We start from the raw sequence: 126,929 nt of genomic DNA, 5'->3' as shown, positions 1-126,929 counted from the left end.
TCAGTAAATAAAAAATAGCCATAAAAAGTATAAAATACGACATCAAAGCCAGACCGAATGAATGAGTTTTTAGACTGTGTTTAAAAATCGGAATCTTCTCGTCTCCTCTCAGATCCTCTGGAAGTCTGATCCACAGTCTGAGAGCGAAACAGCTGAACGCAGCTAGAGGAAGGAGCTAGGGGCTCCATTTTGGGATATGTTGAAGCTCAGACAAGCCTCTACCATCTGGTGAAGGAAGCTGGATTATATCTCAAAGTTTACAGCAAGTGATAGCAATGGGGGCAAAAGAACCAGAGTTACAGCCCAACTTAAAATCTGTGATCCCCTTCCAAACCATGATCCAAGATGGCATCTGATCACGGTTTTGGAAATAACTTTGGAGCTCAGCCCAGCACCTATGTGTTATTTTTCTATAGCTACACCTGGCACCTCCCCGAAAAAGGCTACACTGCATATATAAAAAATAACTTCCTCTACATCAAGAGCTTTTTTAAATATTTGGAGGAGATGGAGGCATCACAAAAGACTGCCATCTGCAACATCCTGATCAGGAGGGTTATGGTGACATTAAAAGATGTTCTTCAGGAGATTCAAATGGAAGTTGTCAGCAGAAGCGCCAGGATGCAAGTGAGGAACATTTATTGTAGTATGGTGACCACAAAATTACACAAAAAGTGGTATACCGATTCAATCGAAATGGTGATGAATCTGGAAGCTGGATCATGAATGTGGAAGGTGGGTCATACCTGCCACATGGAAATGGATGACCTACTCAAATAACTGGAAAAATGTTTAATAAACATGTAACCACAAAGATTTGTAACCATAACATAAACAAAAATCTCCTTTGAGGACCAGAGGAACGTTATATCACTCTCAGAGCCAAGAATCCCAATGCTGCTGAGTGAGTTGAGTTGAGTGAGAAATACAAATCTTTAATTTGTATTTCTCTTACTGTGTCTTAACTTTTTCAGCTCCTTTAACAAAAAGAGGGCTCCCTCTCAGTACGAGCACATGGATGGTACAGGGGCTTGTTTCCTGATACGTTTCTTGCCTGAGAGGCCACCACACATAGTTGTCCTATATTAGTCAGCATCTTTTAACGGATATAAACATGATAAAAAACTCTTTGTGTTCACGGACACAGAGAGAGACAGAGGCAGACAGGTGAGGGTCTGTGAGTGATCATTTGAATTCAGAATTCAGCTGAAGAGTGAAGCAGTAAACTTCTCTGTTTCTATCATTTGATTCAGAGATACATTAAAAACCTAAAGGGATAAAAAGCTGTTTGAATCTCCAGAATGTGAAAATGTAATGCAGAGAATTCAGTGAATGTGTTATTATAAAAGATAATTTAATACCTTTAGCTTATTTCACTTTACATATAGACACTTCCACCATATACATTATGGCATACAAATAAAGGCTTGACTCTAAATGTTTAGTGGAGATTAATTTGAGTGAGAATGAGAGATGGTCATGTGACCTGTTTTAGTTTTAAAGATTTGTTTTGTTACAAACAGTTTCTTTACAATCAGTGTTTTGTTATAAACAAAAAATGGTTAGCTTTTGCAGTCCATAATAGATCTTTAAAAACAGAAAATCTATATCGGCCAAAATCGGCATTGGCAGGTCAGACCAGGTAAATCAGAATCGGTCAGAGAAATTGCAATAATGCATCTCTAATTAAAACCTGATTTGTCTGGTGTTGCCACAAGACACGGCCACAAAAAGCTGAATATCACCAGCATAGCTGTGGCCTCCTGATGACACCGCCCATGGGTAAAATGTTCACAGTAAAAAAGTAATGGTCCTAAAATTGATCCTTGTGGTACCCCACTGGTAACATCATAGTGTAGGTGCTGTCGTCCATTGATACAAAAAATGTTCTGTCACACAAATATGAGGTAAACCAGTTAAAACATTTCCTGAAAGGCCTATCTCAAAGAGTCAGGTGGTCAACAGTATCAAACTCAACACATTTCCTATGATTTATAGGTCTCAAAGCTGAGCTGAAGAGTCGTGATGAGATATGAAACAGTTTTCCTCTTCATCTAATTCTCTTCATGTCTCCCTCATGATCTCTGTATGCAGGTGGATACTGAGGGAGACTCATCAGTCATTCTGACAAGTTTCTGCTTTTTCTTTTTTTCTTTGTCTTTCAGGTTTTTCTTTGACCATCTGTGGAGTATCTCAAGCTGCCCAGTTTCTTCAGAAACAAATCATCAAATCACACACTTTGATTTCAGGCTCTGCCGACTCCAAGCAGACAGACTTCATCATCTTTACAATTTATATATATGTACAGTATAAATATATTTACCCATTGTGTAGACTTAAATATGGTGCTTCATAAAGCCAAATCTCCAGTTGCAGTAGCTGCTTTAACAGGGTTTCTTTAGACATTCATAAACATCAATTATATTTTTATTCTAGGTTTAAATAAGATTTATTTTCACAGTTGACCTATAACTGACACATTTGAGGTTATTTTGTCATAGTTCTTTGTGAAGCTGAGCAGAAATGAGTTTTCATCGGGATGTAAAGGCTGATCCGAGCTGGCAGAGTATTTTTCTGTAGTAACACATACTTCTCTGTTCTGTCGCTCCGTCTCTCTCCTCTGTTTCACACTCAGACGAACTCTCTGAGCCTCTTGTAGCTGCTCCTGCTCTCCTGGCAGGTTGACTGGAATCCATTAAGACAGGCAGCACCCCCTTCACTCACTCACACACCTGAGCACACACACACACACACACACACACACACACACACACACACACACACACACACACACACACACACACACACACACACACACACACACACACACACACACACACCTGAAAACACCACTTCTCCATCTCCTAAAAGCACTTAGGAGTACCTGACCTCTTAGTTCTCTCCTTCCTTTTTTCTTCCCTCTCCCTCCTCCTCCTCCTCCTCACAGGACCTTGCTCACCCCATTCAGGTATTTGATTATGCAGAAAGATGGTAACTGGCTGATAATCTGTGGGCTAACGTCACATTAAGATGCTTATTATTTTTGAGTCGTTTAACCTCTGTGAAGAGTCTGATGCAAACACTTGGACCTTGGCCTGGCTGATATAACTAAACACATGTAAGAGCATCATGAAGAAGGGAGTGACAGATGCATGCAGTCGTGTTTCATGTTGTGTTGTTCTTTTATGGTTGTATTTTACTTTAACAACATCAGTGTTAGTGTCTTTGGAGTAGATGTCTCCACTAAATCAGTTGAAAGATTTGTTGGCCTGAAAAGTTGCACTGATAGACATGTGTAAAATGTTTTATATGAATTTAGAATCTGAATGTCAGTGGTCCAAAGGTCCTCTCTGTCTGTGCCCTTGTTTTTGTGTGTTCGTTGGCCCTCTCTGCCTCTGTTTGTGGATCAGGGTAAGGTGTTAGCAGGTACGACATGCAGGTATAGCCTCAGTCACCAAGTAGTACTCCACTGAACTCCTCTGCAGAATTAGAAAGTGTTGGCTACTGTACTTGACATCCTTACAGATGTGTTACGACTTACACTGAAACAATGTGTGCCTGATGACTTTCCAGACTAGTTGGAGCACTTTGAATGAAGATTACGTGCACACCTTACCCCTCATTAGACTCCATGCACTGTACATGTTACTTTAGTGAAACCCTTGGCTTTAAATCATTTCCTCTGTCCTTCTACACTGTGCCAGTGACCATGTGACCATGTGGCATTGAGCATGAGGATCAGTCCACGTCCGACCACATAGCAACCTGAACAAGCAGGGACAACAAGCAATCACACTACAGCCATACCAGCATCAGAAAATGTAAAAGTTCAGTTCAGAAACAAAAATCAAGAAAGAATAGAATACTAAAATGCATGTGAGGATACACAATAGCATCAGTTAATCATGTGTTGATAACAGCTGCTTCTTTAAGTCTCATTGAAAGCAAGCGGTGCAAGCAAGCAATGAAGCCAATACAAAAGTGCAAAAATCTTCATGTGTTCAGCATGGCAGCCGCTGTCGATGAGCCTCCAGCGCTCCCTGCAGTAACAGATGAGTGATGTAACTCAGGCTCCGTCCATTAATATTTACAGTCAATGCTTGAAAGTTGAAAAATATATTTTTATGTTGTCATCAGGCTTGTTCAATATCTGTGGCCTTCTGCATGCAAACCTCTGGTTCTTTCATTTATTTTCCTCGTGTCATGTGTATGCTGAGTGCAACTGATTGGAATCAGATCACATCATCTGCAGTTCATTCCTTGAACCTGATACACTGTACATGCGTTTAATAAATGTTGCACTCAGTGAGTCTAATGAGACCATAGCTGTGGAAAAGACGGCCGTTGGGTGACCTGACTTCAGACCACATTAGGGCACGTATAACTTTCATTTGCAGAATCTGTTGTATTTTAAGGTGGTTAAGATATATGACACTCAGAGTTTAAAAGTTCATCAATATAGACTCCCAAGAATTTTGTGGACTTTATTTTATTGATATCCTGCCCATTTATTTTTTAGACCAACATGCTCAGCTTTATTTTGCTTCTTGTTAGAGTAAGATATAAAATAGTTTGTCTCACTGATACTGATGACAAAGTTTGTTACTGATGTGGATTTCCTTGCTGTTGATATGTTTGATAATGAAGAAATTCGCCGTTGACACTGACTTGCTTACATAATGATAATTTTATTGACAAACAAGTTACAGCATCGCCAGGCTCGCCATGGTTCGACCTGGGAGAGACACAGCCAAAAGTGATCTCTCCCGAACATACATTGAGAGTGCTATTTATACACAATGTTACAGGACACATGAGGACATCTGTTTCTTCTTGGGTATCTCTCTGGACTCAGGACAACCCCTCTTACTACAACTGCAGGGGTTTCTGCAGTTATATGTATGTCATAAACTCAAAGGACAACACAGGTCACAGATACAATCTCCTGTCCAGATGTCCCTGGGCAACCCTCTGGACACAAGGGTCCATTTGTTCACATTCCACTGTGGGGGATCCTAGCTTAGATCTAGGCATTTCCTGCACTCATCCTCATCCTGCGAACCACACCTCTAAACAACCATTCCACTGAAGGAAACCCCTTTAACAGATGTGTGCAGTATACACTTCACTATAATATCTCTGTCCTAGATATTTAAGACACTTCAGTTACATTTAATCCAAATGTCGACTTTCTCAAGCTCATGTGAATTGTCATATCATCGTTAACACTTTATGTAAAACATTGTATAAATTTACAAAGTATTTTATAAACAAAATAAAAAGGAGTGGCCCCAAGATAGAACCCTGTGGTACCCCATATATGAAGGTTTTACTTGAGGAATTAAGGCAATATTCTTCCATATGTTACAAATTGGCTCCTATTTTATAACAAAGAACGAAGCTGAAACAAACTACAAAACTGGTTCAAAACAAAATAATTTTCAGGTGGGAGCTGGTGTTTTCACTGGCAGTCACATCTTGTGAATGAAAGAGAGTGATCGCAGGGTCTGCATGGGAGCGAATGAGCCAGGTGTGCTTGATTGGCCTAACGACCCCTCTCTCCACTCACAATCTGCAGGCCACATAGAAACCAAGGATTAGTAACATTTACACACCAATCAGGACAACCTCAGGGTTGTTACACATACATGTGACTTCTAATCCAGCTGAGAGCAATGCTTCTTATGCTGCAGTTTATTTCATACATTCTCAAAGTCAGTAGTATCACATGCCTTAGTTAGGTCCAGGAAAATGCAGATGCCTCAGTCGCCCTTTGTGATAGCGTCATTAATATATCCGAAGCGATTAGAAAGTGATCCTGGAGTCACGCACAGAGCCCGGCAATTTTGCCTCAATGTTTGAAATAGGCAGCCTCCGTTGAAGATCATCTGTAAGCACAGAGGGTGGGGTCAATGATAGAGGCCACTTTGCTATGCAGAGCGTTAATTTAAGATTGCTCAGCACAAGAGTGTTTGAAGCAAAATGTAAATTCCAATTCAGAGTCGAGTCCCTGTTGGGATGATTTGGACAGACTGGGAGACCAAACACCTGCTGTTTGTAGTAACAATTTCACACAGTGGTCATTTGACAGACATGACATCTTGCAGAAACTGACGTGATTAAATGTGATTTCAGAAGAAAAACAAATATGGAGGAAGATCGTCAGCCCTGTTATGTCTTGCATGAGACATTACAGTATAAAGGTACTTGTGTTCTTGCCAAAATATCACCAGCTGCTCTTTTTTTCCATGATACACTTGGCTCAGGGCTCAGTTGTGTTTATGTTCTTTGCCATGTTTACGAGCTGTAAAAGTATGTGACGCTTCCCAGTCTGCTCGCGCTCCTGTGGATATTCCTTTGGATGCAGCCTGATCTGGAATCGTAAGACCCTGACTTGATTGGGAGCAGTAAAATAACCATATGTTCTGTTATTTTGACAAATAACAAAAAAATCGGTTTCGAGCAAGCCTAGAATCAGGCGAGCCCCCATCGGGCCTAATTATTGTGGGAAACAAACACTTCCTGACTAACTTACTTGTTTGATAGTGTTTCACTGTAAAGAATGGAGATACAGTTTTATGCTAAATGTTCTTAATCTAACAGCTGAATATTCTCACATGTATAAAGACAAACCAGAATGTGACAGCAGCTCGATGACTAGACCTTCACAAACACATCGAATGTTTGACTCCAGTTCACTGTTGAAGATATTTAAAGTCCAGAGACTCGCAGCTTTAAACTTTGAATATTCTGCATTTCGATGAGCTCATAGAGCTAAATCCTTCATCGTGCTTTTCCCTTTAAGGTAAAGGAGGGAGGCAGAGTTTAATTAGAAAATCTAATCATGTTTATGTTCAGAGTTTAAGATAATCAAAGCAGAGGATAATCTTTTAATCATCAGCAAATATTATTAACCTAATTAATTGGAGCGTATCTGATTAAATATTTAGAATTGAACATACAGATTAAAGATGTCATTTTCTCTCACTCTGCCATCTGTCTCTCCTTTAATCGTGTATTTCATCCTCTGCTGTGAATCCACTTCTTTAAATTTACCTGTTCTGTTTTTTCAAACCTCTTCTTCCCTCAGTGCTGCTCCTCATTCCTTTCTGCTTGAATCAGCTGATAATATGTCTCATCGTCTTAAACCTCTGCAGATTACACAGACCAAAATACAAACTTGTGATTTCTTTTTACGTTTGTTTAACGCACATGTAACCCGTCCGTTTATGTGTTATATTTCACCAAATGTCCAATTTTGTTCACACTTTATTTTCTTTGTATATTGTTTGTGTGTATATTACTTTTTTTCTTCTTTGGGGGAGTTTTATTATTTATGTAATATTTTTGTTGTGCTACTCTCTTCAGACGGCTTCAGGCTCGTTGAGGAGAGGTGTGCATGTAGAAACCAAACAACTAGAAGTTGCTGTACTGATTCTAATATTCTGTACACAGTATCAATTCCACTGGCAAGTGCAGAAGGTGTCCTCATCTCATTATCACCGCATGCAAACACAACGCAGAGGTTAAAAAATGGTTAAAATGACTTTAATGTGCTCACCATTAAACAATCTCATTCATGACTTAAAGTGTTATATTTGTTTGTGCTGTGAAGGTCTTCATGTGTTCACACGCTCGATGGTAAATCCCCCTTCTACTGTACTGAACCGACCTGCAGCGACCCAAACGATTTACATCAGTAAAACATGATGCAAATTCAGAAACACGTGCAAAAAGACTGAAACAGAAGAAATTATGGAAATACACTGCACAAAGAAAAAGTAACAAAAAGATGAAACACTTAACACAGGGGTAGGCAACCTTTTCCATCAAAAGAGCCCCCCCAAACAAATTGGTCTGGAACCGCAAAACATTGTTGAACCTTTAATGAAATGTATGCAGCCTAACATCTTACTGACACAAACACACACACCTTACTTCCTGTTTGTAAAGAGAAGGATCCGTGGATCATGTGTGGCCCTGAACCATGGGTGGTCATCCGAACTGAGCATCCGATACATTAAAAAGTTAGATTGGCCCTATTTGATGTTTAATATTCAGCTCCATGGTAAGGGGGGTCTGGGGGGTCACATTTCTTTTCCTGCATTCTGCTCAGTTTTGATTCACCAATTTGTGTCTTTTCTACAGAACTGTATGATTCTTATCGAGTCTTTTTGGCCTGTTTGTGTCTTATACACAATAATGAATGTATTGATTGAATACTTTTATATACATGTTAGTTGTTTCTGCACTATTCCAGCCCTGCAAAGTTTTTTAGCCTCTTTATTTATTTGTAAATTTATTTAATTCATTGACCAAACAATACAATTAAAAAATAAAAATCTCAAATCTTGAATGAAAAGGAGCAGAAAGAAGAGTAATCTTATATAATCTGAATGTCTTTCACAAGACATTAATTAATAAACCACAAGTAGCCTATATGTAAAGCTGATCATTTAGAATTACATTCTTTTTTTTGTTTGGGCACTTGTAAGAGTGGTGCATAAACCACAAGGCTTCTTACTCTCTCTTTTATTGATAGTAAGAGCATCTCCCCTGAGTGCTCTGTCACCTCACCTGCTGTTATCAGGGTCGGACAGAGCGGAGTGCGTGATTGGTCGAGCAACAAAAAGAGAGAGGGGGCACTGAATGAGAGCGTAGCGGAGCAGGGATGTTGACAATCCTATGCTTACATTTCACATCATATAAGGGGCTACATTAAAAACTTTGTTAAAAGTTGAACCCTCCAGATCTGTGTACAACTTGTTCTTAAGTGAGCGATGATCTTGGTTTTGTGTTTGAGGTCTGAGATCTGATGCTCTCTGATATTATTCAATGTTTCTTTCACGTTCTCCCGGTCTGTGAACGGCTTTCCATTTCAAATACAAATATCTCTTAATATTACTGTTTGTTGTTTTTCAAATGACTGACAATGGTCCCTCAGATAGGGCGCAGAGCAAAAGGGAAAGGAACCATTGCGCCCAACGCCTGCTGAGGCAGGGCATGAAGAACATTTGCTTGGAGGAAATATTAAAGAATAAAATTCTAAAAGTAGCATAATAATACAATGCAGGGCAGCACGTTTTCCACAGCTAGAAAACAACAATAATTAATACAAATCAAAAGTTTTGGCAAAGTTACAGGGAGCCACTGGATAGGGGCAAAAGAGCCGACCCCCGACTTAAAGGTCCCATATTATACTTTTTCTGGTTTTATCTGCTCTTTAGTGTGTTTTCCAAGTGTCCTGTGCATGTTTAGGCACATCTATGTGCAAAAATTAAAAGTCCACGGAAACGCGTCTTCTCCTACGTCCTCCTGTTAGCTGTAGCATTAGCTGCATGTAACGCTCGGTTCTAGACCCCCTCGATAAAGATTTGTCAGTGCGACGTCATTGTCAGTGTGAGATCACTGATCTAAGCCCATTGGCTCGTTGTGGCAAGCCCTGCAGCTCATGTTGAAATTTCCGAGAAGCGTGCTGAGCAACTGACCAATAACGACAGAGCGGATCAGCAGACCAATCAGAGCAGACTTGGCCCACGTGAAGTCTAACAGTGGGGGCTCAGCAGAGTGTAGCTGACGGACTCAGAGTGTAGAGGGCGCAAGGAGGAGCAGTACATGAAAACAGACACTTTTTTAGAACTATCTATTGTGAACGTACAAAACCACATAGATTAAATATACGAACCCCAAAAAGGGCAGAATATGGGCTCTTTAACATAACACGCAATAACATAAAACGTGCTGAAAATACAAAAACAAAAATACAACAAGAATGACACATACATGAAACGACAGCGAAAGTAAAACTGTGCAGTGGTCCAGGCCTGTGGCGCTCAGTGGATCAGTTCCTTATAGAGAGGGGAGTGAGGGAGGCCAGGCTCTGAAGTCACACCGTGTCACAATAGACGGCTTTGTTTCTGAATGTGCAGCACGTTCTTGTAAATCATTAGGCCTTTCATTTCACACATTAGCGCTGGCCTTTTCCAGATAGTTTCAGGACATTCAGGACCTTTCACATATGCACCTCACAGGGAAAGATGGAGCCGGATGCCCTCCCACTACTGGAAATAAAACTCTTTTGAGGTGAGGAGGCGGGCCGCATTGTGGAGCCTGCAGGAGGAAGAGGAGTAAGGTGAGTGGATTGTAATGGTGACCGTTTTGTGTAAGTATCATAACATCATTTCTATAGATGTTTTAATCACTCAACAGTAGGAAACGTAATGAGGCAATATAATCAAATAAAGCAGAGAAATGTCACCACTCCACATGAATGTTTCAGACGTACCTGCTTTGTTCAGGCATCGGCTTGACCCACAACTTGTCACAGTAAGTGTAGGGTCGGCTGCAGGAAGAGTCAACTTGGAGTCGTCGGGGGTTACAGATTCAGACAGCTGCACTTTCTGGATTGTGGTGCATGTGAAAAAGGGGCTGAAGTTTGAGGTACATTATTCAAAACAAGAACCTCATCCTGACCCTTCAGCAGCACCAGAACCAGGAGCTCCTTGTGCCTTTTCACCTGCTGAGACCGATGTGTCTCAACCCACATAGACTCCATCTATAAAACATAAACCATGCCACTTCTTCCCCGGCCTGCTGCGCCAAGAAAAGAAGAACACAATATGAACTCTTGTTAGTTTTTCTTTGTGTTGCTCCTCTTTTTTTTTTAATGCAAGACGACAACAAAGACCAGCTCTGGTTCTCTGTCCTCCTGCATCTTCTCTGATTCTGTGTGTGTGTGTGTGTGTGTGTGTGTGTGTGTGTGTGTGTGTGTGTGTGTCAATCCACGCCTTCAAGATAGACTGTCATACATTTTGGAGTCAATCTGTGTGTGCATTCTTCTGCATGTTTATGTGTGTGTGTGTGCCTTACGCTCCGTGCAGGGTGCGTGGGCGGGGTTTGTGAGTTTGACAGGCATATTTTATCTCCTTACACGACAGCCCCATCAAAGATTAACAGTGAAAAAAATATGAAGCACTAATGGAGGCACATGGTGTTCTCATCAGAAAGTTACAGCTGTCATCACTAATGCTGCCAGTGGCTAACCACACACGCACGCACACACACACACACACACACACACACACACACACACACCCCTACAGTAACAGTGTCCTGAGTGTGCTGACAGATGGTGAAACAGAAAAGGAGCAGGGTTAGAGGTTTAAATTCTGTCCAGTCGTGTTAGTAAAACCCGTCCAGCTGCCCTCTGTTCACAACGTCATCTGTGGCGCACAGCGGCCCACAATAAATCTCTCACCAAACTTTCCCCACACTTAGTCTGAGTTCAGCCCAGAATAGAAAGTGTGAATCTTTTATCATGTTCCTTTTTATCTAACTATGTAGGTTAGTTCTCTGTTTCAATTACTGACAGAAAAACATCGTCATGTGTGCTTAAATATTTATGTCAACTGGCCTATTTTTCACCAACATATTGTTAACAGTTTGTGTCATAAAGAGACAGAGAGGCATGTTTTTATCTTCAGCCATCAAATCTCAGGACACTGTGATAACCAGCCAGGAGTAACAGGGCCGGGCTTAAATAATGTGGGGCCCGGGGGCCAGAGAAGACTCGGTCTGGAGTTTCCTTCACTCTGTGTTGTTGTTCTGTGTTTAGTATATTAACTTACAGCCTCAGGAAGCCACACTGAGGACAGGTTTCTTACAGTGAGATCCATCACCTGGTTAGCTGTGTGTCAGGTAGTTTCTGAGCATTAAAATGTATTTGTTGTTTACTTGTTTTGGTGATTAAAACCTTTCCATTAAGCCGTTCATTTTGTGAAACTTTGTGAATGAGTCATCTTTATATAAAGTCTGTGAACATTTCTTTGACATTTCTTTCATGTAAGGAAGAATGTGTGACTTTTTGATCCAGTAGATGTTGCCCTTGAGCTCCAGCATGAAACCAAAACAAACTGCTGTTTGACACACCTCCAACCCCCCTCCTCAACCGCGTTCGCACGAAGGAGTTATGAATTAGAACGCACAATAATTAAGCAACATTAAGAGCAAGCGGTGGACAAAATTGTCATGTAAACACGGCTCTAAAAACAACACAGCCAGCGGGACTCGAGCTTCTCACTCATTGTAGACAGTTATGACTCAGAGACACATTTACACAGGAGAGACTGGATTTAGCTTTGAGAGGAGACAACAGTCAATAAATAAATATATTTAAAAAAAGAATTCACTGTAAAAGTTTATTTTGACAAAATGAAACAACAGGAGAATACATCATGTACATCATGTACGGACGGCAGACTGTCCACAGTGTGTTTCACACCTCCAAAAATACGATATACAAAACAGTGAAGCTGGACGGTATTCTGATTTCATCCCCCTCCAAGGATGTCAAAGATAAATATTTGGTACAAAAAGAAAGAGTTACAGAACAAAGAATAACGTAGAGATTTTAGATTTAGCCTTCTGAGCAGCCTATCGAACACAGCTGGAAGATTTTACTGAAACCATGGAGACTCAGAGATCCACTGAGAAGAAGTCTGGATCACTAGATGATGGTCTGGATTCTTACTTTAGTCCCTCCCGTTGTTGTGACCTCGCTCTGACTCACAGGTCCCTTTATGAGACCCTCAGGTCCCTGAATTAGACCCTCTGGTCCCTGAACGAGACCCTCAGGTCCCTGAACGAGACCCTCAGGTCCCTGAATTAGACCCTCAGGTCCCTGATGAGACCCTCAGGTCCCTGAATTAGACCCTCTGGTCCCTGAACGAGACCCTCAGGTCCCTGAACGAGACCCTCAGGTCCCTGAATTAGACCCTCAGGTCCCTGATGAGACCCTCAGGTCCCTGAATTAGACCCTCTGGTCCCTGAACGAGACCCTCAGGTCCCTGATGAGACCCTCAGGTCCCTGAATTAGACCCTCTGGTCCCTGAACGAGACCCTCAGGTCCCTGAATGAGACCCTGAGACCCTCAGGTCCCTGAACGAGACCCTCAGGTCCCTGAATGAGACTCGCAGGTCCCTGATGAGACCCTCAGGTCCCTGAACGAGACCCTCAGGTCCCTGAATGAGACCCTCAGGTGGGCCAAATTAAGAAGAAAAGGAATCTGTAAATAAGAGACGCTGATGTTTCCTCATCAGATAGTAAACTGTGCCAGGATACCTTTGGGTTAAAGTAGAGTGGAGAAATCAGAGATAATATAAAGCTTTAAAAAGAGGTCGCTGGTCAGTGAAAGGCGTTGAAGTAGGGCTGTCACTTTTTCAGGTCAAGTTTGAACGACCCAGCACTGAACCTTCAGTTTCAACCCGTGAAGCCTCCACTCATGTCTCTTTGTAAATCTGACATGGTTACATTCACCCACGTCTCAGTGAAAATCAAACGGGTGACTGCGGACGTGTTGTGGTGAGGTCGTCTCCAGAACCAGAGCAGAACTAGAATGACTGTTGGATGAAGATTAAAGTGTGAGCAGAAGCCTGAACTACCAAGCTGCAAACTCGACACCTTACCTGCTCCTGAACAGGTTATGTTTGAGATAGTGGCTGAACGCCTACTGGCCAATCAGATCTCTTTATCAAGGAGCCCTGCCAGCTGATCGTAGGTGAGGAGGAGTGAGAGAGGCCTGTATGATTTTTAATATAAAATATGATCCTCAAAGACATTAAAGATGCTTTCATCAAATGAAGTGTACTTTTCTTTCAGTGGGGTTTGCTTATTCATTTTAAAAGCCCCGTAGCTCTCTGCTGAGCCGCAGCTGAAATACATTACATCTCATACTGTCAGTTACGCCACATGTGAGAACTCATGTTTTTTTAAATGTGAGTTTTTAGGATTTATGTATTTATTGGAGAGACAGGACAGTGGATAGTGAACACATCCACACTTACTGTGGATCCCTCTGACCTAAGCTTTTTAGTCCCCATAAAAACAGTGCTGCTGCCTTCAGGTGCTCCAGCGGGATGGCATGGTCCCCTCTAGAAATCTGATTGGCCACCACAGGTGCCACCACAAAAAAATCCTCAACTGTGATTGGCTATTTGCCCTGTCAAAGGCAGGACTTATGTTAAAACCAACAATGATGTCTCTTTTGCAGAACACTGCTAGTTTTCTCTACATATCAATGTGCACATTTATTTGTTGTTTGTCCACAACATTTTAAATAAATACTCTGCACAACTGGTAAGTACGATGTTTCCAAGGAGCACCTGAAGGCAGCATATGAGAAGTGTTAATCTTTTTATCTAACATCTGACCTGTTTTTGTTACTGTTAACATTTAACTGAGTTTAGAGTCTGACATGAATGTAGAGTCACTGTTCACCCTCACACACATCTGGTTCTAGTTCTGGTTCTGGCTCCAACAGCTCCTCGCTCTTTGATACCAAATGTTCGTCTTCACCTAGTTGTAACTGTGTCTGTTTTTATTGATCATTATTTAGAGACTCTTTGTTTAATATTTGGCACAAATGAAACATTATAAATTCTTGAGTTTTGGTGACTTGACCTGTTGACAGCTCTGCTTTAAAGGCTCCCTCTTTGAAGCAGATCCTCAACGACCACTCTTCATTTTACAATCGTCTCTATGATATCTGAATTTATGTGTTGTTAAAATAAAAATACTGGTAGATGAAAGATTTATAAAACTTAGTGTGCATCCAGTAAAACTGCGTTGAACCACGTTTCTGACACAACATACACTTAATCAATAGCTAAAGTTCTAGAAATGAAGCCATGAATATACATATTTCTCTTTTTGTGTACAGCACAAAACAAAAACCTGCATCAACAGAAAGAATCAGTGCATTTTGCATGTGAGTTGTTCTTTTTTTTTTACTCTGTGTCCCGAAGAAGGCGTTTTTTTTTTTTTTTTTTACCGAACAGCTCCTCTGGAATGGTTCTTTGTACAGCAAGAAAGACAAAAAGCAATCATGTGAGAGTCATTCGCCCCCTCAGGCGTCCACAGTTCAGCGCGAAGGGCAGCAGAAGGGCACTTAGTCAAAAAAAACTAAACAAAAAAAAAAGTCTTTGCCACACACTTCACTGGAAATCTGGAGAAGCAAACATGTGTGTGGTCCACCCAGGAAATGACAGAGCGGGCTCCAGTTACAAACACTTCCCTCTGGTCAGTAGAGCCACAGGAAACACTCTGCAGAACACTTATTTGGTCACCAAGGAGAGATTAAAGCAAAGCCTGAAGGTAGCAAAACTCCAACTCCCGATACAAAAACACACAAAATTTGATTCAAAACTGCAGTTAGGCCTGACACGAGTCTGTGGGGGGGAGCTGAAGATCATTGTCCTCCATCTTTCTGTGCTGGTTGATTCACATTTCTACCTTCACTTGTTCCCATTTTGGAAATGACTTTGAAAGAGAAGTCTTCAAATGATGACCCAAACCCAAATGGAGCGGAAACATTTGACAGAAGACAAAACAGGTGAAATGTGTTCAAGGTGCCGGACTCCCTTAAAAACAAGCCTTCATGCTGAGGTGGGGCCGTTAGCTCTGGGTGTCACAGGTCGCTGTGTGTCTGATGTGCGTTACTCTTTGATTTAACCCTCAGCAGGAGATGATTTTGTGTCCATGGCCGTCAGGGTCAGGGGTCGTTATAAAGTAATCCATTAGAGTATAGATCATTGTTTACGTCTCTCCTACATCTTGTCAGGTAGCTGCGTACCAGGTAAACCTCCGATTGTGTGTAGATAGCTAATTCAACTAGCGAGAAGAGAGGACGACATTTACTTTGTGGAATTCTCCCTGTTGTGAATATTATTAAAAACAACATGGTGGTCAATTTATGAGTCTGTGTTGTATTGTTTTCATTCAATTCAATTTTTATTTTTATAGCGTCAACTCATAACAAGTGTTATCTCAAGACACTTTACAAAAGAGCAGGTAAAATACCTTACTCATTGTTATGTTACAAAGATCTGTAAAGTTTAGTGAGTCTGTTAGTCCTGTTCTTAGTCTGCAGATTTACAGATTATGGGCCTGAAACATTCAAAGGTACAGGAGGCTACAAAGCGTCCGGACAAAATAACCCGACGCTAAAGACACAAAAAAAGGTTTGAATTGTCGGTAACATAAACGTGTTACTTTCCTCTGTAATGCAGCAACATAATTTACTTCTTAGTGGCAGTAACGAGTACATTTTAAAGTAAGGTTACTTAACAGTGATGACCATCTGTTCATGAAACTTGACTGCTAGCTAACAGCTGATTGTCTGCAGAATATAAAATGACTCTAACCAGTTCTCTGTCTGACATACTGAAGGTTGGACTGTGAGTACTTTAACACCTGTGTTCTGACACCACTAGAGTACGCTTCACCGTTATGACCACCTTTAGAAAAGCTGACCAAACTGCAACAGGTTGATGGTACAGGCTAAAAGGATCCATGAATGTCGACGACACAGCGACACACATCTGTGACGTCCTCCACAGTGCATCCTGACTGTGTTTTCAGGGATTCCTCACTTTGGACACTGTACACTGCTTCATTCTGTGTTTTTAAGCATCCACCTGGGTCTAACACAAACCGGTAAAGAGACTCAGGACCCAAAGCCATACAAGATCCCAGATCCTGTCCTGGGTCACTGAGTCCATGTGGACACATGAAGACCTCTAACCGGTAAGCTTCTCTGATCCTTGTGCGGTGAGGGCGAGGGCGAGGGCGGGCCGTTGATCCTCCTATTGAAACAAATGAAATGAACCAGCACATCCCCCTGCTTCATCGTGTGTCGTCTGTGTTTTGTCTTAAAGCTGCTCAGCACCGTTCAGTAACGTGTGTGTGTGCTCGGCCCTGCAGTGATTCCGTCTCTGACATGGAGGTGTGTGTGTGTGTGTGTGTGTGTGTGTGTGTGTGTGTGTGTTAGGAGAAGTCACTGTCCTCGGCCCCGTATAGATCAGCTAGTTTCCTGAACCTGGGCCCCCATTCACTCAGGTAGTGGTAGTCCTGCTCGGCTTCAGACGACACCGTCCCCAAGGAGCTCAGCGACTCCGCCACTGATCCCGCCCCCTCGTAGGCATAGGTCGCCAGCGAGTCGTAAGGCGGCGCCGTCGGGTTACAGTCGTTCTCCAGCACCCTCTGATTGATGAACTCTCGCACGTCCCCGTTGTCGCGCGTCGCCACGCTGACTGGCGGTATCATGAGGCTGCAGGCGGTGGGGGCGGGGCGGCGGTGCGGCGGGTACAGCAGGGTGTCGGAGGGGATGATGTCACGCCTCTGTTTGGCGGATTCCTCCAAGGCGGCGGCGGTGTCCGGGTGACGCAGGGCTCCGATGTCGAACGCCTGGGTGTCCTCCTCGCCGCCGCCCTCGTCGTTGTAGCTCACCACGTTGTCCCGGACGTCCTCCTTGGAGATGATGAGCGGTTCCTGCTTCCTCTGGCGCTTCAGAGCCGTGAACAGGACCACGATCACTGCAAGAGACGACAGCACAGAGACATGGCGTCAGACATTTAACAGCGAGCAACAAAGAGAGGTGATGAAGAGGTCAAAGGGCAGCCCATGTTGATGGTCCCATTATATTCACTCTGTTTATTTAATGGTTTTAATGGAATTGAACACAAGTTAATGGCTCTCTGCCAGACACTGTCAGCTCAGTCAGATGATTTTAATTACAGCTGTGGAACATAAGCATGCTCTCGGGCTCCAGTACCTCACAAAGACTGTCAATAACATCGGTAACTCATTCAGAGGAGAGAGAAGCCAAGAAAACAGATTCTCTGTCAAACACAGAGTAGTGATAAGTGGTCACCTGTTGTAGGTGTCTCCTGCGTCCTCTCTCCCTCTTGAGTAGCTTTAATTGGTTATGTATAACAACTCATTGTTGATGGAGCCACATGTATCGACCCATCCATTATCTATACCTCTAACGCCACAGAAAGGGAACCCGCCAGGCCGGGGAGTCCAATCAGATCCCTTCTTAAGCGCTAACCACTGCACCACCTCACAGCCTTGATCTGGAGACACAGCTTCTTTAAGTGACTCTCTTGGAATTGATTACAACTCTACAATTCATTTAGCAGACGCTTTTTGAGAGTAAGAACAACACCAGCAAGGATCTAGAGAGGAGGAGACAACGTCAGGAAGTGCAAACGATCAGCTTTGAGTCTGACCAGACACACAGGTGCTGACAGGAAGTGACCACTATGTAAACATAGAACATGTTCATATAAGTATGACTTCATTATTCCCTCAAAAGGTAGACAGCAGCTCAGCACGATGGTTGATTTTAAAATCCAGACCAACTTATGAGAACATAAGCGACGTCTTCTTTTAGTGTTGACATCTTCTGGTTGGATAATTGTGAAGAACTTGAGTTGTGTGTGTTTTAGTAGAGGAACCTTTATTGTAGCAGATTTTATCTTCAAAGCCAATCAGAAAAGGTAGAATAAAGAGTTTAAGACTGAGCTTTTTAAGGATCATGTGACTGTTGAACGGCTGGAACTGTATTTCTGGTGTCTTATAAATGCATGAGGGTTGGGCACTTTGTGTCCAGGACACTTCAGTAAAACACAGTCAGTCAGTCGGTCACTGAGGTGGGGATTGTACGACGTGTAAGAGAGTAGATTCAGGTGAGCGTGTGGCAGACATGGCAGAAAAAGAGGGAGCAGAGTACTCTGAGCTTTAGTGCATCTAAAAGGTGCATTAGATGTGCGTCGAAGTGTGAAGAATAAACTTTCAGGATGTAGCAGCTGATTCATGTTGTGTAAAAACATTTTCTCCTGTAAAGACGAAGAAGTGAAGATATAAATCAGATCTCTGCTTTTACAAAGTATGCATGCTTTACAGACTGAGGGGAATGTTAGTTGGAGGACAGAGAGGAGCCTTTGATTTCAGAGTGGACTCATCCATAAGAAATCATGCAGAACATTTGATTGGCTAAGCTCATGCAGGCCAGTTTGCATTTAAATCAAGAAGGAGCACAGCGGCAACAAGAAAGAGCAGAGGTGGAGCCGGGGTCACTGAACTGAGAGGAGCGATAATGGGAACACAGTAACACTGCAAATCAGAGCAAGAAAATGTCTGCAGAAGAAGAGAACATCAGATCGTTACAGCTACAGGGAGAGAGAGGCAAACATGTCGGGTGGAGGAGAGTCGAGGAGAGGCGGAGCAGGAATCCAATCATCATGTGATGGTTAACACAACACATTCATATGCATATCAGCTCGATTTAAATACTACAGCTGATTATCATGTTCAGTGTAATTCATCTGATTTCTCTGCTGAACCAGAACGAGCTTCAACGTATGCTCCTCTTTCATTGTATGGAGACATATGAATGTATAAGTTAGGTGTGATTTCACACTCTGTGTTGGAGTGTGATCACACCCACACAGTGTTGTTTATGTCTGAGTATGTTGGTTAAAAAGTTTTCTCTCAGATATAACAGATTTTATACCAGCGGGTAGTACTTGAGGGTTCTTCACAGGAAACTGGAATGAACACCAGGGAGGGGAAGTCACAGCAAAGAGTGCAGAAGGGCACACTAAACGTATCTTTAGTGTTTCTGTTATTTCAACTACGTCTTCACTAAACGTGCTATCAGGGAGATACAACATGGAGAAGCTGTAGACTGTCTGCACACTTGTTATGAATTATGATTGATTGATTGAAAACTCTTGATGAATAGAGTTTCAGCGTTCATGTCCAGAACTTTGAACACTGAGATTTGAGCCAGCAGCAAGGACATAAAACCCTTTACAAGACGTGGGCTCTAATAAAACAAACCAGCACACACTGACAAGGAACTGACTGGTGTGGCTGGGTTAGTGTTAACTCTCTGTTTATGATTGAATTAACTGTTAGGTCTATGTGAGAACAATGTAACACTATCAGTGCTGCGGCGGTATTTTGACATCTACTCCTAATTGGTGCATTTCTTTTGTTCAGCTTCCTTTGTATCTGAGTAAGACGGTCATGAGCTGTGACTACAGCTTAATCTAAAGAATCTGTGAAACTAGGACACTCCTTTAAATGATATATTTCTCTAAATAAACGATTACGATCACAACATTGTTTCGCCACTGTGTCGCCGTTGCGACCATTTTGGCACACTAGCTCGGTGGTGAGGTTTGTTTGCTAAACTGAAGAATAATATTTCTGTTGAAAAATACTGCAGAAGCCATGAATGTGCGGCAGCATTTAGTGAGTAGAGTTTCTCTCTCTGCACACCCAGTGTCCCCGGTGTGTGTCAGCTAAGTCTGCAATGACTGCACTTTCACAGCCATAAATATGTATTCATTTTCCCCGCCTCCCACTGGACTGTGACCGCTGCCTGAATAAGAGGATAAGTGGGGATGTGGCGACAGATGAGATGCATTCATTTCCATACAGGCTCTGATTGTGACAAGCAGCGGCAGAGTTTCTGAACCAACAGTGTTTGACTTTACAGAAAACTAGACAGCATCATTATACAAGGCACACGCCATTCAGGTTATCATCACACTCCTGTTATTATCATTCACTCAGCTCCAATAACCGCCACTCAGAGGACCTTTCCACATGTTTTAACATACAATGTTAATATGTTATCATACCGTCCATCAAGGGCAGGCGCCCCCTCCAGACAAAAAACATTTTAAACCTAAATGATAGACTTGAAGCTTGTATATTTATTTTCTCGTCTTCTGACTACTCAAAGCACTTTAACACCGCCAGTCACACCTACACATTCACACACTGATGGTAGAGGCTGCTGTGTAAAGAGTCCATCAGTATTAACTCATCCATTCATACACATTCACACACTGATGGTAGAGGCTGCTGAGTAAAGAGTCCATCAGTATTAACTCATCCATTCATACACATTCACACACTGATGGTAGAGGCTGCTGAGTAAAGAGTCCATCAGTATTAACTCATCCATTCATACACATTCACACACTGATGGTAGAGGCTGCTGTGTAAAGAGTCCATCAGTATTAACTCATCCATTCATACACATTCACACACTGATGGTAGAGGCTGCTGAGTAAAGAGTCCATCAGTATTAACTCATCCATTCATACACATTCACACACTGATGGTAGAGGCTGCTGAGTAAAGAGTCCATCAGTATTAACTCATCCATTCATACACATTCACACACTGATGGTAGAGGCTGCTGAGTAAAGAGTCTATCAGCATTAACTCATCCATTCATACACATTCACACACTGATGGTAGAGGCTGCTGAGTAAAGAGTCCATCAGTATTAACTCATCCATTCATACACATTCACACACTGATGGTGGAGGCTGCTGTGTAAAGAGTCCATCAGAATTAACTGTAACATACACCACCAATGGAGCAGTGGGAGCAACTCAGGGTTAAGTGTCTTGCTCAAGGACACATCGGACATGTTGCTTCAGGAGCTGGGGATTGAACCCCTGACCTTCCGATTGAGAAAAGACCAACTCTACCACTGACCCACAGCCGCTCCAAAGATCAGAAGTCCAATAAGCATGGTAGTCCTTCAGCATTCAGTAAAAATGGTTCCCTCTTCCAAATCGAACAAGCTCACAAACTGAGATGTACGTTAGGTATTATTATGAAGCTTTCAAAAAAGAATTGGTTATTTTTCATGTGTAATATGAAATGAATTAGGGAGCACATACATGACTGTGGCTCAGTGGGAGTGGGAGAGTTGGACGTCTCTCAACCAAAAACGTTGGTAGTTCATTACCCAGCTTCTGCAGCGACATGTCAAAGTTTCCTCAGTGAAGAAACTGAACCCCGAAATGTTACGCTGCTACACGGGCAGTGTGTGAATGGATTAGTGGGTAGTTTAGTGAATGTGACATGTAGTAACGCCATGTACCACAGCATGTCTGATGTATTACTGTAGTGTTTAATAATCATGATTCACTCACTGAGCAGAATGATGGCACATAGCAGGATGGCGATGAGAGCTCCAGTGCTGAGTCCAGGAGCGCTGCTAAGAGCCTCGGCGTTACACACTTCCATGTTGCCTTCACGGTCACAGGTGCACACTCGCACGGTCAGGGTACCCGTGCTGCTCTGCATGGGGTAGTCTCCATCAGTGATCACCACGGGGACCAGGTAGACGCTCTGGTGGAGGCGGCTGTAGCTGGCTCTGCGTGTTAGGATGCCGGCTGTGTTATCTAGGCGGAGAAAGGTCAGTTAGAGTTTCATCTTAATTTATAATCCCATTAAGAGTCAAACAGACAACAAAGTCACAGTGCAGAAAAAAAGACCTCCAGCAACTTCATTATGACCAACACTGCTGAAAATGAGTTACAAGTTACAAGTTTTTGTTCTTAATATTGGTTGCCGACCAATGAGAGCTCTTGTATCAGGATTTCCTGCATGGGTGAGGCCTTATTCAATAGACTGGGACCAAAAAGAGATACCATACATGTGATTCGTTAAAAAAACTATATAAAGAGTTGACATATTAAACCAAATAGTTGTTACAATAAGCAAACAGCATCAATACATTTCCTGTTAGAATCAATGAGGTGTTCAGGTCTTGGTAGGTCAAGCACAATGCCAATGTTTTGATGCTAAGCTAAGCTAACCCACTGTAATCCAAAGCTTCCATATCTTTCTTCTTAAATAGCTCTTTGCCAGAAGTCCCAATAGACTGTCTTTAATACGGACTTAAAGCAATAATGTGTAACTTTTCCACCTTAAAAAGTCGATCTCATGGTAAAAGTAACGTCCACAGAGTGCCCTGGTCGCCTGATTTCAGCACAATGTAGCTTTGGCAGCAGCCTGCAGAAGTGCGTACAGCTTTGCGGCACGAGTTCATAAAGCAGCAAGTTAGCCTGTCTCTGTACTGAGTGATACAATGACTGAGGCTAAGAGGAAGAGGACGGATGAAGCTTAGAAGAGAAAAAGAGAGTGACCGAACAAGAAGCCGGACTCGAGGAAACAACAGGTTCTACACGTTTGTTTTTACGACTGTGCAGTTACTCAGAGACCCTCGATGAGCACCACAGCGCAGCAAACCGTATTCCTCCATAATGTAACTAAAAGTTAAAATATGGATTGTACTATACACTTTGTACCAATCATATCAATATAAGATAGATCATGATGTCAGAGTTTATGAAATGACATTAACGCTGTTATGTGGGGTAAACAGAGGGGTTACAGGTGTTCAGCAGACGCCAGGCTCGGCTTTTGTTTTTTCCTTCATTTTTATATTTGCATGAATTTCTGTTAAAGAGGAAAAACATCCATGTAATAAGTCAAATAATCTACAGACACCCGTTTGCGCCCGCCTGTGCTCGGTCAGTGTGAGTGAAGCTTACCTCCGTTGTCTCTGACGGTGAAGTTGCTGCGCTGCGTCCCCTCAGGAGCCAGGCTGAAGAAGAACTTGTGTCCCGATGATGGCTCGTCTGCATCCACTGCACTCACATTCTGGATCCTCTGTGACACACACACACACACACACACACACACACACACACACACACACACACACACACACACACACACACACACACACACACACACACACACACACACACACACACACACACACACACACACACACACACACACACACACACACACACACACACACACGGTGAGTTCCATTAGAACTCTCAGAGTTCTGTCAGAATGAGCTCTCAGAGGGTCGTTGTGAAGTCGTCACATTCTCAGAGTTTAAATATCAACACAGTGAACGGACTCAGATCACCTGAATACACACACTATAGAGAGAGAGAGAGAGGGACAAAAACTTACCAACACATAGACCAGAGATCGAAATAAATTTACACACACACATAGACGATAGACACTTACCACACACGAGAGAGAAAAACTCAACAACCAAGAATCGAGCACATCGATCACATCGTTTGGAGCAGAAAGCTGCTCTACTTGAGCATGTCTGCACAGAGACAGGTAAGTCTGTGCACTGAACACAAACGTTTTGATGTTAAAAAGATTTTAAAGTGGTGAAGTTTTTAGGTGAAGCAGCAGTGAGTGAGTTTCAGTGAGAGGACAGGTGGAGTCTGTTCAGGTTTCATACAGACTCTGAACAAACAGAAGAACAGAAAACTTTTGATTTAAGACAAAACTCAAGTTAAAGAGCTTCAGAGTAAATCCACATGTTTGTATCACAAAGTGACCTGAACAGAAATACATTATTTCCTCTACTTCCCTCATGTTGTTTGTTTGAACACGTCTTCAGCTTCTTCTTTTTTTAAATTCATAAAAACATACAAACTATCGTTAAAATGAATGCAGCCATGGAGCCAAAGTCAAGGTTCAAAACTCAGAAATGCTCATAAAGTAAATCCATCGCATGTGAAACTTCTCAAAAGTCTGAGGGTTACTGCTCTTCTAATCACACTGCTGTTAATCAACACGTTCCTCTCTGCTGTCGTTGTTTTAAAACAGAAAGCTGTTTTAACACCACCACTGGCTGCAGGAAATGGTTTCATGGTGACATTTTGTGTTTCTTTTCTCTCACCTGACAAAACACTCTGCATCTTGTAAAGGTGTGAGGACGGTGACAGTATACACTCTAACAAGTGTTTGAATCACACGTGTGTGTTTATTAGTGTTTCAGACTCTGTGTTCATTTGTCACTATACTGTCTGTATCGACTGAAGTTCAGTGAACTCATGCCGAGCACAGCTTCTCTTTACTCCATGCTACAAACTTTAGCAGCTAACGCTCAGATGTAGGACGGGGAATTACAACAATCTGCAAAAGTTCAACAGTGCAAGACGTCATGCAGAAATGACCTCAAAAGTAAATACAAATGAACATCTTCAGTTTCTGTCCATTCCTCCCTCTCTCTCTACTAGCCGCTGTGTGGCCGTAGATGTAGTCCATTAGGTGAGACCACTTCTACTTCTGTCTCTAGATGTCTCTACAGCTCTTATGGTCTTGAAACCTTTCTGTATATGCTGTGGCGCTTCTTGCATTTCTTCCAGCACTGCTCTGATGTTCCAGTGAACCCCTCTGCAGCCATCTTTTGTGAAACAAGCTGGAACAGCTTTTCGTTCTGCACAGCACCGTCCAGTTCCCCTCTGCACCTCCTCTTCTCTAATGATACCCAGGAAGGTCTGCACCTCCCCGAGGTCGTCCACTTTAAGAAAAAGCTAAAGACCCAGCTCTTTCATGAATACCTACTAACTTAATGATGATGGTCTCCATATTATTGATGATGATGATGGTAATGATGATGGTTTTTGTTTGATAACGACAACTTATAAGATGGTTTCTATACTGATTAGAGCTCTCAAGAACTGCTGTCAATGTTGTGCTTTGCCTCTGGTCACTTCCTGTCAGCACCTGTGTGTCCAATCAGACTCAAAGCTGATCGTTTGCTCTTACTGACATTGTTCCCTTTTTTCTAGATCCTTGCTTGTGTTGTTCTTACTCTCTGATGTACGTCACTTTGGATAAAAGAGTCTGCTAAGTGAATTGTAGAATTGAATATGTAGCCTAGAATTGCTATGCGCTGACATGCTTCTCAACCCCCCCCCCCCAAGAAAAACAGCCTTCAAACTAGTCTCAACGAAATCCAGGGGACATTTAAACATGGTGAGTTTTGTGTCCTTTATTACCCCTGTTGCACGGGAAGAGGTGATTCTTTTGACAGATAAACGGCCTGCAGTGTGTGTCGCTCCGCCTTTAAGGGGACGGATCAGTACGCTTGTGACCCCAACAGAAGGGTAAAAAAGGAAGGTAGGGATCGGTTCTTTTGCCACCATTCACAACTTTTTTGGCTTTTTGAGCCTTTATTAGAGAGACAGTGTATAGAGTTTGAAATCAGGGAGAGAGAGAGAGAGTAGGGAATGACATGCGGGAAGGGAGCCACAGGTCGGATTCGAACCTGGGCCGCCCGCTTGGAGTTCTACAGCCTCCATACATGGGGCGCGCGCTCTAACCACTGTGCCACCAGCGCCCCACTGTTCACAATTTTCGACTGTGGAAACGCCAATAAATGTATCCTGTACCAAACTGAAGCGCCTGGTGGAAACAGTCACTGAACAGGTAGCACTGTGAATCACTCATTCAGTTTTATTTTTATCACTTTTTAGCTCATTGTTTTTGGTTTCATCGCCAACAATCTCAGCTCTCCACTTTGTTTCCAGTAGCAACAAGTTAACGATCATTTGGTTAAAAAAGAACAGGTTACACTTTCTGTCCATCAGCTCTCAGTATAAAACACAAGAGGAGCAAGCTCCCAGCATTAAGCAGCTGAAGATATCAGGATGAGAGAGACGCTCCACATGAATGCTAATGTGGTTCTCTGTCTGCAGAGTGAGAGGCAGCTGTCGTCCGTCAAAGTTCTAACATTGAAAAATCAATACAAGCAGCTTCACAATAGAGATGAACTCATATGAATACAGTGCAGGAGCCGCTCTGTAAGCAGCTCTCCGCTGGTGTCTGAACGTCTCTGACTTTATAACCACAGTCTTATTTAATTGAATGGGAGACACTCGCTGGGAGATTAACGGCTTTAACAAAGATCTGTGCCAATAAAACTCAACACAGATGCAATAACACACACACACACACACATGCGCTGGCACATGTACACTTAAAAAAATCTGGAGCCTGAGGGAAGCAGCGAGGATATCCATCGAACAAATACTGATGATTACCATTGATGGACAGATGAAAGGGCAGAGGAATTAAAGGATGAAGGGATGAGAGGGACGTGAGCACAGCGATGGCAGAGAGCCACCATGCTGAACAATATGTGTGTGTGTGTGTGTGTTATATTTAACCTGTTACATGATAACACACACACATTTCTCTTCTAATTCCATTAATTGTTGCATGAGATGAGATGCATGATATATTTGTGTTTGTGTAAAGCCTTATTTACACTCTTCCATGTGTGAAAGTTGCCGTCAGCGTCCATGACAGATTAGCTTTCAGCCTCAAAGAAGAGAGAGAGAGAGAGAGAGAGAGAGAGAGAGAGAGAGAGAGAGAGAGAGAGAGAGAGAGAGAGAGAGCGGTCTCAGCCAATCAGCTGCAGGACTGTGTGTGTGTGTGTGTATGGCATGTATGAATTCATAAGCCCCGTGTGTCTTAATCCCATTAGATGCATCCCATACAGTACAGTATGTGATGAATCACATCAAATGGTTTTACAGGATAATATAATTGCTCCCAGTAGGTTTCCAGGTGATCAGAGTCCTGAATCAGATATTACACATATTTAACAAACGCAAAGTTTTTTTTTGCAGTTGCAAAGTTAAATCAATGAATCCTGATACACCTTAACTTGGCTTGAAATGTCGGCTACACTGCTCCACACAAGGAGGTTCTGATCCACCTCGGCCTTGATCAAATAGTTTGTGTTTGGTTGTTTTGTGTAAAGGAAAAATCAAGACACACACACCCCTAAGTGGGTAATGGATAAAAAAAAAGAGGCGGTATAAAGATGCAAAAAAAGATTTGCAGACTCCTCAGACTGAGGAAGAGCATGTTGGCTTGAAACGTCACACGTTAATAAAATCCTTTAAACAGGAGCTCCTCAGTGGACTGATCGGTATTTTGTTTAACACAAATGTTGTGTTGGAGCTGGATTCATAATAACAAAGAGAAACTAACCGCTGGTGTTGGTTAAATGATGTTTAATAAAAAGGTCTCTCTCTGTAGGAATCTCTGACATGTGTACCTTTAATTTAGACTCCAACAAATGTAAAATATATCCGTCCATGGTTAAAACAGCAGAATGGATGTTTCAGGTTGTAGGACTGCATCCTGTATCATTCTTTAAACAATGTCAGCAGACATGTTGGCCTACATTCACAGATCTCAGTTTAAGGGTCAGTGTGCTACTAATGTTTGATTTCGTGCAAATACTGTTGTTATTTTTTTTCACAACAGGAGATTACCAGCTGACTTTAGCCCCCTGCTCTCAGCGAGTCCCATAAGTGATTCATAAAAGCGCATCAGTGCACAATGACTACAGCACAGGACCACCTGCTCGGGGCGGACACACAGCTGCTTCTAATCCTGCAGCGCAGGTTGTTCAAGTTCAGTGTGGCATGTTGAAAAAACGTCTCAGGAAACAGCAGTCTACCTCTGAGTGGACTAAAATAAATTAAACTTTGAGTGGAGGACGTTTGATCAGGTTGATCATGACTTGTAGACGTCGTAGCGACGGTTCAGAACATGTGTAAACATTCTGATGTTTTGAATAAATGTAGAGTCCCTGAAGTCCTAAATGAAAAATCATGTTATGTTCTAAGGAAACAAGATGCTTACTTGTTTCCCCAACTAAGGCCCCATGTCCACCTAGCGCTTTTCCACTGAGAATAAAGCGCTGCACGTCCCTTCTGTTTCTATGACAACAGCTGCTGTATGACAGACGGCTCTGATGCAAACTGCACGTTTTGTGTTGGAGGTCATTTTTTCAGACACGGAGCAAAGAGGTTGTGCGTACAGGACACAATTTTGTAGGGGGGCAAAATTCCGGGAATATTGTATACTTTGAAAAGAGCGCCGATGACTTCAACAGCGCCTTTCTGAAAAGTTTAAATATTTTAAACTCCAAATGCTCAGAGTCGTACTGTTGTCCGGGCGACCGCCTGCTGCTGCAAACGCTCTCTCATCATTGTTTTAATTGAAAAAACACAGTGGCACTCCTGAGTGATGTCAGCCATCTGTTCCTGCAGGGGGCGCCTGCCATGCTGGAAATGCTGTCTCAGTCAGGCTGAGAGCTGGAGCTGAGGTGGGTTTTAAACCTCCTGACAAACTGTTACACCACGCCCACCTGTCAATCAGGTCAGCTACACGCCTAACTATGGAAAACAAGTATCGCTGTCAAAATCAAAACAGAGCTGTTTAAAAAAAAAATCACCCCCCTACAGTGTGTGCCTGTGAGGACAATAACTAATCAGACCTATTTGTTTTTTTGTACCAGGCTGTAAACATGTTAATTTATGCTGTAAAAACTGCTTTTTTGGCTGTGGTGTGTATGTGACTTCCTGTGTTCCTGCAGCCAGCCTCTAGTGGACACTCGACTAACTGCAGGATTTTGCACTTCTGCATGGCTTAATTTTTCTAGACTAGAGGTTGCTGCTTTGAGGACAATTGACCTAACTCCTGATAATTATTTTGTGTGCATAAAATAAAAAAAACACTTTATGTGGCTCCATAGTCAAACATTTAACATCAAAAATAAATAAAAGCATGTAGTCTTCATCTCAAGCAGGGAGTTGAAGACTTCTGTGACTGAATAATTAAAACATCAAAAATACAAACTGACCGAGTTTGCAGCGGGCTCTTTTCTTTGTTCAAAGAAGAAAGGGGACAAGAGACCCCGCTGCGTGCTTGGAACGGACTCCTTCTCAAATCTTGGACATCTCGGCCAACTCGGGTAGAACTTTCAAATAATTCCAACAAAGTTTTGTGTTGTGGTTTCAAAATAAACCCATTCTTTGTGTATTGCAAGCGGACACTTCGCTGAACAAAGCATGCTGGGTTTCCTCCCTCTTCAGGTCATTATCATGCATGTAAAGACAGCATTTGTGGACTGTTCAAAAAACGCTTGGAAGTTCTGGTTTGATAAGAACGTCGCCTCAAATAAATAGAGGTTGGCAGTGCAACACCAGGTGAATTTGGTCCTGGGCTCTGGGTCCATAATCTACAACTATCAACAGTAGCATAGAGAGCTCAACTGGATGCTAGCAGGAGTGCTAACTCCACATGGAGAAACAGATGGTGCTACAAAGAGCTACACAGCAGTGGCGCGTTGTAGACTTTACCAAACACGATGGAAATCATCACGCAGGAAGAAAGTTGAAACCTTTTTTCCCTCTTTGAGACCCCAAAAACTGACTGAATGAGACAAAGTGTGCAGCTTGAATAAAGGAAACTGTTAAACATGATCTTGGTGGAGGAGCGCCTCATCTCAGTATCTTCAAAACAGCGTTAGTGTTTCTTGTACTTCAATGTTGTGTGGGATAAACAAGTGATGTATTTTGGTCTTGAAAGCAGCGTCTGTGCTGCTCCCCACATACACTGAGCCCCTGCTGGCTGAGGTGAGCTGATAATTAGCAGCTCCTCCACTGATTCACAGCAGCTGCAGTTAAAGTCATCATGTGCCTGCACGGAACAATCTCTGTTTAAACAGGGTGTAATGAAAGTACAGACACCAGAGGCACAGACGCCTGCAGCAGTCAGGCCCCGATGGGGGTCTGGATCCAGTTCCAGGTAAAAGACCATGAGGGTAAAGCGATTCTATTGAGTCTGTTATCCCTCTTTTCACTTTATGATTGTGAGGAGAGAAACACTCTCACAGTCATACAGCTCTCAGTGATGCCTCAAATAACAGATTCTATCAGCTGTCACTCCTTACTGCTGCTCAATCTTTAGTTTCAAATCTTCTTACATATCAACTCATGTTAACTTTGTAAATTATAATTCACATTTAAAATCAGATAGACCATAAAGGGCATGCTTTAGGGCAAGCATTTTCTTCTTCTAAATGAAGATTAAATTCAGTGTATAAGTCACACAAAGGTTGCTGCATCCTATTCACCTGTCAGTGTCAGTTTAAGCAGTGTTAAAATCCTGAGATAAGGGTTAGTGCAGCCGCCACCATCACCCAATGCACGCCACATGACGTGATTAGAAAATTCAGGACATGACAATAACAGAGGTTTCAGAAAAAACAACAGATTGTGGCTCATGAAGTCATCAGACAGGGCAGCAGTTTAAACATTTTCCCCTCTGAGAGACCCCCCAATACAGACTGCATCTTTCATACACACAGGTATAATCCAGGTTTTACGACGTTATATCGTAGTTACAAAACTTTACTAATGCATCTTGCAAACCATCCGAAGTGCTAACACTTTTGTAGTGCTTTGTAACCCTTCACACAGAGAAGTCCATCAGCAGCAACTCATCCATTCATACACATTCACACACCAACGACGAAGCAGCAGGAGCAACTTGGGGTTAAGTGTCTTGCCGAAGGACAAATCGACATGTGGCTGCAGGAGCTGGGGATTGAACCCCTGACCATCCTGTTGGAGACAACCGACTCTACCACTGAACCCCTAACATTACCCCGTGACCCCTCTCGCTCCTCTCGAGCTCTCTCGTGCAAATATGGAAGTGGCTCCACCCACATTTTCAGGTTGTCTCTGGTTGTGAATGTTGAAAATTTGAACACTGAAAAATAGCATCTGATGTTATCAAAATCCAGATAACGCACGGTTCTCTTTGACTAAACTGTGACTTGAGCATTTGTAAAGATTAACTTTTTTAGGATTAAAAAAGGAATCGATTCATGGACATTTGGATTTGAAACATGATTCAGAATGCATGACAGCACCTCAAATCTAGCCTCTGATAGGTCGCTCTGCTAATCTGGTTTTAAGTCTAAAACGTGGTGCTGTTCTGTTTCAGATATTTCTGCTTGAACTGGAAACTCTTGAAGGGACACAGTGGGATGTCCCATATCAGGAGGGTCTAGAAAACGAAGATATAAAAGACAATTTGTACCCCCCGACAGTCACTGCTTTTCAGATACTTTTTAAGTACAAGGATTTTGGGGGTGGGGCTTGCAGCACTGACTATTTCTGATTGGCCAGGTAGTATTTTCATTTAATATTGCTATCAATGTTTTCATTGCATCTTAATTAAGGTTTACAGCAAATGTTTTCCCGATCTGCAGCTCCTCAGATTGGACTGGACTGAAAGCTCCCGGAGCCAAAGGTTCCTGGAACTTCAGGTGGAAACATGACGGATAAAAACATAATATGTACCCTCTCCCTCCTTTACAAACTCAACAGTGCAGAGCTTTAAAGTAATTCAAAGTGAAGAAGCTTCAGTACCTGGCCGGCCTTCGTCCTCTCACACACATACGTCTCGTACACGGTGGCGAAGGTGGGGGCGTTGTCGTTGATGTCAAGCAGGCGGATAAAGATGGGAACATGGCTGCTCTGACGGGGATTATCTGCAAGGCAAACACAGGGAAGAGTTCATGCTAGGGAACCAAACCCCCTCTCCGCTGTCATCCACTGTCACGCTGTGAGCTGTTTCCTGGAACAGGCTCAAGCACTTCACCGCTGAGCAGCCGCTGCCTTGCTTACGGGCGCCGCACAAGGATAAGTAAAGACGTAAATATCAAATGTGAAATATAAGAGCGAGGAAGAGAAAGGAGTAAAAATAAGATGTTGCATAAGCATTGACATATACTTCAAGCGTTCACTTTTTTAGAGCTCCGTCATTTTCACAGCACGTCTCAGCTCAGCCCAGCAAACCAATCAGTCCTTATTTCACACTCAGGCTCTGATCAAAATGAACCTCACATGTTATACTGGGAGTCCTTCAGCTCAGGTTTCACTGTGAGTCATGAGTCATGTGAAATCATCAGTGTCCAGCAGTGTCAGCACAGTGTTGTGAACCAACACTACACATTGTACCTTTTTTCTCTCTGTACTACAGTGAGTGACACCTCCAGAGACCTCTAGTCCTTAACAGACCCTGATCTGTGTTTGGAAATGGATTCTTTCAAAAAGGAGACTTGTGTTCAAAAACTACGACGGAGCCATGTTAACATTTTTTATTTTTTTTAAATTTCAAGATTAAACTCGTAAATTTACGAGAATAAAGTCGTAAATTTACGAGATTAAACTTGAAAGTTCTACTTTCATAATTTTCGCGCAGGCTGGTCTCGAACTCATAAATTTATTGTCGTAAATTTACGACTTTAATCTCGGAATTAAAAAAATAAATAAAAATTAACGTGGCCCTAATCCTCCGTTGTAAGAAACACACACACACAAAAAAATGATTATTTAAAAAAGAAGATTTTATTAATCATTAATCATATTAATAATGACACACACTGATAGAGAGATGTCAGAGTGTGTGTGTGTGGGGGGGCTGCCCACAGCGAGCGCTCCATAGCTGGTTGCCTGATTCTTAGCCTTGCTCAAGGGCACCTCAGTGGTACTCAGGATGTGAACCAGCACCTCTAAAGCTACCAGACTAACTTCCAGACTTGGTCCACACCTCTGGTTCCCGAACCAAGTCCCTACAGACTGAGCTACTGCCGCCCCGATAACAATCAAGGTCACAATATTCACCAATAACTAGTTGACTGTTAGCATGTTAATTATAGCATACTGGCTGCTTATTAGCAGTGGCGATTCTAGGGGCCTGTTGGGGTCCTAGGCAAAAATGTATTGGGAGCCCTCTAACCAGCGTTCTTTATTTAATATTTTCACTCCTTCTTCATTGACACATTTTGGTTTTCCTCCTGGCCTGGGGCCCCAAGTCGTTGCCTGCCTTGCCTATTGACATGCATTAGTCTTTAATCTTCACACCTACTTCTGGACACAGATGATAGAAATGACTCCTTTACACACGTGTTAGCCAGAGAAACCTCACCTATTGTCGCTGGAAACACATCTCTGCTTACATTTGAAAGCGTTACTGTAAAGAGCTAAAGAACAAACAAATTAAAAACCTTGACTTAAATGACGTGGCTACAAAGCCCTGCGCCCCTGACTGTTTCCCGTTCAGCCACTCATAGATACTATATTTAGTGTGATTGATGTGTGGTGGTAGCAGACGTTGTGTCTGGCTCCATACAGCATCAATACATCACAGTGTCTCTGTAAATAGTCCCAGCCCGGCTGCACTTACTGAACTCAGTAGCGATGACGGAGATGTTATGCCAGGCGCTCGCTTCTCTGTCCAGACCCCGGAGCAGGAACACAGACCCGTTTCCTGGGTGGATGTTAAACAGGCGGTCCATGTCTGTGCGACGGTCAATCGAGTACCTGAGAGAAGAGAGGCAACAGGAAGGTGAGACGGGGGCTCAAAGTGAGTCCAGAATCCCCAGACCCTGCACCAGGGAGTCACTGTGTTGGGAAAGATTACTGATGTCTCTTTTTGATTTGTCTCTTTGATTTTCAAAAACAGAATTTGCAGAGAGAAAATAACGTTATTATAAGTTAATTTACAACTATTAACTATGCTACTTTCTGTTCCTTATAGTGCTAACATTAGCTAACACAGGGAACATCAGCTGAACGTTACTGTGAAAAAACCATATTCGCACGCTAGACAAAGTTGTCCTGTACCGTGCTTAAGCACAATTGCCCCCCCCATTCCCCCCGCTGGCCTGTACTCACACTGCTCCAGGACTAACCGGGCCTGAGCACGGTTACCTCTTGTACATAACGTCGTCATACAACACATTGTGGCTTTAATGATTATGAAGTTTACAAAACAGGCGGACTCAAAAATAAAAAAGGGACGCATGAACAACAGGAGAGCAACTCAGAGAACATGACTCAGCTACTTTACTTACTGAGTGTGTTATTCTGAGTCATGTTAGTGAGATATATGTCATGATTGGTTGAAGAAACAGAGGAGGTGGAACCAATTGCAGATACAAAGAAAACTAAATTTATTAAACAAAAAGCCAAAGGCAAACAAAACTCACTAATTCAAAATGTTCAACAGAAATCCAAAAGGGGAGGAGCCACGAGGAAACACTGGAAACTCTGAGATAAACGGACAAACTACACTTACAACAATGATCTGACAAAACGAGGGAAGAAACACAGAGATTAAATAGACACAGGGGTAATCAAACACAGGAGAGACTAATGACACAGGTGAAGACAATGAGGCCAATCACACTGGAGGGAAACACACAGACAGGACAAGAAACACTGAGGACAACTATGACATAAATACATGAAACACTAAAGACACACAGAACTCAAGAATTTAACAAAACACACTAGAACATATAGAAACACTAGGATGCAAAGTTACAAAATAACACATGAAACACTAACCTAGAAAACACGCAAGGGAAACAACACCATCAGGGAAGAATGAGAACTAAAAACAAGAAAATCTAAACTCTGAAAATCTACAAAATAAGAAACCCAATCATGACAATACAGACAGAACACTGCAGGGTTTCTTCATCATGAAGGCCGTCCACGTTGTGTACCCGTGCTTGTGCTCGTGCATGAACTGAACCTCTTCAAAGCGGGCCAGGGCCAAGGAAGTGTACTGAGCTTGAGCAGGGATTGGAGCTCTCACACTGGTCAAACAAACTGGACTTTAGGGGTGAAGCGCCCTAAGTCTCAATGTGGTCGCCTGATTTAATACATTGTAGATACACAAAAATAAATGAAATAAAAGGGTCAGATGAAATCTAAACTGTTGCAGCAGCTCTATATGTTGTGCTGTAAGGTCGTTAGTTAAAAACAAGTTAGTAACTCACCATGTACTATCGTTTAGTGAGACTGTCCTTCTCTAAAACCTTGAGGTGAACCGAAACCTAAAAAGAAGTTCAGCACTAACACTGATCTGCAGAGTTAGATAACAGCCAGCGTTTATATTGTAACAAGTCGAATCAAATGATTGTGATGGCTGGAAGCTGCTGCTTTCTGCCCTTCTCCTTTCTTTTCAATCTCACTGTAGCCTTTTCAACACATCAGAGCCACTCGAAAATCTGTTCCCCCACTGTCTGCAGACTGCTCACAGAGCAATCTCTATTTTTGAACTAGTTGCTGAATGCAGCTATTCACAGCTTCACAGCACTCCATAGATAATGGAAGTGCTGTGCCTTTGCTTTCTGCCTGTCAGAGTGGAGGCACACCGCTGTGTGAACAGGAGCTGCATGTGAACATCAGGTAGTGTTCCCGATCAAGGGTCGCTTTTTACTACCACCATGTTTAACGTCACACTATTATCAGCTCTTAATTATGCACCGTTCGGTCTTAATGATTGATTTCCATAATGAGAGAGATGAATATGAAAGCAAATATTGTTTGAGAGCACGAGCGCTCCATCATGATGAGAAAGCACTCAACAGTAAAAGAATTGATGAAACAGTCACAGTAACAAAGGCCCAAACACACGGGTAATTGGGATTGAGTCTGAGCGAGTGTGAGGGTGTGTGTGTGTGTGTGTGTGTGTGTGTGTGTGTGTGGGTGCCCCCTATGACACTTAATTTTAAGAGCACTCCATGCTCCCGTGCATGTTTTAATTGGAATATGTTCCTCATCAGTTGGCTGCTTTAAATGTAGAGACACACGAGCTGAGCTGAAGTCTGCTGTCACACGTCTGTTCAGCCGTCTCTCTCTGGTTCACCGCACACTCCTCTGGCTGAACGTGGCAACACTTTTATATCATTCATATCAAAGTCCCTTACTCTCTCCTTTTTCCTTGTTGTTTTAAAACTCAAATTGGCCTTCAGGAAAGTTGAGAAAAAGTTTGAACATCCTGATCAATACCCACCGCCGCAGAGCAAATTACAGAGGGCTTTAGGACTGTTATTCCGTAAACATCGGCGAAATTCCCAGGATGTTCCCGACACGTTTGAGTAATGGACAATTACCAAGAGGAGCGCAGCGGAGCTCAAACTACCCAAATGCACAGAGTCACAATAATGAAGAGTACTGCAGAGAGGCCGTTTAAATAGAGCCAGGAGGTGCAGCTCTCTTGTTGTAGATGCACTCAGCAGTTTTCACACTGATGGCTTGGTTTATCATTTCAAACACTGATTACTCTTCTCTTTCAACCTTTACCTGGACTCATATTTCTCCTCTCCTTTCACATTCCTATAGGATCTCATTGCAAGCCTAGAGAGAATTTACGGTTCAATTACGGTCAGACTTCAGCCAACTTCAGCTGAGACTTTAAAACTAAAAGTACAGGAAGTGAAGATAGGAACATTTTGAAGAATAGTAGCCCTTCACTGCAGAAACTACGGAAGCCCTTAATGGACATGCATCACTACATTTAGTGCAGATCCCCTTCCCTGTGATAAAGAGTCATTTTTGATTGTTTTCTAAAGATTTTGACTTATTTATCTCAGGATAACAATGCTGGTATTCCTTTAATAACGACTTTACTCCCCCGTCTTCTTAAGATCAGGAGAAACTAACTCGTTGTCAAAGGGAAACCAGCGTTGTTATCTCGAGATAACGAGATAAATAATTAGAGATCAAAAAAACAACAGAAATGTTCTTGTTATCGCAGACAAAAGCATGTCTGTTCAGGGTTTCTATAGAAACAATACTTATTCTTTTAATGCTTTAAAGGAATCATATGTAACTCTGACCCCTAGTGTTTAAAATGGGTACTGCAGTCTAAATTCTAAACATTGTAGAGAGCTGTCTCCCTCCGCCCCCTCCTCTCTAGAGTCGATGTTCACACAGGTCACCATGTGGTGGACACTGCAGCTTCAGTGTTTATCCAGCTCTGCATCGGTCTGTAAACCTTTCTGTGTTCTAACCTCTCTCCATTTTTCAAAAGCATCTCCAATATTGATCCTAGTTTGAGCACGTTTCTGCTCGTGGAGCTTATTAGAAACATGCAGAGGCTTTTTAGGTCAGGTACAATCACTTCTATCTGAACCACTTCTCTTGCCCGCTTCCATCGCTGCAACATAAACATCTAAATGAGCTTCCTTCTTTGCCTTACTTGACCATGCTTCGAGCTCCGTCGGGATCCATGGCACTGACTGAGCCCACGGCCACGCCCACTGCAGCATCCTCCTTCACCTCCATCAGGTAGCTGGCTTTGTCGAACAGCGGCGGCTCGTCCACGTCCTCCACGGCAATCCGAACCGTGGCCATGTCTTTGGAGCCGGCTGAGGAAAAGCGCGGGTCCAGCTGTGTGTTCTGGACCTGAATCTCCACTGTGTAAGACGGCTTCTTCTCAAAGTCCAAAGGCTGCAGAATCACAGAGACAAGCAGGAGAGACTGAAGACCAGAGCTGTGTATGAAGGTAAAACCAAAACCAGACCTGCATGAAGAAGACCTTACATTAAGGTTCTTTAACACATTCCTGCACCTCTATCCCATGGTTCAAACCCTGGCTCAGGTTCAGCAGATGGCTGAGTCATCATGAGTCTGGTCCTGCCCACAATTTCTGCCTCTTAAAGGAAGTTTTTTCTTTCCACTGTAACTTTGCTAAATGTTGCTAAGTGCTCATGATGGATTAACGTCAAGTTTTTTTAAATATAGCAACGAAAAAGGTCTTTTACCTGCTCTTTGTAAAGTGTCTTGAGATAAAATGAGTTATGAATTGGCACTTTACAAATAAAGATTGATGGATTGATACTTCTTTTCATGGGAGTTGTTTTTCTAATCGTTTGATGGAATATCTTAACTAGAAACAGACGTGTCGTTTCTTTCTTAAAACCTATCAAACCTCCATTTTCCATAACAGTATTTCAACCATTAAACGGGAGAGTATGTTGAGTGTTTAGAACAAACAGAGTTTTATTTTTTCACAACAAAAGTTCAGACGGATGACTCATGTTTGTAATAATGGTTTAAGACATTTAGTGCAGCAGCAGAACTTAGTTTTATGTTTGGTGTCTCATCATGATGAGATAACATCTTAAACCCCCTCGTTCAGATCCTGCAGCAATGACAGAACAGAGCGTAAGACCAGAAACCTTGCAGCTGAATTTGGCTGCCATATTGGGAGTAGGACTGGGTGATATGACCTCAAATCAATATCACGATTAATTGAACATTTGACCTCGATTACAAGTAATAATTTTTGTTTTATGCCCTCATAGTTCACTGACGAGGTCTGTACTGTAAATATGCTCATCTATTAAAGCTGGGATATGTTTTCTAAGGACAGAGTGCATATCTGATGAACAATTTTGTGGTTATCAAAGCATCGCTTGAAATGAAAACGACACATTTTAGTTTTAAAGTAGAAATTAACTTCTCTGAAACATGTCACTGGAAAAAAAAATTGTTGGATTGGAAACATTTGCCACCAGGCATACGTCAGGCCTGTGTCATGGTCGCAGATGAAGAAAAGAAACCATTTAAAGATGTAAGTATAGTTAGCATCCTTACTCAGTTTGACTTGTTTACTTCACTATTATTTTGTATTTTGATATGCAGGACTTTTAATCCATGCATTGAACAGTGAGCTTTGATACAGCACATACATGAAGAAGACGCAGCAGCAGGTTTGATGCAAACTCCTGGTTATCATTTAATGCAGAGAGGGATTGATGTAACGTATGATTTCATGTGAGGAGGATCTGTGTACAGTAAGAACACGTCTGTATCGTTTGGAGCTGTTGTCTGTCTGAATGAAAAGAACAGAACATGCTGTAACAGGGAAACTCTAACATGAAACTAAGCTGCTGACGGATCCAATCTGATGATAAATGATGATAGTTCTTCCAAAGTGAACGTGTTGATGAAGTCTGTTTCTTCCACAATAATGCAACAAAAGCTCCAGATTTCCTCCAGCAGCTCCACCTGTGCTGTCTCCGCTTCTTTTAAAGAATCCTGCAGATTCTCTTCGGCTCGTCTCCAGCTGACAAAATATCATTACTTCTTTGTCAAAGCTTCCAGACATGAACAAAGGAGTTTCTAAATATCACTTCTGATTCCACATCAGTAAACAGACACTCTGCGAGGACACTGTGATTCATTTTTCAGAATCCAGCAGCATAAAAAGCTTCAGTCCTGCGTATTAGCGGCTGCTGCAGAGGCTGGGACGGGGGGATGTGAAGGTAAAGATGAATAAGTTTAATTTGGTTTCTTTCATCTGTCAAGCATGCCCAGGCTTTGCATATTTAACAGTATGTGCAAAACAGACTACGTGGGCAGGGTCCTTATGAGTAGAAAGTGTGGGATCTGCTGAATCACAGCTTTAGAATTAATTTGGTTTTTACCAAAGCGGTGAGAGGAATATCAAGATAATTAACAGACAGGCTCATCTAAAGGTGTGCTTCAGATTTCCCCTTACGTACCACACATGTAGTCAGACTTTACAAACACTGGAAGTAAACTCTGCTGTTCATTTGACCTGCTTATATCTTTCTATCATGTTGATAAGCACCATGTAGAGATTTAGTTTGTTAAGTTTTTAAATATGGTTCACACTCTGAGCCCGCAATGAAGTCCTTCTCCGTCTCACCTTGCTGACGGTGATGATGCCTTCCTGAGTGTCTTTGTCGGTAGAGATGTCGAACATGTCCATGCCGTCTCCGCTGACGATGGTGAAGTACATCTCAGCGTTCTTCCCGATGTCTCTGTCGGTAGCTTTGAGCCTCCCAACTGGAGTACCAGACTTGGACGACTCAAAGGCTCTGAACTGGTAAATTCCTGAAAACACAGAAAGAAATGGTAAATGGACTTGAGCTTGAATATTTATTTTCTCGTCTACTCAGAGAGCTTTTACACCGCAGGTCACACCTGCATGTGTATGAATGGATTAATGACTTCTGATGGACACTTTACCCAGCAGCCTCTACCATGGCATCGTTCTGAGCAAAGTTGTCAACAAGCACCATCATTTAACAAAGCTGGTGTTACAGAATCAACGAAGCCTTTCATACACTCAAAGACTTTTAAGAGACTAACATCTGACATCCTCTCACAGCTGAAGACGAGGTGTCAGCAACTCACAGACATTTGAATCACAGCCTAAGATTTTGCAAAGACTGGGGATCCTGCAGGGTAAGAAACTGCAGGATGACAACTAGATTCCCATCATGTACCTGGTGGATATTTACAACTACAACTTTAAAGCAGAAAACTGAAGAGGAGGAGAAACTGTGGAGTTCTGTGACGTGGCCTCCTCTTTACATCTCGAGGGAGTAAAGGTCGTCACAAGGTTTCATCATCTGTGAGTATGCTACTAGCTATTAGCTATAGCTAACATAGGGCTGCAGCAATTTCTGGCCACCGTTTTCCCCTCCCAACTCCTGTGTGGTACAAAGAGGAGGACATGTCAGAGGGACATCTCATCATCTTTCTTCTCCTTTTCCAAAGTCAGGAGAGCCGCACGTTACTTCACCTCCCGCCATGTTTGGTGCTGCTGGTGACACCGCTCCTATTGGTCGTTGACAATGGTCACATCACTAAACAACACAATTTGCATCAGACAAGACTAAAGACCTATGATCACATCAAGACATGTTTGGTTTAATCGTAACACCAAGTGGAGAAACAGACCGCCTTAAAGCAAACGAGTGGAACACACACCTACTCAAGCAAAACTCTCAGGATTTTTGAAATGGGTCCAAGACTTTGAAAAAGCTTGAAATGCCCTTGGGGTCGTGCATAATTCATGCTTCTTTAACTTGACTTCTCGTCTTGGCCTTTATGTGTGTTGAAAACTGGCAATGGCGCTAAGGACTGACCATGTGCATGAACGTTATGGACAAGGCGGCATTTATGCCGTCTCCATTATTTGTGTATATTTATTCAAAGCATGGCAAACAGTCGAATGTCAAACTACGCCTGTACTCTTCTGCATCTTGAGAAGAAGAAATCAAACAAACTAAAGGACTGCAGAGTTGTGAGGCCAGGCCCTCTGTGTTCTGTGATGTTTCTCCGCTGAGTCTGGTGGCTTTGAAGGGAGTGATGTAAAAGGCCGTTTCTGGTTTGAAAAAAGATAAACACCCCACACCATATAAAGCTTCTATTTCTGTAAGGGTCCTTCTGTAAGGTTGTCAGACTCTCAACATAACAGTCTGAGCCTGTCAGAGGCAAAAACAAACATCTTTTAGAGGACGTACTTTGATTGGGCCAAATTGCCTCTGAAGATTGCTTACGGCCTGTTTAACTACCGCCGGCTGAAGACATCTGCTGCAGCCATTCTAAAAGTTTTTGTACTTCTAATTTACAATGTCCACCTTCTGATAAAACCTTCTTCCCTGAGAGGACTGCAAGTGTCTGGAAGGCTAGCTTTGTGATCCTGGAGGCTGCTGTGATGGAGTTTAATCCTCTCTGATTTATATTCTTGCCTCTTTTATTTTGAATATGTGTTAATGTCTGACTGTGTCACTGATCCTCTGCCTTGTAATCTGCTCGTCGCTGCCTTTTAACCCTCAGAGGGGGCTTTATCTCCTCTAATACTTCTCATGGTTCCTACTGATTCTCCTGTCCACATTTCTTTTGGGGGTTATTCACTCAGTGGTCCGGTGTTTGTGTTTCTTTGTTAGTTACCTGTGAGAGCACTGGGATTAAGAGCTGCACAAGCAGACCTGACTAAACATAAAGCCCAAACATCACCAGACTGACTCAACTGGTCCTGAATCATAAATCCTCTCCTTCATGTTAGTCAGCGATGGAGCAGGTGAACTCTCTTGTAAGCGTGAATCAGAGAAAATCAAATCAAACAAAGACATGGAGAAGTTTGTCTCTTTTTTAAAGAGTCACATGACAGCATCACTGCTGAACCAAGAACCATCTCTGTGTTGTTGTAAAAACTTCATAACCAAGAAAAAGACAGGCAGACAGCAGGAACAAAAGGAGCAGAAACAAAGTTGTGTAAATGCTGATGGAAGCGCGGCGCCAAGACAATGTCTCCCCTCCCCACTGCTGACTATCATTAAAAAAGACATTTCAATGTATTTTGTCTAAGTGTGATTCCTTTTGTTCTCTGGAATAAGTACCAGCTCTGAGGTTTGTCATCAGAAACGATGAGGCCTGTGCTAACACTTCAGTCAGCTCGTTTGAGTCCCTGAAAGACGACGGCATGAATTCAGATGAGACATCATTCTGCTATCTGGACCTGAGGCTGCTTCACATCAACCCACTTCCCTTCTCCAGGATGTGTGAGATGAAGTGTACACAAACACATGCACACACAAATCAAGAGGTGTACATAAGCCACTTAAGTGTGTAATCATTTGCCGCTGTGACACAGCAGGGGTTGTACTCCCTGGAAGCTACACACTGCTCAACCTGCCACTGTTTTGGTAAATCTATCAGGGTGTTTGTGTGTGTGCGTGTAGTTCTCAGTACAGGTATGTGTTCATGTAACTCCACGCCTTGTTCTGAGGCATTACAAACATAACGTTAAGATCGATTCTAAAATGAACATAGTCCCAGAGGAGAACATTCCCAGGTCGTCTAATAATTCATTCAATCATTTGACACTTCACAGACGATTTAAACCAGGTCCCCACCACACTGAGTTTTAAGAGTACGTTACCATGGTGATCTAGCTGGGTTAAATGAAAGCCAGCTTAGTGACACAGAAAAAAAACTCTGACTATCGGCTCAATAAACAAACAAACAAACAAACACAACATGCCAGTTAAGAAACCAGACCAAAGCAAACGAAAAGAGGTCAAACCAACAAACAAATAAAACCACACCAACATTTCAAACTAACAAATTTAAAATCAAATCATTTCAAATCAAATCAAACAAACAAACCAGACCACAAACATTTTTCTCTGTTTATGATTTTGTCTCACACGTCTCTTTAAACCTTTACAAAACCAGCCTGAAGCCGACTTCAGGAAACCAAATGGACCGAGCCTGACCACTCACACAGCCAGGCGGCTGCTTTCTGCTGAGAATGCGCTCTACACATTCAACAATTGGAAAAAGGACGCTGGCGCTCAGAAAAAAACGCTAGGTGGCCACGACGAACTAAGAGGCTAAACCAGACAAACAAACCTACTGAAGGAGACTTTTCTTTAAGCTCTAGCAGCAGAGTCCATGCTACACTGACCTAACAGTTCATGCTTTGAATCTTATTAAAATCATTGAAATAATGAAAACTAAAAAGATTGGGTAAATAATAATAACCAGCATAATTAAAATTATTAAAGTCAGAAAGGTTTCCTGATTGGTGTCAGCATGAGGTGACGGTTCAAGAGGCCAGCAGAAACATTTTAATTAGACTTTAAAGAAAGAGTGATTGAAGGTGTTCAGAACTCAGCCGACACCTTCACATGTCGCTGTCTCTGATGGTTCCCTTTAAAGACCGGAGCACTGCAAACACACAGCATGTGCACACATTCTGAGCGGTTTCTTTCTACTATTCTAAGACTTTTTGGGTAGTCGATTCACACACCTATCTCTAGAAAAATACTGCAACAAACACGTGGGAGAGCCCAGAGGTACGCACAGAGAGAAGCAGCACATTTCATTTTCTCTCCCTTTTCTTTCTGGCTGGTTGGAGATTGTGTTGCCTCTTGGCTCTGACACCAAGAGCACTGATTGGAGTCCTGCTGTGAACTGAAATGAATTGACATGTGCCGGCCAAGGTTTGTGTGACTGGTGTGTGTGTGTGTGTGTGTGTGTGTGTGTGTGTACCCTTATCAGACTCAGTTTGGGTTTGCAAATTGGAAATATAAAGTATATAACAGATGAACTGTCCTCACAGAGGGAGAAACTCAAGTGTGGGTGTGCGTGTGTGCATATGTGTGTGTGTGCGTGTGTGTGCGTGTGCGCGTGTGCGTTAGTGTGTTAATTGTGGTGACTTTAACAGAATGATAATGCCACATGCAATCTGTTCAGAGACCTGAGGCTGATCTTGTTCTGCACTCTGAACAACAGAAGGAAACAGTGGGTGAGTGGGTGCTAATGCCGGGCAAGGAGGAGGAGGAGGGAGACGCTGATACGGTGGCTGTGATCGAACGAGGCAGAGACGGAGAGAGCAAGGAGGGAAAAACAATTAGAAGGCTGAGAGCGGCAGGGAGGAAGTCCTGCCTTCATGTCAGTTCACCAGGATTAGACGAGAGAATGAGTGATGAGATCGAGGCCAACAGAGCAGCAATTTACTTACTACTTGTACACTGCTACAGGCACTGAAACACACACACACACGCACACGCACACGCACACGCTTCCATTTGCCATCACGGCCTCCTGATGAAAAGCCGCCATGTATGCGGCAGCAGCTGTTGCCATGTTCAAACTGTTCGACTGTCAGAAAGCATCGACTCCTCTGAGATCGACACAGAACGGGTTGTGACAGATGTAAGAGCTGTTGAGTCACAGTAACAGCAATGAAATGTTGTCTTGGCAACTTAGAACAATGACAACGCCACCATTTTTCTGTAGTTCTTTGAAAGCGTCTTCCCCATCATGGATGTAAAAAAACATTAGAAGGTCATGTTGGTGTTATTATTTCAGCTTCTGATGACGTGATCTTCATCACATTCTCACTTTAAACTTTGAACACTGAAAACAAAAAACAGAATGTCTAAAAGCTTTTTTCACATCATGCACTGCTGAAATAGAAACCAGAAAGTTTCTATCCCCTGAAATCTTCCACAGTCACTTGTTCACACATACAGCTAAAGAGAAAAGCTATCACTGTTGGATGGGAGGGGGGTCTCAGGGGTTTCAGGAGGCACAACATGGCGTAAAACAAACGACCCAGAAGTGTCCCATGAAGTAACAGAGTCCGATATGTGACGCTATAATGAGAGTTTTAGAATTTATACTAATGCTCCATGTAGGTCGATTCACAATGTGGAGAACAGGAAACATAGCAGGTTCATTAGAGCATGCAGTCCTGCAGACAGTCTGTCGTCATCACCCCCCTCCCACTCGCTCCAGGTGAATTCTCATTTCATCGTGCGTCTTTCTCACATCAGCGCAGCCAAACTTCAGGCGGAAAATGAAGCAGAGGGGCGGGCAGGAAGATCGTCTGGTAAAGTCAGAGTTAAGAGTGGATTTGTGTTCAGGAGTTTTGTGCAGATGTGAAACGAATGAATCCAACACTACATGCCTGTTCACTTCCCACTGAGCCCTGAAGAGGCTGTGGTATCTGAATATTACTGATGTTATGAACATCCAGTGTTCCCCTCACGCACACTCAAGGCCTCCACCCAGCTACATGAAACTCTGTTAAGGAAGCACATAACATGACTAACTAGAGCACACCTCGCTCTGCCCCTCCCACTACTGTGTATCCACTCCCAAACACTTGAATTACGCCCCTCCTCAAAATACTCTGCTTGTTGTGGGACCTCTCATCTTAAATGTCTAATAATGCTGTTCTTCTTTTTGTAATCGCAGCGTTACAAACATTGTTTGAACCTCCTCAAGACAAGACCTGAACTTCAGTACAACAGGTTGCAAAGTCAATGGTAAATGGACTTGAGCTTGTAAAGTGCTTTTCTAGTCTTCTGACTACTCAAAGCTCTTTTACACCACATGTCACACATTCACACACTGATGGTAGTGGTTGTTATGTAGTATCATCCATCAGAAGTAACTAATCCCATTCATACACCGCCACTGAAGCAGAGGGAGCAGTTCAGGGTTAAGTGTCTTGCCCAAGGACACATTGGACATGTTGCCCAGCTGGGTTGAGAGGCGATGACTCTACCAGCTGAGCCACAGCGTGCCTTAAGTCAACATAAAGCACGCACACACGCACGCACACACACAGATTTGAGGGGGATGAGCGGTGTGTGTATCCAGAGAGGGGACGGCGAGGTGTGTGTGGGAACAGACGACTGGTCTGAAGAAGAGCAGCTTTTTGTTCTTTTGGAGGAAAACACAAACATCCTGCAGAAAATGGGATAATGGCGTTCTGAAATATTTACTCTGCTCGGAGCAAAGAGCGAGACATTTAGAGTTTATGTTTAATTTAATTGAAAAGGAAGGGAAGGATGACTCTAAATCTAAATATTATACGGTAAATAAAGGAGCTGCTTTTAATCGATTAAATATTCAGTGTGGCCCTCTGTCATACTTTAACACTTAAGGTGGTATCACACAGGCAACCTGCTTGACCCGAGTGAGGTTCATTTGATCAGTGTGAACTCGGGTACCATGCCCAAGTGGGCTTGAAGAGGCGGTCTAGGGCACGATTCCTGTGTTCACGAGTACGGTCTGCAGGACATGTGAAGGTGAACTGTGCTCAAATAAGCAAGTGGACCACTTCATGACGTCATTCTAAACGTCTTCTGACGCTCTAAAAACCATCGTATCTGCGCAGCACGGCCAGTTTCATCGTCTAACCCTGAACCCAGTCGGGATCGAGCACGGTACGAGACAATCGGCCTTAAAGTACCTGCAGATATCTAACCAGACACAGAGTTTGTGTGTTTGTTTGTTTGCTTATATGTTGTGAAGTGTGTGTCAGAGTTCACTGCCTCCACATGATTACAATATAACAGTTAACTTTAATGAAGCCTAAAGGCAAAATGAAATCCAGGCCCCTTGACCTCCCGCTCTTCTCACTTCCTTTGCATCGCGTTTACAACCCAACTAACAGCTTAATTAGAAACTAGTCATAAGACAGAAATGAACTTATTCTGCTGCTGGAATTATTTATTCCACTTATTTATTTATCCAAGAGTGTGTTCTTTCAATTTGAGAGCATGACTTATTGATTTGCTGTTCAGATTTGTACTGCTCTCTGTTCAAATAAACTGCCTTCGCACAGATTGTCGACCGCCTGCACTTAAGGTTTGCTGTGCTGTCGGTGAGCATGGAGCTGATGTGGTTAAGATAAGACACTGCCTGCGGACATGCAGAGAAAGAATTTCACTGAAAGTGTGCATCATTAAAATAAAAAAAATGTATTTGGATTCCTGGAACTCGGCAGTAATACATTTCCTTTTATTCCAAAAGTCAAAAAGGAAGCAAGAGTAGCACATGCCAAATGCTTTGAACCAAACACTCTCTGAGTAAAGGTATGGTGCCGACAGCAAGGCTACGATCATTTCATGTGTCCAGGCTCCATCTGGAATTCAGCCTGATGGGAACTTTTACACAGAAACATCCAAAAAGCAGACTAGAAATCAGATTTAATTATTGATTTAAGCTTTATCCAAGGAAACAATCCAATCAAATATCATTCCAACTACGTCCCGCCTTCTTACTTGTGATTGGTTCAATCCCATTTCAGAAGAAAATGACACTGAAATACTCTGGATGTTCAGTTTAATGGGGACTTTAAGGCCAAAGGCTGAAGGATGTCTGCTTCCTCTATTGACTCTCGTTGTAAGTGTGCTTCTTTTCAATACGAGAGAGAGGAGCTCTGAAGGGCGTAGACATAATGCATGACCTTACACACCACCCTCCTGGAAGGATTGCCACCTTGTTGTGGTCCGGGGGCTTGCGTGCCTCAATGACCCCAAGAGCTATACCGACAGGAGCTTAGGCTCCTGGTAGGGTCACCCAAGTCGGTCAGGTCAAGGGATAGAGGTCTGACAAAGTGCAATCCACTGGTCCTCCAGGTTGGGGGTTGGGCACAGGGCTAACAACCCAGTCCCGTAGAAAAAACAGCAACAAAGGAAAAAAACACTACTGTGTACAATGGGCCTCCAGAGTTATCGAAAGAAATTAGAATGAATGTCAGTAGTGAAAGCCTTAAGGAAGCTACTGACAGGAAGGTGGGTGCCCTCAACACAAAATGCAAGACCAGAATTGGATTCTGGAATGTGCGAACCTTGTACCAAACAAATAAACTTGCTCAAGTCACAGCAGAAATGAGAAATTACAACCTGCATATTCTCGGAATAAGTGAGAGTAGGTGGACAGGAACAGGCAGACACAAAACCAACACAGGAGAGACCGTCCTGTACTCTGGAAGAGATGACAACCAACATCATGAAGGGGTAGCCATCGTCCTTAGAAAAGGAATGGAGAAGTGTCTGATGGAATGGAAACCTGTAAACAGCAGACTCATGAAAGTCAGATTGTGGGGGAAACACATTAACATCACAATCATCCAATGCTATGCACCAACAAATGACAGTGATGAAATAACCAAGGACATATTCTATGACCAGCTTCAAGCCGAATTAGAAGAAACTCCACAACATGATATAAAGATAATAATGGGTGATTTAAATGCAAAAGTAGGCAGCAATAACCAAAATTATGACAGGGCCATCGGGAGAGAGGGCTGCGGCATCATGAATGAAAACGGAGAGAGGCTGTTAGAGTTATGTACCACTTACGACCTTGTCATCGGAGGTACCCTATTCCCACATTGCGACATCCACAAACTCACCTGGTGTTCCCCCAATGGAAGAGACAGGAACCAGATAGACCATCTAATGATCAATGGCACCTGGAGACGATCACTCTTGGATGTCAGAGTCAGGAGAGGAGCTGATGTCGGCAGTGACCATCACTTAGTCCCAGCAGTGCTGAAGTTAAAATTAAGGAGAGCCGGGCAGAAGACAATAGGACAGCAACATTTTGATGTGGAGAAATTACATGACCCCAAAGTGAAGGCCGCTTTTATACTACAGCTGAAAAACAGATTCCAAGTTCTGACAGACACGAATGACAATACACAAAAAGGACCTGATGATGCCAACATGAAATGGGAACAGATCAAAATCGCTTACTCCAATAGCAGTGAAGTCTGCCTTGGATTAAAGCAAAGGAACAGAAAAGAGTGGATTACAGCAGACACCTGGAAAGTCATAGCAGATAGGAGAGCCCTTAAGAAGAAATTAATGGAAGCCAAGTCAGAGAGGATTAAAGATAAATACAAGCAACAATATAGTGAAACCGACAGAACAGTTAAGAGGATGGCAAGAGAAAACAAGAGAAATTATATAAACAGTCTTGCAGACCAGGCAGAAGAAGCAGCAAACAAGGGAGAGCAAGGTAAGGTATATAAAATTACCAAAATAGTCTGCGGTAGGTACCATAGAGCTATAGATACGCCGATCACTGACAAACAAGGGCGAACTCTTACATCAGAGGCAGAAGTAGAGGCAAGGTGGGCAGAACACTTCAGCGAGGTCCTAAACAGACCCCCACTAACAGCAGAAGCAGAGATACAGGAACCTGAGACTGCCCTTGATGTTAATACTACACCACCAGAAGAAAAATAAATTGTGTCAGCTATCAAATCACTCAAAAATGGAAAAGCCCCCGGGCAAGACAACCTGAAAGCAGAACTGTTCAAAGTACATCCAGAACTTTCAGCAAAACTGCTCAAACCACTCTTCACATCCATATGGGAGGGGAAGACGATACCAAACGATTGGTCAAAGGGTGTAATCGTAAAGATCCACAAGAAAGGTTCCCTAAAAAACTGTGACAACTGGCGTGGAATTACCCTTTTGTCAATTCCAAGCAAAATACTTGCAAAAATCATCATACAAAGAATTTCAGATGCAATAGACAAGCAGCTCAGAAGAGAGCAAGCAGGATTTCGGAAAGGAAGAGGGTGTGCCGACCAGATTTTTACTCTGCGCAACATCACAGAGCAGTGCACAGAATGGCAAAGACAGCTATATTTCAACTTTGTAGACTTCGAGAAAGCATTTGACAGCATCCACAGGGACAGTTTATGGCGCATTCTAGGTTTGTATGGGATTCCACAAGAAATCATCCTCATCATCATGGTTTTTACACCAACTTCACATGCCAAGTAGGAAACAGCAACCACACTTTTGAAGTCAAGACTGGAGTGAGGCAAGGATGCGTGATGTCAGCATTACTCTTCAATACTGTCATAGACTGGGTGATGCAAAGAACAACCGAAGATCAACCTAGAGGCATCAGATGGACACTATTTACAACACTTGAAGACCTAGACTTTGCAGACGACTTGGCACTGGTTTCCCATACCCACCAACATATGCAAGAAAAAACATCCCGTGTCAACAGATTTGCACAACAAATAGGACTGAACATAAGCCTGAAGAAAACAGAGGTGATGACCTTAAACACACAAAATCCCCCACCTATACAAATAAATGGAGTAAATATACCTACAACAGAAGAGTTTTCATATCTAGGAAGCACCGTTAGATATGATGGAGGAACAGGCAATGACATCAAAAGCCGACTCAACAAGGCAAGAAACACATTCAGAATGATGAACAGAAGTACAGCATCAACACCAAACTCAAGTTGTACCAGAGCTGTGTTCTCTCCACCTTACTATACAGCTCCGAATGCTGGAGGATGACAGAGAAAGACCTTTCCAAGCTCTCGGCATTCCACACAAGAAACCTCAGAAAAATCCTACGTATCTTTTGGCCTAACACCATCTCCAACCAGCAATTACTTGCTCGGACCAACCAAGAAAGTATAGAGACCATCATAAAAAGAAGGCGGTGGAGATGGATTGGACACATCATGCGAAAAGAACAGGATTACATTACTAGAACCGCCCTACACTGGACACCTGAAGGCAAACGAAAGAGAGGACAACCCAAAGAAACCTGGCGTCGAACAGTGGAGAAAGAACTGAAAGACATGAAACAGACCTGGAGTTTTATCCAAAAGCTCGCCCAAAACAGACAGGAGTGGCGATCCTTTGTTGCTGCCCTACATGCCAGTAGGCATAAAGGGCAGTAAGTAAGTTACACACCACCAGCCAAAAGTAGGCAGCAGAGGGACTGGTCCATGAGAGAACTGAGAAATGAAGAGCGAGTCATTCAGTGTCACTGGATCAGAGCATTGACTGTTTTTAAAGACGGATCAGAGCAGCAGACCAGATTAGCATGAGTCAGCAGTTTTTACAGTTTGTCTCCACAGACTTGAAAAAAACGTGTGCCTCTAAGTACGAGTGTATGTGATGTTTTGTTGTTAATGTTAAGTAAAACCGATTGTTACCTATGTTAAAAGAACCTATATTTGAGGCTAATTCTGTTAGCCGGTTACTGGAATTTTCCAGCATGTGTTAGCATTATGCTAACAAACACAGTCCAGTCCATCTGTGAGATACTGTTTGCTGCCCTGAAGATCAACACACCAGCCGCCACTGGGTGACTGTAAGGAGGTGATAGCATAGCCTCACTGGTTCTTATTCCCTTCTTATTAGATACTGGTGACAAACAAACAAAACAATAAGAGGAGCACGGTTAAAGAATCCTGTGATTCCACCATGCAGACTTAAGAACTGTTTGCAGTATTCTAATAAATGAATAATTAAATATGAAGCAACTGAGACACTCAAAATGAAATAAAATGCAGAGGCAACTTTGAGTTGCTTGTATTTCAGGTTAAGATGTGCATTAGAGGATATTCCCAAACAAATGTATATTTCATTGAATTACCACAAGCTAATATCCACACAGTAAACCTTTGAAGCCCGAGAGGCTGAGAGGCCTCGGGGTAGTGTGTGCCTGCCTCGCCAGCATCCTGTCTACACTCACTGTGACATTTTAAAAGTTCACCCGCAACATCTTTTACCCAGAGACAGAGCTCCTGTTACTCTGCATAATCTAGAAGACGTTATGTCACTTTTCTACAAAGTTTGGGCCAATCAGAGCAACCGAACACGGACAACAGCATGTGCATAGTTAATTCACACAGATCCAGGAGGGACTTAAATATCATCCTTATGTACGATCCAAAGTAACCCTTTAAAACAGTGCTCAGGTCTGGTGGCTTAAAAGAAGAAATGTAATGTAATGAAAATGCTCTTTTTGTTTTTTTCATACTTTGACAAACACATCTCTTTGTTGGCATCCTTTCTGTTCTGTAATCTTTGGATACCTACGAGGCACCAGTAAGCCATCGGCTGGGAGCAGATGTCATCAGGTGGTACCCAACCATCACTGAGTGTGTCCACTCTTAATCACAACACTCTCTGCTCCCAGCTGCTCCTTTGGCTTCCAGCTTTCCTCCATATCCAGCAGGAGGCTTGACCTGCGTCCACCACCACCCGTGAGCTTCTTGTGTCTTGCTCCTTTTGTGTAGGAAAAGAGCTGTTCCAGAACCGCCAGGCTGACTTGGCTGGGAAACATCTGGGAACAGCCATGCCTGCCATCCTCTTGTCGTTACACTCCTGAACCCTAGGACTAGGACTTCAAGGCCTCTTCTTCTTCAAACACTTAGAATGAAAGCTTCATTACTGCAGACTGAAGCAATCTACCAGAATGATCCCAAACATTTATGGTTAAATCTTTTCGTTTTTAAATCAAAAAAAAAAAAAAAAAAAAAAATAGAGCCCAGGTTTCAAAACATGTACACTAATAGAGAAAGCCATGAAGGGAAGGGTGAGTCTTTATTTACTTTGAACATCAGCTCTGATAAATGAAACATATTAACTGATGCATTACTGGTGACGACAGTGGGCTCTGTTGCCATGGGAATCAGTGGCATGAGGCTCTCTGCAGTCTTCCTGGGAAAGTCTCTTCTAACAGGTGAAAAGAAAAAAAAGGCCACTCAACTGTAATGACTTGATCTAACAGACATCTTGTGGTGGATCCAAAATGACTCATCAGTTTTTAAAATGTCATACATTGACTGAGCTTAAACTTTAAAACTGAATGATGTTCTACTTTTCTCTGTTTTATATCTGTGTTTAGATTATGGACTGTAGGTCAGAGTGTTCCCTGGACACATCACAGACTCAGATTCATCAGAAAGAATCTCCAGAGTCATCAATCATTGAAATAATCAGAATCTGCAGCACAGATCAGTGCATGTCCGGACGATCAAATATACATATCACATGTTTAATTAACAGACAATGCATCAGAGTGTTTCTCCCCCTGACTAATGAAACACAGCAGGGTGCAAACCCTCGTGTTTACAGTGAGACTGCTCCTGTGATTAAGGATTAATTAAGTTGAATTAATTAAGAAGGCTTTCGGCTGTTTAATTCCCCCGGAAGAACAAGCACAGCTGCACGTGGGACGCAGCAGTCAGAGCTGGACTGTGAATAGATCGACACGATGAGAGTGAACGCCACTCCTGCTGTGATGGACACAATGACTTAGAGAGTTTGTGAGAAACTATTTTTATCTGTGAACGGTGAAAAGGAATCAAAAAGACACCGTCTAATTAACAAAGCATAGCCAAAATGCACCTAGAACATAAGCAGTCTCTGTGCACCGGTGAGCCATTATCATTCATTAACAGCCCCTTTCAAAAAAGATATCTGGATGTAAAATCTGTAAATATGACTTTGGCACAGCTGTTATTAATATAACCATGAGGCTGAATCAGTCGGGTTCTTTCTGGCTCCATTCAGAGAAGAAGTTTTGTTCAAAACGGTGAAACTCAAACTACAGTTTTCAAGTCAGGCATCAAAATAAACCCTGAAAAAGTTTCCTGCACCTCACAGCTCATCATCTTTATGTGAACAAAACAGCTCCGTCAGCATTACAGCTCAGCTCTGCGCAGAGGGAAGGTGCCGACAGCTTCTCTTCACATTTAGACAAAAAACAAGAGCAAAGTGAACGGAGCAGGACGACCATATATGGGCGTGTTTGTGCTTGAGTATCATTCGAGCTTCATGCTTTGTGAAGTAGATCTTGAGACGGAGCAGATAGAGGGAGCAAATGGTGCACAATGTTCGGAGCTATTAGCGGCCGTAATTCATTCTTAGTGACTAAGGCCCGGAGTCCAGTGTCTGTGACCCCTCCCTCATCAACAAACAAACAGTAATGGTAAAAAGCTAGTCACACGTTGGCTGAAATCTGTCTTTGTGCTGTTCTTGACCTGAACACACCATAAACCCGACCCCACAGATGAGTTCAGGCTGACGCACTTCTCTTGCTTGTATTGCATGAAGCCCTCTTATGAATGACTGCAGAAAGCAGTAAAAGCCTTTTGGAAACACGGCCTCTTAAACTTCAGCATATCAACTGAGATTTCTGTTTTTTGTTGTGTGAAGTTTTGGACTGACAGCAAACAGGCTGATTCAACTTGAACTAGCACAGCTTCAAAGACTTCCCGCAGCAGCTGTCAGAGCATGAAAAAGTTGTGATGCAGTGAAATCAGCGAAGAGAAATAGTCTGATTGACTTTGAAAAGTTGTTTGGCTCTCTTTGCACTCTGTGTAATTGAAAACCAACAGTTAGCTTCACACTCAGAAACCAGAGTTTTATTACCCTGGAAATAAATCAATAAAACTTTTCTCATTAAAAAAAGAGAAACTCCTTATTTATTCCTGAGGGCTCGTTTGATTAGTGGATAGAAACTCTCTGACATTTCCACATCCTGATGTTCGATGTGAAGTTAAGAGCCGATGCTAACTGAAATCAGAAAGAAACTTTACCCTCCACGACTACGAGCATTTAATCCTGACTATAAGCGATTCACATTTAACATATGACAGAAAACAACGGCATCCTGGCCCCCTTTTTGATCCTAAACCCTACAATCCTGTGTGAGTGCAGCTGTCTTACTTTGGGTGAATTGAGGCGGGTTGTCGTTGACGTCGGTGAGGGAGATGTTGACCATGGTGGACCCTGTGAGCCCCCCTCTCTGCCCGGCCATGTCTTTAGCCTCGATCACCACCTGGTAGTGCTCCCTCTGCTCGCGGTCCATGTCCCTAGGACCCAGGGCGGTCCGGATCACTCCTGAACAGAAACAACACAAAATCCTTCTCTTGATTTTCTCTCCACACACTGATCAGTCTTCATCAACAGCTCCTCTTTGACCAACATCTGACTAAATGCTACGTTTTCAAAGGTCACATATTATTCACCATGTTCCTCTAACTCTAACATGTGTCTCTAGTCTGTCTACAAACCCCCCAATGATGAGAAAAGTCCATCCTCTCCATCTTCTGCCTGCTCCACTTTTCAGAAAATGAGTGCTCAAACAGGCCGTTTGGAGATTTTCCCTTCATGACATCACAAAGGGCAGTAACTCCTCCCCCAAGTGGGTGACACTCCCACAGCTAGGTGTTTCTTCTGCCCTCTGAGTCTGCCTTCTCACCGTAAACAATAGGACATGGAGCGAGAAAGACAGAGACACCCAAGCCCTTCCAGAGAGGGGCCGTGGTCAGACACAGCTCATTTACATATTTAAAGGTACAGACACAGAAACAGCCTGTTCTGAGCAAGGCTGAAATAGAGGGATTTATAGATGATCAAATACAGGATCAGAGTGGATTTAGAACAAGAAACTTGTTTTGAGGAGCTCTGACTTATTTAAACTGGTTGAAGAGGAGGAGGATATGTGACCTTTAAAGCTCAAAGAAAAGCAGCTGATTTCAGATTACATGGATTTCTTATAGAGACAGCTGCATGTTACAGCTGGTTTTCAAGTTTGATTCTTTATCTGATTATGTGGGTGCAGACAGCAGTGGGCACCTTTTTTTGTAAACCTGGGATAATATGAGCTACCTTTTCAAAAATGCTAATTTAATTTATGTTGTTGGCAGTGAAACAGCCACTTCATCTTTTCAGAGAAGAGTGACGGAGATGAACAAAGGCTGTATTGTTTGTGGTGTACGATGAGATGATTTGGGTTTGCTTTCCCCCCCCTCCCATATTCCTTTTTAAATTATCTGTTAAATATCATTCCCTGTGATGAAGAATGATCCCAAAACTCTGAATGACTAAAAGGTTAATGAACATGATGTAAGTTTGCTGTTAGGGTTTAAATTTGAGATGAGTTAGGATTATGCAAACGTAGATGTTAAATTATAAATCAGTTCATCTTATTATTGAAACTGTCTTAAGGCCTGTTTCTTAGAGAACCTCCTCCCTTAGAAAAAGACCACTACCCCCCGGTTGCATAGAGGGAAACATTGTGGATGTATTATTAAAAACCTGTTGCTCCGCCTTGAGTCCGATTTTCCCTCATCTTCCCTGCCACTTTTCTCCGTAGAGAACAAATATAAAGGACGTGACTAAAACCATCTTTTTGATTGACAGATGACGCCTGTCACAGATTGAGATAACATCTAATTTATTTATTTAACCTTTATTCATCCAGGTTAGTCCATCCAAGTGAGACCTGGCTCATTATGGGGCGCCACAGAAATACATCCTGGAACCAGGAAGTAAGTTAGCATTTTAGCACCATGGGGTCGTTTGTCTCAAACTCAGGTTTTTTTAATAGGTTGGTGGTTAGACGCCTGAAATAAGGTTACACAAACAAAAGAGTGTCCTTAAGGTGGTTGCTAACAGTTGGCTAAATGAAAGTACAGTGCGTTTGTTGGGGACATTAAACGTCATCATCTCTGCTTGAAGTAACAATTAGACACAGGATCTCCTGTAGGTTTCATTTTTGAGTTTAATAAACATTTTATTAGGCTATTGTTTTGCTAGCTAGTCAAAACTGCTGGTTAGCTTGTCAGAGACATCCTGAGGCACAATGGTGTTGACGCTTGCGACCAAGGTGTAGTTAGCTTGTAGCATAACGTTAGCGTTTTACTTCTGGGGATTGAATTCACGCTCCAAACATCATAAAAATTTTAAAAATACAAGTTTCATTTTGTTCAATCACCTCAACTTTTCCTACACATCGAAGATGGTCAGAGCTGAACTAACAACCCGTCCCCGTCCTAATAGTTTATTTTCACATAATCAAGCGGGCACGCCGTGCACAGCCAGCCTACGCTCTCAGGTGCCGGTCGGTTGCAGGAACAATGAAGTTTATTTTAATTGTTCAGAGTCGGCGATCAGACACAAATGATGTGCTGAAGGATTGTTCCTGAGGGTTTATTTTATAAAAGGATTTACAATATCTTCAGTTTATGAGATTGTTTTGTAACTAATGTTAATCATGTTGGAGTGTAAGTGATACAGTGAACGTGGTAACGTACCTGTGTTTGGGTCCACAGAGAAGTACGGGTGACCCTGGCTGATGCTGTACACCAGTTTAGCACTGCTTCCATACATACTGTCATCAGCATCTGTGGCTGTCACCTGGATGACCGACGTACCTGAGAGACACATAAAAACATTCAGTTTATCCCCTCAATGCTTTCATCACTTATTAAAGACAAGGCACAGTTCAAGTCTCACCAATATCCGAGCCCTCGGGCACGCTGCCCGTGTAAACCTCTTTGTCGAACTGGGGCTCGTTGTCGTTGATGTCGTGGAGTTTGACAGTGAACTCGGTCTCCGGCTCCAGCTTGATTCCCGTTTGTTTGTTGGTCACCGTGGCCTTGAGGATGTAAAACGACTTCTCCTCTCGGTCCAGACGGCGAGTGGCGTGCAGGTCACCGTTGTTCTCGTCAAGGACAAAGATGGTGCCCGCCCCCTCTCCGGACAAAACGTACTTCACTTGACCGTTTCCGTGGTCCTGGTCCGACTGGAGCTGCAGGTCAACACATCAAAATAAAGAACTGGTTAACTTCCTCTCATCATAACATCGGTCAACAGCGTGTGACATACAAGGAAATAAATCTCGATCTTTCAGGGAACATAAATCCATCAGCTGGCAGTGATACAGCTCACTGTTTCCAGCACACTAAGTGAGGATTTTGTTATTTTATCATGCATACCAGTCACTCCTCAGCGTGTCTGCTAGAAATAATTTACATAACCAGAAATTAATTAGATGAGACACATTTTAAAATTTCTGTGTCTTTCAATAACACAAGTATGTATTATGGTAAATTGTAAATGAACTTCACTTCATCTTCTGACTACTCCCGCAGGTCACACATCCACATTCACACACTGATGGCAGAGGCTGCTGACTAAAGAGTCCATCAGTATTAACTCATCCATTCATATACATTCACACACTGATGGTAGAGGCTGCTGACTAAAGAGTCCATCAGTATTAACTCATCCATTCATATACATTCACACACTGATGGTAGAGGCTGCTGAGTAAAAAGTCCATCAGTATTAACTCATCCATTCATACACATTCACACACTGATGGTAGAGACTGCTGAGTAAAGTGTCCATCAGTATTAACTCATCCATTCATACACATTCACACACTGATGGTAGAGGCTGCTGAGTAAAGGGTCCATCAGTATTAACTCATCCATTCATACACATTCACACACTGATGGTAGAGGCTGCTGAGTAAAGGGTCCATCAGTATTAACTCATACATTCATACACATTCACACACTGATGGTAGAGGCTGCTGAGTAAAGAGTCCATCAGTATTAACTCATCCATTCATACACATTCACACACTGATGGTAGAGGCCGCTGAGTAAAGAGTCCATCAGTATTAACTCATCCATTCACACACATTCACACACTGATGGTAGAGGCCGCTGAGTAAAGAGTCCATCAGTATTAACTCATCCATTCATACACATTCAAACACTGATGGTAGAGGCTGCTGAGTAAAGAGTCCATCAGTATTAACTCATCCATTCATACACATTCACACACTGATGGTAGAGGCTGCTGAGTAAAGACTCCATCAGTATTAACTCATCCATTCATACACGTTCACACACTGATGGTAGAGGCTGCTGAGTAAAGAGTCCATCAGTATTAACTCATCCATTCATACACATTCATATGACAAAGCAGCGGGGGAAACTTTGGGTTAAGTGTGTTTCCCAAGGACACATCGGACATGTTGCTGCAGGAGCTGGGGATCGAACCCCCGACCTTTTTGGTAGAAAGACAGCCGACTGTACCAACTGAGCCACAGCCTATTTATACTGTTAATGAATAGTATTCAGTAGGGTGGAGGAGGTGCTAAATGTTTGAGAGAGATAGTCATTAAGGATATCTTCACATATTATGCACTAATCACTGGCACACATTTGAAACGAGATTCCAGAAATCTTTGAGGTGAGCTGCAGGTGGAAATGAAAAAGGGACGCATTTTTCTCCTGCCGGTCCCTTCAAAATATTTTCGCAAGAATTCGGGATGAGCCAATGTGTGAACTCAGCAGGTAATGTTCAGGGGAAATTCACAGTGTGAAAGCACCCAACTCTTTGAGTATCATCAGAAATTCATATCGATTGAATCTGTACCCTGAGGAAAAGTTGATTAAAACAGGCTCATTTAAAAAAAAAAAAAAAGAGACGAAAGAGAAGCTCTCTGAACTTCACTTTGCATCCAGAGCTTTTAGCATTGAGCATGGAGTTATGTAAATGTAGTTTTGATTGTTTGAACAGGTTTTCAGGTTCACTTCAGCCTGTTTAAATTTAAACTCTCTGATGTAGTTTCCACATATCTTTGTTAGTAAGGAGCCTCCGATGGTACACGGAGGGAGGGGTAAAAGGGCGGACAGATGAGTGGATCACAGTGACAGGTTTATATAAGACGGTGGCAAAAGATGAGCAACGACAGAAAGACAAAACAAAGACAGAGCTCAAGGCTGAGAGACAAAACAAGAATCTTCTGAAGGAAGAACAAGGAGCAGAAAGTAGAGTTTGTGTTGTGCCTGAAGGAGTCCACATCTATCGGATGTGCCCTGAGTTCTGCTGCTCGTCCTCTCTCGTACCTGCACAGATGACCTGCATGCTCTCTCTCTCTCTCCTGTCTGTGTCTCTCCCCCTCCTGTGGATCATTGTTCACCTCTCATGCCTTCATTCTTATTTCACTCCTCCAGCTCCAGGCCAGGTGTTAGGGTGAAGCCTTTGATTTTGTGTGTGTGTGTGTGTGTGTGTGTGTGTGTGTGTGTGTGTGTGTGTGTGTTCCCACCTGTGGAAGCTGCTCTCAGAGGCTCTGGCTGGATTTATGTGAGGTTTTTAATATTTTCCTTTTGTCAGCCTGATTCTACCTGTTTCATGATGGATATGCTGTTTGATGAAACCTGCTCTTGTTTCCCACAGGCAGACATGAACTATTTTGAATATCATTTTGATTATAGTCCACGCAGGTATGTAATTAGAATGATGCGGTGTGTAAACCATGGCACAGACGAAGATTATATTTGTAACAGCCTTCTGGATGTGACAGATTGTCGAGAGATGGACGTGTGATCACTGAGAATCTGTTAAACTAGAAAACAGAGAGTATAGCTTCCTGTTGAGGACTCATTTTGTTGCACTTTGTGTCATGATTCAGTCTTTAGTTTGTATTTTGTCTATTTCAAAGTTCAGGTTTCCTTGTGGTTATTGTTTCCCTTGAGTGTTTTTGTCTTAATGTTTCATAGTTTAGTCTTTAGTGTTTCCTGTTTTATTTTGTAGTTTCTTATCCTTGTGTTTCTTTGTTCTAGTGGTTATGTTACTTTCTTGAATTCTCTGTGTGTCTTAGTGTTTCATGATTTATTTTGTAGTTGTCCTCAGTGTTTCTTGTCCTGCCTCTGTGTGTTTCCATCCAGTGTGATTGCACTGATTGTCCTCACCTGTGTCTGATTACCCCTATGTCTATTTAGTCTCTGTCCCTCTGTGTCAGTTCATCGTTGTGTCGTATGTGTTGTAAGTTGCTGTAGTAAAAACAGCAACGCCTCACACCAAACAGCCAGTTAACACCTGATATCACACGTCCTGATATCTACATGCATGGGCACTGGGGATTCACATGACATATAGCTTGATGCTATCTGTAGCGTAATGGAAAATGCAATTGGCTATCTATCAGAATTAGAAGCACATTGCAGCCATTTTAACTAAAGACACATTCTGTTTTACATCGCAAACATCACCATATGCACTCGTACTCACAGGCATGTCACAGTGTCAGCTGAAAGGTCAGAGTGCACGAACTGAGGTAGAGTAAACAGCGGTTTTGAATCAATACGTGGATCTTTATGTGTTTGGATTGAAACTTTTACTGGATTTGGATCGTTGACGACTCTCGCTGATGCAGCAGGACCGTTTTTGTTGGAATTTATTATGATCAGGAGGAAAAAGTAGACAAACATCTTGTGTGTCTCATCTCTCACTGTGTCTAGGTACCTTCTTAAACCCACGCCGTCACGCCCTCATTGTCATCACAAATGTAATGTCTGGTTCATGACATCACCAAGAGGACCCCAGAGCTCCTTCTACATGAACTTTGTCTGATTCACTTTTCCTGCTTCCTCCAGCTACTTGAGGCTGAGCAGGGTCCAGTTTGATGACCTCTCAGCTGGGATAAGTTTGAGGATTTCTCTGATGGACACCAGCTACTTGTTTTCTGTTTCATCTGTGGAGGGCCATAATTAAAAAATTAATGGAAGTGTACAAGACTGCAGTTCCTCGAGTGTCCACTTGAGGCTGGCTGCAAAGGCCCTGGAAGTCCAATTAACACCCCATGATCAAATGCCCAGAAATAAACATGTTTGATGTATGGCTTATATCTTTCTCGGCACACACTGGTGAATATTTTTTGATATATATTTTGTGTTGTAGCTGTTCTCCAGGAGGCTTAAGGCCCACCTCAGATTCCCCCTCCTTGCCTGTGATAGGCTGATCGAAAAGTTAGGTTGAGACAGCATGTTGACATGGCAACCACAAATGTTTGACTTTAAAATTCTCCTCTGGTAACCACCAGGTGAGGTCACTGAGACGTCATGCTTTATACAGTCTACGGTCTCCACTGAGTGGCAGAGTCCCTGTATCCAGCAAGGCGTACAATAATGGCACCAAAGAGGTTCAAAGGATGCTGAAATAACTGAATAATGAAATATTGGGGATGTCTGCCAAAAGAGTGATCAATCTGCAGGGAACAGTCTGATACTGTAGCTGTCAATCATACAGATGTCTTTAGACACTCTTCATGAACACACCAATCAGTCATCAGGGATCAAATAATCATCAGGGTCTTTGTAGCATAACAATGAGTAAGGTGTTTTACCTGCTTTTTGTAACATAACAATGAGTAAGGTGTTTTACCTGCTTTTTGTAAAGTGTCTCCAGATAACACTTGTTATGAGTTGACTCTATACAAATAAAAATTGATTGATTGATCATTCATAATGTAGAAAAAGCACAAACACCCTCTCCCCTTTATTCGGCGACTTAAAATAAGGAGGAATCTGCAGTTCAGTGTGTGGCTCTTTCTTGTTAAAGTGAGCACTGCAGCACAGCCACCACTGCACATCCTCTTATCATAACCAATAACTCTCCGAGAGCGGGCCATGCTCCTGAGCTCCCTCTTCTTTAAAACCTACTTTCCTGCTCATACCAATGAGAAACAAGAGTGCTGACTCTCAGCCTCTTCTTCTTCTTCTCTCTCTCTCTTCAAAAAACATCCAAATCTGCAAACTTGGCCTGTCGGAGTTTTGCTGGGTTGTCAATGAGAGGATTTTCCTTTCAACTTAATATCTCTGTTCCCACAGAAGTCCTGTTCCTCTGAACAGAGAAAAAAACCCCAGCTAAATCCAAGGTCTGCTGAAGCTATTGATGTCATTACAATGCAGAAGCCGCTTTGAAATGTAGCTAAATTCAGGTGTGCTCAGGAGAACTGCCAGTTCTACATACTGAATGTTTGATCTGACAAAACACATTGACGCTTTGGGAATATAGAAATAATAGTTGTTCAGTCAGAATGTTTCTCTGCTCCCATTATCTGTACTCAAAATGTTGATATATATAGACAGAGAGCTGTAAGGACCAACTCATCCATCCATTATCTATACCGCTTTTCTGGGTCGCTGGAGCCGATCCCAGCTGTTGGGCGAGATGCGGGGTTACACCCTGGAGCGGTCGTAAATCACAGGGACCAACAAACAGCCACACCTACTGACAATTTAGAGCAAACAATGAGCATGTCTTTGGACTCCAGAGCACAGGGAGAAGATACAAACTCCACACAGAGAGACAGGGATTCAAACCAGGAACCTTCTCGCTGTGAGGCTACAGCGCTAACCAGTGCACCACCGTGCAGCACTATATAAGAACCACTCCCATCTCATGAACACTGTACTTAAGATGTAGACTACAGCTGTCTTCACACATGGACTGGAAGGTTGACCGCCCCTGAAGAATCTCCCTGAGCTGCTTGTTTACAGATCAACTTGCACACAGCAGGAGATGATCCCTGTTGCAGAGGAAGGTGGGGGCAGAGGAGGCAGGACATGACGTTACCATTACACCGAAATGGTAGTCAAAGTCCAAGTCCTAAATTATAATGATAACAGATGAAGCAGAGAAACCTTAGCAAAGAAGGAGAACTGTCTGTGGTGGGATAAAAACATCACTAATCCATCCAGCACACTGGGGGTTAATTTTCCTAAATACTTTCTGCCACGTTCCGACATTGGCTCACATCGACTTGGTATAGAAAATTAACTCTAGGAGGCTGGCAGGAAAATAATCGCACTATAATTTACAAAAACATCACACTATAAATGACTGATGCTCAAGAGGAAAATAAAAAGCATCAACAGAGAAGAAGGTTCATTTTCTCATAGACTTCTTAAACAAGCACACTTATTTTGGAGCCAGTGGAGTTGACTTTGTGACTTCAGTGTTTTACTGTGAATGATTGGCTCTGAACAAACAACACACAACAACACACACAAGCTGCACGTCTGAGGAAAAGGAGGGGGTGATAACTCTGTTTTCTGTGAGGTGAGTGAAGTCTGGTCAGACAGCCAGATGTTTGTTTGTGTGTGATTGTGTCACTGAGAACTCTCTACAACAACAACAACAACAACACAACAACACATGCTGTGTGTGTCCCTGAGTCACATCAAGGTCCCGCTCCGTGTTTTCAGAAACCACTGATGATGTGACATGAAAACATTTTGTCAAGGCATAAATCATATCCTGGATTTTTCTTCCTGTTGAACCCTTTTACTCTCCACTTTTTGTGAGGGATTATTTTTTGAAAATCCAGATGATCTAATGATGAACAGCTTGTTGAACAGATGTGCTGGTAATGCAGCACAAAGCAGGACAACAGTCACAGAAAAAAAAACTGCTCAAAATCAGAACATCACTCATATTTACAACTCCTGTTCTTTCGACACAAAATGATACAAATCTATAGAAATCACAATAATCTAGCAGTCCCACCTCATTACTTCACTGTTTAATAAAATGGACAGCGCTGTTCTGTCTCCTTCCTTTGTACTGAATTTTAGCCAGAATATCCCTGTGACGGGCGGGAAGATATTGTGCTGTTTATTTTGAGCCAAGGCATGCTCAGAAGTGAGCTAGAGCTGGTCAAACCCTAGAATTGATGCCACGCCCCTTGCGCTAACTGCAGCACACATTAAAGGTCACATATCAACAAAAATATGTCTCTAGTCTGTCTACAAACCCTCCCCTTATAAGAAATCCTCTCCGTCTTTTACCTGCTCCACTTTTCAGAAAATGTGTGCTCAAACACACCGTTTGGAGATTTCCCCTTCATGACATCACAATGGGCAGTAGCCCCTCCCCCAGGTGGGTGACACTCCCACAGCTAAGTGTTTGTTCTGCCCTGTGAGTCTGCCTTCTCACCGTAAACAATAGGACATGGAGCGAGAAAGACAGAGTACACTCAAGCCCTTCCAGAGAGGGGGCGTGGTCAGACACAGCTCATTTACATATTTAAAGGTACAGACACAGAAACAGCCTGTTCTGAGCAGGTATAGAGTATGATATGTGGGAAAGGGGCTGTAATTGTCTTAATTGATTCATAAATTAAGCATGTTATAAATCAGTTGCTCTCTGGTGAACCCAGAACATAAGCAGCGCCTGCGACTCTGTGTTTTGTGTATGTATGTTCTTTGGTGGGAGTTGTCTGTTATGATGGTATGATGCTGTGAAAAATAATAAAGTCTAAAGTCTAAACTGTGGCTAACAATAGTTTAATGTTTGAGAGTTGTGACTATAAAACCATTTTGGGGCTATTTTTGTCATGACTTGTTAGTGCTCATGGGGGAGTTTACAGAAAATGGGCCCAGCAGATGATCCATACCCCAGTTTTTACTGGAGTCCTCATCCAGACCGCTCCATGCAGGAATATATTAACGTGGGTAAGACAGAACTGGGATAGTCCAAAAACCTTATCCCAGAGTGCACAATAACTTTAATGTGTCCTTTTTCAAACTGTGTCCTGTATCTCCCCCGAAGACTTGTAGAATTATGCTAATGGAAAGAAGCTCCTTAAAACAGTCCCCTCTTTAATGTATGAGGCATGTCAGGGTTAAAACAAACACTAAGAACATCTGTGATCAGCAGCACATATCTTTCTATAAATTAAAAAAAGGTTTGACTCCAGGATGAAGGTACCAATGCAGATGAAGAATTCCACTAATCATTCAAGTCAACAGATCCATCTCCACGTCACCCGAGGACAATGGACCTGCTGGTTCAGACTCAGCTGACAGTCCACCTGGAGCGGGGAATGTTTAACATCTAGGATAATTAAAGAGACCTCAAAAGGTCAGCAGAGTCTAATGAGAACCATAAATCAACCACAAAAACACTCAACTGTTAATAAGTGATGCTTCAGTCGGGCATCTCTTATCGAAACACTTAAACAATAATTGATATCTCTATAACTTCGTCTTTTCTGTGTCATATCATCGGCTGCTCCAGGCGACAGTGAATGTGTGTCAGCTGTTTTTTGTTTTGTTTTGTCTGTAGAAGAAAACTCAGCTCATGTCTTCACTTTTTTACTTTTCTGTCCTCCTCACTTGTCGGTGTGCTTTGTGCATGTCTCTGTCTCCATCCAGCTGACTTCTTCTTCTTCTCTTGTCTCCCTCCTGCTGTTCTTTTCTTCTTCCTGTCCTCTTCCTCTGTCTCAACTTTTCCTTTACAACACCTTTATCTGTTCACATTCTTCACAGTGCAAACCTTTCCTCCTCCTCCTCCTCCCCTCCCTCCCTCCCCTCACTCGCTCCCTCTTTTTGATCCTCTCTGCCTTTTCTCTCCAGCAGTGTTCAGTCTGATTTGATCTGTCAGTCTGCAGGGCTGCTACACCTCCGTGCTTTCCTCCTAACACGAGCTGACGAAGCCTGTGGACGTTTTTACCGCGCCATGAGAGAGAGACATTTTCTGGAGTCCGTATGTGTCCCACATATCTGATTCTGCTGCCAGACCTCTACCAGACCGGCTGCATCCCACTGTGCTTCACCAGAACATTCATGCCAGCAGTGGAACCAGAATCACATGAATCTCTCTAACTTTTACAGACCCGCCCCCTGCAGCATATCATGTTGGTGTTGAGTCTCAGATCGAGCGTGACGTTAAAGTGATAAATAGCTTGCTGTATTGAAAGTATACTCTGCCAAACAAATGGTCTTTTATAAATGTAACCAGGGTCACAAATCCAGCTGACCTGCTTGTTCACACATGGAGAAACTTCCTGACTCGATGTAAAAAGAACGACGAGGAAGTGGAGGACAAAAAAACAGAATCCGCTTGGACGCTCTAATGAGAATATTTGCCTTTAATATAAATATTTTTTTTAATTCCAAAAAAATGACAATATCAACAGAAGAACAGAGGAGATCATACAGTTTTTTGTTTTTTTTAAATAAGTGGCTGGAGATCACACCCTTCATGTGCAGACGGTGTATGGTCGTGCACTGTTTGCAGGATATAAACATCACCAGCCCCTCCTGCTCCCTCACCGTGCATCCCTCATCTTTTCCTGAATATTAGCTGCATTCTCACATCAACAGCGAAAAATATTGATGTTTGTGTTCACACATGCAGCTCATCCTGAAAATGTGAAAGCAGCTATGTGACATCATCCCAAGAGCATCTAAAATGAGTTAAAAGGTTTGTAAGTTAATAAATCACGAGTTAAAAAAAAAAACTATCATAAATACATCATCTATTTTTTTCAGAATCAGAAAAAGATATTAACCAAGAGCCATTCAAATGAAGAAAACTTCAGCAAAAATATGGAGGTCATTTAAGGTGTAATTTGTAACTCTGACCCCTAGTGTTTAAAATGGGTACTACAGTCTAAATTCTAAACATTGTAGAGAGCTGTCTCCCCCCCCCCCCCTCCTCTCTAGAGTCGATGCTCACACAGGTCACCGTGTGGTGGACTCTGAAGCTTCAGTGTTTATCCAGCTCTGCATGGGTCTGTAAACCTTTCTGTGTTCTAACCTCTCTCCATTTTTCAAAAGCATCTCCAATATTGATCCTAGTTTGAGCACGTTTCTGCTCGTGGAGCTTATTAGAAACATGCAGAGGCTTTTTAGGTCGGGTACAATCACTTCTATCTGAACCACTTCTCTTGCCCGCTTCCATCGCTGCAACACCTGTTGACCTGATAACTGCTCTCATATCTGACAAACCGAGGGGCGTCCAAAACGGCCATGTGGGGTGTCTTAAAACCACCTACCTTCTCTGGTCCAAACAAATCCAGAGCATTCAGGAGCAGAATCTAAAGTTAGAAGGAGGACATACTGGCTGCTGCATTGTTGTCAGAGAAGCCAGCACTTCAACATAGCATGTTTCATTAATGTCTGATCATATAGTAAGATACCTTTATCATTTCAATCACTACACATCTCACTGATTGATACTTTAATCCTTTAATTCAGTTTTTTAAATATATCTAAAGCAGAGTGCAAAGCCATGCTCAGGTAACTCGAGGCTGCAGAGAAATAAAGCGTTTAAAATAAAAATCCCAATAAACAAAAACAACAGTAAGTGTTCTGTGTTTACAAATGTGTTGTTGTGTTGCTGCTGTGAAGAGATTGTTTTGGATCGATATGTTTTTGTGCGTTTGTTTCAAATCTGATGAAAAAAACATGTTGGGCTTTTAAAATCTTTTTTTTTTTATGACACCGTTTTCTCACCGTCATCAATAACAATGTTTTATTAACACTGTCACATTGTAAGGCTATGAAACAAGCCTTTCTTTTTGATTGTTTTTCTCCCAGACGTGGAGCCGGACTGAAACATGAAGAAATCAGCCTGCAGTTGTTTCTGTGTTTGTTTCCTGTTCTTACATGTGAGAGGAGGAAGTGAAGCAGGTGAACAGCTGAATAAACACACTTCATCCTTTAATTCTAAAAGTCTGAAACCTCCATGCTATGAGGGCTAAAACATGTGTTCATGTTTTCCTAATCATACTGTCGCTCCAGTAATCTTTCAATGAACCACCCCGGCGTCCCTGCAGCCTATCAGAAGCAGCCAGCAGCCCCCCTGCAGTGAGCGCGACGCGCAGCAGGGAGGGAGAGTGTTTCTCTGTGTTTACCTCCGTCATGAAGAAGAGCTGTTTGTTACAGAGCTGACTTTGTGTTGTGCTGCTGTCAGACAGCAGGCCCCAAACAGAGCAGCACAACACCTCCCGGCGTCTGGCTGCTGATCAAACAGCACGCCGCTCTGACTGAGAACTTCACTAATAGGCCGAGTAAGAAACTCCTGATGTTACACACAGCAGCTGGTACCATGGAGAGTCCCTACATCACCTCAGTGACGATAACATTACACACCTGCATCTCTAACGTACAGCTTCACCAGCTCTGTCACTGAATCTTCATTTACATTATTGATTCAGTTTCCCATCAGCCACCTCCCCTGTGTGTCACGCTCAGGATTCAGGCTCAAGGTAGGTGATAGAAGTATTTTAGACAACTTCTGGACATTAAAATAATTAACTTGAAGCACATTCAAGGTTAAAACTCACTAACAGAGTCCAATCACCAACATCCACAGTCCTGACTCTAAAAACTAGAATCTCACCAACCTTTAAAGTACACAAACATGGCCGACGACGGGCTGGAAGAATTTGGATTATTTTACTGAAACTACTCTACGGTAAAAGTTGAAGACATGAAGACAGTGTGAACACGGCCACCATTTGGTTGTAATGTTTTTCATCCACTACTCTGCTCTGTCTTAGTGAGTTGCATGTTGTTGTCTGTTTGTGTATTGTTACCGTTTTGTCTTGTTTTGTCTTGAAGTACGGCGCTACACCGGGGCTAGGGGGCGCTGTAGCTCCCATCACAAATCTGTCTAGCCCTGGTTAAGCCCCTCTCACGTATTATGGTAGTTTTCTTTTCTTTTTGAATAAACTGTGAAAATAATTTCCCACACATATACGATACTTGGGCGAGAGAGCGAGAGCGAGAGAGAGAGAGAGAGAGAGCACGAGAAAGTGCAGGCGCGCGCGTTTGATGTAGCTGCAGCTACTTTCCCTGCTTCGCTCTCGCGGGGCACGCTGAAACACAAATAAAGCCTACATTGATGCACACACGCGCACACAAGAGCGCACACACACACTGGAGCGCCAGCTTTTTACTTTTAGTGCAACAGCACACAGTTGATCCGTGATCCGTACAGACCGAGTCGGGAACACACATGATCCGGTCAAACAGTCGGTTCGACTTTTCTTTGCGATGTTTGCGATAGCAACATTATCTCACAGCCTGCTGTAGTCTGTGAACATCTCCACTCAGATTACAGCAGATTCAAGATGTCTACTGCGAAAAATACATTAATTTAGAGTGAAACAACATATTTTATATATATATACAGAAAACAGAATCAGAAAATCTGTTTCTGATGTTTTTTTTATATAATTACATTACATTTTTTCATATAAAAAAATATAGCCTACCCTACATTAAGATTAAATTTTTAAAAGTATGTTGATTACTTAATGCATTATGTTTCCTGTACAAATATGTGATGCTCTTTTGTTATACTATTTTTTTGTACTGAAATGCTGGAGCAACCTGGCACAAGCATTGCATCATATCTGATAGTATCGTATCTCATGATATCGTATCCTGTCTTATCTCATCTCATCTCATCTTTGCAATTTGAAGTCCTTCCAATGAGCTCTGATCACTCTTAACACATTTTACACCACCAGGAAAATCTGACGAGATAATCTTTAGAAGCATTTTAAAAACCAGGACTCCGTTTAGGATTCTCAGAAGAGGACCTAAACTCTCACAGTGTGTACCCAGCTTAATAATCATAAAGTGTTTCTGCAGCAGTGTAGTGTTTGTGAACTTTGTGTTGACTGTGCCACATCTCTCACCTTGCCGATGTACTGGTAGTCACTGCCTGTGTACTCCTCCTGCAGGAAAAACTGGTTCCACATCCAGCCTCGCCTGACTCTCCGGAGCAGCTTCTCTCCTCTCTCTGCCTCGCTCCCCTCTCCTCGTCCCGACTCTACCCTCCGTCCACTCAGGGACAGAGCCTCCACGCACAGGCCCAGGCAGAGCCACACAACAGCCTGTAGAGTAGTCCTCATGTTTCTGACGCACAGCTCACAGACGTGTTATCTCCCAGCCCAGATTCACCTTAAATCTGGGGTCATAATCCTTCAGGGTTTGATTGACGGGTGAAAAAATCTGAGGAGAGAGAAACACGGATGAGAACATGGCTGGACTCAAACATGTCAGGTCCAGATTTCATCAGACGGAGCTCTGAGGGGGAAACTCTCGGCACCTAAACTGTTTGATGTAGGAGATAAAGGAGATGTAACTGATTGATTTGTGAACGTCTGCAGATAAGAGTTGTGATAAACAGAAAGAACCCTGCAGAAACAAACTTCTTTATTTACATTTTAAGTGATAGAAGGTTTTTTTAGAACCTCGTGATGCATCTTGACAAGAGAGCAGATAATCAAACTGGAGCACGAGCATGAAAACACTTCAGTTCTCTTTTCATCTGAGGAGAATTTAAAGAAGCACTGGAGTTATATTAGTCTCTGGTGCAATGGAAAACCAATTCTAGATTAAAATCAGCAACTAAACACAGCTTCAGTTTCCTAGCTGTTGCTCAGCTAGTTAGCACATTAGCACAGAAGCTAAAGGGACAACTGTTGCAAATTAGCACCCGCTGTAAACACTATGATACTTGTATTGGATTTCTGTTTTCAGTTTGTCCCTATCAAATAAACCATCAATAAATAAACAATGTGTTTGTACATGTAGAACTAGTACAGGAGCTTCAGACTGCTGTGGGGTCTAAGCATGGATTGTATATAAAATGGAATATGGATGGCATGATGGCGCACCAAAAGGGGGCCCAAACACATTTGGAGCGCCCCCTGCTGACAGGCCGCAGTATGGCCACCTCCTCCATGTTAATGAACGGGACGGCAGATTAACAGAATAGAGGAGGAACGGCGAGAGGAAGCCGAACACTAACAGGAGTGTCTGCTTCAAACCAATACCAGAATCAGTACTGAATTTAATCAGCAAGTTAACCCTTTGTGTTGTCTACCAGTAATCTGTTGACATCTTTACCAGCAGCAAGCGCAACCTGAGTGATTGTTTTTTAAAACTTGAAATTTGAGGGTTTTCCTAAAATGAACCCAACATTCAAACAAGTCAAACATTTCCTTTTATTTAGATGGAAGCTTTACGCCACCTGGGTACAAAGATTAGTCGTTTTCCATTATCCTTAAAGACAGTCAAAACTAAAACTGTCTCCACAGCTGCAGCGACAAGTTCAAACACTTACAAACCAACAAACATTTCTTGATGCATCGGTAACTATCGGATCAAGAAGGGAGCGCCTCCTCGTCACAGCAGCCTCTGCAGGGGGCTAAAACTGATCCCACTACACCCGAAGCTGCAGCTGTCCCAGCTGGGACAAAAGCAGGAGATGTCAGTCCTGCCCCCTAGAGGAGGACAGTAAAACCACTCCTGTGTGCTGCACATGAGACGAATACATCTCCAAAGTCAGTGCAAACACTTTCTGTCCCACATGTGCTGATCAAATGGATTTAAGCTCCATTACGGTTGTTTATGCTCCTTGTGGGTGGAGCAATGGCTAAAGAGTGGTAGAAGAAAAGTATTTTGTAGGTGAATATGTACAGTTTATGTGCAGTGAGTTCAACCTTATTATATGCTTCCTATTTTAAAGCATACTGATGCCCCAACCCCCCCCAAAAAAAGAGTAAAGGTTTTTTGTTGGCAGTGCTTTAGGATTGTATGTTCAGCTAAGTGTTCACCATCAAGTTTAAAGACCCTGAAGAACTTAAAAAATATACGTTGTTTTTTACACATTGATATAAGCGAGCTGGATCCTGTGTCTATAATCTACAAGCTGTGGTCGTCTCTCATAAACAAAGATTTATTTCTGTCGAGCAGGAAGAGGACGACTGCACTCAGCCCCTCCACCAGCGCTCAGTCATTAGCAACACACGCAGAGAGATGTTGAACAAAAGCAAAAAGAGTCGGCCTATCATATCACATTAACACAACAAAGACAGATCCATGAGAGGGCTGCAGGGACGGCGGATATACAGAGTGAGAGTAGAATGAAGATACTGTCAGGCTCCAGAAACATTCCAGATAAGAGGCTGGAAGGAGGCTTTTATTAAGGTGAGTGGTTATACTGAGAGGACTCCCTCCATCAATATGCTTTCACTGTGATGATGAAGATACACTGAACGCCTCGCCTCGTCACCTGCAGCTCCACTTTAAAATGAACAGATGTACATTTCCCCATCAATGAAATCGTTTGTGAACTTATGGACATTTCCATGTAGCCAGAAGTTAGGGGGGGCGGGGGGGTATAATGCTCAGGCCCGGAACAAAACTATCATGCCTCTTGTGAAAACATCCTATGTTTTTCTTATAATTGTCCGCGGCTCTTTAATAAACTATGCTGATCAGATTTTACATGATAAGGAAGAATGTTCCTGAAAACAGGAACAGGAAGTGGTTTCATTTGCCCAAACGTCAAACATCACAACGTATTCCTGCTCAATGATTTAAACATGGGTTTCTAAATTGTTTGTCCATCATTAAATCCATTGATACATCTCTCTCTCTCTCTCTCTGTGGATATAGTCCAGGTTCAAATGTTCAAAAATCTGGTTTGAAAATGTTCAATCTTGATCTTTTCTGACTTAATCCTTTTTTTTTGGTTCAACCAGGCAGAAAGGTTTAAGCCTTCATTACAGCACATTTTTCTCTTTCATCTTCCCTTCATCACAAAGCATTTAAATCTCAAAATTAAAGCTTATCCTGTTCCTCCTTTACACCCCCCACCCCTCCCACCCCCTCGCTCAGTCATGACTCAGCTGGATGTAAATATGACACAAACAGAAAGTAGGCCCACAGATTCATCATCTTTAATGTTGAGCTCTGGTTGGTGAAGTCTCCTTACATGCAATCAGAAAACGTCACGGTGATGTGTTAGCCCGACTCAAACTGGGCTTTTAAAAGAAATGCAAACATGTGAGTCCCACTGAAATCCTACTAAGTTGAATTTCTCAAAGTCGGACTAACACACAGATAATGCGGATGAGACAGTGATTTTTTCTTGCGTGTTTACGACTCAAATTGGACCCACATTGGACCAGGCGTTCAGTGGGTGCTCCATCGTCCACCGTGCCAGGATGTGACCTGGAGGTCCAACTGCATGGACACACAGTGTGTGGCAGAAGTCCTGTTGTCGTCTGCCTTTGGATATCACCATCAGCTTGTTGCATTTTCACCAAGAGTAAAGCGTAGAGCATGAAGGAAATGTACAGAGCTCAGCGACGTCGTCCATGTTTTCACAGTTGGACGTACAACCAGCTTGCTGCTTGTTTGCATGTTTGTGAGGTCATCCAGAAGGAGGTTAAAGGGGGCAATCCATCAATAAATGGGTTTACCCCGGTGCCTGTAAACTGATTAAAGAATAGAAGCTCGACCTCACTGTGCATGTTAACGTACTGAGCGACATACTTTGGTGGGTAGTGTTTCCTAGAAAAGATTACGCATCACAGCCTGTTTGACGACTGCTGACTAGAGCTCTTACAGCACTGTAATTATGTCCTCTAACTAACATTTCTTTGAAAGATTCAACAACAAAGATCCTTCTCTGCACGGCAAGCACATGAAGTTGCAGCGTGCAACACTGCAGGCACAATAATTACCTTGGCTTCAAACAAATGTTTACCTTAAAAAATCCGATTGACCACTGACTTGGTGGGTGTAGCCTCTGAAGAACACCAAACCCGAAATAAAAACTCTGCCTTTGTGCTCTTAAAAAACTGCACCGGATCAATAAATCTATTCGCATCCACATGGAAGGATCAGGAAGGAACGCTTACACAGCAATTACTACTCTGAAAGGAAATGTGCTTTTATCTTCCCACGCAGCGCTCTGTCAGTGTCTCACTGCTACAAGCACAAATAATGTTCTCCTTTATCTCAGCTACTTTCCATACAAATGTAACCCAGTTTATTCGGTCCAATCGGCACGCAAACACTTTGTGCACACCAGATCTCTGTCACGTTCTCAACACCTCTGGACAGTAAAGAGTGAGGAGGAAACAGTCATCATGAAGGGACCGATTAGACAGACTCATAAACACACCTCGCTCGTCGTGCACTGGCCCTGCACAGCTTCATTTAAAAGATTATCCACACATCAGTTCACCTTTTCAGCACTAGGGTGCAGCCCTGATATGCAACAGTGACTTCAAACCGTCACAGAGTGACCGTGCTGACAGCTTCAGCAGCACCACTGAGGCTCCATCAGACCACCTTATTCCTTAATATTCATTTAGTTATTGATGTGCTCGTCCTCCTCTCTCTGTCTCTCCTCTCTCACTCCCTCTCTCTATCTCTCTCTCTCTCCCTCTCTCTGTCCCCCCCCTCTCTCTCTCTCTCTCTCCCTCCCCCTCTCTCTCTCTGTCTCTCTCTGTCCCTCTCTCTGTCCCCCCCCCTCTCTCTCTCCCTCTCTCTCACTCTCCCTCTCTCTCACTCTCTCTCTCTCTCTCTCCCTCTCTCTGTCCCCCCTCTCTCTCTCTCCCTCTCTCTCACTCCCTCTCTCTCTCTCCCTCTCTCTGTCCCCCCTCTCTCTCTGTCCCCCCCTCTCTCTCTCTCCCTCTCTCTCACTCTCTCTCTCTCTCCCTCCCCCCTCTCTCTCTCTCTCTCTCTCTGCCCCCCCTCTCTCTCTCTCTCCCTCTCTCTCACTCTCTCTCTCTCTCTCCCTCCCCCTCTCTCTCTCTCTCTCTCTCGCCCTCTCTCTCTCTCTCTCTCAGCCTGTGCTGCATTAATAAGTCTATTCTTTATGAAAAGGCTTTAACAGAATCAGGTGGAGAGCTCACAGGAGACTGATTGATTCTGGCTTGACGCCTTCACTCAGGTTTTTAACGAGCCGCACCGCTCCATTATCTTGTGGAGAGAGAGGCTGGAGCCTTCCAAGTTTTCCGGTTCAAAGAGGATTTCCCCCATCGCCTCGTTACTCTGCTGTGTGTGTGTGTGTGTGTGTGTGTGTGTGTGTGTGTGTGTGTGTGTGTGTGTGTGTGTGTGTGTGTGTGTGTCTGTGTGTGTGTGTGTGTGTGTGTGTGTGTGTCTGTGTGTGTGTGTGTGTGTGTGTGTGTGTCTGTGTGTGTCTGTGTGTGTGTGTGTGTGTGTCTGTGTGTGTGTGTGTGAGAGAGTATAAAGTCACCAAATACACAGTTGAACTGGCCTCAGTCCAAGCCCTGAAGAAAGCAGCTCCAAAGTCACAGCAGATTCACTCTCACTTCTTATGAGTAACATTTTCAAATTCACATCTTTTAAATGATCATGAAATCATGAAGAGGAAAATTAGCCACCTTTCCAACAGCCAAAGTATACCAGATGTGTGTGTCTGTAGTGTGTCAAAGCAAAGCCTTGAGAACTTGTGTGAAACTTGTCGTCTCAGAACAGTTCCAGGTGTTAACCCTCAGAGCTCGAGTGCACACATCTGTACTAATGCTTATTCTGATGCCATGCTTTAAGTATTGTTTTAAAGGCTATGTGTCCCTTATATCTGTACAGTGGGAAATTTTGATGATAGCCGAGTTGTCAAGTTGTGACATTTGTGTAACGTTTCAAGGCAGCAAAAATGGAGTAAAGCTTGAGACTGTCCACAAGTGATAGCAAAAGTAGATGTACTTTTGTTCATAGGAGCTATCATTTACTTTTAGTAGTTGCACATTTTAGTGTCTGCATCTATTAGAAAAAGAAAGCAAGCAAGCACATTTTGAACTACTAAACATGCCAGGCCTGTAGATGAACATAATTCACCTGATGTGACTCGTATGGTCTTCATCATCATCAGCTGAAGCTCAAAGGAGCTCGCTGCCACTTAAAAACAACCTGACTTTAAGAGTCCATATTTGTCACTTCATTTTCAGTCACTGCGACTGCACAACTGGGAAGTACGATGTTTCCCAGGAGAATGTGAAGGCAGCATTGGATTGTAAAATATTCAGACTCAGACGTGTTTGAGTTTGTTTCCTCTGCATGCTGTTGTGTTTTAAGAGCTCCACAGGTCAGTGATGGTGACCGTCCCCTGCTGATCCACTAACTGCTTTTTGTCTGAAATGTCTGATCTACCTGAAGAAACTTGAAAAGCTTTAAACTGAAGTATATCATGGGGAATGATCATTTACTAAAGTGAAACATGTCGGCTGGATTTGTGAGCAGCTACATCAACATTTCAGATGATATCCAGAAACACGTCCCGCTCCCCGTCGGGCTCACAGAGTTTGATGAAGACACTTTTGAATACCGCACTGTGATTGGTCCGTGATCCCCAGCAGCTCTGAAACATGTCGACAGAGTGTCTCTGTACAAATATCAATGGGCCTCCTAAGAGTTGTTTAATTCTGTCGGCGGTTGATCTTGAGCTCCATCTGCTCGGAGAGCTTAACTGTACAAATGCAGCCATCACAGAGACTGAGAGTAAACAAAGCTGATGCTGCAGATAATCGTCACGCAGAGACAACAGCAGGGAATGTTTAGACGCCATCTGAGTGTCTGTCCGGGACCTTTGAATAAGGAAATATGAGTCATGTTCATCTGAATTCATGCTGCATGACCATTGACCTTTTACGTTATCGTTACAAGACGTTCTGAAGAGCTGACTCCACTGAGCTGTGCTGAGTCTTCATCAGAGATCATTCAATGTTCAGTTAAATCCTTGATGTATAAATTATTTTTTACATTTTAAGTGCTTATTTACTATGTATCAATTCTTATATTGTTTTATTTGCTTTGATAACATGCTGCTGTAACGCCACAATTTCCCAGTTTGGGATCAATGAAGTAATTCTATTCTATTCTATTCTATTCTATTCTATCATTCTGACACTTAGCGGCTGCTGCATTATTGTCCTTAATGTCTGATCATATAGTAAGGTGACTTTATCACTTAAGGGGCGGCATTAGCTCAGTCAGTACGGACCTGGGTTGGAAACTGGAGGGTCGCCGGTTCAAGTCCCAAAGTGAACCATAATATGGAGTACTGAGTACTGCCGAGGTGCCCTTGTGCAAGTCGCCAAACCCCCAACTGCTCTGGTGCGCTCCCTGCAGCCCTGCTATGACATGTCTCCACTAGTGCATGTCTACAGCTCCTGCAGCAGGCCTGTGTGTGTCTCTCAACAGAGAGGAAAACCAGAATTTCCCTCAAGGATTAATAACGTATATTTAAAAAAGAAACCTCACAGATCTCACTGATTGGACCTGAGATTAAAAACATCAACAGCTTCTCATTCTACTTGTACAGTATATAGCTATTAGATGTGTATAGCTATTAGATGTGTTTGAAAGTTGCTGGATGAATCAAAGCCTTCTCACCGTGCCTCTCGATGCACCACAGGAGAATATGCATGAAGAGTTTTGTGAGAAATCTCAGAATTCAACAAACACTGTCAGTTTTTTTTTTCTCCACCTAAGGCGACCATGCAAGCGATACATTTGTCCAATCTGGTGCAGAAAGTCTTCATGGAGACGTCTGAGTAAGAAGACAGACCTGTCAATCATAATTCTCCAGCTCACTTTAAATGACACCTGTCCAAAAACTAACGCCTAATGAGCCTTTCTTAAAGCAATGAGGCGAAAAGAAAAAACCCTGAGCTAACAGAAATATTCAGTCCTCCATTGATGATCTAGTGAGGAGCAGAAGAGGAGAAGAAGCTGAATATTCTGTGGCCCTCAACAATAGTGAGGCTGTTATAGAAGCAGAAGCAGGGTTCAATCTGCAGCTCAGGCCAGCCACATGTTTCCTCTTTACAAACACTGATAAATGTCTGTGACCTTCAGGTGACAATCACAGCTCCTCCTCCTCCTCCTCCTCCTCCTCCTCCTCTGTCGCCTCCATCTCCACATACTCCTGATGCATGACTCTGTGTGTGTCTTGTGTCCATGTGTGTGTCCATGTGTGTGTAGATGTGTGTGTATGTATGTGTTGCCACCTTGCAGACATCCGCCAAGGCCTCTGACAACTCCCAGAGGACCAATTAGAGGTGAAAAAAGGAGAATGTCAGCCACAGAGCAGCTTGTGTGTATGTGCGTATGTGTGTGTGTGTGTGTGTGTGCGTGTGTGTGTGTGTGTGTGTGTGTGTCTGTGTGTGTGTGTGTGTGTGTGTGTGTGTGTGTGTGTGACAGACAAGTACAAACCCAGCCACCCTTTCCATCAGAATAGACCAGCCATCTGAAGGCAGCCAACAGCATCCACACCGCCTGTCCACTTTTAAACTCACACACACACTCCTCCCACACACACACACACACACACACACTCATACACACACACACACACACACACACACACACACACACACACACACACACACACACACACACACACACTCATACACACACACACACACACACACACACACACACACACACACACACACACACACACACACACACACACACACACACACACACACACACACACTCATACACACACACACACACACACACACACACACACACACACACACACACACACACACACACACACACACTCACAAAGAGCCGTCAGATAGTCCGGTGCCTGGTCCTTGGGAGTGTGAAGTCTCATTATGAATAAACCATAAACGAGCTGCAGAGCTGCACCTTGACTTTGGACACTTGACGATAAGTTTTTTTCTAGGAACTTTTAGGGAAACTTTTTTTGTGATCCGTGTGACGCGACCATGAATCATTCTGTTTTATAACGGAGCACACACTGATGTCGTTCAGGGAGCCATCAGAATCGATATGTACACATCTTCCTGACCCACACAGTCAGTCAGTGAGAGATTCAGAGTCAGTCAGTAACCCAGTTTTTTTTGTCTTGTTGTATGTAAACATCAGATCTGGGTTATGATTATGAGAAACCCACAAAGCTCTCATTTCAAATAAATCTCACTGGAATGAAAACATCTCTTTTTTTTATGTCAACTTTTCTACTACTGCACCCTCCCAGCCACCGTCTCCAGTGCTCATTCAGAGTGGACCTCTAACGGGGGGGAGAGGGCGGGGGCCTCAGAAATGGGACAACACTCTTCATTTCTCTTTTTTCTGCTGTACAGTCACTCAACTAAACGCGGTTTACCAAAATATTTCTTATTTCATTTTCCTTTGTGTCAACTTTTAGCTCGTTAAAAAGGTTGCAGAGTGTTCCCCAGATTGTTTGCAAGAGCATGTGTTTCCTGTCCTGCACACTTAGCCATGCTCAATGTTACACTGCCTCAGTTTGCAAAGTATTCTGGTTATTTTTCTACCACCGATTTCTTTTTTTCTTAAACCACAGAGACAGGCCAATGTCTGTTCACCGATGAGTCTGGTTCTGCTCGAGGTTTCTACCTGGAACCTTTTCCTGCACATGATAGGTTGACAAACTAAATGTATATTTATATGAGGGATGTGCACGTTCAGTCGACTAAACTGTTAAACGTCATCACCTTCTCTAGTCGCCACCAGAACTACTAGTCGTTTAAACCAATTATTGACATTTTTGGCCTTGGACGCTGTTCAAATGTTTTGCTCAAACTGTGACGCAGCGACCTGACTAGGTGGGGCCGTAGCCATAGACTGTAAACAAGCACAGTGAACAGATAGCATCTTGTAGGAGCATCTCAGTTTAAATCTTGTAATGATCTTATGAAGGAGATAACGTTGTATGTAAACTGTGCCGGGTTAAACTGGAAAGATGTGTAAGCACATTTACCACAGACATGTCAATGTTAAAGTGCAAGGAGGACCGAAGGCTTGCAATGCTAACACGGCTAACGTTAGCCACACTCAGCAAACCAAAGTACTTTGTTTACCCGCTGTCAATGTTGACTGTTTTCTGGGAGTTTTCTTACCTTAAGACTATTCAGTCTAGTCGGCTGAGAACATATCATCTATTGGGTCTCTCTAAAAAAACATTTAATTCATCTGATATAACTTCTGTTATGATTTGGCATTATATTAATACCTATTGATTGACAACCTAACTGTTGACATGCAGTCTGAGCATGTGGATAACATTTGCCTTCATCGGTACATTATGAAGTTGCATTTAAAATCATGACTCCAAACGGGTGCAGGAGGAGATGACTGTGGACCGACCTGACGGCCTGAAAGACATACTGACTTATTAGCAAACAACAACAGAGCACTGCCCCCTGACTGTTATTATTCTGAGTCAGACTGTCTGCTCAACTTCCACAGCGTGTGCTCTTATTCATTCATGCTTTATTCATTACTCTAACTTTGTGAATTCTCCCAAATATATTCAGTGTGCTTGTGATCTGAGGGCTGTGGAGAAAGAGCCATGCGAGTCGGTGCTCCTTGCTCTGCTCCGACTTCAAACGGAACCCCGGTAGCTGCTTTCTTAGCACTGAGGCAGCACTTTCCAATCATTCTCTGACCGTACATCACATTACTAAAGTAAGGGTTCTTCTGTGGCGTTTACAGAAGCGTTTACAGGGAGCTCCTGTACTGTGTCATTGACACTTTCAGTTGATACTCTTCAGGAAACTTGAGATCTGCCTGGTTTTGCTTTGGGTCAAAACTTCCTGAATGTGCAGCTTCTCTCTCAGAGATTTTAAGCTCCCACTTAAGGAAACAATGTGGGACTGATGTTGAGTGTCAGAATCATCAACTCAGCAGAAAGCTACCTTAGATGTTGATCCACATTGAAAAGATTCACCATCAACGCAGCTCAACACGCTTTTTTTTAAACTAAAATTGGTCGACAAAACATAACTCTGTTGGGTATGTCAATTAAGTATTCAAAGTCACATGGTGCCAATTAGAGAAACCAAAGTTAGAAACAGGTTACATCCAAGCAGCAACCTCCAATGCCAAGGCTGAAGTGCAAAATCCTGCAATTCCTCAAGTGTCCACTAGAGGCTGGCTGCAGAAGCACAGGAAGTCACATACACACCCATTCGAAAAAGCCTGTTTTTACAGCAGAGATTAACATGTTTACAGCCTGGTTAAAAAAAAACAAATAGGGGGCGCTGGTGGCGCAGTGGTTGGTGCGCGCGTCCCATGTATGGAGGCTGTAGTCCTCAACGCGGGCGGCCCGGGTTCGAATCCGACCTGTGGCTCCTTTCCCGCATGTCAATCCCCACTGTCTCTCCCTGATTTCCGTCTCTGTCCACTGTCCTATCTCTCCATTAAAAGGCACAAAAGCCCAAAAATAAATCTTAAAAAAAAAAAAAAATAGGTCTGATTAGCTCATGTCTCGACTGACACACACTGGCGGATGCTTTGTAGCTGTTTGTAGGTCATCTGAAAGTAACTTTAAGACAGTATTTCCAATATGGCGACCGCCACCGATGTGCTTCAAAATTCCTCTAGGAAACTATCTTCAAGTATTCCTTCGTTTTGTTTTGTTCTAGTTTTTTAATGTTTTTTCTTTTTACTTTATTAATGTATTATTTCCTCTCTCTTCTTGTTCCTTGTCCTAGTATGCATGAGTGTGAATGAGACTCCTGGGTAGACTACGATGAAATCAGACCCCCTCCGGAGTGGGAATAGGATCCCTGAAGGGGTGGGTGGGTATGGGGTTAACTGGGATGGGTGGGAGAAGGCAGGAAGTGGGTTTACAAAAGATGACCACAGTACAATGTCAACTCTTATGCCAACTGTATGTGTTCTTATCCTCTGTGCAAACCAATAAAGAGATTTGGAAAAAAAAATCTTCTAGGAACTAGAACGATAGGTAGGAGGATTTTTATTACTCCTTTGGGAAGGTTCCCTCAGGGAAACTCAGAAACCAAAGTGTGACGCCCCTGAGACGACGTCCATGTTTATGTACAGTACATGTTTGCATCCCAAACACTGTTTGAATGGGCGCTCTTAAGCATGAAACATTATGATTAACCTTGGTTGTTTTGGTTGAGACAGCAAAGTTAAATGTTAAAATGCTTTCAGCTGATGACATTTATCGTCACATGTGAACCAGTGACCTCCAGTGAGACAGCCAAAGGGCAAATTACATCACGTTTAAGCTCCATTAGAGTGAGACTCGGCTGGACATAAAGTCAAAGCAAAAGGACCGGCAGGGAGAGGCTTCATGCTGTTTACTCATCTATTTATAGACAATATTGATGATAACATTTCTCGTCTCCACATAAATACACACAGTAACAGAATCCATGATTACAATGTTGGCACAGGTGAACAGCTTCAGTTCATTTTCTCATTTCTACCATGTTCATCATCCATGCAGACAGGCTTCACACATCTCACTTACAAAGCAGAGATGAAAAACACCAATGTATCATTACACACATGTTGTAGAATAAAAGAGACACTCAGGAGAAAACAAAGGCAGCGTGTGTCAACAGTGTGTGGTCCTATGGCTGATCCCGCATTAACACTCCTGCTGTGATCAAAACTCTCATTATCTCCACCCGCCTCTCTGATGTTTCACAACAGAGAAACACATCAGTTCTTTTCTTTAAATGAATATCAGTTTTAATAAGCCATGGAGGGCAGCACAAACGTCCTGCAGCTCAGAGCTGCACCTCTCTGGGGTTGGAGTAACGTTACTTTCTTTGTAAGAGAACAAAGAGGTTTAATAAACCAACGGGTCCATGAAACTGACAGAAACACATTTTACCGCCCACAGAGGGTCTCCTTCACACTTATTCTAACAGAGAGGAACATCACAAAGGTTTTACTGATACATACGCTTGACTTGGACCAAACCTTGCAGGGTAGCTGGTGTACTTTTAAACCTGAGCCTTTTTTAAATTCTTCTTTTACATCATTTGTGTCATGGCATCGTTGTGCTCCGAATGCCAAACGGTCATCTGTACTTGTACTGTTTTTAGTTTTTTTTTACATGGTAAATTGACTTGAGCTTATATAGCGCTTTTCAATTCTTGTGACTACTCAAAGCTCTTTAACACCGCAGGTCACACCTACACATTCACACACTGAAGGTAGAGGCTGCTGTGTAACTTATCCATTCATACACCGCCAAACAAAGCAGAAAGAGCAACTTGGGGTTAAGCGTCTTGCCCAAGGACACATGGGACATGTTGCTGAAGGAGCTGGGCATTGAACCCTCGACCTTCCAGTTGAGAGACGACTAGCTCTACCAACTGAACCACAGCCGCCCCTACATGGAGGTCTAGATGACCCGCAGGTGCAAAAAGCTTTGATTGGTTCCAGTAGATGTCGTCAGCCTGCAGCAGTGAAACAGGCTGTAATGGCTGCTAAATCGTCCTTCCAGCCCAATCAGAGTGAATCCTCTCACAAATGTTATTTCTGTCACTGAAAGACTCAGGTCTGAGCTGATTACAGAAACCATCCCGACAACTGACTGAAATGTGACTAGACGAAGACTAAATCCAGTCCAGAAAAGACCAGAAACAGCCGTTACATCGCTCTCTTCAGAGCCACCGATTTAGCAAACATGGGCGTTGATCTGTTACTTGTTTCTTCATTGATGACTTTATTTTTTTTTTGTATGGTCCGTTGGATCCAACACAATATTTCTGCAACACACAATGACTGAAAAAGAACACATTCATGTCTTAGTGGGAGCTATATCTCCCAGATCCTTCAGCCAGACAACAGAGACAGTTTGAGAAAACAGTGCCGTCTGCAGACAAAACCTTCAATTAAGAACATGCAAAGATTAACACAGCCGCCTACGCTGCACTCACCGACCATACTCAGGGTGACTCTGTGTGTTCCTCTTCTCATTGTGTCTGTCCTTTAAAATGCCAGAGAGTCACATTTGTTTACTTGAGCACAGATAAATACAAGACGGAGAAATCCTCCATGCAGAGGATGGAATCGTTTATCCAGTCAAAGAAGAAATGTTCCGTATAATCGACGAGAATAACACAAAGACTCAATGAATATAAATGACCAGTAGATTATTTATCGAGCTGGCCTTTGGCTCTCTGTGCGCTCAGATGCTTTAAAGATACGACGATTGCCTCGTTGATGTTTGAATACTAAAAAGAAACGGGACAGTTCTCTCTTGACTTTCAGTAACAGTCAATAGATGTTTATTTTCCCTCGATAACTTTTCATCCGATACCTGCTGTGTCATTTAAATGAACTTTTTCCTGCATATGAGACACCGTCTCTGCAAGACAAATGAAGCAACAGTGGTTGTCTCTGTGGTGCATCCAACCTGCTGCAGGCTGCCCGAGAAAGAACCTGCAGGCGAGAAACACAAGTGAACCTTTTTGATTTGATTTCTGATGTAGGTGATTGTGAAGTGTGAGGGAGTTTTTTTTTCTTTACTCAGATGTTCCCCAAAAAAAGATCGATACGTAAAGTCCCAGAGAATGTAAGAGGCGCTGGACTGATCTCTTGCATTTCAATGTACAAACCAAAACTCATACATAGATAGACGTTTAGATGATGTTCGGTCACTTCTCCTATGTTGACTGTTAAACATCAGAAATGCACAGAGCACAGCTGTTTCCACTCATGCACTCCCTCAGATATTCAGACAGGCAGCTGCACCTCACAGCAACAACGCATGCAGTAGCTCTCCACAGTGTGTGTGTGAGTCCATAAAGAGTGACCTACATGTATGGTATTTAGTTCAGACAATACACAGTAAACAAACATTCATATTAATAACTGCAAAGAGTCATGCAGGTTTAATCTAAAGCTCTGGTGCGGCACAGTGAGGACTTTACCCAGCAGGCTTTTAGTGGGACACGGCGGTTCACAGGGAGCACAACAGGACGTGTACATCGGGGGGTCATGTAATCCCTGTCCCCTATGCTTGACCCCAACACACACACACACACATACACTCATCCGGTGACCCGCTCCCAGCAATTACAGAGTCCCAACTAGTCTAATCCCACCCCCCACACACACGCACGCACGCACATGCACGCACGCACGCACGCACACACACACACACACACACACACACACAAGGACTGCAACTTGAGCTGCTTTATTCTGCACAAAGGGGGGATAATAGTCGTTGAAATGTGGGTTTGTTTCTGTTGGAGTTTTAGAGTTGGAGTTGAAAACGCGCTTGTTTTGCTTCTGTTTGAACTTTCAGACTCCTCATAAGTATACATTTCTGTGTGTGTGTGTGTGTGTGTGTGTGTGTGTGAGCACTCATGATAGCTGCTCTGCATATCCACAACAATTAGTGATGGATATTGTTGTTGGTACCAGATGGTACTTTGGGATTTGTGATGTTATGTAAGCATAGAGAGGGCTTGGGGAGCGGGTAGGCGAGGTCTGGGTGAGGAGAAGGGGGAGGGGGGGGTTGTCAGCAGGACCGAGGGAGATGAGAGACCTGACACATCACAAGCAGCCTTTTTATCACACACCAGCAGACCTTAAACACAGCAGGAGGCCCATTGGAAACCAGTGACCTGAAATCCTGCGAGCTGACGTCACAGAGTGGGGGACAGGAAGGAGCTTGTCTGCTTTCCCACTAAAGCTGAGACTGATCATATTTTTCACTGCCAGAAAGTCAAAATGGAGATATGGAGTCTGAAATGCATCAGAATCAGCCATGTTTCACTTTGATGGGCTGTTGAATTCAATCTTCTCCTTAGCTTCTTCAAACGTCTGAGACTTGCAGAGAAACGTCCTCTTCCTCAGAGTCTTCTCATCGTCAGTCTACATCCAGATAACACAACGTATGTCTATAACGTCCGACATTCTCCAGTGTCCCGTAGCCTCTGAAAAGAAGCCTTTGACCCAGCTTCAGGTCATAAACTCTCGTTTGGGTTTTTAGTGTACAAACAGATTCAGGAGATTTTTTTAAATCCTCTGACATGTCATGCTTCTATTACAAGATTTTTGTGAAGATGAAGACATACATCAGTGTGTGTGTGTGTGTGTGTGTGTGTGTGTGTGTGTGTGTGTGTGTGTGTGTGTGTGTGTGTGTGTGTGTGGGGGGGGGGGGGTTGGTAAGGCTTATCTACAGGGGAGAGATGTGTGGCTTTGGGGGAGCAGTGCCAGAGTTAATCGGCACAGGTGATATCTGTTGGCTGATTGCGCTCCTCCTCTTTCTCTGCAATAGCATGCTGGACCTCCACACACACACACACACACACACACACACACACACACACACACACACACACACACACACACACACGGAGGAGCATGGTGAGTGTGTGCACGTGTGTGTGTGTGTGTGTGTGTGCAGCATTAAAGGGACTGAACACCAAGTTGCTGCAGCTGTGTGCATGTGTCGTGCTGAAACAGCGTGAGTCCACTGTTACAATGAGTACAGAATGGGGGGGCACCAAAAAGCGAGCTCAGTTTTCCCCGGCTTTCTTTGAGTAATCAGCTTCAACAAAGCTTGACGCTTCAGTTCAAAAACTCTCGTATCACAAAGCTGGTTATGAACTGACTTTGTGAACTCTGGCGGGCGGTGTGAGTGTCACATAAAAGAATTAAAAAAATAATTTATTTTAGCTCACTGCTGAAGTTCTGAACGTCTGATTTAAAGATGTGGGGACACGGCTGGACACAGTAAAAACTTGTCAGGCTTTACACCAACAAAAGAACAAAAGAACAAACAAACGTTGTTGTTAGGAAGAACACAAAGACATGAAGTAACAATGCTGCAGTAAATCTCTGTGCTGAAGTCTGCACTGTCACTGTGTGTGTGTTCCAGCATTGTGTTTTCACTGTGTTTGAGTGTGTATGTTTATGGAGCGTTGTAGTGTTGCTCTGTTTGCACTGCTTTCATTCACGAGGACATTTTATCATGAGAACTGTGTTTTATGACCCCCGTAGAGCCGGGAAACAGCAGAACACACACACACACACACACACACACACATAATGCTTTTTGTCACTCTCCCGTGGAATGTAGCAGACCATTACTATGCAAATTAGCAAACATCTGCTCTGTAAAAACTGACCTGTGTGTCTGTGTGCGTGTGGAGCGCTCATATGGACGTGTTCTCTACCCGTTCACTCACTGCACACTGCGGGGAGAGTGTTGGTGTCAGTGGCAGTATTGTTCAGGTTTAGGTGAGGAGTGCAGAAGGCGGGGGGGGGGTTTATATCCTGTGTTCAATGCATGACCATAGACTGTCTGCACATGAATGCTACGATTTCCAAGCACATCATTTAACGGCTGCATTATGTTTCCTGTTCTCCAGTATGTTCCTCTCCACTCTTTAGTTCAGATTCTGTTGAACTACACGTAGCACTGATGTAGCAATGATCTAGATATTTTCAGGAGTGCAGATGTAAAAACAGGTGAAGAAGTATGAAACAGGAAATGTGGAGGTGAGAACTCACAGACAGGGTGAGGCCGGGTTAACACAACATCTGAGTTCAAATGAACATCTAAGACGTCTCCAGTGATTCACTTGATGATCCTGATCTCAGATTGTTTCTATACGTTCAGCTCTCTCCGTCTCACTGTGAGGATCAATGTTCCCTCTTTTCTTAATCTCCTCTTCAAAGGAAGAGTCCTGTCAGAGACACTTTGGGAGTCTGGTGAGAAAACTCTGCTTGTTCCAGAAACCTCCATCAAATATTCATGTCCAGGCGGCTCGGGCTTCAAGGCCTCTCGTTTCTGTGTCACATCCAGAAGTGACCGATATGAAGCTCTCTGGTGAGCGTTCAGCCTCAGACCAGAGCGAGACGAACACAGAGGAAGGAGAAAGTCCCAGCTCACAAACTGACCTGCATCAACAACTTCAACAACAGCACCGACCTCTTAGACTCTCTGTCTGACTCTGTCACTGCGTCCGCCATCTTTGATTTCCACAGCATGCTTTTTATAAAATATCTCTCCTCTTGAGTATCTGTGTATTTGTTGTGTATGGTTTTGAATTGTCAGGGTGAAATCCTTCATGACACATCTCGTCATGTTTCCGTCATGTTTGTATTGAACTGATAATTAAAATCGACTCGCTGGCCGCACGTCTGACCCCGAGTAAGACATGTGCTGTGTCTGCTGATAAGAAAAACCCCTCTGATCATTCTCACTCTGCAGGACGGAGCCGCAGCAGCTGATGGCACATTTTTGATCTCAGTGTAAGAAGCTGCTGGTCCAAAGTGTACCCCACCTCTCACCCCAGTGCATGCTGGGATAGCCTGTAGCCTCCTGTGACCCTGAGCACAACCAGTGGGGATTAAAAAAAAGGAGGACTGAAGATCAGAGAGAGAGAGAGAGAGCGGTGCACAGGCAGGGCAGTGGGTGGTGTCTAAAAGAGGAGACCACTACACTGAGTGTTATCTAAGAAGAGAGGCGTATATACTGTGTATGTTCTGTGCAGCGAGCTGAGAGCGCTCGGCTTCATGCGTCTGCCTTCAGGGATTAAAGACTTGTTATGAACTCAACCAGACCCCCAGTCCTCATATCAAAAAGTTACTTAAAGCACGGAGAAAAGTGACGTCTGCACACATCACAAAGATTTGTCTTCATTAAACACAAAGATATAATTACAGGCTTTAAAAAGGATATCATCATTTTCAGTATTTTCAGTCAGTCCTCCAGAGCTGCGGATCATTCTTCAAATGCTTCCTGTCCCTCACATCTGTTCCACCATGCGGCTTTATAACTCTGCTTTAGCTGTTTGAGTTTTTTAATTTCCAGAACAATTTAAACAGGACCATGCAAACTGTTATCTCCTGCTGCTACCTGCTCTATTCTCTTGTCAGTGTGACTTAATGACGGCTTTAACGAGCGTCAGACACGATCAAATGAAGGATGGGACTCTTTTGTTTTCTGCAGCTCGTCCCACAAAGGCCGTGGGGTTTCATGGTTTTATTAGAGATCAAACAACGATCTTTTTGCATTTGTCTTTTCTTGTGCTAATAAATCAAATAAAGGAAAACAGTGAAGATCAAAAAAACGGCGCCGGAGAAACTGTTTGGAAGCAGACCGACCACGACTCAGTAACAAAGAGACGTCTTTGAAATGCAGCCTGTTTAATGTTCTCAGCAGTTTGTCTGATCCTCTGTGATTGAAACAAATGGAACAAAAGGAACACAATTAAAGAAGTTCTGCTTTCCTCTGTTTGACCGCCCGGCTGCTCTCCTGCAGACTGACAAACAACAGGTGTGATCAGCTGGGCTGTGACATCATACTTATGTCCTGGTTCGATTCGATCACTCTACAGTATCCTTTTTGATGGAGAGAACAGAGAGAGAGAGTATCCTTTTTATGATCTATTCATCAAACACTCACTTTCTCTGTGACAATCACCTGTTTCCTTTGTTACCTGGATGACCAGTATAAAATATATAATAACACAGGCTCAGATATTTCAGTGTAAAGACTACAACACTCTCTTCATTAGGAACAGATCTGCAAAGTAAAGACAGAAGTAGCATGTGAGCTAACTGCGGCTAGCGGCTAGCATTGATAATAATGATCATCCTCACCAGCTCTGCTACTGGCACATCACTAACCTAAATCAAAACCTTGCCGGTTCACTGGATCCAAACACCCGGATCCATCAGATCAGTTTCTGACTATCCACTATGTTAGCTAATGAGCTAGCTCTCCTCCTCGCTCACAGAGGTGAGACAACATGAGCACAACTCTCTTCTCGTTATCGTCTTTCAGTTCGGATGGAACAACAGAAGGATCTTTCTCCAGTTATCAGCTGGTTCAGAATGATTGGGGATGATATGGAGATAGAACTTCAGAATCAGAATCAGGGTTTATTGCCAAGTACATTTACACATACAAGGAATTTGACTTGGTGTATTGGTGCTAAAGAATTAACAAGGAAATAAAGCAGAACTAACAACAACTTAAATAATACAGTGTAAGAAGATATTACAATATATAAAATATAATTTAAAAATGTAAAATTAAAAAAAAATTAAAAAATAAAAATGGGTGTCTGAAATAAAACACACAAAATGTACAAAAGGTGCAATGTAGGAGCTGTGCAGTGGACTATGAGAACTTCATCTATGATCTAAAAGACTCGGAGTCTCTGAGGAAACAGGACATACACGTCCTCTATTTTTCTTTGTCGGCTGCTCTCGGTTGTTTTTATTCTTAACAGAAATGACGTCAAGATTTCAAACACACAAACAAAAAAATCCTGACACTTTAGTGAATCAATTTTTTGTAATGAGTGTGTGAAGGAGTCCACGGCCTGTTGTGTTACATGTCCACTCCCTGCTTGTCCTCTTAAAGCAGACAAAGTGCGCTGATGACGAGCTCTTCACAGCAGACAAATGAGACCCTCTCAGCGTTTGTCTTTGAGCTTCTGACAGCCTGAGAGACGCACTGAGGTAAACACGTGGGTTAAAAGGCTCAAAGATCCTCCTCTTCACATCTTTAAAGCTGCATGCTCTCTCAAAGTTATCACAGGTGAGCTGACAGCTCGTCACACCTCCACTTTCACCGACTTAAAAACACCAAAAAGAATCTGTTTACTCTCTTTCATTATCAGCATTATCCCACACTCTTATATCTGCAAACATTTTCTTATATTTGAAACTCTTATCTCATTATTTTCTGCCTCTGTGAGCAGCAGTGGAGTGTCTCTCACGTGTGTGTTACTTCTGTAACAGCTGCAGTGCAAATTGTAAATGTGACACTGTTAGTCGACTGTTCACATAAATATGACACCGCTTCTTAAAGGAACAACTTCTCACCACCTGGAGGCTCCAAAATGTGGAGACACAAAGTTTCAGCTTCACTCAGTTTGGAGTAAAAGTGTTCAAAAAGAATCCTCTAGAGACCAACAGAGACGACCAGACGAAGACTTGACCACTTCATTTCAGCTCAAAGACTTTAAGACAAACTGAGCACGCTGATGAAAGGGAAATGAAAGAAGTCAATAATCGTGCATTAAACTTTTCTAAACATTACATTTGTTAAGAAGCTTTTCTTTAAAGCAAACAGCTTGTAGCGTTTTGGAAGTTTTAAGAAAAGACTTCTAAATGTTTTAATAATTTCACTTGGAGACTGTACAAATTAATGTTTTGTGTATGGTTACCATGGTTACTATGAAATATTATCAGAAGATTATTTGTAGCCGTGCCTGAAAACTGATGTTAGAAGAGCAGTTGTGAAAAGGTTTCGGTGTCTAACTCACAAATCAAAAACTAGGACCGGTGATTTTCCTATTTTCCTCAAAGAAGGCGGAACTTGTGTAAATAACAACTAGCCTATCTGTGCTGAGATACAAGCAAAATTCTGTATTGAATTATTAACAAAAACAATTGTATTGAATTTAGGCCTTCACTATTCTTTCAGATGAAGTTTGAGAACCAGTGCTGCCCTCTATGGGGGGCAGATAAAATGTCTTTATAGCGCAGATGTTGTGTACAGAAGCCGACCTGGTGTCTGGTAATAATTAACATCAACTACTGTGCACCAACATAAAACCACAAAAGTGGAATTTCTCCTGCTCCAGAGTCCTTTTATTTAGCTGTTCTCACACATGCACTACTAAAATATCTATCATTTCAGGAGGATATTGTGTAGTTGAAGAGAATCTCAATGTGAACTAAAGAGTGGAGAAGAACATACTGGAGAACAGGAAACATGCAGCAGCAGGTTCATTAGAGCACAGAGATGGTAGAGGTGGCGTGCAGACAGTCTATGGTCGTGCAGCGATCACAGGGAATAAAGGTCACCACCCCCTCCCACTGGCTCCAGGTGAATTCTCCTGATTATATCCTGCTGTGTTCTCACATCAGCTCACAGTACTGGGGGGGGGGGGGGGGGCTGGCAGGAGAAACTGAAAAATGTGTGTGTTTGCGTTCACACATGCTGCAGCTCCTGCACATATCAGGAGTTTTTCAGGAGTTTTTGTGCAGGTGTCAAAGCCCTCTTTGGTACCTCAGCTCCTCTATCAGACACTAATTAGAAATCTTGCTGGTTGCTGGAGGATCAAAAAAACCCTCTAATCTGATATCAGTCAGAACGCTGAAGCTGCCAACGTCTCTTCCTTCTCTCTGACCCGGCTTTGATGAACACCACTTTCTGTTTTTGCAAACACAGAACACAGTGGGCTGCAGAGCCGTAATTGGAGGAGCTGTCACAGAAGAGGGAGGCTGACGCTGCTTCAAACAGCGATACAGAGGATCCTTCCAGAGAGACGCAGCTGAACACCTGTCAGAGTGAGAACCGCTCATCTGATGTGAACATTTGTGCCGAGTGTTAAAAGCTGCTCAGAGTCACACACACACCAATCTGCTGCTGCCTGCTGAACATGCAGCTGATAGCAAACTGCTGTGTGTCTTATCATGAGCACACACACACACACACACACACACACACACACACACACACACACACACACACACACACACACACACGCACAGCGAGTGTGTGGAAACATTCCTCCAGTCTGAGCTCTGCACGGTCATCTGTGAGGACGGAGGGCTGCAGGTCACCAAAACAGAGCAGAGCACCGGGAACATGTTCACACTAATCTGTTTTCTCTGGAAAATACTTCCAGAAAATCTCTCTCTCTCTCTCTCTCTCTCTGTCTCTCTCTCTCTCTCTCTCTCTCTCTCTCTCTCTCTCACACACACACACACACACACACACACACCTCACACGAGTGCATACAGAACACAAAGCCCATTTCCAGGTGTAAATTAGCACACAGAGGGCTTTCAGGGCTTCATTAGCATCCAGAGCTCCTTAAAGGAAAGTGTGTGTGTGTGTGTGTGTGTGTGTGTGTGTGTGTGTGTGTGTGTGTGTGTGGGGTGTCACATGACATCACTTGGTAGTAACTCTTTCTATGAAGTTAACTTCATGTTATTATCTTATTATTAAGAGTTTGGTGATTCTACAAACATTTAGTCTTCTCCACACAAATCAATAAATAAAAATATGTTTTTTAACTAAATTAAATCAATTGTTCAGTTAACAATATTGTGATTTTACAGAGAAGATTCTTTTGCTCTTTTTTTTTTAACTTGAAACAAAAAAAAGACTTAAGTGATTAATATTAACCAAAGAGCTTTGTGTTTATCCTCCTTTTAAACCGTGTTGCTCGTGTAGAAACTCCATCAGCCCGTCCTCTCGGATGATGAAAGATTCCAACATGAAGAGAAAAGCGTTTCCGAGCTGCTAATCACCCGCTAATGAACGACATCATGTGATCTCACATTTGAAAGGCTGAAGACTCTGAAGTGTTGAGCATGAGCCAAAACAACCTCCTGATGTGTCTCGTCTTCTGATTCAATCATCAGCTGCTTAACGTTTACTGAGGATCACGTCTTCAGGTCCATCACACCTACCAACTTCAAAACAGTTTCACTACTTTTCAACAGCATGGTGACAGAATGTGTCCTCTGTTAGCCCAGCCATCATTCAGCCTCTTATCATAAACACCAGGTCACATCTCTGTCAACATTTCAAACATTAACACTTCATCACTTTCTGTCATCCTGATCGTTTTTAAAGTCTTCAGTTTGAATAACTGCTTGAATATGTCCATGCATTACCTCAGCGGAGGTCAGTGACCTTCAGGTTGTTTTAGGGCGCGGTCACACTGGTCATCTGCCTGTTTGTTTTCAACAGAGAGAGAGAGAGGGAGAGAGAAAGAGGGAGAGAGAGGAGAGTGAGAGAGAAAGAGAGAGAAAGAGGGAGAGAGAGATAGAGAGAGAGAGAGAGAGAGGCCTCCATCTTCACTGGCTTCACTGATCTCCAAGGTGTGCAGGTTATCTCTGTGAACTTTTCACTGTTGAATAAATGTCATGAATGAGCTGGATGTGACTCAGTCCAGACTGAAGGCTGAGCGTCACTAATGAACAACGTCTTTATCTGCTTACAAACATCTCTACCGGACTTTGTTTTCTTAAAGGGCGTCACATCTACCTCTGAAGGGAGCTCTGATCATTCATGTCTCCTTCATGTAAGGATCTTTTTCTTCTTCTTTGAGAAGCTCTAACAATGTTCTGAATTGATTCAAAAAGCAGAATCCTCTTCACTCTTTCTGCATCTGGTCACAATCGACATGTGTTTGAAACCTGTTTAGTCATGTCCCAGAAACGTTGATCATCAGTTTAAGCAGACAGCAATTAAAACACAATATTCAATCAATGCTATGGTCGTCATGGTTTCCATACTTTGAAAGTAACTTTCCCAGAGAAGCATTTCTTTGAGAGGCGTTCTGGACGTGCACATTAAAAACCTCAACACGTGGTTAATGTGGAGCGGTGGAGGTTAAGGTGACACCTTCATGAGGGTTTAAATGAAACTCTAGTTGAAGCTGAGTCAGGAAGACTTTAAATCTCCACCATCCTGTCATCTATCTCTCATTCATCCCTCTCTCGCTGCTCACTCACATTTCCACTCTCATTCTCCAGCTGTCATTCTCTGAGGCTGTCTTTGGTTAAGTCTCTTCAGCTGTATTCATCTAACCAATCACATGGCCTTCCTCCCTCATCGTCAGCCTGTTTCTCTTTTCAATATGATTCTTTCTCTGCTTTAAGTTCCTTCATGTTGATGTCTCGTGCATCCCTCTACCTCCCCATCACCGCCCGTCTTCACAGAAACATCATCCATCAAATCTTCACCCATCCAGTCTCAACAAGTCCTCAGCTTCACCAAATCATTTAAAGGTAGCCTAGCGATCATGTAGAGAGGCTAAAGTCCAGTGGCTGAGGGTTCAAATCTGACCTTTGCCCTTTGTTACATGTCCTCCCACAATCCAACACTTCCTGTTTCTTCTCGTCAGCTGTCCTTTCCAATAAAGGAAAAAAAATGGCAAAAAAATATACTTTAAAAATGTTTAATTTAATTAAAAAATCTTGTCTCCTCGGTCCGTCACAGTCCCCCCCTCCCCCCCCCCGGACCTGTTCTGATTAGTTCAGGATTAGAGACAGTGAAGGTGAGGGTCAGGACCACCCAGTGGGGGGGTCTCTGTGTCCTCAGGGCCTTTCAGCTTAACAAACAGAGTCTCCTATTGTAAGGAGAAAGAGAGAGAGGGACAAACAATACATCCTGGTACTCTCAGGCACAGTGTGGCTCAGTGTCAGAGTGTTTACAGGAACACCACTGGAGCTCATTATTCCTCCTGCTGTAAGGCCGGAGCAGAACAGATGAAATGTGTCTTTATAAATGTACATTTGATGACACTGCTCGGTGCTGCCTGGTGGAAGGAGAGGAAAACCTCTAACTCAAGAAATAACTGATCATTAAGATCAATCATCATAGATGAAGGGTTAGGACCCGTCAGGCGGCTCTGAGGTCACAGCTGAGTCACTGAGGAATGTATGTGACCACTGACTGGGACTCGTAATAACCCTGATTGGAAGCAGGACATTTCTGAGACACTGCTGTGCATGCTGGGAAAACCCCCAGAAACCTACAAAGTATAAATCAATGGATCTCTGCGAGGGGTGTGGACGAGCAGCGGGGCTTTAAATTCCAGAGGACGGTGAGGGGTTTCAGAGCATTTACCTTCTCACTCCACAGGATCCAGCAGGGCTGAAGCCCCTGGTACTGAGACCGTGTCGGTGTTTTTGGAAATAAAGTCAGCCAATATAATCCTGTTGTTTCCAGGAAGTATAGAATGAGCACGTTAAAGTGACTTCATCAATAAGTAAAGAGCGGAGAAACATAGGAACATGTTAGATTCAATGTTGTGTCAGGGCGGGAATCAATACTCTGTGGCCCGGGTCACATGTGCAGAAAACTCCTGATCTGGCGTCTGGCGTGTGACCATGGCCTGTATAGCGTGCATTCTCCATGTAATGAAACAGATTCTTTCTGTTTTCTGTTCACCAGTTTGTTCTTTTGGAGATCTTATGATCGTGTCTTACATCACATCGATATGAAACTTCTCTATAGGGGACTCTGTGGTTGCTTCCACGTTGTTCTTTATACGTCATGTCTTGCATCCTGAGACGACCCCCCCCCCCCCCCCCCCCCCCCCCCCTCTCCATTCCTCCCCCGGGGTTCACGTGTGAACAAGCAAGTCAGAAAAGATTTCAGAGTCAGTCTGCCTGAAATTCTCCTGAAAATTGCACGTGTGAAAACCTTTACGTGAAGTCGGGTTAGTTGATGTGTGAGAGCAGTTTGAAATATTCAGGAAAAGTCACGGCGAGCAAAGAAGGAGGGGGGGCGGTGCCGTTTATATCCTGGAGACCAGCACGTGACCAGGTACAGCGTGTGGCCTGTGCGATGCAATAATGACACTGCTTCTTTAGATTGTCTGTTCCACTCTTGTGTTGATACCTTGAATCTGTTGAACTCCACGTTGTATTGATATAAAGTAAAACAATGTTCACATAGTGTCGGCCTGTCCATCATTCTCCTGAGACCCCCCCCTTCCCGTCTGACAGGGACAGTCTCCCCCTGTGAGGTGCATGTATGAACAACCAGCTCAGGAAGATTTGAAGGAGCAGACATTTTATAGAATTTTTCAGTCGTGTCATTTTATTGTTAAATTGTTAAAACGACTTCGGACTTCTTCTTGGATTCTCTTTTTAGAATTTGTAATTGAGAATTTATATAATTCACATTTTATTTGAACGTTTGAAATAAAAATAAAAATAAACCAAAATATAACGTGATGTAAGATTCAAAGTTCAGTCATTGAAAATCAAAAAAGAGGTGAAAAATCCACAAGAAAATCTTTCTGTCTTTTCCCAAAAGAACACACATCTAAAAACTTGTCTTCTCTTAAAGATGGAGAGAGAGAGGGAATGTTTTCTCAAAAGCGCTTTAACATGAGAATCAGCACTGATATAGAACAACCCTCCCCTCCCTCCTGCCACAGCAAGCAGGTCAAATCAAACACAAGCACCATCCACTCTGCTCTGTGGAAACACACCAGCAGTCCAACAGAAAGTGTGATGACCAGCAAATAACAAACAGCAGCTCATTAAACCTGCACACAGTTCAAGAAATAACAAAAAGGTAAATCAGAGCAGCTTCACTTTAAAACTGGAGAATATTCATGTAGGATGTGTCCATAATGAGCAATTTATGAGAGAGGAAAAATGGTGAGGAGAGAGAGAGGGTGTGTGTGTGTGAGAGAGAGAGAGTAAAAAAGGAGAAAATGAGTCGTAGCGGATCAGCATCACTCAGTCAGTGTGTGGGTCTCTCTCTCTCTCACAACACACACACACGCACACGCGCACAAACCATCATGACATTAATGTTTTAAATGTGAAATAATTTGAGACGCAGTCCCTCAGACACCAGGACACCAAGTTGTGCACATTATGTCACAATTTGTCGTATAACCGCTGAAACGACAGAAAATCCCCCGAACATGACGGAAAATGAAACTCCTCCGATTCTTAACACACAATTTAAAGCTGTTTTCACGCATCCAGCCTCCAAACCTTGTTTGTACAGCATCCGAGCCGCACTTATTTTAAACCTCCGGAGAGGTAACAGTTTCTCCACACAGGCAGCCTGGATCATCACTTCAGATGTACAACTTTATCACCACACGTCTGTCATTTTGATCAAACATCTTAGATAACACTCACTGAAGTTTTCTGATCAGCAGGTCAAAACAAGAGTCAGAGAGCTCCGTAACTTCCACACATGATCGTCATCCTGTGAGATCGGAATAATGAAGAGGGAGCCGGGGTAAAACGATGCTTTAACACAGGTTAGAGTTTCCGAAATGTGAGTGAAGGAAGCATTATGTGAAGTCAAGTTTCTATAGTGCTTGAAGACACAATGTCGGCTCACTTTTACCACCAAAGAGCCAAACTCCAGGCTGCCCCCCCCCCCCCCGTCACCGTGCCACACAGGCGGAGAATGTGTTCAATTACGCAGCTCCGACACTCCGACCAATGTAACAGCAAACCCAAATAGAAGAAATACATTTTTTTAAATGTAGATGAGGCGCTGGACAGTAGTCTCTGTAGATTAACCCCCCCCCCCCCCTAAAAGAACAGAAAAAAAGCCGCGCGGAGCCGGTGCCACTTACCGCTGAGAGCTGAGGATGGAGCCGAAGACGGACTGCTGCTGCGCCCGGAGTCTGTGCGCTCTCCCCCGTCCTCACCCTGCGCTCTCTCTCTCTCTCTCTCTCTCTCTCTCTCTCTCTCTCTACCTCTGGGCGTGTACGCCCTCCCTGCTTCACTCTGCCATCCCCCCACTCACCAAATCAACAAATTGAGGAGTTGAAATGGCTTCTGATTGGTCATTACAATGCTGGCGGTGATTAAAGGGACACACACACACGCACACACACACACGCGCGCACACGTCAAAAAGCAGAAACATTTCAATCAGGATCCAGCTGAGTGCTCTCTCAAAGGAGAACTCTGGTTTCTTTACATAAAACACACACACACACACACACACACACACACACACACACACACGCGCGCACATACACACAGACACGCATGCACACACACACACACACACACACACACACACACACACACACGTGCACATACACACAGACACACACACACACACACACACACACACGTGCACATACACACAGACACGCATGCACACACGTTGTTTCTGATGGACTTAAATGAGCAGAAGCTGGCAGGTTACAGGTGTCACAACTGACGGTGGCTGTTGTAGTCCGTTGACTTTTATTACTCTAAAGGTGATTAAAGATGAAAAACATGGCTTTGACTGTCTTGATTGCAGCTCCCCAAATTATCCCAACAGGCTCCAAAATCACCAACAGTACTTTCAAACATAAATAGTTAATCAGGGTATTTTAAATCTGGGATCATTTTTAAACATTGTCAGAGTTTAAATGACGAAAAGTTTAGTCGTTGCCAGTCTCTGGTATCTACGGCCTGCAGCAGTGAGACAGGCTGTAACGGCTTCATTATTCAAAACGTGCCTGCTCAAAGCCGTGCACTAACATGTCTCATTTAGGATTGAAATCTTATGTAATTTCATAAGTTATTAAACGAGGACTCACGCTTGAGCCACTGTTGAAGCTGCCATGTTGTTTTTAAAAGATTTAACAGATATGTCAAATAAATAAAAGACTCAGGCTTATAATATTATTAAACAGAATGATGATGAAAGTGGTTTAATGATTAGTGACTATAACCAGCCCACTCCCCCACCCCCATCAGGAGGCCTATCCTGACTGTATGTTTGGCACAGCATTTAGGCTACCACTATGCTCCTCTGCGTTCTTTTGATGGTGTTGTGAATGTGTTGAAATACAAGGCAGCGTTAATAAAAAGTTACAAAATATTCTTATTAGTGTCGTATAGCCGACTCTGTTGCTCCGTCCGCTACACCCACCTCCCACCCCACCCCTCACCTCCCAACAGGTGAACAAACCAGATCAGGAGGATTTCAGGGAGCAGTCCTCGTAAATGGACTTGAGTTTGTATAGTTCTTTTCTAGTCTTCTGACTACTCAAAGTGTTTTTTACACCGCAGGTCACACCTACACATTCACACACTGATGGTAGAGGCTGCTGAGTAAAGAGTCCATCAGTATTAACTCATCCATTCATACACATTCACACACTGATGGTAGAGGCTGCTGAGTAAAGAGTCCATCAGTATTAACTCATCCATTCATACACATTCACACACTGATGGTAGAGGCTGCTGAGTAAAGAGTCCATCAGTATTAACTCATCCATTCATACACATTCACACACTGATGGTAGAGGCTGCTGAGTAAAGAGTCCATCAGTATTAACTCATCCATTCGTGAAGTTTTCTAGAAATGTTCAGGAGTGTATGTGTGAAAACAGCTACTGTGAGTGTGGCTTCACTTCACTGAATAATCATAAGAAGTTAACAGATACTGATCCACACTACATGTTGAAATCAGTTTAGCCCAACAGGACCCTTTTCTCCTCAAACCTCTGTGAAAGTAAGAAACATACATCAGAAGAGGAGCTCATAAAGTCCATCAGGCTCTTTACTTACCATCACTTATTGTGAAGTATAATTATGTGTTTCATGTTGGTTTTTCAGTACGACTGCACACATGAGATCCCACCTTTACAAAGACAGACACATGTCATTTTGTCTACTGGAGATCCAATGAGGAAGTTAAATTGTGGACAATCTCAGACAGTTGTTTTACCTGTATGTGTAAACATCATTTGATTCAAGTGTCTGCAGTTATTAAGACTCAGTGTGGCTGCTTTCACACATGCACTCCTGAAAACGTCTAGATCATTTCAGACAGGCTGCGTTTTTAACAAAGAAGCAAGACCAAGTGATACTATTATCCAAAGTAAGTATCTGACATGTGGGTGTAACGGTTTGTCAGGAGGTTTAAAACCCGCCTCAGCTCCAGCTCTCAGTCTGTCATTAGGTTGACTGAAAGTTAGACTGAGACAGCATTTCCAACATGGCGGCTGCTGCTGATGAGCCTCCAGTGCCCCCTGCAGGAACAGACGGCTGACGACACTCAGGCTTTGTCCTTTAATATTTCATTATGGGCAGGACATGATGAGAGAGGACAAAGCTGAAGTGGCAGACTTAGCAACAGATTCCAACGCCATAATGACTTTTTGCCTTGGTACGGTACGTGTAAAATGACACATTCGCAAAACTATCAAAAGAGCGAGATGAACTGATGAAACATTTCCATGACGATCACAGAGATCGTGCTGCTCGCTCACTGGTCAAAGCACATTAACACCATCACCACATTGTTTTCAGTTTCCAAGAGTGATCATTCTTATGACAAATATATGCAATTTAACTTTTTGTGCATGTTACAAATGTTTAAAGAACATAAAGATAATCAATAAAATCAATATACAACACTGATTTTATAAAAAGAACACCCAAATGCACTATAGATCTCCAGCCACGCTCCATGGTGCATGGTGAAATGTTTTTATCAACAGAGACTGGTAGCTTTGAAGAGAGATGTTGGAGCTGTTTGTGTGTAAAAACACGAATCAAACACTCCATCTCTGTCGTAATTCATTCTGTAATGACGTCAGACACTTAGAATAACTGACAGCGTTAAAAAACAAGAACTTTCTCTTTTTTTGAGTTTTATTTTTGGGGCGTTTTATGCCTTCATTTAGAGATAGGACAGTGGGTAGAGTCAGAAATTGAGGGGAGAGAGAGAGAGGGGGGAATGATTGCAGGAAAGGAGCCACAGTTTGAATTTGAACCCAGGCCACCAGCCTCCGTACATGGGGTGTGCGCACTAACTACTGTCCCACCAGCGCCCCAACAGAAGAACTTTCTGTGGAGCCAAACAGAAGGAACCAAGATTTCACATTCGGCAGCTCCAGCTCTTCCTGCTGTTTCTCTCTCTCTCCCTCCCTCCCCCCCCCCCCCCTCTCTCTCTCTCTCTCTCTCTCTCTCTCATCTTTTCTGGCTCAGTTCAAGCAGTAAAAGAGCCACCATATTCCACTCCTGTGTCTAAAAACTCGATGACCTTAATGTTTGGAGTTCACAGTGGAGTGCCACTTGAGTCTGCACAGCCTCTCCAGTTATGGATCCACTGCTCTCGCTCATTTCATCTCTTTAAGAGCCGACCGTCCTTTTGTGGCCTTAATGCACATTCAGCCCTTGCAGGATTCTTTCAGTTTGCTCTTGATAGGCCTGCTGCTTTAAGTGCACTGGTGACAGGTTTGATGATGTTGTTAGCCCGTTTTCTTGGTGTATTGTTGGAGAGTTCAGCCACTCACAGGTGAGAGCTGCAGAGAGTCTGCACACAGCTAAGAGGATGCTGCTGTTTCTAAAGGATTATGGAAATAGGATTTAAATTGGAACATGTTTTTTAATTTAGGTACAGTCCTGGTTTAAAATAGTTTTTTCTCCCATGAATATCAAATCTCCAGGTCTGCACATGCTCCGACACCAGAAGGACAGTTTCCTTCTTTGAGATTTTTTTAACATGTCTGAAACAAGCTTCAGTGAATCAGGCGATTGTTCAGCTCAGCCTTCTAAATACTAAAGGGCTTGAGATTCACGCTTTAGCACAGAAAACTGGAAATACAGGACAGAGACAAAGAGACCAGAGAAACAAAGTGAGTGCTTACAATTCTGTTGGGACATGGAGGGACAAGATCCTTGAACACATTCTGTCAAATAATTGAATTCCAGAGGGAATAAAATAATATTTGTAGAGGTAAATGGACTTTTATGGATTGTATATTTATTTTCTAGTCTTCTGACTACTCAACGTGTTTTTACTCCAAACTCATGAAGGTTATCTATTCTTACACTTTAATACAACAGACAGGACAAACGTCTGAAAATGTATGGTTTAAATTAAGGCACCCAAAGTTAAAGTTAAAAACAGATCAATGTTCAGGTTTCAATAAGTACGCTGTTATCATAGAAGTCAGTGCTGACGTACTTTGTTCATGGGACAGGAACTCTGGTCCTATGGGTGCAGGTTCATCACTTTATTCATCGCCCTGACTACATCACCTGACTTTAGCCTTCTCTGCTACATAATGATGGCCAGAGCTAACTGCCTACCCATGAACTATTCTATGGCTCTCAAAAGCTTTTGTATGATCAATATCGGTCGTATTAAATTAACAGAACACAAAGACAGAAGGAAGGAGTGTCGATCAATCTCTGTCATTTCACCTCAGGTAATGTGACCATGTCAGTAACGTTGGTGTTATAACTGTGAAAAACGAGTCCACAGATTCATCTCCAGTAGATTAGACAACTGTGAAGCTCTGCATGCTGAACTGGCTGAAAAGTCAATAGTACAGGCTCCAGCTCATACAGACCAGAGTGTACAGAGACGTCAATATCTGCATCTGTGGCTGATGAAAATGGACATAGATACAAGGAATAACCAGGGACTGTATATAATGATACAGTCTATCATAATGATTTCAGAGAGATTGATAGGAGCTCCTTCCTTTGTCTTTGTGTGCCTACAATCTGTCCCTCTGGCCCCTGCCTTGAGTAGCTCCTCCTAGTCTTTACGTCTCTCCTCTTTAAAGTGAGACTGACGGTGCACCAGCCTCAGAGTAATTTTGGCCTGAAATGATGGTAATACCTGTAAAACTCTCAAACACTTCCTGGTGACACAGTCGACCCTGATAAGGAAACTAAGACACCATGGAAACATACTGCGGCTCCGTCCATGTTATCTATATTTTGATTAGAGCTCTATTTCTTCAGTCTGGCCCGGTCCTGCCAGTTGAATCACTCTGAATAAGTGCTTCACAACTGACATTACTTCTGCCTCATGAGCAGCTCTGCCTCTGAGAGATACTGAAACATCCTGAGTTCAAAGAAGAGCTTTCAGCACTTTTTGGACTTTTTCTTTGCCTTCACGGCAGCAAGAATGCTCAACTTTGGTAAAAAAATACTTCAATCAGGAGAGACAAGCTAATAAAGAACTATTTATTACGATGGATAACATAGAATTTGACAGGAGGACTTTGGCGCTAGTCTGGGTAGCAACAGAATGAATCCCCCCAAGGAGTCCAGACCCTGGTGGGGGTGAAGCTGATGACTTCCTGAGACTGGATGGGTCAGGAATTGAGAGATGATGCTTCTATAAAGACTGGCTTTGGGACGTGGAGGGTGCACACGAAACATCAGCAGGAAGGAGCAAAAGGCAGAGAAAGATTCATACATAAAAGGGAGCAGGATGATGACATGGACATCATCAGTCTGTTAACAGAGACTAAAGTCTGGAGTGTAGGTCACACCATTCTCTGCTAAACTGATTTACATTATAACTAATGATCGATTGAAGTTTATGTTTCATATCTCTCCATCTCTGTGTGTAAAGTTTCAAGTCTCTCCACCGCTGTGCGTAAAGTTTCAAGTCTCTTCACCGCTGTGCGTAAAGTTTCAAGTCTCTCCATCTCTGTGCGTAAAGTTTCAAGTCTCTCCACCGCTGTGCGTAAAGTTTCAAGTCTCTCCATCTCTGTGCGTAAAGTTTCAAGTCTCTCCACCGCTGTGAGTAAAGTTTCATATCTCTCCACCGCTGTGCGTAAAGTTTCAAGTCTCTCCACCGCTGTGCGTAAAGTTTCAAGTCTCTCCATCTCTGTGTGTAAAGTTTCAAGTCTCTCCACCGCTGTGCGTAAAGTTTCAAGTCTCTCCACCGCTGTGAGTAAAGTTTCATATCTCTCCATCTCTGTGTGTAAAGTTTCAAGTCTCTCCACCGCTGTGCGTAAAGTTTCAAGTCTCTCCACCGCTGTGCGTAAAGTTTCAAGTCTCTCCACCGCTGTGAGTAAAGTTTCATATCTCTCCATCTCTGTGTGTAAAGTTTCAAGTCTCTCCACCGCTGTGCGTAAAGTTTCAAGTCTCTCCACCGCTGTGCGTAAAGTTTCAAGTCTCTCCACCGCTGTGCGTAAAGTTTCAAGTCTCTTCACCGCTGTGCGTAAAGTTTCAAGTCTCTCCATCTCTGTGCGTAAAGTTTCAAATCTCTCCACCGCTGTGAGTAAAGTTTCAAGTCTCTCCATCTCTGTGCGTAAAGTTTCAAGTCTCTCCACCGCTGTGCGTAAAGTTTCAAGTCTCTCCATCTCTGTGTTTAAAGTTTCAAGTCTCTCCATCTCTGTGCGTAAAGTTTCAAGTCTCTCCACCGCTGTGCGTAAAGTTTCAAGTCTCTCCATCTCTGTGTTTAAAGTTTCAAGTCTCTCCATCTCTGTGTTTGAAGTTTCAAGTCTCTCCACCGCTGTGCGTAAAGTTTCAAGTCTCTCCATCTCTGTGTTTAAAGTTTCAAGTCTCTCCATCGCTGTGCGTAAAGTTACAAAATGTTATAAACCTGTTCTTACCTGTTTATATGGACAAAACAAACAAAACAACCATTGATCCTTCGACATTGGCCAAATCGCGGAGCTTTGTGAAGTGCATAAAACTCTTGCTTCATGCGTCCCTCTATGACCTGACTGCGATCTGACCTCTCGCTCTGTCCCACTTTTCTTTTTTAGATTTAAAAATACATACAAGCAGAAAAACAAGAGATTCTCAGTTCTATAAATCCAGAAAATGAACGTCAGAACAGATAACATGCGCCAAATGTAATGAGAGATTTAGACAGTGGCAGAGGAGGTGCCGGATCTCTTTCCGGTAGGATCTGGCACAAAATAAGCCCTGCTGGATCTGTATACATATAACACATGTAACGCAACATTTTGTACAGATTTAAAATCTTTTGTTTCTCTCTTAGATAACTTTTGGAGTTTTTTCTTGTTATATAAAAAAAATGGTTAATTACAAACTATAATCACAATCAGAGACTGTTTTAACAACTCGTGCTCACTCGTGAATTCACAGTTTTATGTTGGCGAGATGTATCTGGAGGTAAAGTGTAAATGATGCAGTGAATATATATATAATGTTTCTTTTCTCATCCTTCTTCATAGTCAGTCGTGGAGTTTAAATCTTTCAGTGATTACTTGCATGAGGAAAACAGGATAGTGCTGAGCATATTTGACAGTTGTGAAGTCGGAGTCATTTCTCTTCCTCTGAGCCCAAAGCTTTTCCAGGAATTAGTCAAAGTCACAGTGTGTAAACTTCTTGCTTGAGGTAAACAGAAAGGATTTCATTTTTTGTGAGAAACCGGTGATGTGTATTTTTAAACCACATCCTTGTTGAAATATCATAAAGCATTGTATGGATTAAAGCAGCTCTGAAATATAATCATGTCATATGTTCTTGAGACTTAAAGTCAGCCACCTACAATGGCTGCAAATATCACAGGACGCAAACATTTTACATAAGATGCTTTGAGAATGGCCATTGTTTCTTTGACTAATTCAGTCCGTCTGTGAATATTTGAGAGGATTCTCTCAGGCTTAGCGCAGGAACCTCTAATCCGCCTTAAATCAGTTACACCATATTGGCTGGCTGGCTCTGGCGCTGCTGTTTACTGTGCCTCGCCAAGACAAAGTGAAAAAAAAAAAAAAAAAAAAACTGGAGCTCTGACTGAATGAGGGTGAAGGGATGTGGAGGGAAAATTAGCTTTTCATTTGGGCTCTTTCTGCGGCTATAAAAAACACGGGGGTGGACGTTTTACTGCATGATGGCACCATTTCAGGTTTTTATTTTGTCTTGAATTTGTGACACTGGCGGTATCCATTAATAACCGTCTCTCTATCTAGTCTCCTCATAGTAACAGAAAGGTTGTTCCGCACTTCCTCAAATAGATGTTTAAATTCTGAGAAAAGGGAGAAACTGATAAGGTGTGATAAAAAGGAAACACTGATATGAACTGTAATCTACTCTTTCACTTAAAACCTTATTTCCACCTGATGTTAACATGTATCAATCAATCAATCCATGGACTTGGACTTTTCTAGTCTTCTGACTACTCAAAGCTCTTTTACACTGCAGGTCACACCTCTATCACCCTGTCAATCAATCAATCAATCAATCAATCAATCAATCAATCAATCAATCAATCAATCAATCAATCAATCAATCAATCAATCAATCAATCAATCAATCAATCAATCAATCTACCAATCAATCTACCAATCAACAAATCAATCAATCAACAAATCAATCAATCAATCAATCAATCAATCAATCAATCAATCAATCAATCAATCAATCAATCAACAAATCAATCAATCAATCAATCAATCAATCAATCAATCAATCAATCAATCAATCAATCAATCAATCAATTATCAATCAATCCATCATTATTTGTAAAGCGTCAGTTCATAACAAGTGTAAGTTGGAGGCGCTTTACAAAAGAGCATATGTGATAATACGCAAGAAGGATTGCTCCTTTGTATTCCTCTCATTCCTGTTGTCCACAGGCCCTGCATGACTGAGGGCGGCGGTGGTTGTGGTGAGCACACAGTCCGATGGTGGAGGCTAGGTATCAGAGATGTCAGGTGGTAGTAGAGCCAGATCACCTCGCTGTAGGTTGGGGGGTCTCCGTATATTCCAGAGCCTGGCTTCTGCTGCCTGGACAAAGACCTCCTGGGCTTCTGGCAGAGGCAAGTATCTGGGAATGTTATGGAGATAAAGGCAACGTTATCATCAGGCCTGTTTTGTTTCCTCCTTTTGTTCTGCCCATGATGTGATCGCAACATGCAAATGAAACACCAACTTCACTCAGTGTCTGGCGAAAGGGCAGCAGTGAAGGATCCGTCTTTACAATATTATCTTAATTACAAAGACTCAACATTCATCCACCATGAGCAAAACACAGGACAATTAGCAAAGTAACTAAGGCAATGTATGTCGGCGGTGTATGAATGTGTATGAATGTGATTAGTAAATACTGATGGAGTCCTTACTCAGCAGCCTCTACCATCAGTGTGTGAATGTGTATGAATGGATGAGTTAATACTGATGGTCTCTTTACTCAGCAGCCTCTACCATCAGTGTGTGAATGTGTATGAATGGATGAGTTAATACTGATGGACTCTTTACTCAGCAGCCTCTACCATCAGTGTGTGAATGTGTGTGAATGGATGAGTTAATACTGATGGACTCTTTACTCAGAAGCCTCTACCATCAGTGTGTGAATGTGTATGAATGGATGAGTTAATACTGATGGTCTCTTTACTCAGCAGTCTCTACCATCAGTGTGTGAATGTGTATGAATGGATGAGTTAATACTGATGGACTCTTTACTCAGCAGCCTCTACCATCAGTGTATGAATGTGTATGAACGGATGAGTTAATACTGATGGACTCTTTACTCAGCAGCCTCTACCATCAGTGTGTGAATGTGTATGAATGGATGAGTTAATACTGATGGACTCTTTACTCAGCAGCCTCTACTATCAGCCGCATGCAGTCTGCAGCAACGATCCAGAAGAACCTATGAGACAAGAAAGCTCAGGAGCTCCCGGGCAGATATATGGTTAGTAACTAACGTGGTACATGAATACTGACAAGTGACAGAGCCAAAGTCATGAATGGCTCGACACAGGTCTTCTGGACCTTTAATAAGTTACTGCAATCATCATTTGTGATAATGTTTCTGGATGGGTTCTGACTCTAAAAAAATATATTTTGCTTTTTATAGCAAATGTATTCTCATACCAGGTTTTCAGCTTCTGGGGCTTTTTGTCTTGACCATGAAACACGTTTTATGCCTCCCAGTGGGCAGGCGTTACTGAAGGTTACATTTTTTGGAGGGCCGTTCCATCCTGTTCTTGTAAAAAACAATATCTCAGAAACACCTTGAGGAATATCTTCCCTTGGACTGATCAGATTTTGAAAAGTCAAAGGTCAAGGTTCACTTTGACCTCACTTTGCACTGAAGACACATCTTAAGTCTCGATCCACAAAATGAGTACACAGATCAACACATATGACATAGATCTACAAATGTGTACACAGATCTGCAAATATTTAGAGCTAACAGTAAATTTTACATAATTGTGTAAGTGTGTAAAAACACATCCATCAGTTCAGTATGAGGGGATCCTCTTCATTTGCTGTCTGTTACTTTTTGCTAAACTTGTGCCGTGGAACATCGACGAATGCTGTGGCGAACGTTTTGTTTGACCTGAGCTCAGACTCACAGGTTCACAGTTTGGACCCACTGCATGAAACTGATTCACCTGAGGGTCTTGATGAGCGGACAGAAATCTAAATGCATGTGCAACATCATTAATATGTACAGCCAATCAGTTATGGTGGTTCTCCCTAACTGGGAGGAGACCCAGAGTTCGCTGGATGGATTATGGACCCGTCTGTCCTGGGAACGCCTTGGAAATCCCTCGGGAGGAGCTGGAAAACATTGCTGGGGAAGAGGGAAGTCTGGGTTGACTTACTGCCGCTTACTGACGTCGGATAAGCGGAAGAAGATGGATGTCTGGATGGAGGTAAGATATCCACGTATTGACGTTAATGCCAGTTTGACATCAGGCTGCTGTCTCAACACTGACATTTACAGCACTTAATTCTTCCTGGCATCTGTTACCTTCTCTGTGGGGCTTTCCATTGTGCTGTTCAAGGCACATTAAGAACGTCTACTCAGTGTTTAAGACTCAATGAAGGACTATTTTAGTCTCACTCACAAAATGTCAAATGCTAATTTTATGCAGATTTTCCGCTCCATTCAGTTTAAGGACATAATGAATTGCAAACAAGTTTTTTCTAACTTTTCTTCTTGTTCTCTGATTCTTAAAACTGTTGTGCAGTTAAAGTCAGTCCATCGTTTTGGTGCTCACTGCTCGTCTCCATGGGCACACACTCATCCGTCTTTCTGTTCATATGGACTCATGGAGACAACATGATATGATATATTTCTGAACTAACTCCTCAGCAATCCAAGTGTTGTGTGTTTATGGTGGGCTCGATGACAGACTGAAGTTCCTCAGGATAACCCCCCCCACCCAGTGCTTCATCAATATAGACACAATGTGCACTTCAGCGTCTTTTTGTTTCTTCTGCTCGATCGCATGTTTCCACATGTTTCAACATTACAGTCTGCAGTTTTTCTATCTAGCTTTGGCGCGGCTTCCTGAGAGTGGGCGTGGTTTCTGCACGCCAGAAGTATCTCACAGCAGAGGTTAATGCTGAATTCTTCATGATTTTTTAACCTACATTTGATACACTTAGTGCTATTTTTCATTACTAAAATGTGACCCGGCTGTTAGCAGACTTCTGTTGTATAATAGACTTCAAACATGTATTTTTTATTGCTTTACATGGACTGTATAGTACACCTGAGAGACAGACTTTTATACCTCTACAGACGCTGTTCCACAGAGGTACATCCCTCATAGATCTTACAGTCATAACATGAACCTGGAACAAGCAGACAGTTAATCAATGATCCAGTTGGACATGTGAAGACAATAGCAGTCAGCTGGTTTCAGAGTGAATGAGAAGAAGCAGCTGAGTGTTTCCACACCTCCAGCTTCCTGTGGATGATGCTCTGTTAAGCCGGGTGTAGTCAGTGATTTGGCCTAATTCATGAAACAGCTGAAAGTGTCTCAGTGTGTTGAATATCCTCTTGTAGGGATTTGTGAGGACCTTGTTAAAAAAGACTAAGACGTTGTCAACGTGAAGGCTGATTTCACATCAAACACAAGAGCTCTGACTTCCTTTGATGTTACCAAGAGTGAGAAATAAGACGGCGAGTGTATTGACTGCTGCAGCAAGGTAAAGATTCACCTGATAGAAATGTACACACACACACACACACACACACACACACACACACACACACACACATTTTATCCTGTCTGTCAGCATCAGTCGGCACGCTGAGATGCTGCTCAGGTTGCAGATTAGTCAACGCCAACAGACCCCTGCTGTTCACGTCCTCACACACAAGTATGCATATATGAAATTATTAACCAAGCCATCTCTCTCACACACACACAGAGACACACACACACTTCTTATACTTCTTCATATTACTTAGGTTCACTATGCAGAAGCCTGATGTGTAGTCTGACGTTCACCTCCTCAAACCTGTAACTAATGACGTAAACAACAAGCCCTGTGATTGGTCCGACTTGGCTACTTGGCGACATCCAAAAATATCGGAAGTGCATCTCCTCATCTGTGTCTCTCATTGGCCGAACAAGCGCTAAAACTTCCCCCGTCCTCTGACTCGACTGATTCAGTGGCTGTCTGTTCCATCTCCTCCTCCTCTCCTCGCTTTTCTTAATGCAATGAGGCTATGATGCTATGGATTCAGTCGCCATGATTTCCTGTACTCAAACAAGCAGAGAATGTGTCAGAACAGGAAACAGACACAGGTAGCGTACTGTAGGCCGCTAACCCGTAGCTACGACGCAGATCCCATGCAGAAGTATAATTCAGACTTGAGCCGATGACAAGGGAGTCTCTGCCAGTCTCCCTGACTTGTGTGTGTGTGTGTGTGTGTGTGTGTGTGTGTGTGTGTGTGTGTCTGAGTGGCTCTCTGTGGAATGAGCTAATCACTGCAAGGAGCATCTTGAAGCCCTCTGATGTCCTGTGAGATTCCCAACACACACACACAGACACACACACACACACACACACACACACACACACACACACACACACACACAGACACACACACACACACACACACACGCACACACACACACACACACAGACACACACACACACACACACACACACACACACACACACACACACACACACACACACACACACACACACACAGACACACACACACACACACACACACACACACACACACACACACACACACACACACACACACACAGACACACACACACACACACACACACACACAGACACAGACACACACACACACACACACACACACACACACACAGTCCAGGGGCGCTGGACTGCCTGAGGCCATGTACAGAGGAAGAAATAAGAAAGCCTTTGTGTGCGCTTCCAGCACTCGTCTCTGTTCCTCCTGAGAGAAAACTGAAATTTCTACACACATGTTTGAATGAGGGGATTAATTTAATGTCTCTGCCTTTAAACTGATTCTCTCAGAGGAAATACACTACAGTTTAAAAGGTATAATACAACTTTTTCTCCACAGCTTTTACTCTAAAGCTCCACTCCAGGTTTTAATGTTTAGACAATGAGCCTGCCTCATATGTTGTGACCAATAACTAAACGTTCTGCACAGAGTTAAAGCAAAACAGCACTGACCATATAAGAAGCTACACATCTAATGTCATCTACTTAACCAGGAAGTGTTGATGTTTACACCTTAAGTGCTTTCAGTCACAAGGAGAAGATGGTTTTGAGCCCACTGTTGACGGGACCCAGTAGGAAAAACACAAGAGAGGAGGTGTGAAGGTCAGTGTTAGGGGGTCTTCTGTTTGGTAAATCACGTGTACTGGTTTTCATATGGGGGAGTATAGAATATATCCGATAGTCTTTAACGCACCTTGACTGAGGTGCACACAGAGCGGGTGCTGTGTCGACTTTAAATGGCATATTACTGTAAGACTGAGTTGAAGCTGTAGAGAGGACCTATATGGACTCGACAGCTGCACACATGCACTGTGTCTGAAACCGGCCAATTATCTTCTTTTGTGATCCAAATGAAGATAAAGAGATAAAGATATTGATCCCCCATGGGGGAAATTAACAGGAATATAATTATCAAAAATAACAAGAAGTTAAAATCAAACATATGATTAAATAAAGGGAGTCATGAGGTGGTGATGCTGTTAAAGAGTCTGATTAAACAGTTTAAATACAACACAGACTGATATCGTAGACAAAGCCATGGGCTCGTCGCTCCCCACAACGCCGTCCAGTGTCCGCCGGCGTGTAGGTGAGCTGACCCAGCCACCCCGTCAGGAGAACCAATCCTTTCTGACTCTGTCCATCTCTGGACCTTCCTTCACACTTCAGGTCAGGGCTAGCTTTTTGTTTTATGTGTAAGAGACTGTTTGAACAGTCAGAACCCGTCTGAGTGGGACTCTCAACTCGGGGACTCAAGAGGTCTCTGGTTTGAGGGGGGCTCGATGTCACACATGAATTTAAACCCTGTCAGTCTGCGGTACAGTGACCCGTCTAAACCCATGTTCACGGTTGGTCTGGATGACCTGGCTTTGTGACCCGGCACCTGACCAGCTTTAATGAGGCTCTGACACGTGCTGCTAGAATAACTGGACGTTAACCAGAGATGACTTCTACAAACCAGAGACCTCTGAGCTGTTCATGGACGCGCCAAAGTAACTGATAACAGTAAGAAAACAATATCAGACAAAGAGATTTTTAAAAGTTATTTGAGCAGACTTTACTGGATCTTAATTTGAAGATCAGATGCTTTTATGTAAAGTGACGATCATCAGCGAGTACAACACACGCAAGGATCTAGAGAGGAGGAAACAACATCAGGAAGTGAAAACAAACAGCTTTAAGTTCAGACACACAGGTGCTGACAGGAAGTGACCAGAGATAGAGAACAACATCGACAGCTGAGAGTTCAGCATCAAAACCATCTTAAATATCATTATTGTGAACACCGGAGTGTTACTTTGTGCGACTTCACAGACGTGTCTAAAGGAAATGTTCTTCAGTGCTTTCTTATCATGCAGCTAACACATCACATAATCAATCAATTTCAATCAATCAATTTTTATTTGTATAGCGTCAGCTCATAACAAGTGTTATCTCGAGACACTTTACAAGAAGCAGGTAAAAGACCTTACTCATTGTTATGTTACAAAAAGCAGGTAAAAGACCTTACTCATTGTTATGTTACAAAAAGCAGGTAAAAGACCTTACTTATTGCTATGTTACAAAGATCCGGCCTATCCATCATGAACACTTTAGCAAAGCAGCAAAAGTTACAGTGGTAAGAAAAAAATAACTAAATAACTATAATGAGTGTGTGAGTGAGAGAGTGAAGTCATGTGATTTTATTAAATGTGATGTAAAAAGAAAGTTGAACATCACAAACTGATACAATAGTAGGACTCTGTTCTCTCCACCAATCAGACGTCCAGAAACATTCCCTCCCTGATCCCTAAGCCCTCGTAAAGTCTCCGAGCCATCAGTAGAGGCTCTGAGCCTGTACCCCCCCCCCCCCCTCACAGTTTTACAGTGTATCCTGTGTCCAGTCTGCTGTTGCATGGGGGGTTCAGAGAGAGAGATTAGAGACCCCCCTCTGACTCTACAGATGGACGCTGCCATCCCCCCGTCTTTAAATAACACACCACTCTTTGTGGAACTGTAAGATAAAAGGATATGACGGTCTCTAACGGCTTAGTTAAAATGTCATTTCACTCCTTAAATACAGGAGTAATATTTCTCAATGTGCACAAAATATGAAGCTGTAGGGCCGTGTCCAGACTACTGGGGGGCCTAACTGGGGTGGGGGGGGGGGCTGATTTATGCAGGGGTGGCCTCTCGTTTGTGTGAAGAATGAACACAATGAATTTAGTGGTTTCTGTTTCTACTTTAATTACAAACACTAGAGTATCAGACAGATTTAACGTTCCTGTTCCACATTATTTAAATCTAAAACTTACACAGCAGAGATAAGATAACATATAAATCATCTTAGCTTAGTTGCTTAAGGGCTCAAAAGAAGTCTCAGTTTAAACACATTCCTGCACACAGTTTTCAGCACTGATACTAAATGATACTGATACTAAATGTTTCTACATTTAAGGTGCAAACAAGAGAACGTGCATAATGTCTGCCCCTCCTCTGATAAGAGATATAGCTAATATGGGGGGCTGGTGCCGCCCCTGCCCCCCCCCCCCCCCCCCCTCTGGACATGCCTCTGCAGCCATCATAATACCAGGAGTCTTTCATCTAGTTTATATTTCATATACACTTAAGTGTTGTAGTTTGCATGAAAGTCATCCTGGATGGTTTGTCATGTTGGAGCCAGATAGTCAGAACAGTTCTGTGTGTGTGCAGGACTGAGTGTGTGTGTATGTGAAGTTTTCCCTGTGTGCTCACACGGTGTGCTTCCCGCGCTTCCACAACCCTATAATGCTATGTGGATTCACACACTGGAACGTCAATGTTATGACGTTACAAGAGCAATGTGTGAGTAAAGAAAGGTGCTGTTAAACTTTGTCACGGCTCGGAAGAGGGAAATGCAATCTTTAAGCAACTAATATGAAAGAACAAAGCCGTGACGCAGGAGGAGTTTTGTTACAGCACATATGGAGAATCACAAACTGCAAAGAGCAGAGAGTTAAACTGGTGAAAGCATTAAAAAGACAGTGAAGCTAACACGCTAAACTGTTAGCATAAGAAGATAGCATTCTTTTTTCAGATCAATAATATTATAAGAAAATTAACATTTTACGAGCAGAATGAAATCAGTTCAGAAGAAACCAAAAGAGTGAGGAGGCTAGGTAAGAGGAGGGACATGGTCAGCAGGAGGGCGAGGCAACCCGGGGAGCGTGACGACTACAGGCGTCACAGAGGAGGCGGACTACAGGGGGTGAAGAGAGCAGGAAGTAGAAGAGAAAGGACAGTAGGGGGTTATTTGTTGCTGTAGGAGTTGAAACAATAAGATTGACAATTTTCAGGCCTAACTTTTAAATATGAGTTTACTTCAACACGAACAGGAAAAGTCTTTCATTTGGTGTTTGAAGGGTTAACTGTGATCTAACTCAGCAGTTGAAATGAAAAAATCCAAAAAGGGCAAAGAAGTAAAAAAAGATCGGCACACAGAGGAGTGCCCGTTTGCAGCGTGCTCTTCCTCAGACTTGAAGGGGTTCTTGTGAGTCGCCATGTTGGCTCCAAATGTCACCTGTTGTTAAATCCTAAATCGGGAGCTCCTCGGTGTGCCGATCTTTTTTTTTTCTGATTTAAACAAAGCAGCTCACTTAATAAAACCAATTTACACGATTATACAAACAAACAGTTACTTTGTGTTAACTGAGGTCAAAATAAATGTTTTTGTGGATGGAGTCTGGTGGCTGTGAGTGACGGAGGATCGTCTCCTTAGAGAAAGGTCTGTCTGTATGGATCCTTTCTGTAATGTTGTCAGACACTTAGAATAACAATTAACGGACTGTTAATACCTCCAAACTCTGCACCGTCTTGAGGACGGTCGCCCTGCTCCGTTCAGTGTGCTCTTGTTTTGAATCTGAAGGTGGAGAGAAGCTGTCTGCACGGAGATGAGCTCTCATGCTGATGGAGCTGAATAATGTTCACATTAAAGATGATGAGCGGTGAGGGGAAGGGAAACTGTTTCAGGGTTTATTTTGATGCCAGAGCAGAAACATCCTGGTCTGTAACAGCTGCAGAGTGGAGCCGCTGACAGTCGGACTGACTTCACCCCTGATCAAGTTTATAATAATGACAAAGTCGTATTTGCAGACTTTATTAACAGATCCTTGATTTTAAAGCTACACATCTCCTCTAAACACTGCAGCTACCTGCTCTCACCAAATGACTTCATAATGGCTCATTAAAAAAGTCACAGGCGCAGGTTTGCTCTGCAGCACAGTCATGGGTGCATGTACCTCCTTCATGTTACCCCCAATGTCCACATACTCTGTGCTCGCTGCGGTCCTTCAGCCCCGCACATTACTGCTGTTCGCTTCCGCTCTAGTCGATGATTGTGTTTCCACAGCAAGCGCGTCGGTCCATCTCTGAAGCGTGCCAGCAGCGCCACTACACTCTGCTCCGTTTCAAATACACTGTGAGTTCTTTTTGATGGAGCGCACTGCAAGCTGGACAGAAAAGACCCAGACAGGAAGTCAGACAAGGAAACACGCAGAGCGCCAGGGTCATTTTCAAAATAAAACACAATACACAGCCTCACGGCCGTATTCTTATTCTCGTCATTCTTGTGTGATCTTGTAGTTCTCCTGTGATGCGTGTACAGCTGATCATGGTTACACTCCGCGACGCTCACGTTGTGTCACCTGTGTCCAGGTGCAAATATCCAAGGTTTACTCTTTAAACCATTTTGATTTCAAGCCTCTGAAGACTCATATTTCAAAACGTCAACACCTGTAAATATTAACAGAACACAAAAAGAAGAAATGTTGTCCACTGGGTTTTATTGCATCATCAGGAAATGTTACTGGTTACTGACATTTTATTTAATACTCTGTTGTCAGTGGTTTTCTTTCAGTTAGTAGTGTGAGCGTCCGGTGTTTAGGACTAAACTCTCACAACTCTGCCAAGCACAGTCCTGTGAAAATGAGCTCACACTCATTTTCACAGGACAGGATGAGGATGATGTTTTGTCACTTTAAACCCCCCCCCCCCCCCCGAGGGGCATTTCTCAAAGACAAAATAAAACAATAAAAAAAAGAAATCGTATCATGCTTGCCACCGAACACAGGTCCGTCTGCCACATTTCAACGACTGCCAACTGACATGATTCACAAGGTGACGAGGAATGTTCTCCCTCTTTGTCCTGCCTGTCCATCTTTGGGAAATCCTCTCACTCAGACAAGCGTGACACGGGGGGAGGGGGAGGGATTTATGACGTGTAATATAAAGTGAAAAGATCCCTGAAATTCCTGTAAAGAAGTAAAGGAAAGAGGAAAATAAAAGTCTGCGGTGGATGTGTCATTAAGAGTTAGTCTAACGTGTGTCAGGTGTACAGCCTTAATCTGTGTGTGTTTGTGTGTCTGCAGAGGGGTAATCCCCCTTTTCACACCCCCTTATTAACCCCCTACCTTCCTTTCTCTTTCCCTGCAGCACTCTTTTCCTTCCTCCTCTCATCATCCCCTGTAGCCCCCCCCCACCCTGTGTGACGCCCTGTAGTTGTCCCGCTCCCCAGTCGCCTCACCCTCCTGCAGACTCTGCCCCGCCTCCTTTCTTTCTTTGGTCTCTGTTTCCCTCAGCAGACAGCAGACAGTCAGCAGGTTAGAGACAGGAAGGCTGACCGTGTCTCTTTTATTGAAACCCCGCACAGGAAAACAATGAAGTGGTCGGAGCCGTTACACATCTTGGTCGTTAACACACACGGGTTACTTTTCTAGTGCTGCCCTGACCTGCTGTGAACTGTGAAAAGTTAGAAAACAGATCTTTTAATAATAACTATGAACACCAGGAGCAACAGGTGGATGAAGAAATGTGGGAAAGAACTTTGATTCACAGAAACTCACTCACTGGCCCCCGCCCGGCTCGCTCCTGTTCACATCCCCCCCCCAGTGCTGACGAGGTCAGAAAGGTTAATGCTCTGCTCCTGCTGAACTCTTGTAATCTCGGGGACTCCTTTGATTCCAGCAGGTTCAGCCACTCGTTAACGTCTTTAATCTGTCAGTCAGAGACCTTTGGCTTTGGAGGCATCGTCCTCGTTCCGCAGATTTATTCATCATATGTTTTTTAATCTGTGCTGGAAAAGTCTTTACTAAAAACATAAGTTTTGGTTTCATGCCGGTTCTCAAATGGTAAATGGACTTGAGCTTATATAGCGCTTTTCTAGTCTTCAGACTACGACATCTACTGGATCAAAAAGTTGCATATTCATCCTTTAACAGAGACGACAGCCTCACTGGTAAACTGAGATGCATGTTGGTCAGTTTTTAGTTTCTGTTTCATGTCCCTCCTCCTCTGTGCCTGATGCCTCCAGCTCGTCTGTATGAGCTCTCCCCCTCCCTCTCAGAGGTTGCTCTCTAGGTATCAAACAATAATCAGGAAACTTCTGGTTCTGCTGCTCTGTCTGACAGGATCAACACATGACGGTACATCCTGTCAGCAGTCTGTCAGGTACGTTTGTCTCATAGCCTGCAGCATTTACAACTAATGTGACCAACAGCGATGGAGAATAAAAGTAAACTGTGTGAAATGAGTTAGCATGTAGAATGCTCAGGTCTTTTTCATAATCACAATAATTCGTGGCAGGGGAGGAAGACTCACATGTTTGCATTACAGGGCTCAATGGCAATCCCCGTTTCTACTGACTCTACCTTTAAACTAACAACATAAAGGGTCTATAAAGGATGTTGTGCATCTTTTTTTCTGTCCAAAGTCAAAGGTTTAACTACGATCTAAATGAAGTGAATTCTGAAAGCTGCAGCCTGCGACACAGCCCAAATATTTCATTTAGCATAGGTCCTACCTCTGACAAGGAGCAGAGCCAATCACTGCCATGGATTTTGGAATGGTAACTCTAGTAGCCAATCAGATTGGCCATCTGCAGGATCTGCCCCTGTTGCAAAATGGGGAAAAAAATCGCTTTGCTGGTCTGAAATAAATCACAGCAAAATGCCAAATTGACCAATCAGAATCAAGTATTCGACAGCAGTGTGACACAAAGGTAGAATGTTTAGAATAGTTTGAAATCTTTATTTTCATTTTTGGCAGCACTGATTGTAATGAGAGACCCCTTCAGGTGGTCACTTCAACAATGATCCAAACTGAAGTCCTTTTTCAGGAATCTCTCTGATTGGCTGTTGGGAGGTTTCATTTCTCTCCAGTTCACAGGTTCAGTAAAGCCCCTTGAGCATGTCGCTGTAGTAGCCATGCTTTCACCCATTAGTGCAGTTTCTCCTTATTTGTCTCCTCCACCTCTTCTTTTCTTTTTCCACTAAAAGACAAAGACAACATTATTCTCCATTAGTAGGCGACCTATAATACGAGTGGTGAGCGAGAGCGGTGTGAAAATGGTCTTCTCGTATCATAACAACGGACTACCGCCCCCTGCTGGCATGGAGAGTTATTTCCTCTCACTGCAGAACGTACGTGGTGGTTGGCCGTCAGCTGTAGTCTTTGCGTTGTGTTCAAGTGCAACTTTTTGGCCAAGACGAAAGGCGACGTGAGGCGACGCCACAGACGCCCTTCGACGCCACAAATTCTTTGCCGTCTGCTCGGTGTGTCAGGGCCTTTAGGTCTCAGGTGGTTTTTGCGTTCCTCAAGCCGTCATTGTTTAACAACTTACTGAAGTCATTGTGGGGTGAAAGTGAACATGTGTTTATCATGCTTCGACTCTAAAGAGAAATAAAATACAGACTTCTCCTAAAGTGAAGACAGAGTCAGCATCATGTTCCTTCAAAATAAAAGACAGACTTCTACTAAAGTAAAGATAGAGTCAGCAGCTTGTTCTTTCAAAATAAAATACAGACTTCTCCTAAAGTGAAGACAGAGTCAGCATCATGTTCCTTCAAAATAAAAGACAGACTTCTACTAAAGTAAAGATAGAGTCAGCAGCTTGTTCCTTCAAAATAAAAGACAGACTTCTCCTAAAGTAAAGATAGAGTCAGCAGCTTCCTCCTTCAAAATAAAAGACAGACTTCTCCTAAAGTAAAGATAGAGTCAGCAGCTTCCTCCTTCAAAATAAAATACAGACTTCTCCTAAAGTAAAGATAGAGTCAGCAGCTTCCTCCTTCAAAATAAAAGACAGACTTCTCCTAAAGTAAAGATAGAGTCAGCAGCTTTCTCCTTCAAAATAAAATACAGACTTCTCCTAAAGTGAAGACAGAGTCAGCATCATGTTCCTCCAAAATAAAATACGGAGTTATGTAGGGGCCTTCAAAATAAAATACAGACTTCTCCTAAAGTAAAGACAGAGTCAGCAGCTTCTTCCTTCAAAATAAAAGACAGACTTCTCCTAAAGTAAAGATAGAGTCAGCAGCTTCCTCCTTCAAAATAAAAGACAGACTTCTCCTAAAGTAAAGATAGAGTCAGCAGCTTGTTCCTTCAAAATAAAAGACAGACTTCTCCTAAAGTAAAGATAGAGTCAGCAGCTTCCTCCTTCAAAATAAAATACAGACTTCTCCTAAAGTAAATATAGAGTCAGCAGCTTGTTCCTTCAAAATAAAAGACAGACTTCTCCTAAAGTGAAGCTGCTCCATCGTCCCTTCTGGGCCTCCATACATGTGTGGTGGTGTCTGTGTCTGCAGAGACTCTGTCCTCTGACTGGATTTTACTGTTCTGCTTTGTTCTGGTTGACTCGGGACGTTTCTGGGCGGAGCTGCTGTGTTTCCTCCAGCCAATGACAGTGCAGCAGGTGAGTTTAGGAGTGGATACAATTCAGTGATTGGACGAGTTTCAAACCGATGAATATGACGGACGTGGACGTAGCAGCAAAGAAGAGAAAATATAATCACAGTGAGGTGAAACACAGAGCGAGTAAAGCTACAGAGGGGGGGTCACTTCGTCCCCCCATTAGGCCTCCATGACATTCAGATTGAAGGTGAAACATCACAAGGATGTAAATATTGTCCCTTTAAACCGCAGTCTGAATAGAGATTGTGTCTCCTTGCAACTATTTCATCTTTGCTGTCAAATTGTTGTTTTTGATTGATTTGATTTGCACTCGTTCCTTAAGTCTTGAACGTCTGCAGTCAGTGATCGTCCATGTTCTTCCAGAGTAAACATTTATGTACAAACCAGTGAAGCTTTTCCTCACAGTCCAAACTGTGTGCAACATGGAATCAGGACAAAGCCTCTCTGACTTAATCCCAACGGAAACAAGTGCATGAATAAGTGTCCTGAATGTTCCCTGTGATACTGCAGCTCGCAGCACAGCAGCCGTACAACAACACAGAGGAACAAATTAATATGTGTTAACCAGTAAGTCACCAGGCGGACACACTGCAGGGAAACAAGTCCCATTACTCCGTCTATTTATAAGGTTTTTAATATCCAAGTCATGATTAAGACCAACAGCACACATGGAAACAATAAAGAAGCCAGACAACAGTGTAAAGCTGCAGTGGTATATCATATAGTTTATTTACCTGCTGCTTATTGCCGAAATCAGAAAATCAAGAAACCACCCTGATGATTTTAAGAATGTGTCTCAGTGTAGGAACGAGTCCTTCATTTAATTTAACAGGTTTGTCATTTATTTATTTCTAACTCCATTCTTCTAGATGTGGTTCCGTATCAACCTTTAATGCACTTTGTTATCTCTGCTATTATTGTTATTATTGTTGCAGTTATTTATTCCCATCCATTAATCTATCCTGTTTCTTCTGCATGTCCTGGGTCAGGTCCACTACCTTCGGGGTCAGATCCAGTACCAGTGCTCCTCCCAGCAACTTGTTTTTCTGAGAGCTGGAAGGTGAAGTTGACCGAGTCAGAATTTGAAGTTCTGCAGGATCTGAGGTGCACATTTGAAGGCTGATTACGTCACAAGCGGAACAGCAAAGGCTCCTTCACATGACGCCGACAAACGTGTCAAACGAAGGAACCATACTATACATACTTTGTGGCCAAGCGTATCCCAAGATTCATTACAAGCGTACAAGAGCGTACAAGCAGTTAGACAGATTATTATAAAAAGATTAAAGGTTCCAACGGCCCAGAGGTTAAAGGTCAGTGACTGAATTAGCTGAGGTGACACCTAGCAGCTCCCACGTGTCACTCAGAGGCCACGCCCCCTTATTCTATAGCTCTTTCAGCCTTCATATAGTTATTAGATCTGGTGACTTATAAAAACATTCAGCCCCTACAGGAGAGGAGGGGCGGGGGGTTTGTTTACCAGGGTGTAAACATTTGAACACAGGGCTCTGTGAGGGCTAACACGATCTTAATGGATCTTGAAGTGGCCACTCAAGGAACTGCAGCTTCTTCAGACCTGAGGGATGGCTTCAGTTGTTCAGCACTAATGTTTGTATCGATCAGCTGGTTCGCTTGGCTCAACATAAAGACTGTCAACAGGGGAGCAGTCTGTCTGAAGCACATCTGCAGCTCATTAAGGTCTCGATCTCAGTGGGTTAATAACCTGCTTAAATAAAGGTTCAAATGATACAGATGCTGAAGTGTAAAACATTATGACTGGTGGTTGAAGAGGAGTATTGCCTTCATTCTGAGCTGATTGCGGCCTCCTCCTGCTGCCCCGTCGTCACACCACTGAGGGGAATATGTGTTTAAAGGTTTTTTATCTGAAGATGAAGAAGATCATATCTGTGGTTGTTTTTTTAAAATGTAAACCTGTTCTCAGCCTTTAGCTCTTTCATCATGTTTGCACAATGGTGAAAGTCTTTTATCAGTCCCGACCACATGGATGTCCCTCCGTCCCTCGGTCACCTTGAACCATTTCCTCTTCCTGCACGCCTCCATCCTGTGTGCTTGTCTTTATTACCCCACCCTGTCACTCATCCTTCCTGGACACACAACGCACTGCACAGTGATGACCTGATGAAGATGAATGTGAGGGCTTTTTACTCGCGGGTCTCAGGTGTTTTTTTTCATTGTTTACCAACTTGTTGAAGTCATTGTGTCGTTTGAAAGTGAACATGTGTTTATCCCGCTTAGGCCCTGTGTCCATCTACTGTTTGCAGCAGAAAGCGGCCGCTTGGAGAATAAGGGCAGCACCCAGCGTCTTTTTTCTGAGCGCTGTTGACGTCGTTGGTGTTTTTTTCCAAATACATGATATTCCCCGTAGTTTTGTCTCCTACAGATCGTGTCTTGTACTCACATCCTCCTCGCTCCGTGTCAGATTGGGAAATAAACGATCTCAAATAAAAATAAATGCAGTAAAAAGTAACGGAGCAGTGTCAGCCGTTGTCAACAGACTGATAGAGACAGGACGGACGTGCAGCACTTTTCATCTGAGCACACAAACACTTCATACAAGAGCTCCTTAGCGCTAGGTGGACTTAGACTCCTCCAAAGAGAAAGAATGAATTTCTCATCTCATGTTTCATGTTTTATTTTTCATGGATTTTACTGTTCTGCTTTGTTCTGGTTGACTCGGGACGTTTCTGGACGTTGAGCTGGTGTGTTTCCTCCAGCCAATGACAATGCTGCAGGTGGGTGTAAGAGTGAATAAAATTCAACGATTGAAGCCACTAAGAAGAGAAAATATAATCACAGTGAGGCGAAACACCAAGCGGATAAAGCTCGTTCTAAAACGAGGGTGAACCTTGTGTTGGCTTTTACCCGAGGACGTGGAGTTGGTCTGCTTCCTGTTGGACAGGAAGGTGACAAACACCGGCGGTTAGCTTGTGCTAGTGTGCGTTAGCTTGCAGTGTAGGTACAATCAGTAAACGTAAACACTACATCCTGCAGTGAGTGTGAGCTTCTGGGGTGATGAGCCCAGGAGGAGGGGCCCAGTTTGAATGTTGTGTTCAGGCAAAGTCAAAGTCATCTTTATTGTGAATTTTTCCACAAGTGCTGTACGTTCAGAAAAATCGAATAAAATATTTCAATCCAAACCACGGTACAAGCTAAGTATAAAAAGATTTTTAAAAATATAAGCAAAAATTAAAATATACAGGATATACAGGATCTCTCTTTCTACTGACTTCTCGTCTTTCTGTTTGGTTAAAAATAAATTGACAGAAACAGGTGGAATATTTAAAACTCATTTTTTCTGTAACCTTTGACTGATGATGATTATTTTTGTATTTCAGTTTACTCCCTTCTTGCCTCACTTTCCTTTGCTGTCATATTTTTGTGTCACTATTTTCAGAATTTCTCTTTAAAAACAAAACTCGACTCTCCCTGAAAGTGTTTCTTTTCTCCTGATTCTTCAAACTACGCTGAATGAAAGAAGTGAAAACGTCAACATGTCAGGAGCTGATCCTTCAGTCTGACTTATGACAAGCTTTAATAAACAGAAATGTCCTCTGATTTGATTAGATTGATTTAAATATATCAGCAACAGGTGACAGCAGGTAACAACAAGTAACAACAGATAACAGCAGGAAACAACATGTAACAACAGGAAACAACATGTAACAACATGTAACAACAGGTAACAGCAGGAAACAACAGGTTACAACAGGTAACAACAGGAAACAACAGGTAACAGCAGGAAACAACAGGAAACAACAGGTAACAACAGGAAACAACAGGTGACAACAGGTAACAACAGGAAACAACAGGTAACAACAGGTAACAACAGGAAACAACAGGTGACAACAGGTGACAGCAGGTAACAACAGGAAACAACAGGTAACAGCAGGAAACAACAGGAAACAACAGGTAACAACAGGTTACAACAGGAAACAACAGGTAACAACAGGTAACAACAGGAAACAACAGATAACAGCAGGAAAGAACAGGAAACAACAGGAAACAACAGGTGACAACAGGAAACAACAGGTGACAACAGGAAACAACAGGTAACAACAGGAAACAACAGGTAACAACAGGTAACAACAGGAAACAACAGGTGACAGCAGGTAACAACAGGTAACAGCAGGAAACAACGGGTTACAGCAGGTGACAACAGGAAACAACAGGTGACAACAGGAAACAACAGGTAACAACAGGAAACAACAGGTAACAACAGGTAACAACAGGTAACAACAGGTAACAACAGGAAACAACAGGTGACAGCAGGTAACAACAGGTAACAGCAGGAAACAACGGGTTACAGCAGGTGACAACAGGTAACAACAGGTGACAACAGGAAACAACAGGTAACAACAGGAAACAACAGGTAACAACAGGTAACAACAGGAAACAACAGGTGACAGCAGGTAACAACAGGTAACAGCAGGAAACAACGGGTTACAGCAGGTGACAACAGGAAACAACAGGTAACAGCAGGAAACAACAGGTAACAGCAGGAAACAACGGGTTACAACATGAAACAACAGGTTACAGCAGGTGACAACAGGAAACAACAGGTAACAGCAGGAAACAACAGGAAACAACAGGTGACAACAGGAAACAACAGGTGACAACAGGAAACAACAGGCTACAGCAGGTGACAACAGGTAACAACAGGTAACAACAGGAAACAACAGGTGACAACAGGTAACAACAGGAAACAACAGGTAACAACAGGTAACAACAGGACACAACAGGTGACAACAGGTGACAGCAGGTAACAACAGGAAACAACAGGTAACAGCAGGAAACAACAGGAAACAACAGGTAACAACAGGTAACAACAGGAAACAACAGGTAACAGCAGGAAACAACAGGAAACAACAGGTAACAACAGGTAACAACAGGAAACAACAGGTGACAACAGGTGACAACAGGAAACAACAGGTTACAGCAGGTAAAAACAGGAAACAACAGGTTACAGCATGAAACAACAGGAAACAACAGGTAACAACAGGAAACAACAGGTTACAGCAGGTAACAACAGGAAACAACAGGTAACAGCAGGAAACAACAGGAAACAACAGGTAACAACAGGTAACAACAGGTGACAACAGGAAACAACAGGAAACAACAGGTAGCAGCATGAAACAACAGGAAACAACAGGTAACAACAGGTAACAACAGGAAACAACAGGTGACAACAGGTGACAACAGGAAACAACAGGTTACAGCAGGTAAAAACAGGAAACAACAGGTTACAGCATGAAACAACAGGAAACAACAGGTAACAACAGGAAACAACAGGTTACAGCAGGTAACAACAGGAAACAACAGGTAACAGCAGGAAACAACAGGAAACAACAGGTAACAACAGGTAACAACAGGAAACAACAGGTGACAACAGGAAACAACAGGAAACAACAGGTAGCAGCAGGTAAAAACAGGAAACAACAGGTAACAGAAGGAAACAACAGGTAACAACAGGAAACAACAGGTTACAGCAGGTGACAACAGGAAACAACATGAAACAAACATGTAACAGGAAACAACATGAAACAAACATGTAACAACAGGTAACAACAGGAAACAACAGGAAACAACAGGTAACAAACATGTAACAAATAGGTAACAACAGTTAACAACAGGAAACAAACATGAAACAACAGGAAACAAACATGTAACAACAGGTAACAACAGGTAACGACAGGAAACTACAAGTAACAACAGGTAACAACACGAAACAACAGTAACAACAGAAAACAAACACGTAACAACAGGTAACAACACGAAACAACAGTAACAACAGGAAACAACAGGTAACAAACATGTAACAACACGTAACAAACATGTAACAACAGGTAACAACATAAAACAAACATGTACCAACAGGAAACAAACATGTAACAACAGGAAACAACAGAAAACAACATGAAACAAACAGGTAACGACAGGAAACAACAGGTAACAAACATGTAACAAATAGGTAACAACAGTTAACAACAGGAAACAAACATGAAACAACAGGAAACAAACATGTAACAACAGGTAACAACAGGTAACAACAGGTAACAACACGAAACAACAGTACCAACAGGAAACAAATATGTAACAACAGGAAACAACAGAAAACAACAGGTAACAACAGGAAACAACAGGTAACAAACATGTAACAACATGTAACAAACATGTAACAACAGGTAACAACAGGTAACAACATAAAACAAACATGTAACAACAGGTAACAAACAGGTAACGGCAGGTAACAACAGGTAACAAACATGTAACGACAGGAAACAACAGGTAACAAACATGTAACAAATAGGTAACAACAGTTAACAACAGGAAACAAACATGAAACAACAGGAAACAAACATGTAACAACAGGTAACAACAGGTAACAACAGGTAACAACACGAAACAACAGTACCAACAGGAAACAAATATGTAACAACAGGAAACAACAGAAAACAACAGGTAACAACAGGAAACAACAGGTAACAAACATGTAACAACATG

General features: G+C 42.9%; 1 protein-coding gene across 1 annotated transcript; it reads right to left on the bottom strand.

Annotated features, from left to right (window-relative positions):
* Positions 1 to 12,183: 12,183 nt before the first annotated feature.
* Positions 12,184 to 98,214, bottom strand: cdh6 (cadherin 6). Its single transcript, XM_061043781.1, has 13 exons — positions 98,123 to 98,214; positions 70,106 to 70,421; positions 57,322 to 57,616; positions 57,120 to 57,239; positions 54,748 to 54,921; positions 39,841 to 40,028; positions 37,363 to 37,613; positions 33,553 to 33,689; positions 31,734 to 31,855; positions 23,214 to 23,331; positions 21,807 to 22,058; positions 13,345 to 17,369; positions 12,184 to 12,505 (listed from the first exon to the last, which is right to left on the bottom strand). The coding sequence occupies exons 2-12, from the start codon at positions 70,319 to 70,321 to the stop codon at positions 16,822 to 16,824; spliced, it is 2,421 nt and encodes an 806-aa protein (XP_060899764.1). The 5' UTR covers positions 70,322 to 70,421; positions 98,123 to 98,214; the 3' UTR covers positions 12,184 to 12,505; positions 13,345 to 16,821.
* Between the last annotated feature and the right edge of the window lie 28,715 nt (positions 98,215 to 126,929).

This window comes from Labrus mixtus, chromosome 8, assembly GCF_963584025.1.
Source record: "Labrus mixtus chromosome 8, fLabMix1.1, whole genome shotgun sequence".
Classification (NCBI taxonomy): Eukaryota; Metazoa; Chordata; class Actinopteri; order Labriformes; family Labridae; genus Labrus; species Labrus mixtus.
Note: the sequence above shows the minus strand (reverse complement) of the source record. Positions and strands in the feature narration are given on the sequence as shown.

Bases quoted from the DNA above. Each gene is read 5' to 3' on its own strand.
- cdh6 (XM_061043781.1), bottom strand. From the start codon at position 70,321: ATGAGGACTACTCTACAGGCTGTTGTGTGGCTCTGCCTGGGCCTGTGC. The intron at 33,690-37,362 runs GTAAGGCAAAGA...CTCTTCTCTCAG, and splicing joins GGAGCTCGAAGCATGGTCAA to GTACTCGATTGACCGTCGCA. The intron at 22,059-23,213 runs GTAAGCTTCACT...TTCTCCGCCTAG, and splicing joins CACCGTCAGAGACAACGGAG to ATAACACAGCCGGCATCCTA.